This window comes from Corvus moneduloides, chromosome 16 (genome assembly GCF_009650955.1).
Source record: "Corvus moneduloides isolate bCorMon1 chromosome 16, bCorMon1.pri, whole genome shotgun sequence".
Lineage (NCBI taxonomy): Eukaryota > Metazoa > Chordata > Aves > Passeriformes > Corvidae > Corvus > Corvus moneduloides.
The window spans coordinates 3111527-3255705 of NC_045491.1; the positions used below are offsets into that span (position 1 = coordinate 3111527).

Genomic DNA, 144179 nt, shown 5'->3' on the forward strand with positions numbered 1-144179 from the left:
TCAAAAACATCAAGAACAAGGCCGTGAAACCTTTCTTTATGTTTACATGCTGCTTCTGGGACATAAAATCCCATTGACTTTGCTCACTGGAGAAGAGGATCCTGAGGCTGGGGACACAGCTTGGGGTGTACCAGACACCTTCAGCACAGCTGCAGAGAACACCCATCGAGAAAAGCCTCCAACAATAACGAGCTACTGAAGGATCTGCCAACATGGACCTCAGCCAGTAAAGTCAAGCAAATGAAAAGCTGCAATCCCTTCTCTGACAATTCTCCAGCAAAACTTGTCCCAAGCTTTGCTTCCCTGGTAAAAAACAGAAGATGATCAGTATGCACCAGGGGTCAGGAGGTTCACACTGAGACCAGCAAAGGGAGGAAATTAAGACACAGAGGGCACCACAGAGTGCCCTGCCAGCAGCCTTTTACAAGCACACTCCAAAGCCTGCTGAAGTCAACTGGACTCTCTTTGTAGATGCCACCAGCTTTAGGTCACATCTCGTTGCAGGGCTCCACTGCCCTTCTCTCTGCTGATTTCAAAGGCAGCAATGCAGCATTAGAGAAAAGAGGGACTCTTTCAAATAAGCACCAAGTTAGGGCTAGAGAGGTCACACACCTCAGCACTGCTCTTATGGAAACTTTAAGTGGAGAAAATATAAAAATATTCACTCAAATTTGAAAATTATTTCCAAGGTCACTGTCTGGGCAACCTTTCAGCATTTGTTTTCCATGCTTGCATGCACAGAAAACCTATTTCTAACCAGGACACCTATGAAATCAGCAGGCCTAAAATGTGAGCAGCCAGATGTTCAGAAAAAGGTGAAATCCAAATGGTATATTTGATTTCTGTTGTGATTACATACCCTGTCCTGGAGGAGAGGAGCTGATACCCTGAGCTTACACGAGTGACCCAGATAGAGCTTTGCTCGTAGGGCAGTTCCTGTTATTATTAGCAGAGGCACATCTGGCTGGCCCAGGCACAGCCAGCCCCCAGCACTCACAGGTCCCAGACCATCACCATTACAGAACTGGCAGCACTGGGGGAGCTACAGGGCTCATCTACCTTCTGTGGCAGATCACAGCAGAGATGCCACTGGGCAGGGCAAGCACTCACCACGTGCCCACTCACCCATCAGGCAAATGGCAAAGTGCAGTTGCTTCAGATGCACACATGCCCAAAGTTCTCCTCTTTAAGGACAATGTGGTCTTCTCTCACTGTGATTTATTCCCCTGGCCTTTATGTGCTGGCTACATATGGTACTAATTTCACAGCCATTTTCAGATGATGCAATGAGATTAAATGACATGGCCGTAGTCACAAAGGGATGGCAACATTAATGCAGACTCTGGGAAAAGCTCCTTGTTTTCAGCTCTAAAGATGGGTGTACCATTTCTTTCATATTGTGTTACTCCTCCATGGCTGCCAGACTTGCCAGACTGACAATAGCATCTTGTGTTACAAAATCTACAGTTTAATTTAACTTCAGCGTCCTTCAGAGGTTAAATTTCCATGGGAAATTACTTCTAGAGAAATATGGCTTGCATATGTTTGTGCCAAAAAGCCACTTCTGCTGCTTTTCTTCACAACTGTGATCCGTGCATATTTTATTTTTTGAATCATGACTCAGACTAAATAAAAGTTCAGCCTGGGTTTCAAGAATGCAAATGTGAATATTCAGCATCCAGGCTAAGTTTTCCCAGTATTGGCATTAGCCAATATTGGCACTTCTGCAGGATCCAGCTGGCAGCAGTCAGAGTTGCCCCTGCCCTTTGAACACTGGGGCCTGGAGAGCAAAGCAAAGGGGAAAATGATTTTCCACAGACCTTTCTATTAAAAGACTTCAGAAGCAACTGCCACTGCTGTGTCTCTCACCTCTTGAGGCTCAGTCCTTTTTTCTCTCCTCACTCTCCTTTACTGCAGGTTGTTCCTCAGCCCTTCTTGGCTGTCAGGTGCCAGCAAGCGAAGAACAAAATTACTTCAGATGGCACTTCCTGTGGGGTACACCAGGAGCACATTTGCAGTCCTCACCCATTTCCTGCTGCCACGGCAGGAGCAGATGAGCTGCTGCACCAGAGCACAGCCTCGATAAATTTAATGGTGGAAAAGAGGCTCCAGGGCACACGAACTGCCAACATTTCCCTCTGCAGTAGGGTTATATATTCAGCTTGCATGGCAAAGTTTGGCTAGTGGCGGGGCATCTCTGGGATAAACATGTTTAAGAAGGGAAATAACCCCATAAAACTTCACAACTGCAGCCAGGAGAGAAGAAGCTGTGCTAGAGCAACAACCCTGCAGACACCCAGGTCAGGGAGGGAGGGGGTAAGGGGTGCTCCAAATGTCAGAGCAGACACTTCCCTGCAGTCCATGGTGAAGGACCCACACCCTGTCCCCCTGTGCCACTTTGGGGGCAGCAGGGAGAAAAAACACAAGTGAAGTTGAACCTGGGAAGAAAGGAAGCAAAAGAAGGCATTTTTAAGTTTTGATTTTATTTCTCACTATCCTCCTCTGATTTGATTAGCAAAAATTTAAACTTGTTTACCCAAGCTGAGACTACTTTGCCTGTAACAGTAATTGTTGAGTGATCTCTCCCTGCCCTTACCTCAACCCTCAAGACTTTTGTTCTATTTTGCCTCCCCCATCCAGCTGAGGAGGGGAGCGATAGAGCAGTTTTGGTGGGTACCTGGCATGCATCCAGGGTCAATTCACCACAGACTATTTGTATTTTAGTGCCTTCCAACATCCTTACACCTCCTGAACTGTTTTGCAGCAATGCCAATGTCTCCCTTCTGAGAATAAACCAAAATGCCAGACCAGGTGTGGAGGGGGAGGTTCCCTTACCAGGAAAATGGTTTGGGTCTGGCTGGACCCATGAGATACATTGGTCACTTCACTCCCATTTTGCCAAAGGTTTGTAATACCAAACAGGTGGAAAATAGAGTGATTAAGCTCTGTGACTTTTGTGTTGCCTCTATAATGGGATCACCCTGGAGTATGCTTGGGCATCTGCTATACCCTCAGCCCTCACCCAGTGCTGCTGTGCCCTGAGCACCAGTGCAGGGGGGCACGTGAGGACCTTCTGACCCTAATTTCTATGCCAACCTCCACATGGAGTTTTCAACTAACAGCTACAAGACAAGACTCTGGAAAACGGCATCTTCCTTGGTGCATAAAATACCCTGTGGACTGCAGAGGTACTTCATGTTTCTGTGCATCGCTCCACAGGCAGCAGATGGGACCGGTCACACATTGTCAGACCTCCATCAAAGACTCCTCCCCATCCTCCATAAGCCTTCACCCGACTGTCAGGAACACCCCCAAGTCCCACCCAAACTCCAGCACTTTCCATGCTCTGCCCTTTGCCATCTGCGGCCCCCACCCACTTCTGCCAGGGGCACACAGCAAAGCATCCAAGCAGGTCTTGACCACCCCCAGCGCTATTTCTGCGAGATCCTAGAGGCAGAAGGCACAGCCTACCTGCAAGCGTTATGAGAAGGAACTTCTCTTTTCTGGGTTGAGAAACAATAAAAGAAAAATCAGAATTATAAAGGAAGTGTTCATACTGCACTACGAACACCTACACAAATGATACTCAAAGCTGCATGTCACTATTTGTTATTCCCTTATTTCATTATTTTTCTGAGTCCTTCATTTTCAGCCCTTCTGTATAAGACATTTTGCTCTTTTGCTTCATAATTTTGTCCTTTAATTTATTTGTCCCTATTTCCTTTTGTTCTTCCTTTGATCTTTATCCTTTTAACTTTGGATTTTTTTCAAAAGCTTTTTTTGTAAACTCTGCTAGTTTCAATGTGCTGTCTTTGATGCATTTTTGAATTTGCTGCTACTTTGCTCTTTATGCAACTTTTATTTTTCTTGCTGGCTTGCTTGTTATCTGTGGGGCAGAAGCAATCAGATGCCAGGAGCCTTACTGCATCACTGCACACTAACTACTAAATTTAATTTTCACTTTATTACCTCTGGAACTTGACTTGCCCACCTCAACTCCATTTGTAGGCCAGAATTCTAAAGTGGGCCCTATGGATAACAAGCAAAACATCTGTGGCCTTACATGAAGCTCTCCAGTATCATTAATTTGAGTCTTGCAGAACTTAGTCCAGCAAAGTGGTGATCACCAGTGAGTTGGGCAGGAACTCTGCTCACATTTATGGTGTTATTCACTACGAGCTGAGCAGGACCTCTGCTCCTGGTGATGGAATTATGTGCGAGGGCTTCACCAGCCTCTCCCTTCAATCTGTTCAGTCCAGGAATATCAAACTTCTGTTGATTTCAGTGAGCAAACAAGGAGGCCAGGCAGTTTTTGCTGGCTCACTTCAAGCTGAGGGAATCAGGTTCAACTGAAAAAGCCTCTTCCCATCACATCAAGGCAAAAAGCTTTGAGCCACGGCACTACCCCTTCAGGGATCTCAAGCATTAACCCTTTCTCAGAGCTACACCAGTGCTGAATGGAGTAACACCTACACAAAAAGCACAGGAAAGTCCCATCCCTGTGCCCTGGCTAACCTGCCAGAAGGGTACAATCTATATTTGAAGAGAGCTGGAAAGAAAGGGAGCTGCATGCCTTTGCACCACAAAATATGACCACAGCAGAGCTTTGCAGCCACTGTCACTACAAAGCCCACGTGCTCTTGAAATTATTAGCTCCAGTACCAACAGCAGATATGCCTCCTGAAGGAGGATTCATAAACATGAGTCAACACATGAGCATTTGTATCCACGGCAGTCCTGTCTAAAGGGGTCCAGATGAGATCTGGGCCATCCTAGCCCTGCTCTAACTGGCTGTGCTAGGGCACCCTATAAAATATTCCATAAAACAGCCATTGCATTGGCTTTTACCTCTTCTGCATGCTTTCCTATGAGAAAGGACAGAAATCAGAGCAGACAGCCATGTACAGAGCGCTAATCCAAAAGATAATGGGAAGAAACTTTGCAAGGAGAGAATTCAATTCACTTTATAACAAGAAGATACTCATTTCTCACAGTGACATCCAGAATGAGCAATGCTGGGTTCCTGCCGGCTCAGCTCTTTGTATAAAGGTTGTGATATTTTGTCAGCAAGGAAAACAAAGGTGCTGAGATTGGCTGGTCAATAATTGACTGAGCCTTGTTACTCACTGCAATCACTATCTTGTCACCATGTCTCTGTCTCAAAGTTTCCGTTAAAACTACTGAATCACCACAGTAAAAAAAGACTTCTTACCTTGAAAAAAAAAAAAAAAGGAAATTACCATCACTGACAACAACAACAAAAGACTTCCTATCTGGCTTTGTCAAAGGTCACTCAGCAGTTAAGTCCATTTACACTGTGACTTCTACCAGCTGTGAAGAACACAGAACAAAGTGAACACCAATATCCACTCCACTTTTCCACAGAAACCTCCCTCCCCCCCCCCCCTTCTTTTTAAGTTACCTCAATCTTCAAAGAACCCAACAAGAACAAAGCCTGCACTTGAAACCACTTTCACTTTGCACGTCTGACATTCGTGTTTCCAGCCCACCTGAGAGTCATAACCTTGGCGCATTTCTTGGCAACTGCCTGGAGTTTTATCTTCCAGCAGTGAAGGTAAGCGAGCAACTCCTTTCACCACTGGGTTACAGGTGCTGTGTGCGGATATTATCCCCACCCTCCTTCTAACCTGTACTTCACCTGAGGACACAGCTCACTTGTTGTAGGCTCTGTACAAACTCAGAGCACAGGGGACACCCTGCCTCAAAGCACCCCTCTCTGAAGAGACAGAGCAGATAAATCAAATCTTATTACTCCAACCTATATGTGTAAAACCATCTTGGTCTCTCAACTAAATGACAAACCCAAAGGCAATTAGGTCTGATTTACAAGGGAGCCTGTGGCAATTATGCCTCCAGCTCAGGCACCTAAATTGTCTCAAGTGTTTTTTGAGCCCACGCCTTGGAGAAGCCCACGGCCTGACAAGAAAAATTGGATACAGGAAACAAACTTGCCCCCAGCACCCTGACACATTCCCAAACTCATAGATCATCCTTCCCCCGTAACAGCACAGCTGCTTTACCACAGGGGCTGTGCACCTCCAGCCTTCAACTGCAAACACGAAATAGCCACACCTGACCACTCAAATTTACTATTGCAACATATCAAGAAGAACAATCCAGAAATCCAGACAGTATTAAAAAAAGCCCTTAGGGAAACAAAAACAAATGTAGGACTAGAAGAGCAGAAATCACTGGCAACAAAAGAGTGCCAGGAAAGCCCATCTCGCTGATGGGAAGGGAGGGAGAGACCCCAAGACCTCACCACCTCCCTTGGCAGAATAACAGCAGACTCCCCCCATTTTCATCGAGGCCAAGCCAGCCCTGGGCCTGCCTTAATTCAGGCTAGAACTGGTTAATTCTGATCTCAGGGCTGCGTAGCAGGAACTGCACAGGCTGGGACTGGAGCAGCTGCCTCAGCAGGGTTACAGCAGCACTGGAGCACCCCATTAAGGGGGCACAGAGAGGCCCAAACCACAGGGCAAGTGGCAATTCATCAGAAAGGAAGCTCCCATCAAGCCAAGAAATAAGGGGCTGCTAAGCTTAAGAGGTTTCATGACTCGAGGACTAAGTCCCAGTGTTTCAGACCTCCCTATAAAGAATATTTTTAGGATTCTGAATTTCTCGTGGCGTTGAAATCAGGAATATGAATTATTCTCCAAAGAAGCAGGACCTAAAATACCACCATTTCCCTCCTGTAGTGGCTTTTATTAATAGATCTCAAAAAGCTCCCAGGGTATCCTTCCCATCAGACAAGGAGACAGAACTGAAGCAACTCCTCAGAATCACACTGGTAAGGAGCATCCAAGCTGAGGAGAATCCTGGTGTCTCCCAGGGGCAGGGAGTTGTAAGTCTCTCTTAGTTGTAAGACTCTCCCATGAGGGTTTCTATTAGTATTTTAATTTCTATTTCAGGCTGGCACATGCTTAAAATGTCTTGTGGTTTGCTCTCTTAGTTTCTCAGGTGTTTTTTTTTTTAATTATCTGATTGAAAAATTATCCAACCAAGAAGAAAAAAGCTCAAGTTGAGATGTCAAAACATCCATAGAAATCAAAATTAGACTAAAAAAATAAAAGAATTCACAGAAGAGATTCTTCAGTATACAACTGAGCTGTTCATAGTTCTGTATGCACTCAAATGGGTCCCTGTGTGACTGCACACTGCAGTAGGCAGAAGCTACCTGTGTGCACGTGTAGCTACATCTCATTTTAGCATCAGGATGCGTTTTTTCCTGGCATAAATCAGGTAGCTTCCTCAATTTCACTGAAACTGCAAAGTTATTTTATATGTAATTTACCAAGCCATCTTTTCTACACTTTACAAAGATTCATGCACTAACCCAGAAAGTCCACAAGGAACACAGGCTAATTTGATCACAATTACTTTTTGAGGAATCAGTTGCTGTAGGAAGATGAAATTATGATAACTCAAGCAGTGCATGCTCTTATGTCATGCACATCAAGATAATTAGTTTTGACTTGGTCTCAGTGATAATTTTTAGATAAGAACACAACTTGCTAACAACTCATTTCTTTGTGACATCCTACCATTTAGGAAGGCAATTTCTCAGCCCCTCTGTAATGCAGCTATATGCAAGATCACTACCCCACTTGAATGCCTCCAGTAAATGTGATCCCTCCACAGGCCCAACCCCACTGCTCCAGCAACAAGAAGAATTTTGTTCTTGCATGGCCAGGCAGCTCTTTGCTCCAAACAGTGGAAGAATTAAGCATTGTGGACCGGATCCTCAGCTGATCTAATGAGATGGCATTTCATTGAAACCAGGGCCAGCTGATTCCAGCTGAGGAGCCAACCCTTGATCTGCAGCAGCAACAGCTGAGGAGTAACAAACAGGGAAAAAACACCTCCTATTCCATAAGGACAACGAGCTCAGTGCTTTCAACAGGTTGATCAAGAAACCCCTGGGGGTTTAGGTCATCCTGAATATTGTATCCCAAATTAAAGAACGGGAACACTCCAAGCAAAAGGCTGGAGCTGGCAGCTTTGGCTTTCTGAAATCAGTTGAGGCTGCTGATGCATTTCCACAGAGAGCCCCCCTTTGCCCAGCCCTGATGATCTGACAGGACCAGCCCATCAGTCCCTCCTTCCAGCACTATTTAGCTCCAGCTCGCAGCTCAGTGCCCCTTCAGGCAACCTTAGCAAAGCCACCATGGGGAAGAGCAGGCGACCACACTGCCTCTGTGATTTGTGGGTGGAGACTTGGGTCAAGATTCATTCAAAAAAACCACCAAATACCTAACAAAACCCTGGGCTGGAAAGCAGCCAAAACTTAGTATGCATTATTAAAAAACATCAGCACACCACTTGAAATGTGTGCTGCTGATGCTTCATACACAGAAGTTGACAGTGAAATCAAGCTCATGGAATCACCTCCTGTTCAGTACCAAGTGTATTCCACAGCAATGAAAGTGATTTTGGCAGTGTGGGAGGTTAATATGCAGTACCCATTAGATTGCCAGTGTGATCTGTGTTTATAAGGCAAAGCACCAATAAATCAGGTCAGCACATCAATCTTCAGAGGGAGGAAGGAGAGGGAGAGCAGGAAAGGCACCCTGGGCAGCATGGCCACAGGGGCCAGGCAAGGCATGTGATGCCCTCAGGACTTCCAGCATCATAGATGGAGGCTCTCAGAAAGGAAAATCCATTTTTCCATTAGAAGTAACAATAAAAATATTACACTGATTCAAAATGTGCAATCAGGCCTGACTTACAGCTTGCCCTGCTGCATTCAGGCTTTACATCAGAAGGCTGTAAACTGTTATAACAGAAAATAATAGCTGGGTATGTTTACTCACCCAAAACCATGCTTCATTTATTTACCTGAATACACTATCACATACACTGACCATTGTCCCTGCTCAGTGAGGCAGACAGACAAAAATGGGGAGAATAAACATCTACAGAGATTTCAGCAGCAGATAAGCTATTAATTCATGCACAAAACAATGAAGAAATGCCAGGATATACAACAGTAACCCCTCCCAAATTCTTGATTGTGTTATTTAATAAAAGCAAAGGTAGAACATGCAAAGAAGTGCTGAGTGCCAACCTGTAATACCAAATTAAAAAGCTTGTTAGATCCAAAGCAATCCTGGCTCATGACTGTAGCAATTCAATGTGAAACTCCCAATAACTTTCAAGTACTTCAATAAAAGAGAGGAAAGATTTTAATTCAGTGACCAAAAATAAAGAGTTGATGTAAGGGCCTTGATTTCATTTATGTTATTGAAATGAGCTGTATGCAATGACTTATTGATGGCATAATATTCCATTAAGAACTTATTATTTTCTTGTTTACATAATGCCAGCAATTACAGGGGTAATGCTGGTCCAACACACAGCACAGCAGAAATGAAAAGCTCTTTGCCACATACTGGAATTCCACATGAAGGCATAGAATTTAGTTAAGGAGAAATATTTGCATATTCCTTACTGAGACCAAGTTAACTTGGCAAGTTAATTAATAAACAACTATCTTCTGCGTCTATCTAACAACTGCCCAAATCAGGCATGATTACAAAGATCCCGTGGCTCTATGCACACAGGTTTGGTACTTAAAATCCTGCTTGAACAATAATCAGCAGTTACCAAAAGTTTTGGGGTTTTTATCAAGCCTTGCATGCAAACATTTGAAGCCAGAGGAGGTAAGTTGCATGCAAACATTGCACTTGCACTGAAAGTGAAGGGGCCAGGGCCTCACAGTACATGCACAGGGATGTAGGGCTGAAGTCCAGCTGGCTAGACACAAATCCCCAGTTCTTCCCTTGCAGCAGAAAAAGGGAACTCTTCCCTAGCACAGGGGATCACACACACCCCAGATACCAGCACAAGCACAAAAGCCCTGTTGCACCAAGCTCACACTTGCCCAGGGCCAGCAATGAGTTTGTCCTGGCAAGCTGCACTAGCCTTGGAATACCTCAGACCCAGGCCCTGGGTCTGCCTGCCACCTGCCACCCCACTTCCCAGCTATCCTGACCTGCAGCCCAGCTCCTGTCTTATCCCAGGGCTTTCATGCATCAACCATCTGTGGCTTCCTGACCACAAGCCATCTCAGCCCTCCCAACCCAGCAGATACTTCAGTTCCCATCTCCCTGGCCAGAACACCAGGCTCCTGCCAGCCCCGTGGGGTCAGCAGCAGGAATGCAAATGTGAGATTGCCTCTTGCTTTGTGTTCCCAAACAGATGATTAGAGAGGTGAGAGCGGCCCCTTCACTCACACCCAAGGCACAGTGACTCTAGGACAAGAGCAGGGCTGTACTTTTGCACCTGCTCATGGGAAAGATCCAGAAGAAAACAGGTGGGCTGGTATCCTCCTTGTGTGATGGGCTACAGGTGGAGCCCTCAGGGGTTTGGGAAGAGCCAGATGAGCCCTGGCTCCATTCCCTTGGCTTCACCAATCAGCAGAGCTTAGAGGCACAGAGGGGCTGTAACATACTGCTGGTGCTGATCATCAGCAGCCTTCAGGACAGAGGAAGAAAGGCTCAGGAAACAATGAATTATGCTTTTCCCTTAGTCCAAAGCAAAGCCACAAGCTCTTTCTCTGCCAGAGTTTGCCACCTGGCAAGTGTATCTTATGTCACAGATGACCCATCAGTGGCTAAAGGCATTTGTAGATACTGAAGCTGAGAAACAAATGCAGTGACACAAGACAGCTCTCCTTTATTCACATCTCTGGGGCACTTGGGTCCAGGCAAAATTTGTCCACAAAGGTCAGTTGCAGAAGAGAATACGGTACATCTACCAGTCTCACATTTTTAGCTAAAACTCAAATGTTTAAAAGGCTTGAGGAACAAGCAGCTTGTGGAAGACAGGGAGGTTCAGACACACTTTAGATGAAATCATACTTAACTAAATAGACAACGTGCACTAAAGATCACACTAATGAAAACAAAAACATGTAGTTTCAAGGAATTAGTTACTCGTTCACAGTATCATCATTTTCAGCTCTTGAAAGTCACGTAATTAACTACATCCAGTTGCCTGCATTATATTTCAAAGCCAGCCTCCTTTCCATTATATAACGTACACACAGAGTTACAACATGTTTGACACAATGTTCTTTTACTGCAAAGTAAATTCAAGCAACTTTAACCTCAAGAACTCATTTAAGTAATTTGCAACCTTCTCCTCAGACCTGTTCAGTTTCACCCCCATCTAACACCATAGACCTCAGTTTTAGTAGGGCAAACACCAAAAAAAAAAAAAACAACAAAACAACAACCTCCACGTAGGTAAAATTTGCAACCTACAAGTTCTGCTGTGCCACTCTAAAGGAGATAATGTGCCATATTATCTAGCCTCACTTGAAGTGCTACAAACAGCTCCCCCAGAACTCCTTAAAAAGCCACAGCAGAGTACAACACAAGTGATACACAAAGAACCTTGTACCCTGCACTCACCCCTCACTGGCTTCGGCTGCCCTCCTCCATCAGCCGCTCCCTAAACCACAGGCTCCAGCTTCCACCTGCCCCCTTTTGTCTCCCTGGGCTTGATTAGTAATCCAGCTCAGCTGATTTCCCTAGGAGACAGCAGCAGGCAAAGCCACAGGCAGGCAAAAAAAAGAACCCCAAAACCATGGAGATAATTTTCCACATGCCATTCATACTGCATCCCCACCACGTATTGTAGCCCTTTCCAGCAACTGAGGGTTCCCCAGCTGGACCAAAACTGCAAGGTTCTTCCTGATGGGCCTAAAATGCCAGCTTCCTAAGCTAGGTTAAAATAAACTGAATGTTATCTCACTGCATGGAGAGGTAGCTAAATTATGAACCAAACTTGATTTCCCAAGCAGGACTGTACAGACTTGATATTGAACAGTAGCAGGAGGCAACAACACACAAGGAACCACTGCCACTGTCCACACAGTCCAGACAGCCTTTGTCCAAGCTGATCTTGGTGAAAAAAAGTGGGAAAAGACAGAAAAGCTTGCTTCTGGCTCTGTAGCAAAACGTTTTGCTGTGACTAAGTACACCTGTACTTGAAGGATCCAGGTGCACCTCTGAACCCTGGGACTACAAAGTCTCACTAGGACAGTGAGTTTTGTCCTTCCACAAAGCTACAGAGCAGTCCATAGGATCATGGTCCTGTTAGGTCTTTTTTTTTTTTTTTTTGGTTCATCAACCTTTATTCCTGCTGGAAAAGCAGTGATTTCCCTTGTGCAAAACACGGTGACTCTGTAACACTGCATGGATGTGCTTCAGAGGAGTGCAGAGTGCTGGACTCTGCAGAAGAACCAGGAAGGGAACAGTGCTGGATGGGAGAACGCTTTTGGAGGAAAAGCAACACTTTAATGCGGCATAATTCAGGGAAACACGGACCACCGCATTCAGCATTGAGATGATTCTGTGGAAAGTTGGTGGTGGGTTGGAGTAAGCACTTTACCTTTCTCACTTCTCCTACAGCCCAACTCAACCACCACTGGAGCCCGGCTATGGTCCAGAGAATCCAGGGAAACTCTCCCCAAAGACAGAAATCAGCAGCTCTGAGCATCCCCGCCTGATCACCTGAAGAACCAGGAACAGCTCGTCCCTCCCTCCAGAGTGCCCTCACTCTTCCACAACTGCCAACAGCACTCTCCGGGCTGTGCTGGCCCCGAGGCCACCACTTCCATTAGCCCACTGGGCCAGCCGGACACGGAGCCAGCTGCGCGGGGAAGGCAGCAGGAGGGCGGGCAGCACGCTCCCGGATTATCACAGCCCGCAGGATCTCGGATTAGACAGCAAGGCTGTGTCCCGGGGGGAGCGGAGCCCGCGGCTCCCCGGGCTGACCTTGCCGGGCCGGGGGCGAGGGCAGCGGGCAATGCGCCACTTGCCAGCCCGGACAGTGACGGAGCACAATCGCCGATCCCAGCCCGGCACACACCGCTCTCCTGCTTCGCAATGCTGTTAGTGCAGATTCCTCTCTCTTCTACCGCTTCGTGGTTTGTTTTTTTTTTTTTTTTTCCCTTTATATTTTTTTTCCCCAAACCTTTGTGGAACAGACGCCCTCTCCTTGCCCCAGTTGGAGCTGCAGTAGAATGAGAAGGGGGGGTGGGAAGGAGGGAGGAGAGGAGGGAAAAAAACCCCCGCTTTTGGTTGAGGTTTTCCTGTTACTATCACTGTAGCGTTTATTTAGCCAATCTCCTAACTATGACGTGAGGAAGGCAGGAATCATGGCTCGCTCATAATATTTAACACACCCACTGAAAGCTCGAGCTGCAGAGCTACTAGTCCAACCAGTCTCCAGAATTCAGTGTAGCTGAAAGAGGTTTTCACTCTGCACCTGCCAAAGATCTCTCCCCCCTTTTCCCTTCTCTCCCCCCTTCTCTCTTCCTTTCTCTCTCTCTCCTAAAGAAAGATCTGTAAGACCCAGCAGAGATCAAAGACCTCTTCGCTAAAAGAACCTCTGATTTATATTAGTTTCTTTCCTCTAATCCTTCCTTCTCCCCCCTCTTTTTTTTTATTTTTTTCCTGTGCCATATTTAACCTTTATGTTGCAGTTGTGCCATCAGACAGTTTTGCAGCCAAAAAAAGCCAGCCCAAGCCAAAGCACAAGCCCAGCTCGGATACAGCAGCCACCCAGACTCGATCTCAGTTGAACATACTAATCTCTCCCAAGCACTGGACGCGATGGATGAAGAAACTGGAACCGCTCTAAGAAAATGATTTTCCAGCCAAGGTTCTTAAAGAGTCTGAGAGAAGAGAGGGAGCGAGAGCGAGCGGAGAGCGCTTCTGCTGCATCACTGCTCAAATCCAAGGGAAGGGAGTCAGCGTTTCCAGCACAGCCAAATATTATGGATGATTTTTTTTCTTCTGTCGCCTTTCCGCACAGGTTTTCTTAATATTTTTCTTTCCCCCCTCCTCCTCTCCGTATTTTTTTTTTTAATTTTATATTTTTTTCAATCAGCGGCTGTGCTTGATGCCGGTTTCTCTCCAAGAGCCAATTTTCCCTGTTTGTTGTGATCCCTGTAATAAAAAGAGGGAGAAATCGTGAACAGATGGCTTTCTATATTGCCATGCCGCTGGCACTGTTTTCCTGTTGATTTTAAAGGCTCGGTCCGGAGCTTTTTTTTTTTTTTTAATTATTATTTTTTTTTCCCCCTTTATTTTTTTTTCCTCCCCCTCCCAAGTTCTTGATGATACTGAGACATGAGGACCTATCGGGTTTAGCCTGTTTATTTCTCGGCGCCTATGGAGGTAACTTTATTGACTTGATCGCTCGCTTCCCGACCCGAGAGAAGCACGCCGGAGCCCCGGGGGGGGCCCGGCAGCCCCGCGCCCGCCCGGGCTCTGTCCGCCGCCTCCCCTCCCTCCCCCTCCCCCGGTAATCCATCAGCCGCCCCGGCCATGAAAATGCTCCTGGTCCGCAAGTTCCGGGTGCTGATCCTGATGGTGTTCCTCGTCGCCTGCACCATGCACATCATGATCGACCTGCTGCCGCGCCTGGAGCGCCGGGGCCCCGAGGGCCGCCCGGGCTGCTCCTGCCCTCCGCCCGCCGCCGCGCCGCCCCGCGCCGCCGCGCCGCGCTGGCCCAGCAAGCACACGCTGCGGATCCTGCAGGACTTCAGCGCCGAGCCGGCCTCCAACCTCTCGTCGCAGTCGCGGGAGGCTGCGGAGCGGGCGGCGGGCGGCGCGGGCGGCGCGGGCGCGGCGGCGGCGGGGAGGGCGCGGCGCTTGATCGGCCCCGGGGCGCCGCGCCCGCCGCCCCCCGCCAGCAACGCCGCCCCGCTGGCCGCGCTCTTCGAGCACCCGCTGTACCGCGCCGCCCTGCCCCCGCTGGCCGACGGCGACCTCCTCTTCAATGTCAACAGCGACATCAGGTTCAACCCGCGGGCGGCCGAGCAGCCCGAGTGGTGAGTGGCCGGGGCGGGGTGGGGACGTGGCGTGTGTCCCCAGGGTCGCTGCGGTCCGGTGGGTAACGCGGGCTTTAGGGTGTCGTGGCTGGGGGGAAGTGGGCAGAGGGTTGAACGGAGCGACTCGGGGTCACTGGGAAAAAGAGAAACGGTTCGCAGGCTCGCCCCGGTCGTGTTCCTCCGGAAAATAAATGCCGTGAAATACAGAATAAACGCAGGAGCACGGGAAGGCTGGAGCGCTGGGGCCAAGGGGTCGGTCTCCCCCCATCTCCAGCTGCAGCCGAGGAAGATGCTGCCAGAAGAACGGTGTGAGGAGGAGGGTGAGCTCACAGCGAGCGTTCCCTGTCTCCCACTCAGAGGTGAAGGGGCTGAGCAGTGAGGCCAGCCAGTAACACATTAACTTTTCTCAAAAGCAAGGTCTAGTACCACTAAGGCATTCATCCTGGCAGGTATTTCCGCTCTCAGGATCTGATCTGTGCTACATTTTTCATCCTCAATTAATTCCCAGTGCCCTGCACCTCCACTGCTCTCCAGCCTTCAAAGCAGTCAGTTGCCTCTGTGAATCGTATGCCCTGTTGGCTCCTTAGAAATGCTGAGAAATTCAATGACTGAAAAATCAAAAGGGTTGTCTAATACAACAGCACCCTCTTCCCAACACACTGACATTGTAATGTTTAAACAGCTGCATTGTACCGTGCAAAAGCTCTGTCAAGCTGCAGAGCAGCCAGCATGATCTAAACCTTTAGAAAGAGAGGATAAATAATTCTGATTTCCGCCCCATGAGCATGTGAATTGTCCAGGCCTCTTCCATCTAATAATCCTAATTGACTGTGAAGGGAAATAACCTGGAAAAGTTTTGGTTTCTCTGAGAGAAAAAGAAAAAAAAAGTCACAAATGCCTGAACATCTGGAGATGACTGTAAACACAGAGAACTCTGAATCAAAAATATGGGTTAGTCTGTTCTGTAGGTGAAGAGTGAAATCAGCACTGATATCTACAATGCAGCTGCCTTTTGTACGTCTTTTCTTTAGTGGCTGCAGCCAAAGTTCACAGAACTAAAGGGAAATTTGGAAGGTAACATTTTAACAGTTCTTTGCTGTAGTAGTGTCCTACCGCTCAGGAAGGGGCAAAGCCAGCCAGTTCTTTCGCAACCAGTTCAGAGTGATGCAGTGTCTCTCATTCTCTCTCTTTAAGAAGGAGGAGGGAGTGGGAGCGTTGGGCACCACAGGTCAGGTTCTGCTGCACTCTTGGTTTCCTGCCCCACGTCCCTGTTAAACAAAGGTTCAGGATGATGCTGTTGTTCGAGTCAGACCTGTAAAAGCTGTGTGTAATGTAATGCAGCCTAAGCACACGGTAAAACTGAGCTCTGTGTTTCTGCTGTAGAAGAGCCTCTGCCAACGCTCAGTGATGCCGCTCTGAGTTTTGCTCCTGACTTCCATGGGCGTTAAATCAGGCAGGGTGAGGGAAAGTGAGAATCCATCTCCCCATTAGCCCCAGGTGGGAGAAGGCTCCTGGTACAGGAGGAACCTGGGACTTCTCCCCCTCCTGTAGTGCTTTGCCTGTCCAAGTTGTCACATTTTGAAGCCCTGTTTCTTGACGCGTGTTACAAACTGTAGCATTATTTCTTTCTCCTCAACTTTGGGTTGTTGTTGTATTGTTCTTTTCTTTTTTTTTTTTTTTTTTGCTGGTAGGCAAAATGAAGATCATCATGAAGAATTTTTGCCAACTGGAGAAACCTCCATAGACTCCTACCCAAACTGGTTAAAATTCCACATTGGCATTAATCGGTACGAGTTGTATTCCAGACATAATCCTGCAATTGAGGCTTTACTGCAAGACCTTGTCTCCCAAAAAATAACCAGCGTTGGTATGTTTGGATATATGTTGTTTTTTTATCATTATTTGCTCTTTATTCGGGATCTCACTGCTGTTTGAGTATTAATATTTTGCATGGCTTCTCTCCAGCGTCCCTGCAACATCGCTTTCCGACTTCCCTGCTCATTTTCCCTGCTAAACATTAAGAGATATTGCCAGCTCTGTATTACCTGAATAATTGCCAAGTCTGCCAGCAAGGCAAACCCCATTCATGTCAGAGATCTTTTAGTCACAATCAGGCTGAAAGTGCCCTATTCGGTTATTTAAAATAAATACGCTGACCAAAAAAAAGGGATGGCAGAAAGCAGACAGCATCCTGCACGAGCTAGATTTGTATTGTTGGCTGATTATGATTTAAAAGGCTGTGCCTGGCAGCGCTGGCCGTGCCAAGGAAGCAAGGAAGGAGAGGCTGCCCTGCAGCCCTGCAGCGGTGGCTGCGGGAGCATCCGGCACCGCGGGCTCTGCGGCTGCAGGAGCTGCAGCTTCCCCAGGCATGGCAGGGAGCTCCAGGCAAGGCAGCCTCCTGCTGAGCACAGCTCAGCTCTGTTTACTCTGCTTGTGAATCCACAACAGGGATGTGCCCACGTCAACCTTTGGCTCTGGTTAAGCAAGGTGACACCGTTCAGGGCTTTTCTCCAGGGTTGTTTAATGGCAATGTGTGTCTTCTTGAATTTAGCTGCGTAGCTGCACGGGGGAAAAAATGACACAGCCTTAGATGAAAGCCCTGGGATACTAAACAAGTGCACACCTCGTGGTTTCCAGAGGTAGGGAATTGCAGCACAGGCAGTGGTTTCCATCCACCAGGCAGAAAATGGAGTTACTTGTGCTGACCACAAAGTTGCAAAGTCCCTTTCAGAGGAATGAAACAGCCGGAGCTCTGTGAAAGTGCTGATGGTGTGTTGGCACTGTGGGATGAGGTCAGCAGGTCTTTAACCCTGCAAGGCAAAAATTCCCCTGGCTTCAGCAGGAAATGGCCTGGGCAAGAATAGCTCAAGCAGCCCTAAGGTTTACATTTTCCATTGTGTGAATCACGGCCGCTGCTGAGCAGGAATAAAGGAGATCCTTGGTCATCAGGAGTGGGCTGATTTAGCTGGTTGGGATGGATTAGGTGTAAAATGCAGGATGCCACAGGAGACCTTCAGCTCAGGGCATCTTGCTGCATGTTGGCTGTGCTCAGCACACTGCTCTGCTGGGGCAGCACTCTGAGTAAAGCAGTTTGTGGTACCCAGGTGCTGTCCCACATGTTGGATTCAGGGGTCCAGTGGACATGTAGCTCAGGAAAGATGACAAACATGGGCTTGTTTATTAACCTGTGATGGGTTTTCTGTCTCCAAAAGTCTGGATCGGAGTGATTCATTAAGGGGGTCATGTTTGACCATCAAGCCATGTGTTTTCCCTCCCCCAGCTCAGAGGTGACACTGCAGGTAGCAGCAGACTCTGCCCATGCTCCTCTGGTCTGCACTGGAGGGTGACGAGGGCACTGAATGGACACAGCCTGGGTGATTCTCTCCCTGACACAGCCCTCACCTTTCCTGAGCTCGCCCCTCAATACCCACCAGTTTTTGGACTATTAGTGGCACGTGCCAATGGGGATTGAGCCAGCACTTTGTAACACGTGTGTGAACGTTGCTCCTTGGGCACATCCACTGAGGAGGGAGAGATGCACTCTGTGCCCATCCCTGTCCCTGCAGAGAGCAGCAGTGCCCAGGCAGTGGCCAGGCTGTCCCCAGAGGGGCAGAGGTGATGTCCAACCGAGCCATCTCCTGGCCCATCTCTTGAGCTTTGCACAAAGTGCAGTGGCTGTAGCAGTTTGTACTGCTGAGTTCTGATCTCCACTCACCTCCCCAGCCCTTCAGAGCTCAGCCATGGGGTCTGTGCAGGAGGAGGAGAGCAGTGTCTGCAGCAAACTCAGCTGTGCTCGAGCCATGAGGTCTGTCCCTTTCTGCAGAGCAGGGGGATGGCTGAGGTGGAGTGGGGGCACACAAGCTGGGTTGGGGAGACAGGGAGGTAGGAGCAAGAAATAGTAGGTGAGTGCTCACTCTTGATCTTCTGGGCTTGGTGTTCACTTGTGCTTCTGGGCATGTGGCTTCACCTCTCTCTGCTTCAGTTGAGAGCAGCAAAAAATTATTATCATAGAAAATGGGAGTGAAATCCTGACCCTGGTGACGTAAGTGGAAGTTTTTGCCACTTACTTCCCTGGGGCCATGATTTCACCTGATGTGTCATACAGATGTATCGTGGGGTTTCCATTAATTCTGATTTTGATAGAGCTTTCAGATCAACGGGGGGAAAGGGCACTGGGACCTCAGAGGAAGATTTATGGTTGCTATTAGCGATTCCCTTTGGGATTGTCTCTGTTAATGTTTGAACAAGGCTCTTAAGAGTATGGTAGGGCCTCTTATGCCTCTAACAAAAACACAGAGCCATGGTTTCTAGCAATGAATCAGGATAATTTCCATAAATTAAACTATGAGGTGTATTTGGTATAGTTGTTGGCCGCTATGGGAACTGACAGGGAACGATTCCTACACATAAATCCCAGTCTAAAATCAAGTATATGGAAATGGAAGGGGACTTTTTGCCAATGCAGAGATGCCTGGATCTGAATTTTGGTGGTAGCATTCACTGCCTGGCCCTGTGGGAATTCAGCTTTGTCAGCCTGCAAAGAAAAAAAGAGCATATTGCTAATATACTTTTTAAAATTATTTTTTGCACAATGCAGCATCTCTTACTTTATGTTGCAAATTCTTCGGATGTTTAAAAATACATGCTTTAAAGTAATTCCTGCCAGTTTTCAGCTTTACTGCAGAGCAGCAGAGGGATTCAAAAGCATGTAAGCTGATTAATAAAGAGTAATATATTTGACCAAAGGACATTTATAGGGCTGTTACATTCTTTGCATATTCCTGCTTATCTTCTAATTAGCCTTGGAGTTTTACCTTATGGTAAATTTTTGCTGGGTTGTGTTGGGTTTTTTTTCTTCTTTTTAAGCCAGCTGGCAAGATGTCAGGTTAGGAGTATAAAATAAATTGAAACCTTGATAATGCCTGGTCTTCAGGCTTCTTTTGGCAAGCAGGACAATTAAATGTACAGGGTTCCATGCATTAGGTGAAATGGGATATGGCTTTATCCAGTTTCTTCCCGGTGTTCAGATTTACTTTGGCTCTAATAGAATTAGATGATTTGCCTGATACCTACAGCAATTAGATCCAAACTGCAGCAAAACAGCATTCTTGGCCTCACTGTGATTTCTCTGCTCACCCTGCATTATTTATGGAAGAGAGTGGGGACCAGACTGGCCCCCCACATCTGCTAGAACCACTCACACGACTCTGTAACGTGCAGGGGTGTTTTAAAATGAAAACGGTGACAGAAGCAATTCCCAAGAGCAGGGAGCACCAAGGTGACATTTTCTTGATGTTAAAGTTTAAATGGAACAAATCCACGGATGGGAAGGAGCATCCCATCCAGCTCCCACAGTGACACCTAGAGCTGGCCTGGAAAAGGACAGGGTTACCCAGGCTCGGGCTGAGGATGTTTCTGTGCCCTGCATCTATATATGTATTTATATATTTCCTATTCATTTTGTTCAGCATAAAGGGGTAGCTCTTAATTTGATTTAATTCACTGAAAATTTCCTCTTGCCATAAATAGGAGCCTAGAGAGAATTGTTTTTCCACTGAGCACTGAAGCCTGGTTTTCAGAAGCACATGCACAGGCAATTGCACATTTCCTTTGCCTTTCATTGCTGTTTATTGCATGCATAAATAACCATAGTTAGCTGTTTTCTTGCATATTTACAAGATGTCTGTGCATAATTGTGGCAGCAGTATCAGCAGTTCAACACCAGCTCTGGCATGGTGCATTGGAAGGGCAGTGTGGGCTTGGTCTTGCTGTCCAGAGGAGATTCCTGTAAGCAGAATAGGCCTTTGTAATTCCTCTGAGCAGCTGGGATTTATTTTTTGATTCTTTAAGTTCTCTGGTTGTAAAGGCTTGGAAACATTACCTGACTGAGGTGATTTGTGAATCTGTGATGCCTTCAGTTTGTTCAGCGAGTAATTAGAAAGCAAGTGTGTGAGATTACTCACTCTGGGAATAAAAGCTGCAGTTACCTGAGGTGGGCTCTGCTTCAAGGCAGGGGAAGAAAAGAGAAAAGGAAAAGAGAAGGCTCTAAATACTGAACATAAATTCTGGTTCTAAGGAAAGTTGTGAAAATTTCATCCGAAAGAAAGGAAGAAGTGCTTCTGAGAACTCGTGAAAACAATGAAATGTAGCACCTTTGATTTACTGTGTAAGAAAACAGTGAGTCTGCCAAGAGTCAACAGATTGATTTAATGTACTATTCCAGATGAAAGGAGGGGACTTAAAATGTACAGCAAAGCCTAAGAATAATTTCACAGATCTCTTCCCCTACAGTCTTTACTTCCTTGACTAAACCAAGAAAGTCCTTTAAGAACAAGTTAGCAGAATTGGCTGAACAAGGACAAACTAAGAGATGATGAGGGCTTGAATTTATTTTGAAAATTATTCTTCACAGCTTGTACAGGGCCATGTCTCTAGCCTGGGGCAGAGCATTACTTGTTAAAGGCAATCAACATGTTTATGTTAGATTTAAGCTTGATCTATAAATAGGAATCCAAAATGGATCTGAGCATCCTCTGTTTCAGATGTTAACTGCATCCCAGGCTGTGACTGTATCTCACTTCTCAGGCATTAGCACTGCATAATTAAATACATTTTTAAATGTTTGTTGGATTCTGACCAAAAGAATCAGAAAAAGTTCAGGGGTCCTGTTGGGACTCTCTCTCTCTCCATCAGAAAACAATATGGTTTAGACAGGCTGGTAGGATCAGGGCTATCATGGGGCAAAACAGAGGGGCTGGAAAGCCAGACCTGTTGGAATTCCAAATCCCTTTGGGTCAAAACCCTCTGGGCAGCGTTGTCAGTACCAGACAGCAGCCAGGAACTCTGTAGCATTCAGCTTGAAAAGATGACTGAGAGATGATAGCTGGGTTATCTTTTGTACTGGATGGGCTCTGTGGCTCGGGGAGGGAGTTCAGGCCTTGTGTTGCTGAGGGGACAGGGTGGGGAAGTAGCAGACGTGGCATGTGGCCATGACAGCAGGCTCAGAGATGTAAATGGGGTGGGGATTTTTCCAGGCTTGATCCAAAGTCTGTCGGAGAAAACAGAAGGAGTCCCACCAATTTCACTAATCTTTGGACAAGACTGTAATCCCAAACATTCATGCAAAAAGATTTCTCAGGGAATTTTTTGCAAAGCCTCCTGAAGTTAGGAAGATTTCTGATCACACCCTAGAGCCCTTACACTGGGTTAACAGGAAAGGTTAATGCTGCTTTCCATTTGCTTCTGCTTTGGAGGGAAAAGAGAAGCTTTGAGTTGCCTGAAGATGAAAAGTAATGATGGCATTGGGATTTGTTTTTAGCAGTGTGCCAGTACATCCAGGAGCTGTGTGAGACTTGATTTGAAGAACCTGCTGTGAGCTAGCAGGTTTATAAAGCCTTTACAGAGCTGTTTGTGACCTGTGGTGTTACAGTATATTAAAATACTTAAAAAAAAAAAAAAGGTGAATTCAGAGTGTGACTGGTGGTTCCTCTGGAGTCAGCACAGCCTTGTGTTGCAAGGCTTTTGTAAAAATCCCTGAACTTGCTGACCACAGATGTGACAGAGCGTGATGGTGCAGCACCCTCCACTCCTTGGAAAATTGGATGTGCTGCTTCTGGGTGTGCCACATTCTTCAGGAATGGGCCTGTGGGCAGTAGATGAAGGCACAAGGATGTCTCCAGATGAGCAAACAATGTTTGGGACAAACCCCTGGAAGATGACAGGCCATAATGGCCAGAGGGACATGTTTAACTGAGGCTGAGGAGGAGACAGAGTTCCTGAGGAATACAGCTCAGAAAATGAGAGGGAAGCCAGTGTGCAGATGTGATGCTAAGTTAGGACAGGGGAAGCGATCTGACTTAGAGTGAATCATCTCCAGGGAGATCTGCTCTTCTCTGGCATTGCAGCCCCAGAATGTGGGCACCCCAGACTGCTCCAAGGCTGCTTAGTTTGCAGGTACAGCAAGGGTCTTGTCGAGCTCAAAAGAACAGTCCAAGCACAGGTGTTTCCATCTCTGCAGGGATTACAGTGCTGGGCTCTAACCAGCTGGGATCTGGAGGGTGGCCTTGCATCACCCCCAGCCTGGCCAGCACGTCAGTGGCACTGGAAGAGCAAAGTGGGAGTAGCTGCACGTGAGTCTGGATGACGGGGGGAAGCCAAGGTGGAGCTCTGGCATGGGGTGTTTTCCATGATCCATGTGGGTTCCAGCATGCCCTGCCACAAAGCACAATGGGAACACAATTCCCACCAATGTCCCCCTCTGGTTTTCAGAGTTCCAAAGTTTGCTCCCAGCAGCAGTGGAGGAACAACTTGTGCCAGCAAAACTTGTGTTGGGGGGAGGCTACTGGTGCAAGCAGTTAAGGCAGTACAATAAGATGGATCTAAAAAGACGAGGGGGATGCTTTTGTTTTACTTCAGCTCAGTTCCTTCTGACAGGAAAGCAGGCTTTTGTGTCTCATGGAAGAATTATTCTGAATTGTTAATCTTCATACATTTCCCTGCTTGGTGGTGACATCCTCACTGTTGAGTTTGGCTGCTAACAAAATCATTATCTGTCGAGTGGCTTCAATTTGCTGAGAAACCAGTCCTTTTAGTATTTGAAACTCTGTGCTTAGAGAAGGCCGTGCTGGAACGTCGTTTTTTGCTTCTTCTTTGTACTCCTATGATGGTAGGGGTGTAGATTAGTGGATCTTTAAGGTCCCTTCCAACCCAGACCGTTCTGTGATCCGATGTTGCTTTGAAATGCCATGCCTGTGGCAGTGGCTGGGCAGGGAAGGTGGTCAGGACTGCCCTGTGCCCTGAGCCCTGTGCCCTGTGGGCGTGGGGCAAGGGCAGCTCCAGCTGCCCAGCCTAACCAGGGCTGTTTCCAGAGTGCACAGACGGTCCCAGGGCACCACATGCAGGGTTTGGACTGGAAGGTTTCTGCTTTTTAGGAGGATGGGAGCTGGCCATGAAAAAGCCTTGTGCTCCTCCTGCCCTCAGGTGCAGATCAACTGACCTGTCCTGCACAGGAGAGGGAGTTTAATCCTGGAAAGCCCTGTGCCTCTGCTTTACCTGGTCAGTGCAAATTGCTTAATGCCCTTTAATTTCTAATTATTTATTTGTTCCTTTGGGATGAAGTGGAAAGGCGAGAGAAGGCTGGGATCAGCAAAACAGCAGGGCAGGAGGGATTTTATTCTAGGAGAAGTATAATTACACTGACCAGATTTGCATAGCATTTTGTTGCAAAAATATAGGCTACAAGTGCTGAAAGAGAGCTGATGACCTATCAGTGATAAGGCACAGAGATGAGTAATTAAAAAGATGTGCAGCTAATAGCATTGGTTAGAGAAAAAACATGTACAAGCTCTATAGGTGGAACAAGGGCAGCTCTCAGCCAGAATTTACAGAGCAAGATAACCTGACATTTATGTAGTTCTCCAGTTGACACGGGTTTTGTCAGAGCTGCAGAGAAAGGGATTGATTATCTGATGATTCGTAGAAAGCATCTTTAAGAGACTGACTCATCCACACAGCCCTGCTGGCCATGGCCTGCCTTCCCAACACAGAGGTGCATTTAGGAGTCAGACTACAGGTAATTTCATTTATTAGGACACTTTTGTTTGAGGCAGTAGAAAAGCAGCTGTTTTTTGAAGTATAGGTTTATCTTTTTTAAGTAGCCTTATCATCAAGTAAAATGCATTTTTATGAATTCTTATATAAAATTTAATTCTTATATATATAAAAATCATCCTAATTTTAGAAACACTATAATCTGGCTGTTAGTGTGACATTGTCCAAGTTTTTCAGAATGGTATGAATGAGTATCAGTCTTAAATTCCCATTAGCTCCCAGTTGGGAGATGAGCAAAGCCACTGTCCTTGCCACCTCCACTGTCCTCTCCTACCTCCACTGTCCTCTCCTGCCTCCACATGTCCTCTCCTGCCCTCCCAGCCAGGCCAGGCTGCTCTGCACAGCTCTGCTCTCATGTATGAACCACCTTGGGATGCCTTGGAGTTAATGGCTGGGCTTGGATACATATCCACTGTGCATGGAGGGGCTGAATTTACATATCTCTGCTGTTCAGAAACTGTTATTAAAATCGCAGCAGAGATCAGAGATTGCTGCAGTATCTGCTCATACTTTTAATTAAGGAGCTGTCTGCTGTGCACTGGGCTGTACATCCCAGCTGCAGTTGTCTTTGAAAGCACCCCCATCTCCTTTCCCAGTGTGAGTACCTTGTCAGAAGGGACTCCAAAAGCAACAGGAGATGGAGAAAACAAGACTCCAATGGTCTGCTCCTATAGGTGCTGTTCATCTGGGGTGCTTATGGAGCCCATGGTGGCCATGGTAGCCAGAAGAAGGCAAAAAAGTGTCAGGAAATGCAATCCATGTTTAGTCCTGGTCAGCAGCTCAAAGCCTTCCCCTGTAGTCTGCTGAATAATCTGTTGTCCAGTTGGGATCACCCTACTTGATGCTCTGATAGCATGGTGCTGAACTGATCCAGAGGAAAACAGATAGGATTTGGTTTCAAGGAAACTGAGTGTAAGTAGATCCACATGTCTCATTTTAAAGCTGTTTTGTGTTTTTCCCCCGCAGCAATGAAATCAGGAGGCACCCAGCTGAAGCTGATCATGACATTCCAGAACTATGGACAAGCATTGTTTAAACCAATGAAGTAAGTCCAAAAAGTCTGTGATTTAAAGTGAATTTGTGGCGGAGTAGCCGTCTTCTAAGCTGTTAAACGTTTGCTGTAGGATCTCCCAAGGTTAATGTGTCTGGCTCCCGAGCCTTGCTGCTGAGCCTGGAGCTGCAGGGTCTGTTGATACCTTGCCCTGCTAGACTGGTCCTTGGAAGAGATGCTGAGAAGGCTTCAGAGACATTAGAGTCTTCTCAGGAATGCTGTTCACTCTGATCTCTGTGAAATCTCCCGTCATAAATACAGGATGTTTTCAGCATTTCCATCTCATGTAAACTTACTCCTCAGGTCTGAGCTTTATCTAGTGTCAGTGCTCCTCTGGAACATGGCCAGACAAGAGAGATGATTCAGAACAGCTTTGAGAAGAGCTAAACAGTATCTGTCTGATAAATCAGAATTTAATCAGTTGATTTATTGTTGTTTGTATTAAAGAGTTGTATTAGTCATTTGGCTGGGGCTATGCTGAGTCTGTGAAAATGAGTTTATCCAAGAGTGGTACTGCAAGGTAATGCCTCTGGAGAGAAAGGGAAGGACTAGGATTATGCAGCCTTAATTTGTGCCTGCCTGGATCCCATTGAGATGAGAGAAGTTATTCAGATACAAAACAGACTCCCAAATCCTGACCTGTATGTTTGTGCTGTAAGAAGGAAAATGACTCTGTGCTCATTGTAGAGGATTTAGCAAAGACACTTAGGGCTGCAAAATGTTTAATGGAGCTACTCAGTATCTGTGTCAAGGGTACCACTGGAGTAACAAATTCATTTCCTTCTTTTGTTCCCACTGTAGGGAAGTTCAGTTAATTTCCTCTAAGATGGTCCATAGAAGACTAAAGTAGCTGAGAATGAGTGGTTTGGAATATGTGTTGGCATTGTGTTAGAGCTGCAGTGGGGAGCACAGCTCAGGGGGGAATCTGCTGGCTGGCGTCTGAGAGATTCCATTTCACTACACATTTTGCTGTAGATTGACTTCAGACAAGTACAGATTTGACTTGATTTTATTTGACTGCCAGAAGGGTCAAAAAATTGATCTGACCTTCCTTCAACCTTCAAGGTTTGAGCAGGAACCCTCCCTATGTGCCTCTACCCTGGGAATCACAAGAAAATCCTATGAACTTCAAGAGAACACAAGGCATTTGTACAAAGGCCAAATGCCTCTGTGTCATTTCCCAAATTGCACACAAATTCTCCACGTTTCTAGTGGATCACTGGGTGCCTGAGAGAGGCTGGAGGCAGCAGAGACAATACTGGCAACTCAGAGGGAAGGTGGTACCAGAGAGCATCTACTCCAGCACCTGCCCTGCCTCCCCCTGAGTGTTCAGATAACCAGTGCACGAGCCCATCCCCTTTACCTGCAGATTTGATGCATATAGGCACAATTCCTGATCACATCTTGTCCCACATGCAAAATCAAGAGCCAGGGGGATTCAGGCAGCCTTTGAGTATTTGGCAGAGTCATGGTTGTGCTGTTGTCTGTTCACATAGGGTGTGATTTGCTCCTTCTCCCTTTCCTCAGATGCAGATAATCTCAGTCTTTATCATTGGTATGACATTGTAATTCTGGGAGTGCTAATGAGGTCAAATCAAAGCACTGTACAGTGCACAGCCTCAGCAAGATGATGGATGACAACAGAGGTGTAGCCACGTTCCTGTGTAGAAGCAATTACTACAACCCGCTAGAACAATAACAGAGAATGATGATGTCTTAATCATTCCCTTGGCTTGATTTGAGGGGCAGCAACACCCTGTTTGCTCACTGCTCTTTGCACTGCACAAACCCCTGGAAGAAGCACTCAGCAGCTGCTTTTCCAGGCAGCACACCTTCCAGGAGCAGCACTGCTGCAGCTGTGCTGAGCGTGGCTGAACACGTTAGTGATTTGGAATAAGGATGTTGGTGAGCATTTGTCTTCACTCTGATAACAGGGAGGAGGGAGCCAGATGCTCAGCTAGCATAAATCTTCCTAGCTCCTTTGGCATCTGGTCCCACTGGTCTCTTTCTCCACCTTATGGATTGTGGTTGATGAAGTTCTTGGAGAGGTTTGCAGCATCAATTCTTTATGCAAAAATACGCAGCTTAAAATGAAATTTTAAAAAATAAAAAACAGGCTTTAAATCTATGAGACTTCTGCTTGTAGGATCTTCTTCAGGTCCTAGACTGTTTCTGGTGCTCCCTCTTTATACATGATACCCTTTTCATCCAGACTTCACAAAGCTGGCTGTTCCTTCCCAGGACAGGAGGCTGTAGGTAGCTCAGAGGCATTACTGCTCATCAGGCCTGGCAGACAATATTTTTCTAAGTAGTTTAATTTGAGAGCCATAAAATGTCATCCTGGTGGCTACTTCTGAGATGAGCTCATAGAAGGAAGCCCTTGGTGGTCAGTCAGGTTGTCTCCACCTGGTGCATCCTACATGTTTCCCTTGTTTCTGTGTTACCAGCTCTGTGGCTTTTCAAAGCAGCAGAAATTGCACTTTTTTTTCCTCATGAGTTGATAAGCCTCTTCAGACAAGCAACCTCCTTCCTGAACCCCAGGTAACATGGCTATTAGATGAGGCTGAGTGTAGGATTTCAGGCCTGATCCCAAGGAATATGGATAATCAAGAGTTTCCCATCCTGTCTGAGATCTCGAGTACCCAAAGCTGCACAGTGTGAGGTACACAGAGGGTGTTATGTAGACATGAGGCCAGTCCCAGCCTCTGCTTGGATTTGATTCACTGGACTTGTCTGGAAAGCTGTTTTTTGCTGCACACAGTTCTACTCAGTGTCTTCCAAAGTGAATTAATACCTGTTTGAGTGGGGTTGCAGCAGACAGGGGAGACCATGCCAGCTCCTCCCTGACACAGCTGGGCATCTGCTCACGGGAGGGGAGCTCTGCAGACCTTTGGCAGTGACTTCTGCAGGGCAGCCACAGCAAAATGTGCTCCCTGGAAAATGTGCTCGCTGCACAGCTCGTCTGACTGGCTCTGCCCTTTCCCAGCCTCTCAGTTCCATGCTGAATTTATCCAGGGAGCAAGCCAGCTCCAGAAAGGCCCAGGCAGAATTTGGAAGTGGGGAAACGAGAATCAGCCTTTGGCATCTTTTGTGCTCTGTGTTTGACATTAACTGACAGCTCTTCATCTGGTCATTGATTCAGGCTAGTGGAGCAAATGAGAGGAGGGAAGTGTAGCAGTCAGGGAAATGTGATAGCGGTAAATAAAGCCTGATCAGCTGCAATTATTTTATTTATTTGTGGCTCTGCATCTTCATTTCTGAAATAATTGCCCATAAAGTATTGCAGAGGAAGCCAAATCTATTTATAAATCCTATGGCCCAGTGTAGATTCCTTTACTAATTCCAAATGCATGATAGAAAAAGCACGTATTTGCTTAAACTCCAGGGAAGATTTAATGTATTTGCAATGTATCTTACAGTTAATGTGTACTTTTATTTAGCCCATAACAGTTCAATCATACAAAATTATTACCATATGGGACAGGAGAAAAATAGCAACCTCCCCTCCTCCCATGATTAGTGTATCTCACTGTACTAGTATTGTACATACAGCATAATAAAATTTATTTACATGATTGCTGGTATCTGCAGTTGCAGCTTTCTGTGTGACTTATCAGGTAGGGATGGGTAGAGCCATAAATGTCAAAAGAGTTTTGGCTCATTTGTCCAAAAGGAATATTTGTAGCTTTGTAGTTTTATTTGGTTTCCTTTTGTTTCTGCTGGCTCGTGGAGTTAAATAGCTGGCTCAGCCACAAAACCAACACGCTATTTTTTTCCTCCCAAGGCTTTATTCTTGAAGAGGGAAATTCTGCTCCAGCAGAGCCAGTGTTAGGATTCCTATTGCACACACTGGTTCCAGGATTTTGAGAGAGGTTTTCACAGTTCCTTATGGAAAAGCCAAATAGGATCAGATAGAAAATCATACCTTGTTATTGGAGTTGTGAGTGTTTAGGAACGACATCTCTCATTCCCATTTTTATAGACTGCATTGTACAAACGTGTGCAAGGGGTATTCATGATAAAATCTCTGAGGCTTATTTGTTCCATTCAAAGAAATACTACTGTATCTAGTGAACTCACTTTTGACTGAACAGATAAAAGCCAGTTCTGTTCCCACTTTAGATTTTACTTGATATTTTTAACATCTTCTTTTCTTCTGATTTTACAAGTCACAGTGCAGGATTAGACAGAGCCACATGACTGTTTCTTCCAGTACATGAAGTTTGCAGTAAAAGTCTTTATTAATGTAGAGCCAATTAGTATCAGGGTGATACCAGGCCAGAAGAGGCTTTTGGGGTGGCGAAATCCAGTCTCCTTGGATCATGGGCATTCCTTACCTGATCAAACACTGCTGACCATGTTATTTGTAACTTTGTCCCTCACTATCCCTCCTGAATCTTGCTGCTGGAAGCATCTCCATGTTCCTGCAGCCTTCAGAGCCCTCACCCATCACAGTGCCAGCCACAAAACCAGCTGGTAGTCACAGGCAAACTGCTTCTCTACAGGAATGGAACAAGCACACCCATCTTTTGGTTCCTGTAATGTTTCTGTAGCTGTCTCGTGGCTCAAAGACACTGGTGCTGTTAGCTGGGCTGAAGTCAAGCAGCCAAGGTCACAGGAAAGCTAATTCTGGCCCTCAGGGATGTGGGTGTGACACCTGGGGATGTGGTTTAGTGGTGAACACCCTGTGCTGGGTGTTGAGTTGGGAGTTGGGCTTGGCAGTGCTGTGCTAGTGGTTGGACTCAGTGATCTTAGGGGTCTTTCCCAACTTAATCGAGCATATGATTCTGTGATTTTTGTTTCAATTGGTAAAGCACAGCTTTTCACTGGCTTTTAGTGTCATATTATTGTGACAAAGGATTAGCAATGTTCTTCAAGTTTCTTTTTGATTTGCTTTTAGGACTGCTCAACAAATAATGCATCTTTTGATAGGGATATTAAACAGTCCAAGCAATCCCCGTAATGCAAACAACTGTTAATCACTTTCATTTCCTACAGTTATACTCCCTTTCTGAAGTTGTGGCTGTTGTACCTGGGAACTGCAGCCTCCAGGCTTGATTATCATATCAATTAGGGTGGTGTAATCCTTCTGCACTGGCAGCACTGCTTCCAAGTCAGAGGAGTTGAAATGAACTCCAGAATGGAGGCTGCTGAAAGATTGCTTTGCTTATTACATTGCATCTCATGCTGTTTTGAGGAAATACGTTTTGCCAACCTGTTGCATGTGAGCTGGCAGGCATCCAGTATAAACACACTGTTATAAGTCAACATAGCAATTAAATCAAATTGCAGTGTTTTCTCTGAGCAGCTAGAGAAGTGAGATGTGCATCCAGTAGCTGCTCTGCTAGGAGCCTTCCAGGATTAGCACTTTGACACTCTGGAATGTGCTGTGTGAAACCCAGCTGAGCAGTCGATGGTCAAAGTACAGCCCAGCCACTGAGGTTTGTCCCTCAGCTGAAGCAAGTGTTACTGTGCCAGTCACTGGTTCTGTGCAAGGTGGGTTACTGGAGACCTAAGGTTGAATAAACTGGTTGGAAAGGTTGAAACTGGTGATCCCAGCACTTGGTTTATGTAGGAGTCTTTTAAAATTGCAAGGAATGCTCTCGTTATATCACGAAGAAGAAGGGCTTTCTTTGCTGCTGGAAGGAATAATCAGTAATCAGATATTCTATGGACCTCATCTATGAGATTTGGGGCTTTTTAAGGGCATTCAAATCCTTGCCAACCAAATCTCTGCTGAAATGTTTACCTGAATGAGACTGATAGGCACATTTGATTGTACTTATATCAGGAATAAATCTGGAGTTAACTGGATGAATTATATCCTTTGATATTTAAAGTGCATGAGATCTGAATGGGGTCCTAAATAAGGACAGTGGAGGATGCTGTGTAGTACTTTAGCTCTTTAACTTTTGGTATATTATGCATGAACATTTTTCTCTTTTATAGCTAATCCTGTTCATCAGATCAGACTTCTTCAGTATTTCAGTGCAAATTGTGTTTCAGGACTCAGCAGGGCCTCTGGTCCAAATCTCATTTATGCAGATTGGAAAATTTGTGGTGACTTCAAGGGGAGCTGGATCAGGATTGAGGCTGGCTGATGGCCCTGGACAGCAGTGAAATCCAGTCTCTGTCTGCCACTGTGCTCTGCATTTCCCCTTGCCACAGCTCAGCAACTGCTGGTTGGAATATTGATCAATCCCATCCAGCTCAGGAGCAATGTGTTCTCGAATTCTGCAAACATGTTTATGGAATGACCCCAGAGTCAAAGTCTGCACGTCCAGGTAGCTCAGAGGTTGTCCATTAGGATCTGCAGGGATCTGGCCAGCAGCCAGGAAAGGGAAAATAAACCTCCTTCCCTCTCTGGGCAGCAGCTCTGTTGTGCTGTCCCAGCCGAGCTGCCCTGGATTATCCCCTCCTGGAGCCAGGCAGGATCTGCTCTTAGCCAGGACTGAACAATGTGAGTCCCAGTGGTGGGAGGGACCAGACCTTCCTCCAGCAAACCAGGGCTCTTTTGCTGGATATCACCATGTCCATGGGGTTCAGCTCCATCCCACTTCCCACCACTGGGAAGCTGCCATCCACCACTGCGGGTGAATTATCCCCAAAATCCCTCTCTCCTGACTTCCCCATGGCATCTTCAGCACCTGACAGAGAAAACTTTGTTCTGCAGCTCACAGAAATGCCAACCCCATGATCTCTGTCACTGGGGTTTTTTGCACGGTCTTCCAGCCGTGCATTTTTCCTCAGCTCATTTGTTGGTTTGTTTTTGGCAGATGATAACAGGATGCTCAATATCTATTTCTGTTCTTGTCTTGCACTGACACAAATGGCCACAGGTGCTGCCTGTACCTGCCCCTTATCACAGTTTGAAGGGAGACCTGGGTTTGCAGTCACACTTTACAGTACAGAATTGTCTCTGCTCGATTAGCTGCCTTCTAGGTGCTTACAGAATCTTGCTAATTAGTCTTAGGGAACAAAGACATGCTTGTGTTTATTTTTTCTTTAAAAGCTGGTTATTGCAGCAGCTAACTTTTATTTTTTTATTTATTTTACATTACCACAGTATATTAGGAAAGAACCATCTTCAGTGTCTGATTTTAATCAAGCCACTTCTTCACTCTAATTTTCTGCATACCAAGAAGCACAGTCCTGTGGCTTTGTCTTTTAATCAGAGAGGCACTTTAGCTCCTCAGTTCCTTATTTCACACAGTTAACCACGTATCAAGGGTGCAGAAAAGCAGCAAACATTGCTGAGGGAAGAGCTGGCATGAAATGCACAGTCTGTAATTTACTGCTGAGCAACAGGGCTTGGCACACAGGGGACTGGTGGAGCACTGAGGTAAGATGTCCCAGTAAATCTAAGCAAAAAAAATGTGTCCACAATGTTTTCAGTGGGATATGCAGATACTGCTACCCTGAAACATTCCATGGGAATTTGTCTCTGTTTCTCTACAATTTATAATCCTTAAACTAGGCTCCAGAGACTGAAATTCAGGGAGGGAAAGATGATTTGTGCAAGACTTGTGGCGTAAACCACAGGCTGAGGCTGTTTTCCCTCTGGAGCAGCACACACGCCTTTGTCCTGAAGATGAGTTGCCCGTACTCATCTCACCCCTTGGGAGGAGTTATTTTTGGATGTTTTATGGAGCTCAATTGCTCTTTCTCTGCCCCTGGTCTTTATCTCACACAGAGATAGCTCTGGGGATTGCCACCGCTTTGGAGGAGGCGGATGGGGATTTGGCCACTTGCACCAAGATTTGTTTGAAGTTTGTCAGCTCATTTAAGCCCTCAGCATCTCTACAGGTTTTTGAGTCAGGGCTGCTGGCCATCCAAAGGGGCAGAAGATAATCAGCAGTGAAATGGATATGATGAAACAGCAAGTGTAGGACTGAGGACCCGTGTCCAGCTTCTCCAGAGGTCACCGGTTCAGGCAGCACAGTCCTGTGGTCAGTGACAATGCAAAAATGGTGTGGCCTTTAGGACAGACCCACAGCCAAAGTAAGAGTGTCTTGCAGGTTGAGACAGGAAGGTTTTGGTGAAGCTTAGGAGAGAGGGCACAGCACAAATCCAAATCACGCCCTTGGCATGGTGCTGTGGGTGACTCACTGCTGTAAACCAACAAAAAAAAGTGTGTTTCAAAGAGCCATAATAGCTGTTAATAACAGAGATTTAGGGCACGCTGAAAATTTCTGAGTTTTGGGGTTTTTTTCCTTTTCAGTATCTGGTTCAATAGTCTTAGTACTTTTCTTCTTAATTTATAATTTTCCACCCTGCTGTAGTGTTGTGCATATGGGTAAATAAAAGTGAGAAAGCCTGAAAGACTCATTTGCATGTGAAGAAGTAGCAGAAACAGAGTAAGTAGCATCTGCAAATGTGTGGGAGCTGGAGAGTAGCAGGGGGACAGCAAAACTGTTGTAAATAGAAGCAGCTTAAAGTGCAGGATTATGTGCTATGGATAATAAAACACCCCAAGCCAGCACATAAGCCAGATACTGTTCTCAGCAGCAGCATCCAACTGATCCTGTTAGCACTTCAAGGCCCTTTTGTAAACCTTGCTAATTGGTAGTCCAAATTCTTTGTGCCACGGTGTTCACCTGGCCAGAGGACACATAAAGCCATGGCTGGCCATGGAGACCTGTAAGAGCAGAAATATTGCACACAGACCTCAGCTACACACAGGCTGTACATGGATTTTTAACTGCTTTGATTAGCTAGCAGCAAGCAGCAAAAGAAATGGAGATGTTACATAAATCTCTAGGTTTAATGGGAAATCTGGCAATAATTGGTGTAATTTTCTTTGGTTTCCAGTATGAATGACCTGTATTTAGTTTGAGTCTATCTCATGATACACAGAAGAGAATTTTGACCCAGCATATTTGCGTTTCCCTGTATTCTGGGCCTGTTTGAATCACCACGCTTGGATAACCCAGCCAAAATTTTCAAACAAACCTCTTTTGCATCTGATTCTTTAGGGGGTTTATTAAGCAGAAAATCTGATTCCCAGGGCATAAAACCCAGAGATTTTTCAGCCTTTCATGTTGCAAGCCCAGGTTTTGTGTCAGGGCCCTGAGTGAGCCCCAGCCAGGAGGAGGGAGAGCAGTGCTGTAGTTCCAGCGCCAGCTCTGCCTTCCGGGCTGATGATGGCAGACAGCTGACAGCAAAATCATGATTTTCTCCATAGGATTGAAATGTGGGGCTGGGGGTGGTTGGCAGCAGAAAGATGGGATGCAGCAAGAAGGGCTTCTGCCAGCCCTGGAAAAGCTGGGGACAGCAGCTGTGCCTTCAGCTTGACCCAGTGCCACCAGGAGGGCAGAGTCTGCTTTTCCCATTGCCTGCCTGATTTTCCTATTCCCAGAGCCAGCTCAATTTTTTTTGCATTCTCTCAGGTACAGGAGGTGGGTAACTGGGATTTTAGCCCAAAACATGCCCTTTTATGCTCTGCCTGACCTACTTGTCACTGCCCGTGGGGAGCCGCAGGGGTTTCTTCTCCGCTTGTGCTTCGCTTCCAAGAGTCAGGTTTTGTGCCCGATGGTATCATGGAGCCTTGAAGTTATCTTGGAGTACCCTGGGTATTTTGGTACAGAAGCTGTGCCTGCTGTGCTTCAGCAGCACTCAGGGCCCTGCTGCTTTGCCTGAAGCATGGCAAGGCTTTCATGCTGCAGCGTGGAGGGGCCGTGGCAGTCCGGAGCGAGCTGCGGCTCCGGGCGCTCTGAGCACAGACAGGCCCTGCTCTGTCAGCAGTCAGCGAGAGGAGATGGATTTTGCAGCATATCCAGGCCACCTATTCAAGTCCAGGTTCTTTTGGCACCCGTGAAATTGTCTGACAACTTGTGAGCAGGCAGCGTGCCATGTGAGCAGATGGGCTGACTGTCCTGGCAGCCAAGAGCCTGGGATGCTCAGCTGGCAGAGGGGAACGGGAGCAGAGCTCCTCGGTGCTGCTGCCCAAGTGCCTGTCCCTCCTGACGTTACCCTGGGAAGAGCAGGCACATGGGGTGTCTGGCATGGGCACGGGGTGTTTCACAGTAGAGATGATACCCCCACATTCTGCCCCAGGCTCCTGCTACTCCATCATCGAGGATAAGGGAGTTTCTGAGATGCTTTCAGCCCAAGCTCCCCACTGGGGACAGCTGGCACCTGCCACTGTCCTGTGTCCTCCAGAGACTCACCTTGAAGGCAACAGCACAGCAATTATTTTTTAACTACCTCTGCTAGGTAGTTTCCTGTGAGAGGCTGGCTCTTGCCAGAAGTGAATCCTGAGATAAAGGGATTAAAACATCCTCTTTGAGGCTTCAGAAATTGTCACAAGGACTTTCTCCAGGGAAGGCCCTAATGCTTACTACCCTGAGGGGCAGCTTTCCTCACACAGGCATGCACTGCATGATGATTGACACATCATTAATTAACTCTTATTAATTAACCCCATAATCTGAAGGGATGGGGAAGGAATTGCTCACAGAGCTGAATCCTGTCACTTCTTTGAACACACAAGTCCCCTGTTCTGCTGCATTCCCACACCCATCTGGCTTTGGGACTGAAGAAGCTCATAAAGAAGGCAGGACTAATGAACAGCCTTTTACAGGCCCCCCTCAACTGCCTTCATTTCCTGGCAGCCACAGTTCAAACATGGTTTGCAGGAGACCAACTATTTGTATCTATTACTCGGAGTTTAGGAAGAGGAAAATGAAAAAAAAAAGTAAAGAATTGATTCCCCTTGTTCCCTGCTGTGTAGGGTGTGATGCTGTGAAGGATAAAGGATCTGTCCCTGATGTAACACAGGTTCCACACGTCCTGTCCCTCCCATTAGGCTGGTTGTGCTACATGAACCCAAAATTAGGACAGAAAACCAGTCCTGCCTCTCCTTCTTTACTCCATCGGGGCTTCCTCCCTCCCCACAGCTCTCCAAGCCCAGACTATGCTGAAGGGTCGAGCTGCACCCACAACAGCAGCACAAGGGACAGTTCTCCTGCTGACTTCAGCTGGGCTCTGCTGGTGTCCTTGAAGACTTTATTTTGCTCCCATCGTCTGAGCCAGCCCGTATCCTGTGCCAGTTCTGCCTAGCGACCGCTAACAATCTCCTGTGTCAGGCAGCAGCATGATTATAGCTTTATTTCACTCATTTTGTCTGCATTTGTCTTTCAAGGAGCAAAAAGGCAGCGATTCTGTCGTCTAAATGCGGCCTAAGGACAGAAATTGCCCTGTTTGCCCACAAACACCAGATTCTTGGGGTGATGCCAGTCTCAGTAAGACATCAGTGGTGCTGATAAGCCAACAGTCATAATCACTGATAAGTGCTTTGCTGATGTTTTGGCAAGGTTCTGCGTCCAATATTGTTGACCCTACACTTTTCCTATTATGTGCTGCATCCTTTGGCAGGAGAAAGGATTTCTCAGTGATCAGAATGGTACCTGTACTGCAGGAGGTGCCCAGACCCCCACTATGCCTGGCGGGGCTGGCTCCTTTTATTCGGGGTTGTAACTCAGTGCTCATCCCTCCGATGCAATTCCAGGCCCAGCAGCATTAATCCTGCCATTTTGTGTCTCTGCATTTGGGAACAGCCTCCTGTTGCTGACATCTGAATTACATTTTTAACAACAATTTCCTTTGTTATACAGAATGATGCCAAAGCAAACAGTGGTGTTGGAGGCTCACTATCTGGTTTAAATAACACAGACCTTTAAGTGGATGAGGACTACAAAAAAAAAATTATGTAGATTCTGGGTTTGTGTTGTTTACTTGCTTGTTTGTGAAGGATTTTGCTCTTTTTTAATTTTTTTTTTTTTTAATTTTCCCTGGCAATGTGAGCCTGTCACTCTTGCAGTAGGACAGTTTGGAAAAGCTCCCTGATCCCTCTCAGCTAATTGTATTCTTATTATATTATTGGATTCTATCATCTTTCCCTTCCCCTAAAAAGTGTATTGAATTGCCTGATATTGCACCAATTCTTTATTGCAATATCTTCTAGATTTAAAAGCTACATGTACTGAAACTATTCTGGTATTACCAAAGCCATTTAATACCTGTGAACTTAAGGAATGTATTTTCTGGCACTCGGCAGTGACTCCAAAGCCCCAAAGAATTACACTCAACAGCCCTGAATTTCAAAGCCTGACATCACTGCAAGCAAGGAATACAAATCCATCAACAGAAGCAGGATTTTAATTGCTTTTGAATGATTCTATAGAAATCTAAAATTGCTTTGTGGGATGAAAAAAAAACAACCCATTTTTGTCTGTGAAGAGGTTTTAATTCCGACGAATAAAATAAGTGGTTGCTGGAATAATACAAGATTTTTTCCCCTCTGACTGTGGAGCTGTTCCTACAGCCCCTGCCTGCTGGGATTTTATCCTTGAGCAGTGAGACATGAGAGTTCATCAGATATTGTATGTGGCAATTGCCAGGCCAGAAGAGGCTCTTCGGTGGATGGAAGATTTGTGCTTCTATTGCATTCACTGTTAAAAAAGAGACCACCTGCATTCTTTTGCAATGTGACCTTCTCTAGCTGGTCATATGCTGTGTTTTCTTTGTGATCTGATCTGATTTTAAGGGTAATCAAAAGGCCAACAGTGCTTGAAAACCCAATAATACCTTGACTCTTCTTCTATGGTTTTCCTTTTTTTTTTTTTTTTCCTCTTTTTATGAAAGGAATGAAAACCTTTGCAGACGTTTCTGCATCTGGCTTAGCTTCTAGTTAAATGCATCCTCAGGGAGTGCTGGAAAATATTACTTCTGTTTAGAAAAGAAGTAAATGAGTCATATTTTACAAAATAGTTTTCAAGGAAAGGGATATCAGAAGTTGTTTGTATTTTCCTGTTTAATAAACTTAGCGAATACATAAAATCTGGTCTGCATCACGAGAGGAGCAACACCGGGGTGTGAGTGGTTCCATTGCCTTGGCAAATGGCAAAAGCCTGCCCAGCTGGCAGGTGCCAGGGCAGAATCCACGGCTGAGCCCCCCAGGGATGGGGCAGCCTGAGGGTCCCTTCCCTGTCCCACCTCTTTGCTGTGTGTGGGGTCAAATGCTGTGGCCTTCCTGGCCTGCAGAGGAAATAAAATCTGGTTTCTCATCTCAGCATTTCCACGTGTGAATCAGCTGGAGGAATCCCCTTCCCCTACCTAAATTATTTAGGATTTCCAAAGGTATCCAGGGCGCCCAAACTGGAGACCACAGTGGAGGTTGGGAGCCTGTCCCAACTTCTGCCTCTCCCAACTTCTGCCTCTCCGTGTGGCTCCTTGGCAGAGAAGCCTTTGCTGAGACCCTGAACAAGCTTCAGCCTAGGCCAGGGCACAAAATCGTTGTCATAATCCCACATGTCCACCCAAACCAGCATCACTGATGAGCAAAAACCTTCTCAAAGGCACTCAAGGACACCCACAGACATGGCTCAAGTGGGGCCATAATAACATCTAATACAGCAATGACATTTCCTTAACCAGGTATGGAAAGTATTGCTGAGCTCATTTCAGGGAAAACAAAACAAGACAATCCAGTATTCTGTATTTTACTTAATGTTACACTTGCAAAAAGGTGTTTGTTTGCAGCATCTGATGTTCCACACTGATATTTTCCTGGCATTTGAAGCATGTTGATACTGAGATGTATTAAAGTACAGAAAACCTTCCTACCAAGGGCTTTTAAATATTTTTAATTATTTTCAGAAACAAAACGAGCCATTATTGTATTTTTGAAAGACAGTCATTTTGTCCTTTCTTGCATAACCACTTCTCTTAAAAATACTTTTTAAACAATTATTTTTAAGTCGTTTTTCCTTTAAATTGACCATAACAAACCAGACAGATCTCTTCAGGATTAATTTTCCACCTAGCTGAAGAAATTAGTTCTTGCTTTCTCCCTCCCACCTTGGAGCCGTGCTAGGATGGTTACCTGGATACCCTGCCTGTAAAGGATGTATGTGCCGAGGCAATTTAAGTAGCCTGATTTGTCATCTAACTGCAGACATCATTAGCAGAGCATTATTTGGCTGGAACACTGTAGGCTGAACGTGGATAACTCCTCTGTGTTGAGGAAAGATTTAATTTAACCACCTTGTGACCAAACACTGTCTGTCTTTAATGCGGAGCTGCAGCAAGGCTGGTGTGAGGAATACAAGTGGTATCTGGGTGGGAAGTTATTTTCCTGTGGTGTGTAACTATTGGGAATTTATTCTGCACCAGGAGGAGGACAGCTGCTTTTAAATGTGTTGGTTTTAATCTACTGGTTGGTATATTTTGGGGCAAATAATTTTTGTGTCAAGGAGGAGAAGGGAAGAAAATATGAGCCTGGCTTTTCCTTTTTTTGCTATGTAACTTTTCTCCTTGTCACAGTCCCCATTTCAGTTTATTTCTCTGGTTATCATCTCTGCTTTTAAAATGGCAATTCCATCAGGATGGAAGGATCCTTATAAGCAGGTTTTTAAAAACAAGCTGGTGGAGTTACAACGATGGTTTGAAATATGTGACAGAATGTAAAGCAGAAAATAGTGGCCTCCTCTGATAGGACCTGCATGTCAAAAGGCAGAAATTGGCATTTCCTTGGAATCTTTGACTGTGGAGCGTGGTCAGGGGCGTAGTCTGGGCATAACAATAAGGAACATATGAAAACAATTCTGAGTTTTAGGAAGAGGGTTTTTTTAGTTCTCAGGCCACTTTTTAGTTTAAGATTGAACATAACATAAACATTTTAAGGAGCTAACCAAAATCGGGTCATTTATTATTGAATCCAGTATGATTTGGACAACTCAGCTGGAGTGTGGGGATCTGTCAGGTTCCACAGACCTGCAGCCTCCCATCGAAGGTAATTCTGCAGCTACAGCTGAATTGCAGAAGCACCACAGTTGCAGAGCTGCCAATTATATATTCCTGAACATTCTTCTTGGCAAATCAACTCCCAAATCATGTTCAGAAATCATAGTCTTAAATGAAGCACGGCTGCAAAATATTCTGCTGATCTATGGTGCAAGTCCTTTTCCTTTAGTCATAATTGATGTTACAAAATATTTTATGGCTTCTGTCATTAGTATTCCCCAATTGGCTTAAACTACAATTTAACTCATGCTGTAAAAATGCAAAGAATTTTCTACTGATTAGCAGCAACAGTACTACATTTATCAACATGGGGTATTTTTGGGTGGGTAAGGAGTCCTTTGTCTTTGACTGTCTAGACATTCTGTTTTTGTTACAAATCTAGCAAAATGAAGATGCTTTTGAGGTAGTAATTAAATTCTTTCAGTGACATATAGTCTACTGTGCACAAGGCTTCAGGATAATGAATATATTTATTTCCAGGAAATCTACAGTATTTTCCTTGCCATTTGTAGGACTCAGCATATAAATAATGCAGGCCATGCTGTGCTGATTTTCAGTTCATCCCAGGAAATTATGCCATTAAAAATGCCACAATTCTTTCAGGCACACACAGACACAGCAGGTAAAGAGAATATTCATGTGATGAACAGCGACACAAGCAGCATTAGCTAATGCATAACCTTGCAAAGCACCCCTTAGACAATGAAACTGTTTGCAGTAATTATAGTGTGGAATGAGACTGTTGTTTAACTTAACATCATGGCAGCTAAACTGTGATCCATCAAAGTGGCTCTGAATTTGTAACCCAGGGTTAGGACTTGGAAGTGCAAACGAAGGTGAAGGGAAATGAAGAGCTCTGGAGCCTCCCCTGCCACCCCAAACACACACAGTTGATGAGCGTGGTGAAAGTGGAACTTCTTTTAAGCAGTTCTGGAAATGTAAGGTCCCCATAAATTCCTCACAGCCTTGCTTTGGTCTGTGAGCATATGTTGCTTTTTGAAATGTGCAATTCCTGTGTTAAAATCTCCCCTCTACAAAAGCAGCAGTGGCTCTTGCAGTGCTCAGGCAGCAAAGATCACACGGTGTGTGAGCTGTGTAGAAGCAGCATCGTGTGTCTTTGCTCAGTAAGGTGAGAGTGGTTTGTGTGCTTAAGAAGGAAAATTTACTGTCTCCCCTTCGTAGGCATTACTTATGCATAAGCAGAGCTTTAGTACGTGTTGCAAATGGAAATCAAGTACATGATGTGCCTGGAAGGAGTTTATCCGACTATTTATGGGCTGATCACATTTGGAGCTAGAACTGGCTTGGTTATTTTTAGTTGGATAACGTTACAGTAGTAGTTGCATTTACAAAGAAGTGAGAAAATTCTCCTGCAATTCACAGACGTTTCTCGCTGGATCTCAAACCTCAGTGTCCCCACACTCCGTGTCCCAGAGGAGAAGCTGAATGCCACATGCCAGGGGCTGCCTGTCTGACTGCAGGTTAAGGAGTTGCAGCTCAGACACAGATTTAAACTCCCACAAAGCAGCTTTTTGGGTCTTTGTGCCTGTCCTCCTTCCCTCCCAGCTCTGTGCAGTGCACTCAGACGGGCTTTGCCTGCTTGAAGCCACGTGCTCTGCTCTGGAAGCGGACCATGACTGTGTTTTGGCAATGCAGGACAGGTTTTCCCATCCCTCAAAGGTGGTACCTGCATGGAGTGCATGTGTGTGCCCAGTGGTGTTGGAGGAGATCTGTTTTCAGAGCTGGAGTTGGGTGGAACTTGCACAAAGGGGCTTTGTGCAGGAGGGAATTCAGCTGGGCACGAGACTTGTGTGTGGAAAGTTTTGGCTGGATCGCTCAGGATAGTTCAGAAAGAAGGAAAATCTCGCTGTCTTTGGAAAAAAGAAAGGCGTCCATCTTCTTTCTCGTCTTTACTTTCATGATAAAAATCAACAATTTTAAGCTACTGGTCTTTGATACACCTCTGAAAAGAAGTTCCAATATTTTTAAAGATGCAGAGGTAATATATAGGTACATCATTAGCATGAGTCATTGTTTCTTCTTTCTTACAAAGAAAAGGAATTGAAAACCATTAAAAATAGTGAAATAATAAGGCAGAAGCATATAATTTAATATGGTCATCTATTAAAAATGCACACTGTGCATAAATAGTCAGACATATCAGCAGGGAATCCACAGCCATCTAACAACTAAGTTGCTTTGCATTTGCCATCTGACCTGTGGATAAGTGGAAACAATGTCTTCATTAAACTTACAGAACTGAATATTAATCATTAGCAAAACCAGCACTGCAAGATGAAGGGGAAGTTTTGCTATGTCCCTGGGAGCTGTGTGCATGTACCTAATGGCAGGGTTTATTAAAGTCATATCAAAAATAGATCTGCTATTTGTCCACGGGGCTTACTGGTCTGCTACAAAGGTAATCAGATTTAGGATGTCGTTCAAAGACTTACTGCATGGTGTGGGAAGAAAAGGTGTATCTGGAAATATGCCCTAAAATCTTGACTTCACTTGACTTGCCCTCTTATTTTCTCCTCTGGGTGGAAAAGATTAAGAACAACTGAGTGTTTAATTTTTATTCGATTTTATGGAAGAGTGGGGGTTTTTTTGTTGTTTTCAGTGTCCCCACTGCTCTGGCCTCTGCTCCCTGTCAGAGCTGGGTGGTGGGAGCAGGAGGTGGTGATTCCCTGACATTCCTGGAGCACCCCATCTCACGCTCTCAGACTGCACTGTAGGTACGTAGGTGAAATCCCAAATTTGGAGAATTTGATGGTGTGACATCATGGCACCAGCGTGTGCAATGCTGGAAATCAAAGGGTAGAGCTAATATTTTTAAAGAGGTGACTAAAAAGATCTGTATATATATGTATAAAAAATGGACTGTCAAATTTAATCTTCTTTGCACCTTTGGGTCATTTTCCTCATCTTCCTGGAGGTGAGCAAGGAACACACTTTATTTTGTTTCCTTTGGTTTCCTCTTCCACCTGTTTGAACCAGTAAGCTGATTCAGTCAGAAGGTGCTCTGGCTGTCTGTAACTAATCCTGAAATACTTTCCTGGCATTCATATTGCTGGTGAGCAGTTCTGTCAATACAATCACTGCCTGTGAGCTGCATGGAAAACAGCACCCAGGAAAAAAAAATTTAAAAACCAGGTTTAATTCTTGCCAATATTTGTTATAAAATGAAGATCTTCACTCAACTTTATTGGCATTTACTCAGGCATTTGGTAATAGCAGCCTACAGGAGATTGCTTAAGGAGAGAACTCGAGGGACCTGTAATAAAACACAAGAAGATGACTTGTGTATTCTTTGCTATCTGGTGTCTCGGGTCCTGAAAGTGTCAGACACACAATGTGCTTTAGACAGAGTTGAAATTCCAATATTAATTCAAGATTCTTCAACTCCTGCTCTTGCCTAATCCTGCATTATCCGCCTTGATACTAGCAAGAGCTGTGGAGGATATCATGGACGTATTTAAACTAAATGCTAAAACCAGAGGTTATGTATTCTGTCCCCCTCATCCAGGCATGGACAAGAAGGGGGTGTTTGCTGTCACAGGTGGCTCATTTAGTTATTTGGTTGAGTCTGCATGTGTGCCACAGTCCTCTGGAGTCAACGGGGAGCTTTTCCCATGAATTCATTGTCCTTTAAATTTGAGTACAGGCAGGTCAGGTCCCAGTTTATGAACTGGCTCTGTCTTTCCTGATCTAGTTCACCTTGACCTCATGAGAAACCTTTCACTGAGTAGAAGGAAAGTTGGATCAGACCCAGAGGAAAAACAGTAAGTGCTGCAGGAATGGGACAATGAAGTCCAATGGTTAAATCACACACTCGCTTTGCTCTGCCATATACTTATCCTCACAGTAGGAAAACTGAAATACAAGTGTCCTTGGCTTCGGGAAAAACATCATTCTGTCTCTGAAACCAAACTCCTGTGGGCTGTGCACACACACAGCTATCGCACTGTACATACAGTAGATAAGCTTCACATTTTGTAGACATTTAAACACAGTTAAAAATTCAAGGAGAGGTAACCAGACATTCACTGTTACAGAAAAGCAGCTGCATGTCATAAATCAGCTCCACAAAAAAAAAAAAAAAACAAACAAACAAAAAACTGGCAACAATATCATTTCACTAAAGCTTTTACTGCACATCTTCTGCAGAATTTTCCTCCCTTCTCTTGTCCTCTACTCTTGCATCTTTTTTCATATGTTGTTTTTCCTAAGCTCTGCTTTTATTTTCAACCCTCACACACTTTACTGAAATCTCCCCTTATCTTACCAAACATCCTCAACGTAGATAGAGTTTAAAGTTTAAATTAGCTGAAACTAATGTCTAAGAGTGGGGCAGGGGAGCACACCTGTTTCACATTGAGCACTGGCTCAGCACAGCCTCACCAGGGGGAAGTGTTCCCTGTGTCTGCCTGTACACACACACACAGATCCCTTTCTTTATCTCCACTCCAGCTCTGAGTGGGTGCATTTTTGCAACCCACCAAGCGTGAATATTCCTCTGCACCTCGAGCGTGGGAGTTCACCGAGCGATTGCACTTGATGGGAGATGTTTATATAAAACAGTGATTGCCCTGAGCAGCCAGGCCAGCCACAGCCTTCCTTCCCTTGCAGTGCCACGGAGCACTTCCCCTAACATCCTTCTGCTCTTTCTCTTTTCATGTGGAATATTTTTCAGAGATTTCAGTAGGTTTGTTTTTTTTTTTTAATTTATTTAAGAGGAGCAGTTTAGGCCAATACTGAGCCCTTTTGAAATCCTGTATCCTCTGTCATTTTAAGTGATTCTCCTCAAAACCTGCACCTCCATTTCTTTCCCTAAAATGCTGTGTCCATAACTGGGATTAAAGTAGGAGAGAGATGATGCTCTGTGGCAAGCAGGGACTGTATTTGCTGCTCCCCAGCAGCAGGGCCCACATAGAGGCCAGCAGGTTAAAATCCTCCTTCTCAGTGGAGGTGGAGGAGAGGGAAGAGATGCTAATATGGTTTGATTTTCCCCTGGGAATAACCCAGTGACTCCCTGTGGGCTGCAGAGCATTAACCCACCCTTCATGCAGACAGCTGCAAGCTTAAAGGACCCTGATGTGTCATTTCCAGTGTAATTTGTGACTCATGTGGTGCCCTTAATATAAAGCGTGGATTAGCAGGGAAGGCTTCCAGCCTGGAAGAGGAGAAGTTTAGAGGGAAAGTAAAGGGGATTTTTTATAGTTTTGTAAAACAGCATGATTATTCTGTGAAATGGCTACTAATAAAAGCTGCCAACCCAGTATGCTCTTCCTCATGCAATAAGTGAACAACCAAGGCTGAGGAAAATACAGTAAAATAACTCAAATTTAGCCAGGGAGTGAAACATGTGGGTTAATACTAAGATGATCCAGGCCTGTGTTCTACCTGAGAAATTAAGGCATCCTCTGACTGAGGCTGAGGAACGCTGTTCCCAAGTTCTTGAGAGCTTTAGGAGCACCCAGGAGTGCTTGTGGGTGCACGTGTAAGTCACCTTGGCAGCCTCCAGGCAGTAAGTAACTCCCTGAGAAATGTTCAAATCACATTCCCAGACATGTAACCCTCTGCAGATGGAAATAATCCAGGTGGGAGATATGTCAGTGAGGGGAAATCAGCCTCAGAGGTGTACTGATCCCACAGCAGTGGGATGGGGCCAGTGCCAGAGCTCAGCTGGGGAATGGCGAGCAACAAAGTGCTGCTCCATATTCCTTGTTCAGGCAAAATTCTGTCTGGGAAGAAAACACATGAGAAAATGAGGGGTTACCACGAACTGCAGAACCATCTTAGGGCAAAGAGTAAGTTGGGCACTCTTCACAGAGGTTGTTTGCTGACAGGAGTTAAAATAAACGAGGAAACAGAGAGGTTGCATAGTTTGGTTTATTAGAGCAATGAAATAACCACGAAGCAGTCTGAGGTAATTACACCTCCTTTCCAGCTCAGAGAGGCACATCACCCTTGGCCACAAGTTAAAGAATGTTAACAGCAGCAGGGAGTCGAGTTCAGGGGTGCCTGTGCTTTACTGGGAATCCCACCTCTGACAAATTACAAACACTCAGTCGTGGAGAGCAATTATCTCGCAGTAACCACGTTCCTGCTGTCCTTGGTGGCAAAATTACAGAAGATTCTCAGGATTTGGGATTGAAGAAAGCTTGAAAAGCAAAACTTGTGGTTCTGTGGGTGAAAGTCCCCTCTGACAGGCAGAATGACTGGGCACCAGTGCATCCTCTGGCCCCTCTGTGGGACATTTCTGGGGCAAATGATGTGTGGGGGCTGGAGCTGAGCTGTCTGCTGGCACTCAGGAGGTCTGGGGTTTGCAGGAGGAGGTTGCACAAGATGCTCTGACCCCCTATTTCTCATTTTGTACTGAAACTTTGACATGCATAGCTGGTGTAGCAGCTCTACAAATAAGAATTTCATGCTCTTTTTTTAATGTATTGGTCCACACACTATGTAGGCTCTGTCCTGTTTTGATGGTAGTTGTTTATCTGCAAAGTCTTGGACACTTAGTGCAGTTCAGTATCCAGTAGCTCCTGCATGGTAAACTGGAAATATAAAGCCAAAAGTGTTTGAACTTCTGCGTGGGCAGGTGGGAAGGGAGCAGGGAGCATGCCCTAAATTAGCATGGTGACTGCTTTGGGCTCCTTGGGGGAGCACAGCTCCCCTGTACAAATGCAGATATATAGGTCAGCCAAGACACAAAACAGTGAAATCTCAAAGGATTTTTCACTTTTATAGCCAGAGCCTTTTATTTATTCCCCCAAGCCATAGGTTTTATACCTGTTATACGAGCTTAATGTTATAAACGACCCAGATCCGATATGGAAATGAGTTATTAAAATTTATTGAGGACTCAATAAAAACAGCAAAGCAAAAGGAGACAGCGCTGGGACTGCGGCTGGGTGCCAGAGGCTCGCCCACAAAATTTATACCCTTGTGGTTGCCTCAGCTGGATGCGTATTTAATTCCTGTTTTGCATAGTTTCGCCCCCTTGTCAATCTTTTGGGAGCCCTGCTTTCCTGGTGCTGTGGCCCTCAGGGTCCTCACTGGTTGGAGTCCCATTCCTTTTGTGAAAAACGAGGTCCACTCTCCTGTGAGAATTTAAAAAGTTTAGTAAAAACACAATAAGAGACACATAAAATAAAGCAAGGAGGTAACAGCCGGGTGCCTTGGCGCTCTGCCAAGAGCACACCTGATGCTCGAGGTGAGTCCTTTTTATACCATTTTTACTGTCTGTTCTTTATGCATATTCAAACTTTTCCTGGAGCTGTTCTGCGTGGCCACTCCTTGGTCCCGCCTTTGTAGAGCATGCGTATTCTTCTGCCTTGCGGTTTTATTTCTTTTGATTCTTGGCCTTGGGCTCGCCAGGTGCGAGTTGATAGTTGAGTCGGCCTCTTAATACCCCAGACAGTCAGGGTTGATGGCAGTTTTTGGGCCTCTTTTCCCCCTGGGCAGAGTGGTGATTAGCCACTTTGGGCCCCTTTGTTCTCCGGGCAGTGTTGATTAGCTGCTCTTGGGCCTCATCCTCTGTTCGCTTGGAGGTTCTCTTACTCGCTCACGCTTGCTAAAGTCTTGCTAAAAAGAAAGAAAACTACATCCACACAGCAAAAGCATTTCTAACATTACATAATATCTACCTTAATACTTGCGAGAAGCCAATATTACAATATATGTTTATAACACTTTTGTGGTGGTGCCTTCCAAGTCTGGCTGGCAACAGCCCGGCCCTTTGCACACCCCACAGAAGTGATGTTACAGCACACAGATCATCCAGCCCCTGTAAAAACCAACCCACACCCAGAGCAGGCCAGCAACAGCTCTGACCATGCAATGTTAGAACTCATGATTAATTCATAGTCCATACAACATAAGGCAAAAGCCAACTCTCAATAATTCATCTAGAACATTAAGAACTGTAAGAATTGCAACACTTCATGAGAGAGAGAGAGGGCAGGGGATGCAGAAATTCAAACTCTAAACTGCAAATTTGAAGAGGGAGCCTGGGCCAAATGTGCTGAATACAGAGTGCAAACACTGTGGTGCTTCTAGTGGTGTCCATACAAAGTTCAGACAACTTTTGGCCTGGAGAGGAGAACATTGGGCTTGTACATTGTGCTCACACAAGTTGTTCATACTGCCCTGTGGCCCCTCAGCACATTCCTCTACCTGGCACAGCTCAAAAGGCATTTCAGGAACACAAGAGCTCACAGAAGTTGTTTGAGCCGTTCTAGATCTCTTTGTGTTTGCCTGTGTGGGGCCGGAGACACACTGAAAGCCAGGATTTGAGCCTTAATTCACTTACAAGGAGTCTGGATCTCACCAAGGAAGTGCAGGCCTCAGTGTCAACCACAAAGGTGACATCTGGGATCTACCAAAGCCCGTGGCCAAACTGACTTGTGCTTTTGGCAGAATGACAAAACGCTTTTTGGGAAATGATCTTTTCCCAAAGAAGTTGTTGTCATGGGTGGAAAGAAGAAGAAGGAGAAAAACCAGCTCTGAGTCTGGCAGTGGCCAGGGTGAGTGGCCAGAGCTGCTGCGGGGATCTGGTGCTGATCACAGGCTTGTTCTTGCAAAGTGCTGAGCACAAAACAGCTCCGAGGAAGGATTAAGTCTGTGCTTGACTGTCAAGGACACACATAGTTCACTGGCTATATGTGTGCCCAAAGTTAAGCATGTGCTTAATGAGGCTCGAGTGCTTCGCTTAGGGCAGAGCTGAATCCGTAATAGCTCCATGTTTTTGCAGCTTTTGCTGAAAAACGGGGCTAATATTTTCCTGCTTCCTGGGAGATTTTGAGGACAAACTTGCTAGTGTTCATGGTTCTCGTAATGATAGCAAGGAAACTCATGAATAAAAAGGAAGAAATTATGTATCAATACATCAGACTCACAGTAATTACTTTTTCCTACAAACCTATTGTGAACCCAGGAATTTCAATAGACACGTACATCACGTACAGTGAGAAGAAAAAATCCAAAAAGCTGAAAGAAATTTGAGCTCTGCTATGCTTCTAATATGTTTAATGTTATTGTTCCATTAAATCCCTACCCTTAATGACCCCAGACATATTAAATAACATTCTCAGGGCTGAAGAAATGCTTCAGACTTCTAATTTTACACATATTTTTTCCTCCTGTGCTCTCAGACCTCTAGAAGTGTTATATATTGAAAAGCCTCTGTAGAAAATACTCTGCAGTCTTTTTCCTGAAGGGAGGCTGCAGGTGACTGGGCTCACATGGAGCTCTGTTTGCTCTTGATGGTTTTTCAAAAATAGTTTTTGCAGCTGTATCATTTTTCTTGTCTGCAATTTGTGGCAAGCAGACAATGTACAGTGGAGCCTCAAAGGGATAAATCAAGGGGAAAGATGACAGATATCATGGGCTTGGCATGGCAAAAATGCTCACACTGCTTGCTTAAGAGCACAAAAGAACCTAGGCCATGCAGGGACAGAAAGTATTCATGGTGATATAATTTCTTAATGAAGATGCCTTAAAAAGGCACAAAATATCACTGCAACACCTCATTAATGATATCTTCCTGCTTTTTTAATTGCTGTGAGGCTTTTTTCTCCCTGCTGTGACAACAGCATTGACCATATTAACATTGGCACTGGGAACTCTTTTGCTGGGCTGTCAAGTACCTTTTAATCTTTCAATTCCTGTATGTCAAGTCAGGTTTCTATCTCAAGGATGAACCAAACCGTATTTCTGGGTCAAGAATTTTTTTTTTTTTTTTATCTGCAAAGTAAATTAGTGACAGGAGCTTCCCAGAGCTTGCCTTTCTTTTCACACTGTGACTCATTTGTTTTTCTGTACAAGCCCTGCTTGTTCTGGATGATGGAAAAACATTTCTACTCAACAAGCACTGCCGCTTAGCCACTGTGGCATCAGTGTTTGTCTGTTCTCTACATTCCCTCTTCCCACCAGCATCTCAAGAGGGGAGACAAAGATGAGTTTGCAGCTAGAGTCCCACCTTTGCACCCCTGTAATTTATGGGTGCTGCCTCCTGTGCAGTCAGCACTCCAGAAAGGATTGTAACCCTCCTGGGCAGGGGGAGGCTTCTCTAAATCAGGGTGTGAAGACCTGAGATTCTGATTTTTGAAATACACACTTCAGTCCCCACTGCTGGCCAAAAAGCAGCCCTGCCTGTCGCTGCTTACAGCAGAAGCAGCCCTGGACAGAGCTCACTACAGCAATTGTGAAAAGCATCTTTATTTCCTTTACCCCAGCATCCAGTGGGGCTGCTTTTGCATGATAACTGAGATCTGCCCCATAACACTGGAAAAACTCATCTTACCTCAAGTGTTTTTTAAACTTGTGTGCTTTCTAACACTGCCTGCCTCTAAAATTTCAAGATTCCTTAAAGAAAGGCATAAAACACCCTTGTAGCACCTCACGGATGTGTGCAGGGGAAATACAGGCAAATGTTACTGAGAATGATCCTACGTGTTGGGTCACATCATGTCCAAACCACAGCAGGCAGTGTTAGCTATTGCTATGTGTGCTAGGTTATACATTAAATGCCTCTCTGTACACCCACCTGGAGCTGGGTAGCACTGGAGCTCATCTCTCTGGTTTTGTAGGGCTTACCTGCTCCGTAACAGCATTTCATTTGGCTTTCTTTACAGCCACCTCCTAAATAACAGTATAAAACAATTACAAGAATAAGAATAACAACTAGCCTGTGAGTCTCAGCTCTGCCCAGGCTGAGAGCTCAGCACTCAGCACACCCCATGTCCTCAGCCACGTTCCCAGGGGACACGAAGGGGACCGGCGGCTGTCACACCAAAAAGCGCGGGTGGGGAACACATCCTGACAAATGTGCTTACAGTAAGGGATTTTTTTTCCCATTTGCTTTTCCCATGGTGACAGTCAGCTACTTACTGGGCAGAGCTGGAAGTAATATTCTGAACTGCTGGAGGAAATTTTCCCAGTTGATCAAACTCTTATGTGCTTTGTGCTGATCAAAGATTCTCTTCATGTCTTATGCATTTGAAAGCACAAAAGAATGAATGAAAAAAGAGCTATTCTTCTGAGCTGGTAGACAATGAAATGATGATTGGTGAGATTATGCCTTGACTTTACTGTCAGCACAATGTCAGTAAAGGCAACAGTATAGAGAAGGTGCATTTAGAGATATTAATACCACTAAAAGAAACAGAAAATCCCCCAAAAAAGAGGAAAATGTCTGGGTGTATTATTATTTTTATAGTTTAGTGGAGAATCAAATGAATTTTTCATATTCTTGAATCATATATTTGCCCTGATTATTCATCCCTTCATATCATATCTGCTTGTGTAGGCAGGAGTGGTAACTCAATGTTTTGCTCAGGTGAAAATCTGCTTTTATATATATATATATATTTATATATGTATGCATCTAGTGCATGGCATGGCAGGAACCTTCCACTGGTGCTGCTCCCAGCAAGGGACTGACTTTGCACAACCTTTTCACAAATGCCCTGACCTGTGTAGAGGAATTAGAGGTTGCTTCTTTGACTTCTAGCAACAGTGTTGGTTTTAATGGCAAAGTCTAAAATAGGCTTTTTTTAATGAATTAAAAATAAATTAATTGTGCTGAGTAAAGAAGGCACTTCTGAGCTGAGGAATCTGCAGTCTCAAGGCGTTAAGGCTTCGTTCCCAGGTCTTGGCTTGGGGATGCTCTTTTCAGGAACGGGAGCCAGTTGTTCTGGTGTGTTTGTCACATGTATCACCCCTCAAAAAGGCACACACATCAACTGCAGCAGGTGTCTCTGGGATGGTTTTGTCCTGCTCATGGAGCGAGGAGAAAGAGCAAGACTGGAAATAAGCAGGGGAGGAAGGCAGCACATGTGGACTGGGATGAGAGCCTGTAGCCATGGGATCACAAAAGGACGTTTTGAAGATCACATTAGAGCAATGTCTGTCAAGAATGGTTTAGTTCTAGCTGATCTTGCCCTGGGGCCTGGGAATGGGCTAGGTGACCTCCTGAGCCTCCTTTTGCTTTTACAAAAGTAAACTCACCTTAATAACGCTGCTTCCTTGTGGATTTTCTCTCCCTCTTCCCCCCACTGTCCTTCTATGCCAGGTAACAAGATATTTATATACACAAATGTGCTTTCCAAAGCTTATTGTCATTCTCTGCATAAGAAGTTTGTGATTTATATTAAGCTGACTGGTCCTTGAGCATGTGCTGTTGTCAAGCTCTCTCCGTCTGCTCAGGAGAAAAGCACTCCGGGGCTGGCACTCAAGAGCATGATCTGGGTATTTATCCTTTTGGCAGTTTGCTAATTATTCCTGTTGCTATCACATCCCCGTGCGGATTTCTGTCTCTCTGCCACAGTAAATATTCTCTCATTTTTTCGAGCTGTGGAGCTGGTACTTATACTGGAGAAGCCTGAATATCCTGCAGGGGCCCATATTGTCATTTGGTTGATAGCAGTGGAATGGGCCAAACATCCTTTCTGTACCACTCAAATTGCATGTCTTTGCATTCCTGTGTTGGCCACTCATTTTCTGGCCCATATTCTGCTCTTGTAAACAGCTCCTATCGTCCCTGGGAGTGCTCTTTGTAGCAAATGCTTTGATAAAGCCAGAGCCATCAGCTGCCAAGACTCCATAAGGAGTCAGAAATAGGCACCAGATATCTCTGCTACTGTAGATGGAGCTGCATTAGCAGCATCATTTCTCTTCCTGTGGACATAGTAAGCCATTAAAATGTATTATAAAATTAAATGGCATTTTTTCCACCTGGTCTAACCGGTGCCAAGTGCATTGAAAACCCTCCCAGATGACACAACTCTGCATGCAAAATCTCAGTTTGCCCTCCTAAGGACTGCAGCTGCCTCAGAGACACCTTTTTTTTCCATGGGCTGCCTCCTTCCCTTAGAATAATAAGCTTTAGATGATCTCGGGGCACTCTAGATCCCCCTGCTGCACAATCCAGTTTGACCTAAGTGTTGCATGGAGGGGAGGGAGGGAGGGAGAAAATCTTGCAAGCAGACACCGGACTTTCAGTCTGAGATTCCCATTAGTACAAAGAAGAAGTTCATCAGTGAGGGCTTGGGAGATTTCATGCCTGTCTGTGTTGGAAGAAGGGCTCTCTGGAATTGATGGAGCATCATCTGTGCTTCAGTGGTGTGCTGGATCAAGGGGCTGCCTGTGGAGCTTCCAGATGCAAAAAATCCCCGAGTCCTTTCCAGGCCATAAAATCATTGAAACAGCAGCAATCTGCTGAGTGGACACCTTTTAGTCTTGCATTAACTATCCTTTTAGTCTTGTATTAGCTGTATTTTATCATTTAGGTAACGCTGTATATGAACTGTTGAGCCTGCAGCTCAGCTTCAGGACAGGTATTTAAACACCTTAAGTGCTCCACAGGAAGAGAGGAAAGCTGCTTTCCAAAGGAGAAGAATAGCAACCTATGGCTGTGGGTAGACCCAGTTAATCTTCTGTTATCTGTTCTGATAGCCAAATTATGCTCTTATCAGTGCTAGTCCTGTCCCTGCCAATGCAATTACGAAGCCTCACTGGTTTATATCTCTTAGTGAGTTTGCTGCTGCCCAATTCCCCTGGCTGGGTCAGGCAGGGGCTCTGTCTGCAGAATGGCCTGACCCAAGCAAACCTGCTCCCTGCTGCAGCAAAGCTCATTGTTGTGCTCCCTAATCATCCCTAATCCCAGCGGCTGATTCCCCTGATTATGTGTCAGAACACGAGGCTAACCTGTTTAAAAGGAGCTGTTTTCCAACCAGCAGCACTTCCTCTCCTTAGTTCAGGGACGTGGGTCTGACACAAGAGGTGTCTCAGAGAGGTCTCTGGATGGCAGCATGGGAAGACAGCATGTGTCTGTCAGGATAACATTTAGCTCACATTGGGCTCTTTGCCCTATTTTCTAGCTTTTTGGCTGCTCTACAGATAATAGAACCCCTCCAGAGCAGAGGAAGTCTGTCACTGAGCAGGATTCTTTCGAGTAATGCATGGCCCTGGTGGGTATTAATCCTGGTAGTTTAGGCAGGTGTATGCTAGTGATCCTGGAAACTAAATACAGATTTCAATGGTAAAGGTTTTATTTTTTAGAATATAATGTTTTCTGAAATACCAGAGAGTCTGCAGAGCCTGCAGTCACCCTGTGGTGATTTGGTTCATGAACAGCAAAAAGAAAAGTCCTGAGAAGTTATTAATGTTGAGGCTGGGGGATCAAGTGATTGGCAAAAAAAATGTTTCCAGAAATATTTAAGAGAAGCTTGAGACTTTGCAATTATTTCTGAACCCAAATTAGTATGTTGATTTATCCAAATACTACTGAACACCAAACCAGGTCCCAACCATAGCTAGAAAGGAGCTGATTTATTCATGACTGTTCATTTATCAGAGCAGCTTTCTCTCTTCTGTTTGTAAGCATGACTCACTTTTATAGCCACCAGATCAGATCACAGTTGCATCTTGTCTTGTGTCAACACAAACGTGTCCCTGTCCTGTTTAAAATCCTTCTTTGCTTCCTATGTTTTTTCTGAGTTGTGCCATGGTGGGAAAGTCTTCATGGGCTTTGATTTCCCCTTAGTTCTTATTTCTTCCCTACACGTGTTACCGTGCTGATTTGTCTTTTCCTCATGCTGTAATTGGGCTGGTGCCACTGTGTAATTTTTAACTGTGTGCAGTATCAACAGACCTCCATCTGTCTCTCCTCCAGAGCTTCCCAGCCTGCCACTATAAATATCTGCCAAATCCTTCTCCAAAGAGAGGATCACCAGATTCCAACTGTTTGCAAAATACGAGCCGCTGCCAGAAATCCTCTCCCACCGTCTGCAACCTGTGCAGAACCTGTCCCTGCTCGGTGTGGGATGGCACTGCTGGCACTGAGGAGCTCAGACTGGAATTCATTGTCCCTCAGAAGCGTGTGCTGCTGCAGAGGGCTCAGCATGTTGGTCTCTTTGCTCAAATATCTCATTATATGTGTCATTTTATTAGACAATAACCTTCAATAATCACCGGGTGATAAAACCAAACTAACTTGTAGGTAGGGGTTTTTTTTTTTCCCTTTTAAAATGAAATTCTAATTTAAAACATGCTGTGGGGTGGATCAGTTCCAGTGTTGTTTTATAAGATGCTTTACTTGATCTGGAAGGGTCTGGGAGTTCATCCCCCTGTCCCAGCCTGTCACTTAGGGACTGAGGACCACTTACCATGATATAAAGCTGGAGTAACTGGTTGGACTTGCTCAGAGCAGTTTGATCTCCACCTCTCTATACTTATACATCAGAATGGATCATTAGAAGAATTAAGAATTAGCACCAAACAGGCTTGGTTGGATTGTGCACAGTTAAAAAAAAAAAAAAAAAAGAGGCAAAATAAAGTAAAATATACCTTTTTAAAAAACTATATCATAAAAATAAAACTTGGATAAAATATTTTTATGTATCAATGCAGTTGGATAAAGTAAAAATTCTAGATTATGAGGTAGGTGCCCTTTAACACAGTTAAAGCCCTTCTCATATCAGTCTGTTAATGGCATTGATTCAGAGCTCTGTGAGGCTCCTGTGGCTTTGTAAGTTCAGTTGTGTACCTTGGGCTATGATCCACACGTGTTAGTGTTTGCTGGTGGTATGGCAGCTTGCTCCGGCTGGGGAATTCCCAAGGAACCTCTTTAGGTACTGCTGCAGACATCATATTAAAAATAAATGTCTGCTTGAATAAAAATCTGTCTGTTTAATGTCAGATCCAAGGAACCAGGTTTCTGTTGTATCTGTGGAAGATTGGAGTAAGTCAGCAGAAAGGATTTTTCAAGGTTATTTCAGGAGAGGGTTTCATGTCTGGACCTGCCACGTCTCAGTTGTGTAGAGCTCTGCAGAGGAGCATAAGGAATGTAAAGTATCTTGGGAGGGTGGTAAATCCTCCTTCCAGTCTACATTCTGAGTAACAGGGCATTTTCAAGAGGCAGAGAAGTGGGTGCCATGCGTTTGGCATGAGCATGGACCATGTGAAAAGTGGCTGGGGAGCACCTGAAGCACCAAAGAAACTTGGGAGTTTGTGTCATGATGTGTCATCAGGTTCAAAAAGTACTGGGGTTTCCATTCTAGATTGCACTGTGGATTTGGTGTCCGTTTTTGAAGGTTTTAGGGCAACCAATTTCATGGTTTTTGTAGGAGGGTGTGCTGCCACTTAATAATACATTATGACAGCAGAATGATATGTACAAACAAGTCTGAGCCTGCAGGGCACCTGAACTTGCTCCCAGCCAAAAAATATCCGCAGCCATTCCCGGGGTGGCAGGGAGCACCGGGAAGAGGGAAAGGGAGCACAGGCTGGGCTGGGGCAGGGCTGTGCTTGCAAGGCTGAGATCCAGCCCTCAGTTAAGTCTGATTTTCTGGAGCAAGGTTTTCTCGTAAAGGAACAGCCGTGGTTTCTTTTATGGTCCTTGGGAGATAAAAAGCAGATGGCATTGATTAGCTAATTAGTAATATTTTCTGCAACTTACCAGCTTGATGTGCATAAAGTTTGCAAAATCTTGGGGTGAGGATTTATTGAAGAAATCAACTGTTTTAAAATCGGGGGAGGAGGGAAGGTTTCATGCAAATGTGTAATTTTATGTCCAGCAGAAATAGGTTAATCTTTTTTTTCTTTGAATTCATATTCAGAGCTCATTCCTTCATTTTTTAGGGGAATATGCACAATGAGGTTGCAGCTCTCCTAACTCTTGTCTTGACTGCATAGTGCATTGTGTGAAGTGCCAGAGGTTCTGCTCTCCCCCATTCCTCTTCCTGGGTGTGCTCCTTGCCCTTTTGCATTTCTTATGGAGACAAAGCAAAATACTGGTTTTTATTTCATTCCAGGCTCGCTTTTAGCTTGTGTCCTTGTGAACCCTTTGTGGCCACAGCAGCCCCCTAGCAGGACTTCTGCCAAGTGCTGGCCACCTCCATGACCACTGCTGTGACAGTGGTCAGTGCTGTTTCGGCCAGAGCGTCACTGGGGTGTTTAAGGCTGCTCTGACCTTGAGTTCTATTGGACATGAGTCAAATACCTTGATGTTTTTCATCATTTAGGGCAAGATAGAGTACCTTGCCAAGAGATTAATATAAAAAGGAATGTCTGAGAAAGGGTATCAGGCTTTCAAACCCTGCTGGGTGCACAGCAAACTCTTCATACAGCAGAAAACCACAAGATTTTTCTCTTTTCTCCAGCAGCCTGGAGAGCCCTGCCAGGGCCTGTGGGCAGACACCAGCCCTGGTAGTCACAGTGGTGGGTGGACACAGCTTCAGGTCCCCAGCAAACCCAAAATTAGGACTTCTGCGGAGGTTTGAGCTCTGCACCAGCACCACCCCAAAGCCTCTCATGCACCAAGGTCCCCGTGCAGAAGCTGTATTTTAATTGCCAGCGTGCAGCACGAGTGACGCACGAGCTGTCAGCTGGGCCACCTGTGACAGTGGGCAATGAGAAGGAACTTTGTTTTCCTCTTCTGGAGAGCTGTCCTCCCTTGCAGATGCTCTGCAGGCAGCTTTGCTGTGCTTATCTCCTGCTGAAGACTTCAAAACAGGGCATTACACAGGTTGAGGTGCAGCCCAGACATGGCACTGGTCAGCTGCTTGAGTTGTGCTCCATCCAGAAGGACTGGAAGTTGCCTGAAGTGAGAGAAAGATTTGCTTCTGTCTTTGTATTTTCTATGTAGTGTGCTATGGAAGCTTTAGCCTTCCTATTTCCAGCCTTCCTATCAGAATGACATTTTTTATTAGTTCTTAAATTTAAGAAACATCATATTCTGCATCTTCTCTCAAGCACAGTCTTGTTAATGTTCTTTGAAACATGACAAGTGCTGTGGCCATCAAACTGCAATGATCCTGTTCCTTCTGAAATGAGAAAAACATGTCACTTTTGGCTCTAAGTAATACAAAGGGAGAGGCATATTCCAAGAGCTGCATGGCTGCCAAAGATGAAAGAAAAATGTTATTACTTTTGGAAATTTCGTAATTACAGTTAATGATAATTTAATGAAATGACATTGTCTTCACCGCTATTGCTAATGAAATGTTTGAGAGTGATAAAACAGGTCTTGTTAAATAGAGGAGAGTTTTGAGTGGAACAGCTTTGTGACAGCAGACTGCCTGCACAAGTCTTGAATTCCTATTTTTTGTTAGAGTAGTTTAAAAAAGAAGATAAAATGAAGGCTGTGTGGGAAATAATGCACAAATGAGGTATTTAAAGGTCTTCCATTAAGCAAACAATACTGAACTACTGAACAGCATGCTGATGACTGAGCACTGCTCCTTAGAAATGCTAGCCCTTCATTAAAACTCTTCCCTTGTTTTCCTTTGCAGGCAAACCAGAGAACAAGAAACCCCACCTGACTTTTTTTACTTCTCAGACTATGAGAGACATAATGCAGAAATAGCAGCATTTCATCTGGACAGGCAAGTAGAGTGAATTTGCATTAAAAGAAAAGGGGAAATATTGTAATAAGTTGCTGCACTTGGCCATTCCTGAATTACTTTTTAAAAGGGGAAAGTGGAACAAAGTGGGCAAATGTCATAAATAAATGAAATGGCAGATGATGAAAGAGTAGGTTAATAATTAGGAAATGCGACTTGCTCTGGGAATGAGAAACCTGGCAATAAGTAATTCTCAAAAAGAAAGAGAAGTTATATTGAAGAGAAACTGAGGAATTAATTTCCCTTGTGATCTTGAAGTACATATGGTGAGGACCCATCTCCCAGGGAATGTGTCACGTAAGTGTGACGGGAGTCTGGCTCACCCCAATTAGCTCCAGAGCACGGAGATCCAAGCGACACGTGGGGAATGGCGTGAGTATTCAGAGAGGAGTAATGGAGATGGGGAGGGAGTTCTGGTTCCACAGCAAAAAGCTGGGACTGTCCCACATCAGGAGCATATTTAGGCCCCAAGTTAGTGGGAAGGAGAGGGCAGTGGTGGTCATCTCATGCTCCTGTTGCTGAAAATGTCCCCCCTCCAGAGTTAGTGCAGGGGATGGTGGATGCCCCAGGACTGCAGCCCTCCCTGCCTGCCCAGGTTAGGGGTGGGAATTACTAATTAGTGATTAACAGTATGTCTGGAAACAATGGCATTTCACTGAAGCATCTTTCGCACTGTGAAAGGCCAAGAAACATCCTTTGGAAAGCTCAAAGCTTTGGGGCCACAAGTTATTTGGGGGTTTGTGTAGTGTTGCTGCCTTCTAGGATGATGGCTGGGGTATGGGAACATATCAGCGGGTGGCACAGGGTAGGTTTGCCAGTAAGAGCCAATCCTGATCAGATCCTTCAAGGATCTTCTCTATTTTATTGTTGTTGACCTTGGTGTTGATCCCTTCTGCTTTATATTTTATAGTGCTGTTTTAAGCAGATGGTGCTGTAGAAAAAAACATTAGTGGAGTTCCTATGGGGGGTGTGTTAAATATCCACACACTAAGCAGGAAAAGCAGTTGCTATGCGGTGTAGAAAATGTGAACAGCAGACAGTGGGTATAAAAATCCTGCCTCTGGGGACACTTTGTATGGGGTCTTTGCTCTTTTACTGTATCTAATAGCAATGCTTCGTAGGGAGGTTTTTATGATCTACGAGGGCGGGGGAGTTTGGAGTGGAGAGAGGCTCTTCTCCCAGCCTTTGCCTGTGGGAAAATTTTTGGTCTCAGGGAGATTGTTTAGGTTGGTATAAGGGTATTAAAACAGAGAGGAGCAGAAGGAAATAAATCAAACACATACTAAGACTGTCTGCAAAAGAATTACATGGCGTTTGTGGGAGAAAGAGGCTGAAATCCCATTCGCCAGATCACTTAAAAGGCTGGTGAGCAAAATGCGTGTCACAACAATCATACAGTAGCATGAAGTAGAAAAAAATAAATTCTTGCTGTCTCTGGTTTTTGGAATCATATGTATCTTCATTTTTATCATGGAACAATGCCCTCCATAGTTTTCTTGTATTTTACTGCATACTATGTGGGCAACTCAGAGCTCATCATATTCAGGACATATTTTGTAATATATTGTGTGAGGGATTAGCCAGTTTAAAGTTGATGGGCTTTATACTCCTTAAAGACCACGGATAAATGTGCCTTCAGAGTGTAATGAAGCTTCCTAAAACCTCTAACTATCATTACATCTTAATCCTTTACATAAACGATGTCTTTTCTCCCTCTTGCAGGATCCTGGATTTCCGGCGCGTGCCCCCGGTTGCAGGTAGACTGGTTAACATGACGAGGGAAATACGAGATGTTACTCGTGACAAGAAGCTATGGAGAACATTTTTCATCTCACCAGGTAGTCCTGGAAATAACACTCTATTCTTTCTATCCTGCTGAACACATACTTAAGGAAACGATGTGTAGATTGCTTAATTGCTCAGATATTTCTAATAAAACTGTCTTCTAGACCTTTGAATAAAAATAGATGTGGAGACATAGCTTACAAAGAAGACTTTATTGTTTTGAGTTGAGTGCCTTTTCCCCTTGACAAATTATCCGCAGAGAGAGGCTTTTATGTTTGCCAAAGCAATGTATTCAACAAATGTTTTATGTAGAACAATTTCTAAGGCAATTTTTTCTGGTGCTCTCCATTTACCCAAAACCTTATTACCCAGCCCATTAGTTATTTAGGGTTTTTTTCCTACTGCAGTGTGATCTGTCACTTCTGTTGGTCAGATGCCTTTATTTCTGGGTTTGACCGGAGGACCAAACCTAATTTCTCAGAGTCATTCAGGTTTTATTACAACAGGAGTTTGGAAAAAAAAATCAGGAAATAGATATGTAATATATCCTGCTTCCAGCTCAAATTCTCTGTTGGGCTAGAAGTGACCTGAATTGTTCCCAGTCCTCACTCTTGCTTTGAGGGCTGACCCAGGAGCTGATACCACTCTCTCTTACTCTTCACTCTTTCACAACATTTTATGGACCCAGTCAAGGATGGAGCTCCACAAGGTGGGAATTTTACAGACACAGGATAAAACCCTATCCTGCTCACCAAAGTATACAACTGGAATAGGGAAAAATGGGCAAAGGGTGGGAAGAAATGACAGCATCTCTGTTCAGCTTCTGGGATGCCAAGATGGAGAAATTAAGGCTCTGAGTTAAGGCACAGAAATAATGTTTAAGTTTGTTCTTACATATAGAATTTATAGGTTATAGGTTCAATTTAAAGCACAGTGCCATGTTCCAGTAGCTTAACTCATATTGTTTCAGCTGTGTGCAAATGTGCTTTGCTGAACTGAGGCTGTGACTTGTGTAAGAGGCAATCTGGAGCAGAAACCTCTGGAGATCTCTCCCTTGCTCTGTGTGTGATTGGCCAGAAGCTGTTTATCCCAGATCCCTAAAGTCGAGATCCAAAGACTTAATTACAGTTTCTCCCAATGTAACTGTAATTTATTGCTGTTAGCTAGAAACCAGAGCCCTGTCGTTGCAGAGCTTTTGCTCTTAAAATGTTTATCACACTTTTCTGATCCCCAGTAAAGTCATTATTACAGCTGTTATTTTTAGCTTCGTATTTATGTTCAGCTCTGCAGGACACAGTTGAGCAGACAGTTATTTATTCCAGGAACTTCACTTGTAAAATACATTACATAATTGCAGAAGGTTTCCTTTTACCCTGTGTTCTGAGCACTCCAATTTTACATGCATGGTTATGGTGACAGTACGTGTTCCCCAAACCTGGTGGGCAGACATTCTGCATTTGCCTCAATTGCTTTCCCTCTGTCTTTGTCTCTCTATACTTTTTTTTGCCTTGATTTTTGTAGGCAAATATGCGCAAAAAAAGGGCAAAAAAATCTTTTGATGCACAAAGTGCTTTGGCTCACGTGAAATATAAGCCATTTTATTCCTATTTTGGCAAGTAAGGTGTGGATTAGTAGGTTTGCTTGATTTTTAGTCTTCTCAGGTTATATTTCAAGGCTTAGGGGTGAACTTGAATGATTTCTGAGAATTACAAAACTGTTCTCAAGTACTGAGCAGCTTACAGCAGCCAGAGCAGGGCAACACAGAGTTAAGGCTGCCAGTTCAGATGAAGATCTTTATCTTGTCATTATGAAATTCTGGACATCCAAGGGATGATCCAAGCATAATCCTTTATTCAAATTTATTTAGAGGTCTCAGATAAATTCAATTAAAATATTTGATTAACTATGAATCAGGCTTTTCTGGAGAACAAAATGCTTAAGCAATTAATTTTTCTTTCCATTTTACATTTCCTGAATCAATACACTTTGGTTAAATCACGTTGGTTACTTGTCAGAGTTCTTCCCTACAAGTCCCCAGATTAATTAGTCAGGTTCTCATTAACATGTGCCCAACCTCTGTCTTGTATTTCATACTGACCTTAAAAGGCAGACATTAATTAATGCTTAATGAAAAAATAATAAAGATCCTAAATTAAGCTTTTAGAAGCAACTTTCACAAGCCCAGCAGGCAGCTCAGGCAGCAGATTGAGGGCAGAGAAGGAAGAGGGAGGTACTGGGGTGAGATTTGTGGTCTGGGGACTGAGGATGAAGAGGGAGCAGGGAGCCTGGGGAAGGCTGAGGGGCTGACCTGGCCCTCTGGCAGATGGAGGGCAGCTGAGTCAGTCGGTTTCGAGGGAGAGCTTCCTCCAAAGGTGAGAAATTGAGGTGTGACCTCTTGGTACATGCACAAACCAGGCTGTGCACCAGCATAAAGCTGCCAGGGACCCTCTGGAACTCCCTTTCAGGTAGCTCTGTCACTGCATCTCCATCCCCAGCAGTGCTCAGTGACAATTAGTAGTCATGGGGACACGTGGTGCCTGCTGGCAAAATATCCCTCTCCATACACGTGTACCCAGCTCTTAAAATTAAACGAGCACTAAATGAAATGGATTTTATAGGAAGATGTTCCCCTCAGGCTGGGAGGGGGACCTTTGAGGGTGGTTATTGATGATGCTCACCAATCACAGGATCATGGAATCAGCTGCATTGGAAGGGGCCCATGAGGCTCATCCAGTCCTGTTCCTGGCCCTGCACAGGACACCCCAAGGATCCCACCAAGAGCATTGTCCAAGCATGTGTTATCTCCCAAACTGGTGTTGGAAGAATCCTCACTGCATTTCCACTCCTGGGCCACTCCCTTGTCCCATCAGGCATGGAAATCAGGGCCAGGGAGCCACAGGCAGCCGTGGCTTCAGAGCACGGTGCCGAGCAGCATCCCTGCTTCCATGGAAAAGTGACAATGGCTGCGAGCAGGCAGATCACTGGATGCATTAGGCTGCAGTCAGAGAGAAAGCAGATTGCAGAAAAGTGCACTTCCAGGCAGTTTAGATTTAAACATGAGAAATGGAATTAGGTCAGTAATTATTTAAATTAATTTTATGTCCTTTGCAGCAGGGCAGACTGCAGTAGTCCTGCTACTCTTACAAATGAATGGTAATTTGCTAGGAAAAAAGAGACATACTAATGATGTCAGCCTTCATTTTGGAAGTAATTGAGGCAGCAGCTTAAAGAAATCAATGTTACACAGCGAGTAAGCACTATGTTTTTGTTCATATTAACCAATTCCAAGGGATTATGGATTTTTTTCTCTTTCAGCGTACAATAGCGGTTCTGAATTACCTATTATTTTGAGCAGGTAAATGAAAGATCTTTTGATGCATTGCTGTAGTAAATATTCAGGATTCTTTCCAGTACTCCAATTGCACAGGCTTGCTAAATGTCCTCTATTAACAGTCATGCAAAGCTGAATAAAAGAATTGCTCTGCCAAGCAATTTGCTTTAAGGTATCCCACCTTGTTCCTGTTCTTCCTGAGAAGAATTACTGTTCAGCTATCAGGAGGATGCACAGAGAATGTGCAGATGAGTACACAGACACTCTGGTTCTTAATTGTTGTAATTAGTTAGAGTTTCAATCACCAGACCATGATTTTTGCCTGCATTTCATTACGAATCGCATCCATTCCTCCTCGGATAATGAAAATCAGACACTGCAACACGGGGTTCTCTTCCCTTTCTGGTGCTTTGGGGAAACAATTTTCATTTCTAGTGAAGAAGGATTTTGCATGTTGCAAATGCACAGCATTTGAACATTCCAGCAGGTATAAACATCCCTCCCTGCCTGGTTTGCCAGCACTGCTGCTGTTGCCATTCCTGCCCACTCTGCAGGAGCACAAATTCCTGGCTGTTGCTCCCTTTGCAGGTGTACTTATGCAGAAACACCTTCATCTGGTGAGAGGAACACATGGTTTGGGCAATTTTAATGAGAGAAGAAGGACTGTGCTCCAGTAGGGAGCTCATCTTCCCTTTCCCTCTTATTTTTGCTTCGGAAAGCCAAACCCTGCTCTCAGCGTGGGATTGCCATGAAGCGCTGGGCTTGTGTCTCTAGCTGGAATTTCACCCTCAGCCTGCTGTGCAGAATGTGGGTCACCTACTTAGGTTTCAAAGAGCCTTGCTACAGCACCTTGAAGTCTTAAATGAGAACTGTGGTTTTCTATATTTGGTGCCTCTTTTTTTTCCCTACATTTTTAAGAAGCCTTAAAAATGAATGTTTCCCCAGATAATTCAGGCTGCTGCATCTTACTGCTGGTATGTAAGGACTAGGGTAGACATAATAAGACGTCTATTCCGTGTCAATCAAAGCAGTTAATTTCTTTAGCAGCAGCTTGAGATAAAGCATCCTTTCACCTCCACTATCCCCAGAAATTGGACAGGAGCTGTGGGGAGTAGGTACCACAGGTCTGAGCCCATGGGGGGAATAACTGCTGGCAGAAAAGGATTTGCCATTGAAAGTAACTTCTCACTGAGAAACATACTTATGGTTTTACTGCAAGTTCTCTGTCTTAATGCCAGTAAACACCTTGCTGCTGCTCAGGGGATTGGATGCCTGGAGCTGGCGATGGGGCTCCGTGGAGGATTGATAGCTGGAAGATCGTGGCAGGGATGAGTGGGATGAGTGGCTGGCATGGTGCAGGCAGCACACGTGCTCCCTGCACAGCTCTGCAGCAGCAAACACCAGCACTGCCACAGCCCTCAGCTCTCCTCAAGATTTACCTGGATACCAGTGTGTGATTACTGTCAAGTGATTAGCCCCAGTTACTTTCGTTGACAATACAGAGCAGGGTTTCATTGTTCCCGAAGTTAAATTCAGAAGCAAACTATTAAACAGAGTATTTATCTTCCCACTGAGCAAAATGCTGTGTTTAATACAACTTCTTTTTCTTGAAAGGTCAGATTTACATAGTGAGCAGCAGAGGCTGTAATGGCATGGGGGGCATTTGCTGGGCCTTTTGCTCTTTACAAAACTGTTTGGCAGGAGATAAACGAGCACTGGCTTCCTGCTGCCCAGTGCAAGCCACGTCATAGAAACCTTGGAAGATAAGTTATCTCAGGCAGTCAAGATAAATCCGAATGGTTCCCTCCCTCCATAGATGAGGGGGTGATGCTGAGACAGCTGAATTGAAGCGCAAGCCCCACTGCAGCTGCAAATCAGTGGAAACACAGTTTTTAAGAGAGGATATTCTGCTTGGTAAAACACCTAAATTGCAAACTTAGAAGTATAGATATGTCGAGTGATCCCTTCCTTCCTTTTTTAATTTCTGTTCTTCGTTTTCTCTTCCCTCAAGTGCTTTTCTTTTCCTTGAGTAATCGTCAACAAGCTTTTTGGCCACAGAGTAAATATTTCTGGCCTTGGCTGGGATATATTTAACTGCTATGATCCAACCCTGTGAATATAAATAACACAGTTTGGGTCAGCTGGTCCTGAGCACGGATGGATGAGTGGCCCTTGTGAGTCAGGCACGGCAGAGTGATGCAAAAAGGCTGTCTTAGAGTAAAGTAATCACAACTTCATGGACAGATCAGGTGGCCATCAACAGGAAAAGCTGGGACATCAGTGGGAAGCTGGGACAGATTGTCAAGGAGCAACACATCAGCCTTATAGTGTGGTTACTTGGTGTAATTCCGTGGTTAACAGCCAGTCCCAGCTAATGTAGCTAATTACTCAAAAGCATCACAAGACCTTATTGCTACTCCATGTTCCCCTACTTCTCCTTCCTCAAACACAGCTGCTTGCTCTGTTCCTCCCTCTCTGCTGTCATCCCCAGAGTTGTCCCCTGTCCTCCTGACTCACCATCTCCTGCTGGCAGTGCCCCATCTCCACTGGGCTGCCGGTTTGGACTGGGGGGTGTCACAGTGACGTGCAGGGCCGTGTGCTGCAGGGCATCACTGCCATGCAAACCCACCCCTTACCTTCCTGTGGCAGGCAGAAAATCACCTCCTGCTACTCCCAGCTCTTCCTGCCCCGTTTACACTGAGCCTGCCCAGAGGGAGAGGAGCTCAGAAACAATATTTGAATTTAGAGGCCTTGTGGGGAATTAGGAAGCAATGTGACTTCTCAGCTTCATGCCTTACCATGAGGAAAGGGCACAGTCTTCCTCTAATGACATTTTATGTACATAAAGCAGTGTCAAAAAGAGCTGTAGCACACTGACAGGAGCAGCAGTGTGCTCCTATTCCTGTTCCCAGTGCGGCGTTGGTGGGCTTTGGGATGAGCTGCTCTCTCTCACCCTCAGTGAATTCCCGTGGGCAGGGTGTTCCTGTAAAGAGGTGGGTGTTCCTGCTGGTACAGAAGTATGTGGTGGCAGTTTTGGGGAGGTTTTAAGGTAACACACGGTCCAAAACCTGCTGCAGATTCTTTTTCTGTGGTTGTTGGAGTAACGTGAGGTGTGGAGGAAGGAATTTGTGTTTGGGATGTGTGCTGACAGCGTTACGACCGTGCTATTTCCACCTTCCACACACACCCCCACGGGACTCTTGATGGTAAATAATTCTCCTTGCAAAAACTGCCAGTTCTTCTCATACCAGCAAGGAAATGAATGAAATGTTCTCTGTTCTTAAAGAAACGAGCCAAGATTTTGAGAAGTGACTTAATTTTGGGCACATGCCACTTGTTCAGCTGTGGGATTTGGGGTTCCAGCCTGGGGTAACAAATAGCTCCCAAGGAATGTATCAGTCTGGGAAAACGAAAGGAGAAGGACAGGATTTAAAAAAAATGGGCTTGGGGAATATAAATAGAGTGCAAATAGTCACAAAGAGCTTAGCACAGGGCGTGATCCCAGCCACTGAAATGAATGTCTTTCTAGTGGTTTCAGCAGAGGAAAGCTATGTGTGGTAACAGGGGTTTGGATTTATTTCTGCTCCTACATACACCAGTGCTTTTATGAATTCTCAATACTGATTTAAGAATAGGCTTTAAAGCTCTTTTCCTTTCTTTGCCAGCCAACAACATCTGCTTCTATGGGGAATGCTCCTACTACTGCTCAACAGAGCATGCCCTGTGTGGAAAACCAGACCAGATTGAAGGGTCTCTGGCTGCTTTCCTGCCCGATTTGTCACTAGCAAAAAGGAAAACCTGGAGAAACCCTTGGAGACGCTCCTACCACAAGCGCAAGAAAGCAGAGTGAGTAGTGGTGAGCAAAGCTGCACAGGGTGACAGGGAAATAACCCAGCTCCTGGCCTCAGGAGAGCAGCTGGGTTTCCCCAGCCCTGGGAAGGGACAGGGCACTTCACGTGCCAGGAGCTCCAGCTTATGGTCCTGAACCCAAAAGGACCTTCAGTGGCATAATTCCCTCATGGGACAGACACCTCCAGTGGCATTGACAGGATGCAACAGGACCTGTCTAAGTCCTGTCAGAGGGGAAGATTCACTGCTCTCAGCAGCCCTAAACAAGTCTCAGATGTTGCCACCATATGACTGATGGTGCAGCTCATCTCCTAAATCCTGAAGCTACTGGCCAGATAGTTTTCAGTCTTGTGATTTTCTTCCTTTTCCATCAGTCACAGTCTTCCTTGCTTGCCTGCATTGCTGGAAGCAGCCTGAGGAATGTGCTGCCTCTACCTGACCCTGCCCTCAATCGAACATGATACAAGTAGATCTTTGCAAAATAACAACGTTTTTTTTGTAGTTTTCAGTAAGCTTTGTATGTCACATAAAATATCAAAATATTGCCTTTTCCAGATGGGAAGTTGATCCAGATTACTGTGAAGAGGTTAAACAAACACCTCCATATGACAGTGGGACCAGAATTCTGGATATAATGGATATGACAGTTTTTGATTTCCTAATGGGTATGTTTCATCTCTTTCAAAAATTAAATGCAACATTTAATTAGAATAAGAACCATTTCTTTCTGCACTGCTCTGCAGAGCTCAGCAGTTTGCTAAAGCATGGCTGAAGCTGCATTTACTGTATGTGCTGTTCTAGATGATTATGAGAAAATGCAGATTTACGTGGTTATGTATTCCCATCAGTGCAGATTAAAGGAACAAAGATGTTCAGAAATGTAGAGTGATGATGAACGCAGGTCAGGCCAGTCTCCTTCACAACAGTGAAGGGCTTCACACTTTGCTTTAGTGAGTGCTTTACCCCTGTAATACATGGCTCCTGGATGCACATGCAAGGACTGCTCATTACTGGTGCTTTGTTTTCATCCTGCAGGAGTGTTCTCTGCTGCTTCTCTACGAAATGTCAGGGTGGGGGGGAAGAGGCATTGCTTTGTCACCAAGGCAGCTGTGGATTCTATCAGGATTTTTTCTCTTTATGTAACCTGATCTCAATAAAATAATTATTTACAACCAGGTAATATTGACCCATTCCAAGCCTAATTCTCCTTCTCATATGAAACCTTTCGTGCTGCAGCAAATACACCTCTAAGGTGCCAACCTACATCCTTGATCTTTGGGCACATGCCAGCATGGACACATCCTGTGCCATTGCCCCCACTGAGATTTCTGCAATAGGCTGCAGCAGGGGAGGCCAAGTGACAGCTCAGAAGCCATAGGTGGCATCTATAAGTAGCTCAAGACCCCTGCCATGGAGACAAAATTCATAGCTTGGCAGCAGTCCTCTGCACATTGACCTTAAAAAACAGATCACACAGGGAGAGCTGTGCAGATCAGCACCATCCTCATCCATATCTACTGTTCTGGCTTCCCAGGCAGTCAGCAATTGGTGCAAAGTTCTCGTTAGAGGAAAACCAGGGTGGTGTGTGGTTCAGAAAATTGAATGTAGTATTAACAAAGCGATCAGGATTAACACCCCTGCTCGAAGCAGGCATTATCTCCTCCCTGAGCTAAGCCTTGCACATGCTGTGTGTACCATGTCTGCTTCAGACACCCTACTGACCCCAGGCTGCAGCAGCAGGGCTTACTGTCACCAGGGCAGGAAGCTCTGGTGGCTCAGGACGCAGCTACCCTACAGGTGACCAGGCTCCCCACACAGCTGATGCCCTTGTGCTGGAGAGGGATTTCCCTGGTGTACCCCAGGAGGGGTTGCTGGAGGCTGGGAAGGTTGGCTTTGTCTTCTGATGGGCCTGTTAGAGCTTAAGTATAAAAGCCACAGAGAGCTTGAAAAGCTGTGAGAGGCTTAACAACCCTTCCAGCATCACACACTTTGGGGTATCCATGGTAGGAGCAATGGAGCTCAGCAGATCTGTTGTTTGCTCTGCTCTACCCAGCCGTGGTTTCTGGGCAGCACTAGGCTTTTACATTGCCCTGACCTGCAGGCTCAAGGCAGAGTGAGAATGGCCTTTTTCTTCCTTTGTTCCATAGGTAACATGGATCGCCATCACTACGAAACCTTTGAGAAGTTTGGAAACGAAACTTTTATTATCCACTTAGATAATGGAAGAGGGTAAATACCTTTAATAATCTTTCTGGGGTTAAAGGAAAACGAAAAAAGTCACTCTTTAAAACAGCCTTTGTTACATTCTTGCCCTTATCTTTAAATAGGTTTGGAAAATATTCCCACGATGAACTTTCCATATTGGTGCCTTTAAACCAGTGCTGCAGGTACGTTTTCCCTCTGGAGGTGTTTCCTGGTTTACAGTTGTTTCCACTAACAGGACTGAAAATGTTCAAGTGAATCTTGCATTGCACACCATGGAGAGGAGGAGATGTTGTGATCCTGCCCAGCTAGCCCTGAGCATTGGCACTGCCATATTAAATGCCCTGTTGGGTCCAGGACCTTGCAGGAACACAGCCGTGAGCTGTTGGGGGAGAGGCTTTAAGACAAAATACACATCCCATGGGAGTCAAGTGACAAAATCCCAGAAAGTGCTTCTCAACAGCTTTCCTTGGTGCCCGTGGCCAGGGTTTTCAGAGGGGTCAGGTGACATTTGGAGTTTCAGCTCTGCAGGGTGAGCTCTGTGTCTGCGGGGGCTCTGGGCAGCCCTGCAGGGTGAGCCTGAGGAGCCTCTGCTGCTGTCACACATGTCCCTGCTCACGTGTGTCACACGTGTCATTGCCAAGATGGGCATGGCCCTGTGAATGCTGCAGCAGCTCCAGTTGGTGCCCTTCCCAGAGAGGGGCACGAGGGCTGCCTGCACTGCCCCATGGATCTGTGCTCCAGAACCTCTGCCCCTCTAAGGGCCCCCAGAGATCAGTGGCCAGGTAACAATGCCAGCTGCTCATTAGGACTGGGGCAGTGCCTGAGTCTCATCATTTCAGATCCCAGAATAAGGCTCTTAGACTATTATTGTAATGCTGGCTATAAGCCTTTTAGCTTTGTCAAAATCAACAGTGATGGAAATACCAAATTGCTTTTTTTTCTCCTTTTTTCTCTTAGAATCAGGAAGTCTACCTATCTGCGATTACAGTTGCTAGCCAAGGAGGAATACAAACTCAGTCTCCTGATGAAAGAATCTTTGCTAAAAGATAAAATAGCTCCAATCCTCTACCAGCCTCACTTGGAGGCGATGGACAGGCGGCTGCGGATTGTCCTCAAGGCTGTCAGTGACTGCATAGAGAAGGATGGGTATGACAACGTGGTTGAAAATGACTTTAACACGGATGTTAACACTGTTACGACCGAGAGGTAGTGAAATGGCAAGACTACGTTTTTACCAGCTGAGTCAAGAAGATTCAAAGAGGAAAAAGAAAAAAACGAAAAAAATAAAAATAAGTCTTGCAAAAGACTGTGTATGCCACTTTGTGAATTCAGTGAATTCAGAAATGAGATATAATTGTTCCCAAAGTAGGTAAAGTGTAGACTCTGCAAAGGATTAGTTCATTAAGAAAAATAAGTCTAATGTGATGCTTTTCATTAGTTCCTGAAGAGAGATTATGAAAAGATTCAGAAAATACTCAATCATTGACAGACAACAGTCTGATAGCAAAACACCTCCTGTCCTTTTTGTATAGAAAGGAGGCCTTTACTTAATATTTTGTATTTATATATGGTATATCTATGAAACCCCAGACCTACCTTCCAAATTTAACTGAGAGGGACAGCATAGTTTTGTGACTCACACTTTATTTGTGGTGACAGTCCACTTGGTATTTTGTGTTAACCCTTTAAGTGCTCTAATCCACTGTATCTTATTTAAATTGAATGCTTATTTTCCCCCCAGCTACTCAGCATTTAAAGGGTTAAGGCAGTATGAACTTTTAAAGGCAAAAAATAATAATAATAATTATAATAATAATGATAATAAATACAGGGGTTACCAGAAGGGAATTTCACTAATTGTGCTTTGACAGGAATACTTGAATGTTGGTTTTACAAAGTGATGTAAAATGACAAGTTGTACTATTTGTCCATAAGGAGGTGGCAGCTCTTATCTTTCTAGACTGTCATAGCTGAGCTGCTACTTTTCAATTTTGCTTTTGATAGTTTTGTGTAAATATATACATATATGGGTAAAAAGCTGCTTTCAGCAGCTCTAGGCTTACTTTTGCAGCATTTTTGTGGAATTGTTTGCAACGTGGTAAAAGTGCAATAAAGATATGCAAAATGTGTAGCCATCTTGTCTAAATGGATTCATTCATCTTGTTCAGAGCAAAGCTCTGTGCACCAGCCAAGTGTCCCAGAAGTGGTTGTTTAAATTGTCATCCCCTTTTGTAGCAGCAGCAAGTGGAGCTGGAGCAGGGAATTGGTGATTAATACTCAGCGAAACGCTGATAAGGGCTGGGGTGGTAGAGAAGGCTAATCTTTCCTATGAAAGCATTGTTTTGACTGTCATTTCAGCATCCCTTCCTCTTGCAATGATAGCTGTAGAGCAACACCTCTCAAAGATTATGGCTTGACTTGCTGCCCAGAGGGTTTAGAAACACCAGTGCCTCTCACTTGGGCTGCAAAAGCCCTTACACAACCTAGGAAATCTCAGCCTAAATTAGCTGGAAACATGGTATTCTTATCCAAATAGTTTTGAATCATGCTCAGCTGCATTCATTGATGTGTGGAGACTTTCAGCCCAAAAGCAAGCTATAAATTGAACACGTGGCTGTATTTGACTTGTGGAAACATGGTGTGGTACAGCAGGAATCCCTCATCGCTCCTCTGGGTGAGGGAAGAATTTATTATGACAATGTTCATCACAACTATAATTCAAAGCTGCCATTTGTTTCATTTGATGTCTTTTTTCACAGAGATTCATAACCATATACTTTAAAAGCCAGGTAGACTAAAATGTAGGCATTTCAGCATATTAAAATTCTGAATGAGAGAAAAAGCTGCTATATGGGCTCATTCACTTCTTAGGTTGGTATATTATCACTAAAAAACACGTCTTTTATATTTTATGGCCCATTTTGAATTCCCATAGCTCTCACAGACATGGCATATAAAGACAACAGAATATCTCAAATTGTTCAACTGTGCATGAACTTGGAAAATTTCTGTTTTATCCCATGGCTTTTTTTCACTTTTGAAGACCCACCTATCATAACAAGGATTCCTCTGCAACACAGCACTGGAACTGCAATGCTCTCTCCCCAGTAGCCAAAAAAACCCCCAAAACACGACATTATAAACAGGTGAAATGGGTGATATTATCCTTGGTCTATCTTCAATGCCTGGCTGTGGTTTTCCTGCAGGTGCAGGTTTTTCTCACTATGAAATTGTGCCAGGACGGCAGAGGAGCTCTAAAATCACCTTCCCAGGGCAGCTCTGCTTTCTGCTTCCAGGGCCAGCTCAGCAAACCTGGTTTGCTTCTGGAAAGTAGCACTTGGCAGCCTCTTAGCTCAGAGGGGATCAGATCAGTGGAGGCCTTGGCTCTTAAGAGGCTGGGTGTAGGTCAGGAGCTCCTGGCAGGGTGGTTCAAGCTGAAGGTGTCTGCAGAAGGCTGCCTGGTGCTGTCAGGGATATGAACTTACTGTTATGGATCTGATTCTGAATTCCTATAAGCAAAATTAGTAGTGTTTCTATAGAGTAAGTGTTGTTTAGGATGGAATAAGTAGTGTTTGTATAAAGAGCTAAAGGTTGTTAATCCTTGCCACACTGTAAAGAGTTCTGAGGGTCTCCAGTTTCCTTCTCCTGGACTTTGATTCTTCCCCTCATAAACTTTGTGCTACAGCTTTCTAGACTTGTAAAAATTCTTCCCATTTCCAGTCTTAAATTAAGCATACAGAAAAGCTGAAGGGGAGGCTTTTCTTTGGCATGAGACCTGCACGTACCTTGGAAGAAGGGAAACACTGGCTCACATGCTGGAGAGGTTTCCCCTCCTCGGTACCTCTGATGAGAAACTGGGGTGAATTAGCCCCACGTGGGCAATGCAAGTCTAAACCCACTGCGGGGTGCTCAGGAGATGGATGGCAAGAGCTGAGTCTAGACCCCACCTGTGGTCAAGGGTAGCTGAGGACACAGCTGATCTGGAGGGTATTGCAGGGGTGGAAGGGATGATTAATTAAACATGCTGTGGAGTTCTTCTTGGTATCTACCAGGAAGCTCTGGCGTGTTTGCATTCCCGCTGCCAGGCAGCTGGAGCTTTGACTCATGTTCATTTTCTGGGTTTTCAGGAAGGGAAAAGAATTATTGCCTTGTTCCACTATTTTTTTTTTATGTGGGTGGGGGTGAGTGGGCACGAGAGACGAGAAATTGGAGCCAGGGAGTGAACTTGTGGCTCTGCCTCTCAGTTCTTGGGGTAACACAGCCCTGAGGATGGCTCTGTACAGCCCAGGTAGGGGCAAACCCCCACTTTTGGGGTGCATCTGCATTGCCCCAAGACATAGCTGGTCTGAATTCCTTCTGGAAACCTCGTGGGTTTGCCTTTAGGCAGAGGGTGTTGCCACGTGAGCCCGTGGCTCTGAAAAGGCTGTCACTGTGTGTTCGGTCAGCAATCCAGGAACTGATGAGGATGGTGTAACACCTCTTTAGGAGTCCCACATATTTACCAGACAAAAAGATTTGCTCTAGGAAGATAAATAAATGTTAGAATTCAATTGGTTTGTGTCTGGATCTCAAAAGTGGGTGTAGCAGCAGGGCCCAGACAATTAACACACCTAGAAATCTGCGGCAGCCTGTCAGGGGCATAATGTGTTCAGCACGATGAATACAGTATGCACAATAAATAACAGATAAAAATGGATAATATATTTCTAAAAGCACCTAATTACAACAGTATCTGACAGTGTAGAATAGCTTACCGTATTCTCCTGAGTAATTCAGAGGAGAGCCTCATTTGTTTTTGTGGTTTTCCTGTTATTTAGGCATCAAAGGGAAATTGAAGGCAAAAAGCTCTCATTGTTTGAAGTAGGTATCACTGTTGTGATCAGCAGAGCCCATGATGTATATACAAGCTGGAAGCCTGAAGCAGATTGCAGTGTAAGCAGCAGCAAGATGTGTTGTGTAGGAGGAGGGAAACTGGGATTTCAGCCTGACGGTTGCCCTTGAGCACTGAACTGAAAATGAACTTGTCTATGTCGGCGTTACAGGGAGGAGCATCCAAAGGGTGTTCTGGTTCCATCTATGGACCTGTACATGGTGATGATAAGGGGGATGTCCTGCTGTCTTCCACTGCAGCAATGGCATTGTGCCCTTCGTCCCCTTGGCACAGCCAGGCTCCACCTAATGACTGTCAGCAAGGCTCTTGTGACCCCTGCCTGAAAGTGCTCATTTCCAGCTTGGAGCTGGACACACACTAGAGCGTCGATAATTTGCATCCTGAGGGAGCAAACTTTTCTTCTAGTACTGAATGTAAAGGTTCATTTTCCAGAAATTATTCCAGCTGCCAGTTGTTTCTATGGAGTCTCTTGCCAATGGTTGTTTACTGAAGTATTCGGGGCTCAATACGCAGAAATAAGCGCGCACAAGGACAATTCTTTTGAAACTAAATTGAGCGTTTGGAGGAAATTTTGAGTGTTGGGGGATGAGTTTTCACATGGAATTTCAAGTTATTACCAGTTGGAAGCTGCTGGATTTCTTGAGAATAATATTTTTATGCTCAAAGTCATTCATAGGTAGCCTCCAGCCATAACTCTGTCTGACCAGATCAAACTCAATTATCTGCTCCCTTCTACATTTGCATCAGTAAAGTACCACTTCAATGCTTTTGGGGGCTGGCTAGAAAAAAAAATGAAAAGCAATTCAATTTGGTGGGTCAAAAGACGAATTGAGGTCAGACCAGTTCTGGCCATGGTTAGAAATGAAGCATCAGCAAAAAGGAGGCTGTTGATTTGGCAGTAGCTATTCCTCTTCCTCCAATGCAAGGGCAGAGCAAATACTTGTGACTAGGAAAGGGCTGCTGGAATACCTGCTGCTCCACCTTTTTAAACACTTTCCAAGGTTTTCCATTTATGCAACTCTGATGTAATTATGATGACCAGCTGAGGGGATTTTGAGCAAGATGAGGGGAATGCTCACATTTGTATCCAGTCTCCTCTATGAGGATTTAGGTGCTGGGAGATCAGCTCCTCTCTTTCAAATGACCTTACTGCACAATCAGCCCTGTCCCCTGTCACAAGTAACTCGTGTTATGCCTTGAGCCTTGCTCAGCTATGGGCCCAAACCCAGCAGCTTGCAGATGGAATTGGCAGCTGGAACCAAAGGAGAACATCTCAAAATTGGAGATGTCAGATCAGAGCACTCTCCACTCCTATGAATGTGGGAATCTGGGTCACGTTGTGCCTTGGCCACAGTAATGAATAGCATTAGGGTCTCATCATAAATTCTTCTGTTGCTTCTTCTGGAAAGGTGCTGGCTGACAGACACATGCACAAAACCACCTGTGACATGTGCTAGTTGACATAACTTAAAAATACATCCCAGGGTGACTTATGACAGACAAAATCTCAGCCCCCCAGCTGCTGGGGCTGCACTAACACCAGCCATGTGTCACTGCAGAGGTGGTGCTGGATTCTGCTGGAACACGATGATCCCCGTACACCCGCCGTGCTCGCTGGAGCACCTGGGTGCCTGCAGAAGGTGCCGTAAATCAAGGCAGGACAACGATCTGCCTGCATCTCCTGAACCCCCATGCACACATAAATGAGAAATGAGAGCTAAAGCTGTCTGCAAAATGCAGGCAATACAGCTGAGGAAGACCAAGCTGGGGGAAAGGAACAACCCAAAATGATGGAGGCAAGTTGATGGTCAAATCTATTCTTGTGAACACCAGCACCTAAGCCAGGAGCAGCACCTATTGCTCTGATCACAGGCTGAGCTTTAGAGATGGAGGACAAATCTGATTTGTAAACTAAGCAAACCAGGCTATCCAAAACTGCAAACAGCTTTCCTCATAGCTTTTCGTGATAGTCCTCCACCACAACAATTTATGCACCAGGAATCTCTGCCACAGGCAGCATTTATAAATAGCAGTGATAAAAGGCATTTCGAATGAAGTCTGCATTGTTTTCTAGACCAAATCAGAACCCTTTCTGCTGATTTTTGAGCACCTCCTTCCTAACCAGTGAAGTCAGTGAGAGTTTCACAGATGCAGAATTTAGGTGCATTATCTTCTTTCACTGCCCCATTCACAGATGAATGGTCTCTCTGATGTTCCCATGGCTTTCTTAATTATAAGCTTTAATAATTTATTATTATTGTTTATCTTTTCTCTCTATTTCTTTTCTAGATGTTTGCTTCACTGATTTGCAGTGGATTTCCATTTTTAATGGTTGTGGGTTTTGCCTGAATAAACACCAACATTCATTATTTATAACCTGAGGCATCTATAGCCAACTCTTTGCACAGTAATTAGAGATTTTTTAAAACACTGGTAGTGAACTTTAGTCTCTGCTGTTTGCAGCAAGTTTCCTTGCATTGGTTGTGCCTTCGGAGCCCTCACTTTGTGACATGCCTGATAGACTAAAATAGGAGCTTGTGTGGTAATCTCTGGCAATGTTCCAGGCCAGGTTGGATGGGACTTTAGGAACCTGGTCTAGGGGAAGGTGGTCTAGAGATGTTGGAATGAGATTATCTTGGACATTCTTTCCAACCCAAACGATTCTAGGATTCTGTACTTCCGGTGAAATCACTTATTCCATCTTAAATTTATCAGGAGGGACTGTAAACGTTGCTGGCACAAGAGACCCCCTTGTCTGGTGTAAGAAAAAACCCAATCTCATTGATTCAGTACCTACAGATCCTCCTGACTCCAGCTGTTTTCTTGGCACTTGGTGTTTTGAATTTCCAGCACTGCTCAAACACCAGAGTGTCTGTGTGGGGTGCTCCCCCTGATTCCTTGCTGTCCTGAAGGCTCTAACAGCTGTTCAGAGCAGGGTGAGCAAGAGGAGCCTGCTGGCAGTCTTCAGGTTGGATGCAGGAAGTGGAAGGAAGCTCTTCTTTCTGGAGAAGCTCAGATAAGGTTAGAAAATGTGTCATGACTCATGTTTCAGTGATAGCCAAGCGCTGGAACAGCCTGTCCAGGCCAGTGGCTGAGTCACCATCCCTGGAGGGATTTATGATGTGGCTCTGAGGGACATGATTTAGTGGTGGAGTGGAGTTGGCAGTGCTGGGTTAATGGTTGGGCTCAATGATCTAAGAGGTCTTTTCTAACCTAAAATTTCCTGTGATTCTATGGCTCTCGTGGAAAAATTGGTTTTGTAGTGTTCAGGATGTGTGGTGCCCACAGTGCATTTTTTCACCTCTTAAAGAGTCAGTGGCAGAGCCATCCCATGAAGCCTGAAACTAGGAATATTTTCCTGTTACAGGACCCAGTCTAGTGAAGTTAATGGAAACCTTCCCAGCTGTTTCAACTTCCTTTGGATCCAGCCTAGAGCAGCTGCAGAGATACAGTGCTGCTCACATGAACTTCTGAGAAACACCCTGGAAATAGGAATGTTAAAAATTAAGTGTTGTACAAGTGTTTTATTTGACCTGGTGGTGGTATAGCTGATTAAAGAGTAACGCCTTTGCTGTTTACCTGGGTCAGTTTTGCAACAGAAGAAAATGGATGAGAAGGAAGGCTAAGAAGTCAGAGCTATAATGTAAGGACTACACCATCCTGTGCAGCCTGCAAACCAGCTGGCAAGGCTGCTGCATATTTGTGAGAGCATCTCACACATCCTTACTCTTACTAGAGCATCCTACCTCAAGCCTGTGATGGCTGATTGGCATTTTGAGAGGTTCAGACACTTTTTTACCAGGTCTCCACAGTTTGCACCCCAGACTGAATGATTCCAACATGGAGTGCTGGCAATTTGCAAGGATGTTGTCTGACAGCAACCCAGAGCAGCCTGAGAGTGCTTTCCAGTCCCCTCTGTTGTTAGAAATGATGGTGAACTGACTGGTTAGACACTGCTTCAGCCAGACAATAAGCTTCTTATTTGTTCATCAGCCTTCAAGCCCCTTTGCAGCCATTCAACAAAACCAGCACATGGTTTAGGTTGTCTGTGCTACTTGGCCATCTGAGGCACCTTCAGTGCAAAGCTGTAGGGACACCAGGAACAGTGGTCTCCCGCTGCCACAAAGGCTATGGCACTTCCCAGGATAATTCAGAAGCCAAACAAGTTTCAAAAGTTTTGTAAAACAAGGAAACATGCTTCAATAAAACCACTGTTTAAGTAAAGTCAGCAATGCACCAATATTGGTGATTTTTAAGGAGCAGCTCCTACTTCCACAGCTTCTGTGCTGCATCAGCATGCCTGGCACACCCTGCTCCCCTATTCCCAGGCACACGTGGGTGTCCAGCTTTGGCTGGAAGTGAAGTCAGTAGAAGGACTACAGCAATTATTCTGGTTATGAATCACACCTTTTTACGAACGTCACTTGGAGGAAAATATCATCTCTGTCAACCTGTTAGCAAGACTGGTGGTGCAAGCACGTCAAACCCCAAGAGCTGGTGATATTTTTTCTGGAAACCTCTTGATGACAGCGTTTGGAGGTGTTGGTGCACACCCTGCAGCTGTGGAGCAGGTCTGTGGGAGTTACATGGGTCACTTACCATGGACCTAAGCCCTGCTGCAGGAATACCCTGTAGGTGCTCTCCTGCTGGGTTTCTAGCATCTGAATTACTCTGGGAAATAATATACTTTTAGATCTATCCTCTGAGTCATTAAAGGGAGAAATAAAAGCTCATTATTTGGTTCAGTTGAGCAATAAAAGTTGCTTTCCTTTGAGGGAAGGGTCATGCCTGAGCTCCAGATACATCCTGGAGTGGAGGCTGATGTAGGTTGTCCATGTCTTCCACTGTGCTTTGGACTTTGCCCTGTCTATGAAACCATGACATGGCAAAACATATTTGGAAGAACAGCTAATGGCCCCTTCCCTTGCTGCAGCATGGATCTGGAGGTGACTGGATAAGCTCCCTCCTCTGCATTTCTCAAGGCATCTGTCCAAAAGCATTTTTCTCTCTCTCTCTTTCTTTCAGGGAATGTACTGTGGGGAGTTGCATTTCCTTCTTTCTCTGCAACATGTTCTAATTTACGGGATGAGATTTGTGATAATTGAGTTTGGAGCTGAATGCTGAGCCTTCTCCATATCCCCTGGGGTTTTCCTGGGAACAAGATGGATTGCCCAGTACGCTTCACACAAAAAAAATAATGAATGAATAAATAAATACATGAATAACAGCATGCCTCGTTTTGCCTATATCTTAGCGAGAGGGAAAGCTAATTCTTTAAGTATCAGGAATGTGCTCATTATGCAAAAATGATAGAGCAGATGCATATATTCAAAATAAGTATATTAAAAATCCCATTTTAGCTCCTGGAGGACAAGTGCAAGTGCAAAATTGGGTGCAATTATAGTTCTCTTCCCACCTATGGTGTGTTCTCATTTGAATATGTATTTGAGCTGGTTGCATCTAGAAGCGTGGAGTTTCCTGTGATTGAAAAAGCAAATATTATCACTACCAGCTTGTGATACTTTACATCAGAGGCTGGCTCCAAGGTTGTCTGAAGTCACTACAAAGGCTCTTTTTGAGTCCAGCTGGCTTTGCATGCAGGCAAGGGCTGGTCTCTTGAGCAGCCAGTGCTAGGCATGTGTTAACAGCCACACAAAAGAGCAGAGGACACAATCCAAGTGGGGCTGTTCATCATAACTATCATTTAATCAAAATAAAATGATGAACTGATAATTGGATGTCCTTGCAATGACCGCCCACAGCCAGAGCCCGGGGTAGGGTCCCTTTCATACACACAAATAAATCAGACAAAGAGTCTGCTATGGGCAAAGAGATCAATCTTTGGCATGAGCATGAACAATAGTGGAAATAAGTGTTGCTCATGAGACCATCGCTCTGTGTCTGACTGCAGAAATATGCTTGGTGCTTGCCAATGAAAGGAGCTGCTCTTTCCTACCCCTACAGTAGCATTAAAGATTGTTGAAGTTGTGCATGCCCAGATTTATGAAAAGGCTCTGATGGGGAAGACCTGACTGGGTCTAAGGCAGCTGCTTTAATAATGTACACGCTTCCACTTCAGCAACATAAAACAGAGGTGGAGATATAAGACCAAACCCAGAAGAGGACAGGGACATTGGGAAGAGCCCTGGAGAATGGACCCACTCAGGCAAGGAAGATGGACAAAGTTTTCCATGGAAATGTAGCCTCAGGAGTTATCCTATAGTTTGATTTTTTTCAATTAACAGTAACAGTAGGACTTTTCTCCCTAAATCCCAATCCCTACACTATCTGGAAAAGCCCAACCATTTTTTTTTAAACTTAACATAGTTACAAAAAACAGGGTTCCAAAGACCAAAACTCAAATGAACAGTAAGGAAAAGAACTTTTCTTTCACAGGAGAAAAATTAATAAGAACAAGAAGATGGTGCTGAAAATGCTCATTAACAGAACCGTTTCCTAACACGTGGCTTTACAATATTTTAACTGAAAATTCTCTTCATTGCTGCCCCGCCTGCTCAGCTGTGGTGCCCTGGTGGTGATGCTGCTGCCACTGCTGGGGTGTTTGGGCTCCCTCTGGTACCACCCTGTGTGACTGACATCTGATCTGGTACCCAGCCCTGCACTCTGCGCTGAGCGAAGTGGGGATTTTGTCTGTGGGTTATCTTTCCTCCCCTTTTAACTGATCCCATTACCCCGATTCCCCTGGAGCAGGCAGAGCCTCAGAAGCAGCCCTGCCCTGTCAGGATCAAAGCCACAAGCAGCCTGGCTTCCCACAGCCCCTTCCTTCGGCGGGAGCCCACCGTGACCCCGGAGAGCCCTGTCTCCTGCACAGATCAATTCTGCTCTCACAGACAACTGTTTTGCCAGAGGAATGGAGCTGCTGCCTGCCTAGTCAAGGTGCTGTGTAATGCATATCAGCTGAAAATCTGCTTTTCAAGCTTTGGTGAGCCAGGATTAACTGCAGTTTGGTGTTGCAGGCTCCCGCTTGGCTCCATTTTTTCAGTCACATATTATGTGTAATCTGAAGCCAGCGATTTTTTCTCCAATTTCTTTTGCTGTACCAACAATAATTCTCTTACCTTTTCTCTCTCTCCCTCAAGCAAACAAGTTAATAACTACATTTGCTGTTAATTATCCCTAAAATAAGTGCAGCTCCATAATTTGAGAGTCGGGATGCCTTTAATTTAATAAGAAGTGCAAAGTGAAACGATAAAAGCAGACACAAAAAATGTAACATTTTGAATAGTACAATATCCATCATCTGTGTCTCTAATTTTATATCTAAATGAGTGTTGAAACCAGGGTGGTGGGTACCAGTGAGACACTACAGCAAGAATGCTGATTAGTTATATGAAGAGAAGAATCTCTGTTAGATTATTCTGGGGTTATCGTAAACATATCCAGAAATAACAGAAGACAAAATTAGCTGCAATTGTTAACTGAGAAACCTGTGTGGAATAGGAAAAAGAAAAAAAAAAAAAAAAGCTGTGCTTCTGGGACTATTTTTATTTCTATAAAGAAGTCTTTTACAAAGATCTTTCATCCTCACCATCATACAAGAGGAAGGTTGTCTGCTTTCCAAGGTTTAACGAGCAACACTTCTGAATACTGCTGCAGACTTAGAGACCTTTTAATGAATATGGTGCCAGTGGAAAGCCGCTGTCGTCCAAACGGAAAGAAAATATGGCTTAAATAACAGAAAATCTAATGTTCAGGACTGTGCCTGGGAAATACAAAAGCCAAGGCCTGTCACAGGACCATGAGGCTGACACAGACTGCAGCTTCAAGGTGTTTAATTGGGGCTAGTTCTACCCCATAAGGTGCCTGATGATTTGGGCCAGATCCTGTATTTAGTTCCTGCTGGGGCTGCTGGGCCAAATCCTGCTCTGTCTTGATTTGCATCTGGGCATAAATCCAGAGGGGATTTGTCACAGGAGAGAGATCAGGGTGACAGAAATCTGAAACAGTCTGCTCTCCTTATGAAAGGGTGAAAGGAAGAGACAAAAGTGCAGCTGAAATCAGTTTTCTAAAAGAAACTAAAAAAAATTTATTTCTTTGCAATCTAATCTTGATTTCCTTAATTAGCCGGGATCAACGGCAACAACACAAATAGAGAGTGTGGCATTTATCTGGACAAAAAGCAAGATGGACTAAACTTCTAATTAGACCTCCTGTATGACGACAAAAGACATTTTCCAAAATAGCTAAATATTGTACTTTTATCCATAATTAGGGCATGATATTGCCCCAGAGGATCATGAAGGTAAGAAGACACAGACAGGGAGAGAGGTTTTTTATAGATAGGTTTTTTTAAGAGATTGTTAAAATTGTCACTAGAAATTTACTGAAAAAGACAAGTTTGTGGGCAGAAGAACCACAGAATGAGGAAAAAATGCCACAGGAAGGAAGAAGAGTAATTCTAGGAGTAAACAGCTACTTTTAGAAAATACCATCTGTCCTGAATATGAATTTGCCATATATTATGACTCAAAAGATTTTTCCATTGAATTCCCAGCTTGGCCTTTGTTCAAAGTCAGAACCCCTCATCCCGACTTAGATAAGGTCACATCCCATCATTAATGCATCCCTTCATCTGGAGCCAAGGGTTACTGGGGAGGGAAATCTCCATTTCCAGAATTCACCTCAATTGTTCCTGTGATCTCATGATGCCACTGGGTTTTTTCACCTCCATTTGTCCACCTGCATCCCCTGGCAGGACCTGTATCCCTTGGGAAGAGTGTGGGTCAGCCTGGTCCCACTTGCTAAAGCACACGGAAGATACAGCAGCACGTAAACAGCAGCAGTCATCTCACAGCAGATGCTAAAAATATGATATCGCTAAAAGTCACAGCTGGCAGAACATGGACAACAGGCAGAGAGGGAGTGACCTTTGCCTTTTGGATGGAAAAGATCCTGGGATGTCCAAAATGCACAAAGAAATGGACTATTTTAGGTGATGGTAAGAAAAATACGTTAATAAGCAGCTTTGCAAGCCATTTATATTCAATCTTCTAATTATCCACAAACACTGGAGGTGGGAAGTTGTCTTCTGAAATATGTTATTCTCCATCAAAGATTGTTTTCTTCGGGGTTTTCTGTGATATCAGTAGGAAATCAGAAAATGAGAGGGAAAACAATTAATAGATATAAACATCAATCAAGTTGGAAAACGGGCCTAATGGATTTGATCCTTTGAGGGAACGAGGCAGGCTTTCATCCCTAAGTCCTAGGCAACTCTTAAAGGATGAAGAAGAGAGCAGTGAAGAAAAAAAAGCCAGAGCCAGTTGAGGGTTACGAGGGAACAAGCTTAGACAGAGACTGTCCCCAAATGGCCTTGTTAGGGACAGAGGCTTTTCCCCCACATTTTCCCTGGAAAGACTTCCCTTCAAATAATAAGGTTGAGGTAGAGACAAAACCAGGCAGGAACAAAGAATAGTCTTGGGTCCAGGCAGTGATAGTTCCCCACGCCCTTCCAGAGGCAACCAGGAGACTGCCACTGTCCCACCCACCACGTATGGAGGGGCCCAAACCACTGATGCCTCTCGTCCCCCACGTGAGCCAGCACCAAGGAGAAGGGCAAGAGTGCCTGAGAGGGGTGTGTCCCACCCAAAGTCCCTTGTAGTTAATCCTGACTTAATGTGGTTTTCAATAGCACCCTTTGCATGTGATCGTGATGGGGGACAGGATGAACATGATGGAATGGATCCATCGGCAGAAAATGAGAATGAGAGTGAAAATGCTGATTTTGGCCAGAAAATAAAGCAGCAGGTGCTGTTCCACAGCGTTTGAGGTAGAAGTGACCTTGTCTGGAGATTGCTGAGTGTGGTGTAGCACATCTGGGACATGGAGTCTGGCTGATTCCTTTTACTCTGGTTTCACTGTGCTGGAACTTCAGTGTTGTCCACGAATTTACCATCTAATTTACCCAGACAGACTTGTGATTACAGATTTTTCTTCATTTCTTTGTGTTGGCTCAGCAAGTCCTGCTCTGGTGCTCTGCTGCTGGGCAGCACTTTCCCCCACCAGTGGCTCTCTGGCTTTAAGAGGATTATTAGTGCAAAAAAATATCTTCCTTACATTGATGTAATGGGCATTCCAACACAGCCTTGCTGAGTTTTCTGACACCAGCTGCAAACCCTTTTTATGCTGGTGGCCACCCATTTGGACATTCAAAGTCAGATGTCCATGGAAATTCTCCAGTTGCTTCCTATCAGCCACCCAGTGTTCCCTCTTCCTGCAGAACTGGAATAGAAACGCCCAGGACTCACTCTGTGGTGTGGCTGTGGGCAGGGGCACTCAGCACACACACACACACACACGGGCTGTATTTTGTATAAACACTGTCCCTCCTCCAAACCCCTGCTCAGCAGAAGAATCCAACCACAACCTGCTCAACACCAGCACAGAGAACAAACGGTGTCTTTCAGCACGGATAGAAAGAGGGAGGGAACTTCGGGGAGCCACGCTGCTCTCAATTAGCAGTTATCTCCAGCAGCTTGTCTGATTAATGGCTGCACCTCACACTGTGCCTGTATAAAAGGTGCAGGGAAGGTGCCTGAAAAGTGCTTTGCCCCCCATAATTACTGTGGAGACTGGAACAGTGGGGATCTCTTGTCAGAGTAAACACCTCAGTCCTTCCCCCAGCTCAGCTCTGTGCAAGCACCACGTATATCAACAGGTCTTGGGAGCTGGTTTGGGTATCGGGACATGCTGGTGCAACTTCCAGGCCAGACCAGTCTGCTGAACTGGTCTCAGCAATGTGGGACTCTGGCACGTCAGGGAGACAGGAGTTGAAAATTGTGTCCTCTCTGCCACAGATCTTCAGGCATAAAGGTGAAGGTAATAATAGTCACCAGCTGTAAATTTGGAGATCTTGTCAGAAAAGGTGCTCCACCAGCCCCAAACATGGCATTACTATGAACAGGAATGCAGCAACATTTCCCAATCAAAGCTGAATTACAGGAAAATTACAATCATTTCATGGCTATCGGGGCAGCTCTATTCTAAACCTTGCTTCCCTCTCCTTTTCAGTAAGTTCACTTAATTGCACATTCACTGCAAAGTAAAGAAAGGTTTTAAAGTACATTTACCTTGTAAAAATATCAAATCTTCTTTAGAAACGAGCACTGGTGAATTATGAATGAAGGCATGCAGTGCTGAAAGTCCCTGCTTATACATTTTTAAATGTAGCCTTTCACTTCTGATAATACTTTTAAAAATGCACTGGACTGGAGCTTACATTCTATTGCAAAAAAGCAGCCACATTCTTTGCCACCACATTCCCTGATCTGAAGGAGTCACAGCTGCTCCAGTCCTGCTGTCCCCCTCACAACCTGGAGGAGAGGCCAGCGTGTCTGAGCCAAGGTCACTTCAAAGGGCAGGAGAGGGAGACCTCATTGGAAATAGCAATTGCACACTGAGAAGAAAATGTAAAGATTTCAAAATAAAAAAATTAAAAACCCACAAAAATTAATTCAGACAAATTTTCAGCTTTCCATTTTGTTTCATCGCTGGCCAGGATGGTTGCGGGTGAGGATATGCACAAACTCTACCGAGCTCAAGATAAGAAGCAAGTAAATTCAGGTTACATGAACAAGGGAAAGAAAAAAACTTCCAGCTTTTCCTTTCCTCTCATGCACTGTCTCCATCAATCTTTCTTCAGAGACGATTTTCATCACTCCAGAGTGAAAGGCCAGGAGGAAGCCCTAGACCAGATCTAAACCTGATCTTCCTTCTGTCAACATTTCACCCAGTATCCCCAGACTGACCCAGTAATTATATGACCAAAGCAGTTACCTGGAAGACAACTACACTTGGTTTGAAGCCACAAGGAAATGACTGTGATTTGCTCCCCTTGGCAGTTCTCCTAATGCTCTCCATTCAACATCAGTGCCTCCTTTCCAGCCTGAGTGGGTCACTCTTTTGCTGTGCCCCTTTTCCCCACATTATATGTATATCCTGCACTCACGTCCCCTTGCAACTTTCCATCCAGCTCAGCTTTTTCGATTTGGCGGTGCCAGTCTCTCCTGAGCTCCTGCCAGCCCTCCCAAACTGAACAGTCCCATCACAGGTCCTTATCAAAAGCAAACCTTCTTCCTGTCTACCTCCTCTCCAGTCAGATCCCACCTAGGAAATTACCAGCTTCATAAATTTAAACCTTATCTAGAAAATTAGTTTTCTAATTGACTGCCATTAATTATCGTCCTGTCCATGCATTTTATCTTCACCTCTTGGATGACAAAAAGTCCCACAAGCAGGAATGGCTGGCCCCATTCCAATACTGATGTAGCAGTGGCATCCTTGTAGTCCTGTGTTCAAGCTACCCAAAAATTATTCCTCACGGGCCAGAGCTTTCCTTGGCCACTTCCTCTGAGATGCTTAGTGGTGAGAATAATTAAATCTCATTTTTCCTCTAGCCTAATGTTTTCCTAGCTGGACAGACCAGGAGGTAGCAGCCAAGCTCATGTGAGAAGAGAGCAGCTTTCCAAATACAGAAAGTATCTTTTGGATACCTCTCCCTTTCTCATGGCTGCGTCAGCTTCAGTATCTCCACCTAATATTAGGCTAGTGATGTTGCTAGGATATGTTTTTACTTGAAAACAAGTATCTTTCTTGTTTGCCTTAACCCTCCCTGCCCTGGGTTTTTGGAGATACATCTCCACCTCACATTCATTTTCTGTACCAAATGGCACCCAATTTGAGCTGGCTGCTGCCCATCCCTACACACACACTTTCCCATGTGGTGTATGTTGCTTTTTTCACTCCAGCTGGTGAATGTATTTCATCAGTGAATCGAAAGCAGGCTTTCACCTCAAATTGCTGTCTTCTCTCTTAGGTGCAGTTTTTGCATTTTAAGAATTGTCATTTTCCTATTCCCATTTTCTTTCCTTTTTTTTTTTTGGTCTTCCAATCAGTTCCACTTGACAGTGATCAGCTTAGTGAAATATCTCCTTTGCAGCACAACATATACACTACTGGGTTTGTTCACTAAAAATCTGCAGCCAGCAACCTGTGCTTCTGAGCTACAAATACCCAAAACAATTGCTCCAGGTTTTGTACTCAGGCCTGTTATTATTTCACAGCCTGACCTCCAAAGCACGGTGCATTTCCTGACACAGACTCCTGGTTTAAAGGAAAAAAATATAAGTACCAAAAAAAATCACAAAGAACGATATAGGTAGAAACTTAACGTGCAAAATATCTCAGAGTACAATACAGTACAGTGCACCAGGTTTCACAAAATATGCATAAACCAGGTGGATCAGGCTCCCATCCTTGCACTTAAGGGAATTACCAGCAGTGCGGTGTTCCAGTTCCCAGCCATTGGCAAAATGCCCTCCTGTAAATGCAATTAAAAAATCTCTGCCCAGAAAAAAAAAAAAAAAAAAGAAGAAGAAAAAAGAAGGAAAAAAAGTCAAAGCAAATTACCGTCTTTTCTCAAATTTTTTATCAGACTGCACCATCTAGAGGGCGGCGGCAGCAGCATCACCCAGCTCAGGAGGGTACCAGGGATGGAGGCATTGCTCTGTCCCACTGCACAGAAAATACTCCCATACCCCGGCTATAATTAGGGCGGCTCTGCAGAAACACGTGCTACTGACAAGATTTTCCTGTCTTTGTGGGAATTGCTGTCAAGGCGAGCAAACGACATGACCCTGACCTGCTGCCCACCACCTGGAGCCAGCAGCTGTGTGTGTGCTCTTACTAAATTCACATTAAGCTTGGTAGTGACCTCTTACTTTCTGAGGGAAGTATTTCCTGGTTTGCAGTGTGACAACTGATGTATCAAACCATTAATCAGGTGATTATTAGGTAATTAGCACATACGAGCATGGCTCAGTACCAGGTCCTGCATTTGGGCCACAACCACCTCCTGCAGTGCTACAGGACTGGAGCAGAGGGGTTGGGAAGCTGCCCCGTGGGAAAGGACCTGGGGGTGCTGGTCCACAGTGAACAAACATGATCCAGGTGTGCTCAAGTGGCCAAGAAGGCCCATGGCACCTGGCCTGGGCCAACAGTGTGGCCAGTAGGACCAGGGCAGTGACTGTGCCTCTGTGCTGGGCACTGGTGAGGCCACACCTCAAATCCTGGATTCAGTTTGGGGCCCCTCATGACAAGAAGGAGGCTGAAGTGCTGGAGTGTGTCCAGGGAGCAGCGAAGCTTGGCAAATCCACCAATCTCTGCCTCCAAAATGCAGTTCTGTGTGATGTCTCAGGCACCCAGGAAGTGATATGTCCAAATTCAGCCTTCCCATCAGCTAATAAAGAAATCATTAATAATATTAATTCAATAACAGTCTCAACTACTACAAGGACTGTTTGAAATAAGCCTAGAGACTGAGGCAAGAAGCTGCCTGATGCACAGATAGACCATGTCTTCATTTAACTCTCATTTCTAATGCAACCAGGCCAACAGCGAAGGGTTGGGAGAGAAAAAACAAAATGCAAAAATAAATGGCTAGAACAGTGCTGGTTACCTTCATTTTGCAGTTCAATTATTTTTAGCATCATTCCCATCCTTGCAAGACCTTGATCCTTCTCTCCTCAAGGAGTACAGCACAGAGACTGAGTTAAATCTTTCAATGGGTTTTACACAAAAAGTTGTTGCTTCTTGGCTGTCCAAAGAGAGAAAAGTTGTGAATAAGCACTGTGAGGTTTTTTAGGCAGCTGTGCTTGGAAAAGGGCTCTCTAATGGTTTCAGATCTGCTCCTGTGTAATGAAACCAAGCAAGCAACATCTGGGGTCTTTCCCTCCAAGGGATTAAGAGGGATGTGATCCTGAGCAGTGAACAGCAGCTGATCTGAAGGAATATGCACTGCAGGACCCTCTGCTCTTGCTCAGCATGATAAGCACAGGGTGGGACAAAGCTGGAAGGGAGCCCTGCCTGCACAGGGCAGGGAGGGGCAGTGGGCTCTGCACTCCCTCACCAGCCCCCCACACCCTGCCAGATCCCAGTGCTCCACTGGGAGCATCCTGATACCACAGCCTGGGACACAGCTGAACCCTTTCTGGGGATATTTTTGTGGGGACAACCTGTTCCAGTGTCACAGTGCTGCCAGTTCCTGAATGCTGTCTGATGTTACAATTTGAAAACAAATTGCCTCTGATGACCTCACACAAAGCAGGTTTTTAGGATGATTTCATTAGCTCTACTGGATTAGCTTGCTCAGAATGGACAAGCTAGTTATTTCTTCTGAACAGTGAGCATTTACAGCCATTCGACCCCTTCGAATCATATTAAATAACCCCCAAATGGATAATAAGGAGTTATTAATTGGAGTTATTAATTGGAGCACCATTCCCTTTCCAACATGTCCCCATTTCCTCTTCCATCACTTCTCCCACCATAGCACAGCTTGTGCCATGTGAGCACCACGGCATGGGGGAGCTGATGCCAGAGTAGGGGAACAGGATGAGAAAAGGAGTACTCTTCCACAGCAGTGTTGACTTTTCCTTAGGAAAAAAAAAAAAAAAAAAACTTCAGGAAATTCAGAGGTTTCCCAATCTACCTCTCATCTGGAAGCAAAATACCCTGACAAGCTGCAGCATAGATGTTTGTGAGCCTCAGATTGCTGTGGGATGGAGATGTTTGTAAGATTCAGATGGCTCAAACAGCTTTACACTCTCCTGAGGAAAACTGGGGGCATCCCTTCAAATTGGGGAATGACTGCCTTTCTTTGCTTCCAAATAAAGATTAAGTTCTAAACTGCCCAAATCAGATATGAATGCAGTGGGGTTGGAGCCAGGCAACGAGCTTGAGATCCAGACTGCAGCAACCAAAAATAACCTTGGGAAACAATCTTCTAAACTCCAAGATTTAATTAAGAACATGTCCATCCCCACCCGTGTTCCAGGGGAATGAATCTAAATACATCTCTGGCTCTGTGCTCAATGCTCTCCAGCCTTGTACCAAACAAACATAAAGAGTCTGCCCTTTTTTTTAGAAGAAGCTTTACCCACAAAAGATAGAGATATATAGGCCATTAACCACAAAAAATGAGATGAATTCTGCATGCTCCCAGTTTAGAGGTTTTTGGGATCCAAGATTTCTGCTGAGTTCTATTTCAAAATGCAAATAAGAGTTCATGATTCAGATAGCCCTTCTACAATCTTCTCACCCTGGTGCCTGATTTTTACTTCTTGGATAAAATGAACAAAAAGATGTGTTCCCTCCCCAGCTCAGTTAGTGCAGAATAGTTCAATGTTCATTGTCTGACCCATAAAACTCCTGTGCTCCTGTTTTCCCAACTACCAGGGCACAGTGATGCACCAGCAGATCTCTCTGCAGCACATGCCAGAATAGGATTGTCTGCTTATTTTAAGTTAAAATTTGGCTTCTTTGCATCCTGCTTCCTAGAAACCCTTTTCCCACCCCAGTGTCCTTTGTCAGCACTAATGGATCTGAGCAATTTTCAATATAGTTTCTGTTTGTAGGCTGCTGCCACAGGATAATTGTCCTTCAGCAGCCCTGAGTCCCATCTCAGGTAGCAAAGAGGCTGCTTCGAGTCTTTCCCAAACTTGCTGAGTAATTCACCCGGGAGCCACCGAGCCCAGGTAAGTCAGCCAAGGGCTCTGCTGTTGGATACTGTTGGAAAAGGCAGCTTGCAGAGCAGGGTCACTTGTCCTGCAGATCACTGCTTATCATTTTAGCATGGGCAGTGCTGTTTGGGTGGGATAAAACCAGAGACATGAAGCAAAATAACCAGGTCTGTCTTGCACCATTACTTCCTCTCCTGGGTGTTGGGCAGTGGCAATACATGATTTGGAGGGTCATGACATTCCTCATTAGTGTCTGAGCATTTAAAATCCCTTTTGGTGATTTTGACTATCTTTTTTCTTTCCAAATTTACTGGCACTGAAGAACAAACAAACAAACTAACTAACCAAAAAAAGGTCAATCTGTCAAGACTCCCAAGCAGCTTTAAAGAAACAATGTTTGAAATAGTCCCTGTGTCTCACCTCCCCCCGCTGATCACCCTGCTAAGGACCAACCTACAAAGGGTAACCCTGATGTTCGTCCTTCAGGCCATCGTTAACAACGGCATCTGCAATTAAAGATAGATACATTCCTTGCTGTTTCCTGGGTTGTGTCGCTACCTTTGTCACCACCACACAACTCCTCCTGCTCCCAGCAGCTGCCATGGTGCCAATTCATCCAAGGCCTTTGTGGCTCTATTTTCCAAGTGCAGCTTTGGGCTGTTTGGGTGCCCTTGGAGTGATGGCTGCAGACTGTGCTGTGGGCAGCAGAAGGGGCACGAAATAGCTCTGTTTCTGGTGGAGCTTCATGCTGCAAAATACCTCATCAAATACCAATGTCACCACGCAGCTGGGTTGCAGCTGTAAGAAGAGATGTTGGGCTTTCTTCACTTTGGGGGCTACTCACCCCTGTTGGGGCAGGTGAGCACAGAAGCTGTTGGATTTAGGAATATCTTTCCCATGGTAAAAGTGCTGACCTGGATACCCTGTGATTCCCCAGATCCTATTTTTTAACTTTTAATTGTACTCAGAGTCCCTGAATCCTTGAAATTTCATAAATTGCTGTTTGCCTGGAAATTCACGCCAGCGGTAAAATACTTTTAAATCATCTTCTATTATTTCCCTAAAAGTCTTCTATCCAGAGCTCAAGAATTAGGACCATAATTTCTAAATTCAGAAGTCCTAAGAATTATTCACAGAAATCAAGGAACAACTTGAGAAATAAGGAAGCTACTAAAGAAAAATAAACTGCTCTCACAAATACTCATTAACAGGGAGATGGGCTTGTGAATAACCTCCTTTGCTTGCATACAGCCAAAGGAGCTGCTGCAGAAACAGGTTAGCCAGAAAATACACAGAATTTGACTCTCAAATAAGGAGATCTACTCTTAATCAAGACGTGTGGTTTACTGAGAACTTCCCTGTATGTTCCTAAAAGCGCCGTACACCAGATTAATGGGAAGGAGCTGAGCTTCCATTAAAATACTCAGCTTATTGAAGGTCCCATTTTGTTATTCAGCTGCCTAAAAGACACTGAAAATAAGAAACTTTTATTGCCACAAGTTGGTTTCAGCCACTTTTAAATCCCAAAGACATTTAAAACTGAAAAGGTGATGAAGAAAAATAATCTAAAGTCAAAACTTAATGAGAAGAAGCAGAAACAAAGCTGGTTTATATTTACATGGAGAGTCTTTTTATTACACTTACCCAGCTCAAACACAAACCATGACTTCACAAATAGACACACAGCAAAGCTCCCAGCCTTGCCAGAGACAGCAGCGCTGAGGACCAGCATTACCCTACAAACATTTTCACCTGAAACTACCAATGGTGAGGATGCACTTGAGGTGGCAGAGATCAAAGCTTATTTCTCTTTAGACTCTGCTGTGTGCATCAGAAAGCCTCTCACAAGATGAAAAGGATGGGAAAAGCAAGAAAGGAGCTTACACCTCTTTAAGGAGCTATCAGCAGTAACCTCAGAATACAATGTTAGCTCTGGCTCTCTGCTACAAGTGCCTTTCATGTGATGGAAAGCCAAATACTTGAAGGATGATAAATGATGAACTGTGAATGATTATTCTAATTCAGAGGAAGAGAAGGCAGTTTATGTCTGGCATTGAGGAAAATGTAATCACATGTCCCTGACACATTAACCACCAAGTGTTTATCCTGAAAGGAAGTCAAGTAGTTTAACTGGTATTATCAAAACAAACTATTTTTTTTTCAGCATGAAGAAAACCTTTGATAATTGAATTTACTTCCAGGGAGAAATACATCAAATCAGAATTATGAGTGAGGAGGGGTGAGTTATGCATGAAAAGAAATCATATTGGTAATGGTGAAATATTATCATCACTTTGTAATTAAGACTTGGGAGACAGATTACAAAGTGTGATCCTGTTATAAAGATGGGTATTGTGAAAAACTGGACTGTCCTAGGAGGTTTGTGCAGCCACAGGTTGCAATTTATTGAGAAATTTGAAGGGATTATGCATGAAGAGAAACCAGTAGATTGAGAACCTGGGGAGATGTAAACCTGCAGCTCAGTTCTGAGGGAAGGTGGTGTTCCTGCCTGCCATCCCCTTCCTCTAAACAAATAACACCACTTGCTTAGGGGCCAATTTCCAGTTGCTTTTACCCTGCCAGTTTGATGTGCATTGTTTTGGGATTGTTCACGCAGCTCCCAGAAAACTTTTGCGTGGGAGAGCGCTGTGAGTAAGTGAACTGGAATGAATTACTACTTTCAAACGAAAATAAAATCAGCAAAACATAAGAACGCTGCCTCTCCCTATCCCTCCTGTTCCCTGAGGTGCAGGGTTTGTGAATAGTGAAGGTGGCAGCAGGGCACAGGAAGAGGCAGTGAGTTACCACCCCCAGCCCAGGCTGCCCTGCTGCAGCCGGGGGTGCTGGGCCAACACACACCACTGAACGTCCCAGGCTTGGCCAAGGGGATCCTTGATTCAAACAGTCCCTGCAGGGTCACAGCTGTTCCCAGGGACCATCTCTGGAGGCTGGAGACACAGACAAGCTGTGCATGTGCTCCAGCTGCTCAGAGCCCCCTCCCCATCCATCCAGAAGCTGGTAAACTGTGTCACCATGGGGCAGCTACCTTTGTGCTTGCAGGACCATGTGTGTCCAGTCAGCTCGGGCAAAGCTTGTGCTCCTTGCATTTGTTTGCCTTGTATTTGTCCATTTTTTCCATCTCAGATAATAAAAGCTCCCAGATTCTCTGAAATGTGTGCAAGGCAGATGCGAGGGACAGTTTTGAGTTGGTTCAAATTTGCTGTTTTGTGGATCTGTCAAGTGCTTGTGTGAGCCCCAGGAAAATCTCTAAAACCAACAAACGTGTGGTAGAGAGCTGACAAAGCACCACAGACACTGGTCTGGCCCTCCAGCCCCCAAGTAGCTATCTAAATATTGCAATTTGTGTCTGGGCAGCACAAGGCTGCTCATCACTGGGCTTAATGGCCCTAGGAGAGACACACTGCCTGTGGGATGGCCGACAGGAATCTCTACGGGATGGTGCTACCAAAACAGTTGACCTTTGCTCAGCTGGGAATCCATTCCTTTGCTCCAGTGTTGCTCCTCCACGCCTGGCTGACTCTTGCCCTTTCTCCTCTGGAATAATTATGATGGCTGAAAATAAATGTGTGGGACAACTCGTGCCAGTTTCCACAATTTAACAGCACATGGACTTTTGTGTGAAAGTGTGAGCCAGGATGTTTCTAATTCTCCTAATTCTCTTGACAAAATGGTTTTACAAATAATCAGGCCTTAATTGTGTGATTCCAGTTAATGCAGAGGGAGTTAATTAACATCTGGAACAAGTTTCCTGGCCCGAGTTATTAGCTGTGTCTGGTGCAGAATTCAAACAATGTATGAAGGGAGGCCTATCGCCAAATAGTTCTGGACAGCTGGAATGAGAAATGACCAAAGAAGGACGAGGTGAGGCAGTTGTGCCAGGGTCGTGTCCATTTCTGGCAAACAAGCGTGCCCTGAGTCGGGGTGTGGTGTTGTGCCAGCCCAAGAGGTGCTCTATGTGGCAAAGAATGGGCATCATCTCTCAACTTACCCTCATTTCAAACCCTCCAGCTCTTCCTTCTTGACTCCAAAAAGCCTCATGGATCAGGATTTTGGAGGCTTTCACAGCTGAGGCGGGAAAAGTCCCACTAACATGAAGGAGAGACTACATATAAAGAAGAAATTCTCCCCTGTGAGGGTGGGGAGGCCCTGGCACAGGGTGCCCAGAGAAGCTGTGGCTGCCCCACCCCTGGAAGTGTCCAAGGGCAGGGTGGACAGGGCTTGGAGCAACCTGGGATAGTGGAAGGTGTCCCTGCCCAGGGCAGGAGGGTGGAATGAGATGAGCTTTAAGGTCCTTTTCAACCCGAACCATTCTGTGGTTCCATGGCCCGTCTCTGGTGCAAGCTTGCACATCCCTCCTGTGTCTCTGTCTGCAAACTCAGAGAGAGGGATTTAATTTTGTGCTGAAGGAGAAGAATGCCAAATCACAATGACACAAACTCTGAACCTCTGCCTCATGTATCCATGTCAAAGAGAGAAATGAGGACGTGTCCTTTTAACCACCAACATCCCTCCAGCAGAAAGGTGCTGGGCAAACCAAGGACAGGATATAAAATTTTTGTTGTCCTTTTGGGTCAGCCCAAACAATTTTGTCCAACCAAAAGTGATTATTTATTTATTTTCCAATTGTTTATAAAGCTTTTAAAATATCTTTTTGTTACATTTGGGTTTAAGTAGAAAATGTGTTTAAAAAAATTCAGAATTTCAGTTAATGAGTGTCTAAAAGCTAGACGCTCGTCCACATTCTCCCTCCAGTCTTTGGAGCCATGAATTCATGAGAGCAAATGAGTCACAACACAAGAGTAGGTAGGAGAACTGGGTTTTCACCCTGGAAATCCTCCTTTTCCTATTTTTCACTGCCAAAACACAACTGAGAATCTCCAGAAATGGATTTTCACATATGCCTTGTGAATCTCCTTATCCAGCTAGGGCAGGGATGATAGGTCTGAGCTACTTTCTATAGTTGCTCGCTTGTTTACCACCTCTGATGTGATGAATTTTCATTGAAGGTTTCTTGTCCACATTCCTGTTTTGGTAGAAACCCGTGCTCTGTTTCATGCATGAGTTTTACACTGCTGCAGCTGGAAGGCATGCAGATGAGGAATGCTTCTCCAAATAACCCCCTAGCTAGGAAATATCAACAATTCTCACTGAACTCCAGCAGAAAACCACAAATTGTGGTGCAAATTTTATTTCCATGAAGTTCTACATGTGAACACAAAAGAGATGCAGAAGGGAAAGCAATTCAGCTGATGGATGTGGGTGAAGCAGAGAGAAATTTAGGGTGAAATTCAGTGTGGCAAGCCTCATCCCTTTCCTAGGAATAAGGGTCACTGAGCTGAACACCATGAGATGTCTCACAGGGAGAGCCAAATACCCATCCAAGTTTGGGGAAGTCTCCTTCTCTTCATCCCATATCAAAATAACTAAGAGTGCATAAGAACCTGCATTTCCCCGTTCTCTTCTTTGTCAGTGACAGATCTTGTACTAAAAAGTGCTAAAAAGAAAGCAGTTTACTGGTGGTGTAGGTTGTTGTTGAGGGATTCAAAGCCTGCTGAAGGACACCACTGGTTTCCACTGATTTAAACTGAATGAGAGTAGATTTGGGTTGAATGTAAGAAAGAAATTCTTCCCTGTGAAGGTGGTGAGGCCCTGGCACAGGGTGCCCAGAGAAGCTGTGGCTGCCCCATCCCTGGAAGTGTCCATGGGCAGGTTGGATGGGGCTTGGAGCAGCCTGGGATAAGGGAAGGTGTCCCTGCCCACGTTAGAGGGGTTGGAACAAGATGAACTTAAAAAGTCTCCTCCATTCCAAATAATTTTATGGTTACATGATAAATTTAAAAGGTTTGGAATAAAGTCCTAAAATGCAACCAAGTCTGAGAGACAGCAGGAGGAGTTGTGCTGCTGGGAGACACCAGTCTACACCAGTAGAAGACTGGAATGCCAGCATTCAGTCCTAACACTGAGGCGCTCACTGTTATTCTGTTATCCCATAATGAGCAGTATTTCAGCCCAGTTTGAATTTATGGCTTGTCTGGATTTCATGTACAACTTTCATAATCTCTGTCATAATTACAAAAATTGCAAATAACTTTTTAATATCAGTGTTTAAAAAATTAGTCAAATCTTTCATGGCGTTTTTATTGCCTATTTACAATCTCAAATCAAATGGTTTACAACTTCGTGTTCTGAAAATATACAACGTAAGAAAACACTAGCCTGGCAAAATTATGCTTTTATGATAATGACAGGGGTGAGTTACAGTTGCTCTAGTTAAACTGTAATGGCTGCACAGATGCTGGGAAAAAACTATTGTACAACATGTTCTGCCACCATAAGCATGGCACCTGCTCGCTCCACCATGGCACATACAAGAGCATGCTAACAGTTCTTCATGAATATTATTTTCAGGGATTATAATTGGACCATAAACGTTCACTTGGGGATAAAATATCAGCATGCAGGCTTTAAAAATTACCTTGAGAAATATTCTGCCAGTTTTACGTATATGGGTTTCAGAAGCAAGTTTATGAGAGACCGTATATAACTTGTTTCTGATCTTGTAGCACTCAGAAATGGTTTATGTTCTTCTTAGGGTCTGTATGAATTTGCAGCAGGTTGAGTGCAGTGGTATTTACAGAGCCAGAAACCAAATCCTCCAGCTCTCAGAAGAGATTGTGTCTATCCACAGATGATGTGTGACACAAATGGCAATGGCAGGAGTTTCCTGTCTCCTGCCAAGCTGCCCCTGCACCACTCACCATGGCCCCACTCGCTCCTGAGGTGCTGCCCAAGGACACCAAAACAGGTTGTTATGATCTGGCTCCTTTTGGTCAATTTAGCCTCACAAACCAACTGCCGAGGTGGAAATTTAATCCAAGTGTATTTCCCACTGGAATGGGTGAGGAGTACGGTGGCCATGAGCTGTAATGCACATTGCAGAAGTGCTTGACCTGGACAAGTGGGTTACACTCACCCCTGCAAAAAAATATAGGAATAGAGATAATTAACATTACTACACACATGACACTACAGTCATTTGCTCTAATTCCCACTACAGAAAACTTCACCAATTGAATACTGTCAGTAAATACGTGAGGATTTTGGTCAAAGTGTGTTGTCTGACTTTCTTAGCAAGCCAATTTTCATAAATGGAACATGATGAACTAAAAAAGGGTGCTTACAGATTGGGTAAAATCAGTCAACCAATCCAGTTGGTTGCTTTTTGAAATTGGTATAAATCAGAAGCAAGACCTTTTTTAGCCTTTAGTTTGAGTTACTGGAATTTCAGTGAGGTAAAACACCTCCAAAGAAACGAACCACTGCTAAAAATCAATGTGGACATCTACTTGTGTCTCAAATATCATGGGTTTTAGTGGGGGAGAATCTTCCCAAATATGTGACACATCTTCTTTACTTTAAACCTTCTAGTCCAGCTGGACAGAGTATGAGTAGAGATCAGACATTATATATTTAATTTTCCTCCACTGAATCTGCTCTATCTTCCTCAATATTAAAGCCCTGCTAATGCCTTAGGCAGCAGTAGCTGACCCTTTGAATTAACACCTCCTCTGCAGTGGATGCCTCATGCATATGCCTATTGATGTATTTTAGAGTGGAAATAATTTTTATTTTGGCTATCTGCTCTGGCTTCGTATTCCCAAGAAAACACCTCATGTATATGGTTTTTCTCATGCCATGTATTTCCCCCTGTGCCCTGCTATCATGTCGTGTTATAGTCCACAGCAAAAGCCTTCTCATGTCCATCTTTGTCAGAACTCTAGGAGCCACTAAAGCATCATTTTAAAGGGCTCTTTATCACTCAGATGAATTTTCCCCTAAATGTATCCTTTAACTCCAAAAGGGGTTTGGGGACATACTTTGCATGAAAGATGCTGCAGAAAACAAAAGTTGCATTGCTAGTGGTTCTGCTTTTGTGTTTCCATCCAGGGAAACTCTCAGCACAATTTGCTTTCTCTTTTCCAAAACCCATTTCCTCCTGGGGGTATTTCCTGGGACAGAGCTGTCTTCAAATAATTTAATTATCATGTGGCACACACCTTTTAAGTCCCCCCTGAAATGGTGCGTGATGCCTTTGGTTTACATCACTTGTTGGAAAACACTCCAAAGCATTGAAAAACTATTAAATTGTTACAGTATTGGATGCCAACACACAGGGCTATTAGTCTAATTCATCCTTCAGATCAAAGCCCACACAGGCAGCTCTCCTGCCTACAGCTATTTTCCTTTTACTTTCCTGCTTGACAGTAGTCCCTCATATCCCTCTGTTCTACTTTCTTTGAACATACAGATTTTCCTTTAGTCATGGAAATATAATTTATGTCTATTATACTGTATTATAGATTGCAGATCAGGACGAGCATGCATTACTGCCCGGGACGTCTGTTTATTGTACGTCGGTTTTCTAAAAATAAATAAATAAGAAAGCCACCCTGCTCCGCTGGGGAGAGAAAAATACGGAGGGGGAGCACTCGGGGGCTGTGGGGAGCTGCACTCCGTTCTCAAAGTTTAATTTCCAAGTGGAGACCTTGAAGCATGATTTATTAACATCATGCTGTTTGCTTTTGTCACGTTGTGGATGCGGCGGGGGGAGCGCTGGCCCCTCTCCAGCCTGGACCACCCAGCGAGCCGAGCGCAGCTACCGGCACCGCTCACCCCGGTTCAAAGGCTCACCCCGGTTCAAAGGTTCACCCCCAATTCACCAGCTCCACCAGCCCCCAGCAGCCTGCCTGTGCCACCCCACTGGGGGCAACAGCAAGAACAGCAATAACAACACCCCACCCCACCCCCACCCCCCCCCCAAAAAAAAAAATATCCGAACAGACAGGCTGTCTGGGATGCGAGAATTGCAAAAACAATCCCCACCCCATCACGGAGAGTGTGTGTGCACGGAGGAGAGGGAGTGTGAGGAGGGGGGAGAGAGGGAATGAGACAGACAGAGGGGAGGGAAGAAGGGAGGAGGGAGTCCAAGCTCTGAGAAACATCACTCCATCTCTCTCACTCCACAGGAGCTGAGCAAGGAGCAGGACGATGTTTGACAACACGCAGTACCCCTATAACTGCTTCAATTATGATGGGGATGATTATCCTACCTGTAGTTCTGACGAAGAGAAAAAATTCACCAGACCAGCGTACAGGTAAGATGAAGTTTTTCCAAGTCCCCCTATCTCTGGTGAGGTTTCTGAGCTCTGGGCTGGTGGGATCACAGCTCTCAGGGGAGCGTGGGGCCAGCTGTGTGCGATGGGTGCAGGCACTGCAGTGGGCAGATTTCCCCCCTTTCTGTGTGTGAAGCGTTCATGATTTGTTTCCTCCCATGACGGGTCACAGCAACTCTGGCATGCCCTTAAGCCTCCAGATCTCAGTCAGTCTCCAACCTCCAGGACCCTTGGGAGAAGGGAATGAAATGTTCAATGTGCCAACGGGTGAATGGGATGCAGAAAATCCCGGTGTGGTGGGAAGAGGCACGGTGTAGATGTTCACAGGGACATCCAAGGTCCTTTCCACGAGCAGGGTTGGTCCCCAGTGACGGTGACTCTGAGCCTGGTCTGTCTCACTGCAGCCGTCCTGCTCAGGGAAACTTTTCAGACAGAGTTGGAGAGGTGTGTGATCCTTCTGCAACCCTCCTGTGCTCTGCCCTGAGTGCCAGGGCAGGCAGCCCTGGGGACTCAATGCCTGGCAGTGCCCCCTCCGTGTCACCTGGGGCTCGTGGAGGACAGGCAGCGACCACACTCAGGACTTCTCCCCGGGACACCTCGGATCAGGGAGCAGACCCACTGGGGGAGTTTTGGAAGCAGGATACAGGAACACATGTACCCATGTGGTCCTGAAAACTGAGTCTGTGAGTAGGGCGATGGTGTAACAGCAAGTTTTCCTTTTTCCAGCTACATTGCCTTAATTGCAATGGCCATCCAGCAAAGCCCTTCAAATAAAGTCACCCTCTCTGGCATTTATGACTTTATAATGAAGAAATTTCCTTACTACAGATCAAATCAAAGAGCCTGGCAGAACTCCATCCGACATAACTTATCGCTTAACAGTTGTTTTGTGAAGGTAAGATCAGTTACTGTGTATTTACATACACACTGTGCATGGCTAAAAAAATATATGCAGCAATAATCTCATCACTGGGAAAGAAGGGAAACAAACAGCTGAGCTGCAAATCACTTAAAATCTCTCTGAGTTGTCAATTCCAGAGATAAGGAGTATATCCTTGTCTGATGTGTGCTAATAGATAACAAATTGAAGAGGATGGGGCTTACATCTTACTCATATAATGACAGAGAATAGGCTTAAACGTCCTGTCATATGTGTTTACACCATTCTTGAATGTAAACGAATGCAGATGCTGAACAGCAGCATCTGTAACACATACAAATACTGAACTGCCTTTAAATAAATACAGGTTCCCAGAACAGAAGGGAATGAGAAGGGGAAAGGAAACTATTGGAGCTTTGCAACAGGATGCGAATCCATGCTGGATCTCTTTGAAAATGGGAATTACAGGAGAAGACGGAGGAGGAGGAATGTGAAAAGGGAACACAAGGAGCAGAGACCAAGCAGAGCGAAAAGTCCTTCATCCCCCAATATCTCTTCTGTGGACTCTGCTTTGAACAACATTTCCTCTTCTGAAAGTAAACATGAAAGAATTGAACCGGGCCCAAAACTTCTGGAGCCTTGTGGGTTTGCTCCAAACAGCGTGACCAACAGGCAGAGCCTAAGCAATTCCTCCTTAACAAAATCGGATTCTGAAATCAAATTTAGCATCGACTACATCCTTTCAGCCCCTGACCCTTTGCCTGTCCTGAGATCTCAGTATAACATGCAAGAAAATAAATATCACCTACTGGAGGCCCCGCATATTAATCTCCAGTTCTGGACAATGTGATGTTATTTATTCGTGGTAACAAAGTCTGAGTCACAGTGTGTTCAGCAGCCTCGTGTCACTGAAAATCAGCCTCCTGCCTCCTTGTTTTCCTCCCAAGCAGTGCTCAGAAAGGGTTACGGACTCACCAGCTGATGCTCTGTCTGTGCCCAAAGTACTTTGCTAAGATTAAAGCATAAATAACAGTTACCAATATCGGTTTTCACCACGCTGAAATTTATGAAATTCGAGCTTTATTTTCTAAACTGCCTCGGACGTCATTTAGCACCACAAAGAGTTTCCTTTCTCAAGCAGAATCCGACAGAGAAGAGACTTGCTTATCATCCACTGCTTTATTAAAGACAAAGTGAATTTGATCCCACTTTCAGTGGTGGAAATTAGGATTAACTCCACTGGAGTATATAGGTCAGAACTTAAGCTGATCTAAAACAGTGTAATTCTGTCGACTTACACTGGCTGGGAATGTGGGGGGGTGGAGGGTGGAAATTTGTTTCTTAAAAGGAATTACAGAAAATCACCCTGTCTTCCTTATTTTTCCTTTTAACATCATGTTTCAAACTATTTTGCAGCTTTAATTAATTGTTCATTAGAAAACATAGCTATTGATAAGTATTTCAAGTATATTTGTGTTTATATTCGGGGCAGAATTGTTTAAATTGTTGAAGTGAAGTTGTGTTCAAAATAATTCCAAGAGACCTAATTGCAAGGATGCTGAACTCTGGTAGACTTTGATAGGTAATGTGACAGTCAAAGAGTCTCTTAATGCCTTGTATAAAAAAAACCCCAACACTTCTTCCCTTGTACTACCAGAAATCTTCCTGAGATGCTGCAGGAAAGTCCTTGGCCGTATTTCATTTAGCAAGTGTGAAAGGAAACCTGGCACTGCAAAAAGCCCTGTTGAGTGTTGAGCAAAGCTAAAATTCCACCTACCTGCTCTGAGACAAGTTGTATATTCCCATTAAATAGATTTTTATTGATCCTTCTTGCAAGCAATTACCAAAGTGGTGCTTGATATGATTTCAGCTAAACTGGTGAGATTTATAATTTTCAGATATCAATGTTAGCTCATGAGCTCCATTTCTGAGAAAGCCACTCCATTACCATTTACATGCAGTGGGAGACTTTGGAACAGAACCTGATGGACAGTGATGAACTCTAATGAGCTTTTAAGAAGTTGCTTTTATACAACTTGCTCACAATGAATTGCTTCCCAGAAGATAAACAACATTAGTAAAGGCTCCACAAAATCCTGGCTTTGACTTGGCTAGTACAGTCTTCACCTACTGCAGATAAAAGGAAAAAAGACAAGAATTCTGATAGTTTTAAGCAATTAAATACAGAGATAAAATTACCTTTGCAACAGGAACTAAAGATAAATGAAGGTGTATGGGATAAGATTCAGCATAGAGGTATGCTGAGGCATGACTTGAATTTTTATGCAGAAGCTTTGACATTTCACTAAGTTATTTTACATTGTGTCTAATATATACTGTACATTTATACTATATATTCTTATATATTGTTATTGAGAAAGGGAGCAATATCACTGCACTTATATGTTGTAAAAATGCATGATGTATGTTGTCATGATGCTGAAACTCCTGCCATATACTTAAAATTTACCATCAGTGATATTTCACACTGATTGGTAATAAATGCTCATTTTTTGGAAAACTATAAAACTTGTTATCTTCAGGCATTTCTACAGCATGCAAAAGTCTTTGCTTCTTCTTCAGAAAAGAGAAAATGGAAAATCATGTCAATTACATCACTGCATGTCTTCCAAACTTTGAAAGGATGATTTCTTGAGACCAAATTCTGCCTTCAAATGGGAGCTTTCAATTCTCTGTGACTCAATGGTTATTCTGGGCGATTATTAGACCTGACTGATCTGCTGTTATTAGACCTGATTGATCTGCTGTTTACACTGATAGTAGAGAAAGAAGAAAACCTCTGGGGGGGACTGGACAGATGGATTCTCATTTGAAGAGGGACGAGAATTTGCTCCTTTAGTGTTCATGCTCAGTAGTGAATAGGTGTGGGAAGAGCATGTCCTCATTTAGTGCTTCAGTGTTTGCATGCACTCGCTGTGGGTCGGTACTTGTGCACCTCTGGGATCCTGCCTACAGATAAATAGTCGTGTTTTATACACAGATCTTCTTCCTGATTGTTTTAAACATGGCACTGCTGCTGTTGGGCTGGTAGTTATAGTACACACCTGCAGAATATTTGAAATACATATTTTCTGCTGTGAAACATGCAAATATGATTGTTGAGATGTGTTCTTGGTCGCTGCTGTTAGCAAAAGACAACTCAGTGACAGCAAAAGTTCCTCCTGGGTAAGGTGAACACTGTGGGCTGCTGAGACCAGTGGAAATACAGTTTATGGCTACTAATCAATGTAGAATTAATGCATTAGGAAAGGCAGAAATACACCCAAGTGGATTTACAGCAGAGATCCAAAGCCATTTTCTGTAAGATGAATTAATATTCACAAATAGCCGTGTCCTTTGCTCACACTAAAGTGCCTGCTAGGAGAGACTGTCATACTTTAGTTTCCCTAACATATAATCAAAGAAATTTGTGTACAAATAGGTGTTAACATTTGTTTTGCAAAGGGTATCAATCATATTTTGAAAAATGAAGGGACATATTTCAATTTACCCAGTATATTATATTCTGACGACTCCAGAAAGGTTTCCAGCAGTTAAAGTGAATGGCATTTAATATAGAACAACATAACAGGGGTGAGGGCTAGACGTGACCTTATTCAAATGTCGTAGCCATTACAAAGCCATTCCCAATGTAATTATAATTAAATACTTTATGCCTTTCTTGCAAATCCTCTGATCGATCATTGATATTAACATTAATATTGTATTACCCCTGAGCAAATGTCTCCCACACAAGTGTTATGGATCACCAGGTTTCCATTAACAAAGTTGTGAGCTATTGCCGTGTGCTGGTCGTGGATAAATTTACGTAAATTACTTTTTCTCAGGCAAGGGGGGAAAAAGTCCGGGTTTCTTTCTTCTCTGAATCCAGAGCTATTTCTTCATCTCCATCACAGCCTGCCAGCCACTTGCATAAAGCTGTAATGAAAGGAAAAAAGAAAATCTCACAGGAAAGTCCCTCCTTGCCCTGTGTTGAAGCAGGTGAATATTCTCCCGTTTGGCACTGGGGTTCAAAGCTGAGCTGAAGCCAGGGCTGAGCAGTGCAGGGCAAGGCTCTGCACCCTCCAAGACAATCAGTGGGCTGGCCAGGCTGGGAAAAGGTGTTTGGCTCAGTTCCTCATCTCGTGGCACCTTCCTGACTGCAGAGAGAGACCCAGAGTGAGCCATGGATTTCCTTAGCCCAGCAGAGGTGCCTCACTTGGAGGCTGACACTGTCCCAAGGCTGGGGTGGGGCAGGAAGAGGGTGTGGGACAGCAGCTCCTGCCTGCTGGGCTGGGGGCACAGAGAGGAGGAACAAGCCTTTAGACCTCTCCCTTTAGGATCATAAGTACCTTTGCAAAGCAAAGATGAAAGGTTTCTTTCTGGGGAGAGGCAAGGCTTGGCCTCAGTGAGGGACCCTGCAGGGGGGTTGTTTATTTATCCTTCTAAAGGAAGGCTTCCCATGATGAAACAGAGATTTCAATGGAGCCACTCCAGGTTATTACGCAGCGATTTCACTTCTACTGATTTAATTTCTTAGGCTTTTGCCACTGGTGTCACAGAAGTGGTTTTCGAACAGCAAAATGATACTCAGCCTCAGAATGAAGTTCAAAGTACTTGGGCAAGGATGCAGCACTCTCTTCTCCCCCAGTGAAGAGAGGCCAGATAGCACCCAAGGCAGGCCAGTAGCTGACCTCACTTACAGGGACCTCTCCCTCAGCAGAACCTCCTGCACATTATGGGAGCATTAATGCAGACTAGGACAGCTGAAAACAAACCTTTTCTTTGCCAGTAAAGCCAAGTTCCCCTATTTTTCTGCCAGTCAGGAAGATCTTATTAGCTGAGACCCATTAACTGCTCATATAAAGAGAAGCTGTGCTCAAGGAGCATCTGAAGGTCAACCCGCACTGGAGAGCTGCTTCTCCCCATGCCTTTGCTTTGCTGTGCTCCATCCTATGGCCTGAGCTGCCACAACGTTCCTCAGCCACTCAGCAGGTTGGTTTCTCCCTCAAAACCAAATCAAGATTTCTGCACTGTTTTCTGGTCACAGAGGGTTTCTCTTTTGGCTACCACTTGCCTGTTCAGGTCCAAATCTTGTGAGTCCTTCCTACTCTCTACCAACAGAGAGGACACACTGAGAGGGGAAGGGGTTTGGAGGGATGAACCTCGGGGAAAAAAAGCTCTGCTACAGATCTTCCAGTAGTACAGAGCTGATGGTGCATCTCAAGGGCTCTTGGGGTTGTGTGTCAAGTCTCTGCTGTAAATGGAGGGCAGCAATACCCCAAGTCCAACTGCGCTCAAGCTCAGGGAAAAGAGGGAACCTCCACCACATGTCCCTGAGCACATGGGGACCTGAACCTTTAGCTCTGGCAGCGTAACACAAATCCCTGTCTGTGATCTGCACTTCAGATCCCAGAGTCAAGACATGGAAATCCTGTGCTGCTCATTCCAGCCCCTCTCTGTCTCTTCTGGGCCATGTTCTCCTCCCTGCTGTGAGGGTGTAAATCCTTGCAAGTCCATTAACTTTGGTATAATTACCTTTGGAATTGAAATAGCACATGTGAAACCGACCTTTGCACATTATACCCAACACCTCTCCTCACACAGTCTGCAAAACTGTGCCAGCAGCTCCTCTCCTAGATAGAATTCTCAGAGCAACAAATGGTCCTACCTCTTTATTTCGCCTCAGCATCGGCTTCTAATTGCTTTGTCCAGAACATGGGTACCATCTGCACTGCTCTGCACAAAGAACCTAGTCTCTGTCTCTGTTTTACTGGGAATGTCTTTCTTCTTGCACTTGGGGTCATTAAATTAAAGAGCAGGGTAGGTCCAAGTCCTATGGAACTTGCACTGGAATCTTTTTTACCCGGAGAGCTAACAGAAAATAACAAAGTAAGTTGTGCTCCCTCCCACCCTTGCTACAGTGGTTGGAGGCAAATCCAACTGTGAGAATTTTGCCTGAGAAAGAACTGCCGGATTTCTCCCACTGTGAAATCCAGCTGTTAATTCAAACAGAAGGGATGGACCTGACCAGATAGGCCAGCTGGCTTGCTTCCATCCTAAAGTCCATTGTGTTCCGCAAGTTCCCAAATTTATGGTCATGAAGGTCTTCCAAGCCCTGTAATGAAGTATGGCATGCAATGTTTTTGTTATGGAATATGGGCTGCAAAGGAAAAAAGAAGGTTTGAATTTATCTTTCAAATGAAGATCCTGGAATCTCTCAGGATAAACAAGCTAAATTAGGAATCAAAATACACCATGTTTCTCACCATAACTATGGAACTGAAAATAGCCCTTGCAGGGCACTGACAGAAGAAGAAAACTAGAAGGTGCAGTAAGCCCAAACCAAACTTTTTTTTGTCGTGTTTCTCTGTGTGTTCTTTGCCTTTTGTAGCAGGGAATGAACCCTGCTATGCCAGCAACAGGAGCCCCCTTTCATCTTTTGGGAGTGGTTCTTCTGACAGAATTTTTCAGGAAAAAAATTTTGCACTGCAAAATTGAGCTGCTGGTCCTCATCATCAGCATTTACACTGGGCACACACCACCTTGTCTTGCTCTGAGCAGGCTGAAGATAAGGTTCAGAAATGCTCTTTGGCTTGTCAGCCTGCGTGGTGCAGCTCGGTGCAGCTCTCTCAGTGCTACAGCTCCACAGACTAAATGTTCTGCACAAAAGCTGCTCCCTCTTAGGTCTCTATTGGAGACATGATAAAGCATTAATGCGCCTGGAAGTTTGTTCAGTTTCCATGCTGATACCAGTGGTTCTAATTAAAACAACAACCGAAACCAAACTGGGCTTCCTGAAATTTGCACAGTGAAGAACACTGCTCTGTCCTGCAGTCATTAAACCCTTTTGTCAGCCCTAGCACTGGCCCCAGCAGCCCCATCTCTGGATCCAAGTGCCCCCCAAAGCTGTGCTTTCCACAGCTGCTGGTGGGGAAACGCTGTCATGTTCTCCTTGTGCGGGGAAACAAGCTAGGATAGAACCAGCTTCCCTCTTGGGCCCAAAGGCTCTGCTGACCATTAGCCATCTGTCTCAAGCAACATCTGCTCTAGCTGAAAATGCTTTTGGACGATTCACGCCACAGATATTTAACCCCACGACAAAACTGCTCCCCATCTTCCCCTCTTTGCTTGAGGCATTACACTGTGCTGGTATTGACTGCATCCAGCATCCTCTGCTGCCATCCCCTCCTTCCAGCATGGCCTCTCTGAGACCAGGGAAAAGAAGCAGCACTTCCCATAAAAGTGAATGTGGAAAATAACAGGTGCAATGAGCTGTGTTTCATGATTAATCTGTCTCAGGCTTTTCCGAGGCTGAGAGCTATATGAGCAATTATCAAACCCTGGGAGGCACTTCAGCACTAATCAGCCCATAACATTTTTCTGCATTGGAGCATCTGGGACTGGCTACATGGCTTGAATCCTGACTCTCATGAAATGAATGAGAGTTTTGCCATTGGGTTCAAGGGATCAAAACTTCATCTTCTATTGCCGGGCCAGAGATTAATCAGATTAAAGGCCATGTGGACTGCAGAGAAAATTAAATACCTTCTAGCAGTTACTTGGTGTCTTCTCAAGACAAAATAGCAGCTTGCTTCCACAGGTTCCTTTGGCTCTGTGTTTCAGCCAGACAAAATACTTCCTGAATTCAGTGGGAAATGTGTCCAAATCAGGAATAAGTTCCCCAAAGCCCAAGGGCTGAACACAGCAGAACCAGATGCTGGCATCTGGGGTGAGATCCCTGGTGCAAAGATGTTTGTATGTTCTTTGAGAGCACCTCTGTTCTGGGGCTGGTGTAAATAAATAAATAAATAGACTCAACTAAACAAGTCACTCCAAGCCAATATCCAGACTCGGGATCTCAAATTTTCTTTCAACAGGAAACTGTCCCAAAATCTGCTGCAGTTTGGCAAAGGGATGACATTGTATTACTTTCCATTTTGTTTTGCTGCTGTTGAAATTACAGGAAAATAAATATTTTCAAGATGATACATTGTGTATCCCTAATAAATACCAAGGGCATTTAATATAAACCATGGACACATGGTTTGCTTTGTTGTTCTAAGTAACCATTTCCTTTTAGCCAAATGAAAAGCCAGTTGTGCTGTGATGCTGCAGATTATAAATTAGCAGCTCTCATATGGTTTTGTGCAATTGTTTCTTGAAGAGCTTTAGGCTACTTCAGACAAAAATTTCAAATAAAATGTGAATTCATTGAACTGTAACTTGTGGTATTAGTTTTATAATAAACAAAGGTAGGTCACATAGTCATGTCATGAAAAACAACGTTTTAAAATTCAAGCAGCAACATTTTAATCTGTTTTAGGTTCTGATCCTGAAATCAAGAGGAAGCTTGTCTCTTTCTGCTTCCCAGTACATGAAACCAAGTCAAGCCTGTCCTGGCAGGAAAGCACACAGCCAGGCGTGCACTGCCAGACAGGTTAGCTGGGGTGGGAGAGGAGGAGGCAGAGTTCTTGTCGGCAAGAGAAGAAACGGCCCAAAGGCAGCAGCAGCAGCAGCCTGTTCCCACGCCAGACCAGGATGGTGGGTCAGGCCAAGAGAGGAGGGGGGCCCTGGTTAGGTCCTGCTCCCACTGCTTCCCACCCCTGCTGGGGGCAGCAGCTGGGGAACAGCTGGAATCCAGGCTGGCTGCTGCAGGAAGGCAAGGAGACCTCAGGGGCAGCATGGCGGGGACCTGCCTGACTTCCAGCCTCAGCCACACCAAGGACTGGTGTCAAAGAGTGTGTCCTCTGCCAACGCACACTTACCTTGGCATGGCAGAGCTGAAGCTGTTCTCTAGAAAAGCTCCCACTTGCCTTTAAGGGAACCTCACTTTGGGGTGGGAAACACATATTTTCCACAGGCATGGTCTCCTGTGTTGTTTTATAAAGACCCTTGGGACAATCTCTGCCACGTGGGACGTGCACCTCAAGGACCATCCCTGGTCTCACCTGAATTATCTCCCAGCGGTGGATGGCTGGGACAAGCCACATCAATTGCTCCTCTGAAATCTCAGCTCCCAGCACCTTGTTCTCTCCCCTGTCCCTTCCCATCAGGTGACAGCTAAAGGAACACAGGGCTGCTGGGGGTGATGTGAAGGAGCAGACCACCCCGAGCGCTGGGGACAGACACCAGGGTACCACCAGCAGGTCCACCAGCACTCACTGGCTGAGGAGGTTCTGTAACAAAGCACTCTCACCTGAAACATTCCTTGTTTGACAGATGTTTATTTGAGAGGAGGCTTAATTTTTATTTAGTGGGTGTTTTCCAAAATAAAAATGAAGAATCATGTCAAGTCTGTGCTACAGCATCATAAAGCTGTAGCCTGTTGCTTAACAACAGACAGGGAGAAAAAATAATATACCTGAATGTATATGAATTTTTTCTTTGTTTCCAAGCCTGCCTGAATTTGAACCATTTATACCATGACAACAGCATAAGCTGAACTTGGAGAGGGAAGACAATACTTGAGCTTAAAATACACTGAATTTTTTTCCCTGTAAGGAATATTCCTACCAGCACAAGTGAGTTTTCTGTGTCCTGGCTCTATGGCCACATGGGCATGTGCACAGCACATATGAAATTGATATCTCTGTCTTAATTCAGGGTTGCAATTACTGGAGCTGAGGTCTAAATTTTTCCAACCACCAAACTCCCAAGCTAAATGACTGTACAGCTACTGAAATTGATTATCAGGCTTCCTGTTTCCTCGCTTGTGACCCAGCAATATTGACATAAGGTACAAGGAAATTGCAATCAGAACTACTAGTAGCAATAGCTGGAGGCAATTGCAAAAGAAGTATTGCTGGTGGTGGCACATTGACTCCTGTATTAGATTTAGCCATACTCTGATTATAATGGACTTACTCAAGACTGCAGGAAATTCTACTTTTCTTTTTTCAAATTACAGCCAAGAAAACATTTCTGTTTGCTTCTGTATTTCATCCTTTTCTCTGGAATAGCCTGAAACCTTCTGGCCTCAGAGATCCAGTCTGTTTTGTCTCCAACATGGGCAATGCCTTGGGGCAAGTCATTTTATGTCTCTGTGTCTCCTCCAGGCAGCAGAGAGAGTTAACCTTTGCAGAGAATTGTGTTAGAAACCTGCTGTATCAGCAGGCTGATGTTATGGACCTTCCACATTCTCTCCACTTGCTGTCACCTTTCCTGTCTCTGCTTTAATCTTCCCTAATGCTTGAACATCTTGTCCGCCCTGCCACTGACCAGTTGCCCCAGATCAGTTTTGTAAAGGGCTGAGTGGTGCCTAAATGTGTAAGAGCAGCGCTCTGATTCCATGTGACTCAGGGAGAAGGACATTTAAGAAATACACAAAAGTATAAAGAGACCTGGGATTGAGTTGCAAGGTTTGGAAATGTTTTTACTTCTAGAAAATAATCTTCTTTTTCTTGGTTTTTAAGCTGAGGTAAAGCAAACCCATGTCCCCACCTAAATGCAAGAGACTTTTTATCACGTATTAACTCACACTGCCACCTGCTCCAGCAAACACTGTGCTGTTGGAGCAAGTGGAAGCATTTTACAGCTGTTTCTTTCAAGAAAATGCCCACAAAAACCCCTTCCACTGGCAGTAAAAATGAGCAGACAGCACCTGTAATTTCAAGAGGAGTCCCTGGCACTGGCAATAATGGTATTGCAGAGAGTTATTGAACCACTCTCTTCACAGGATCTCTGTAATGGCAGGATTTTTGTTCAAATCCAAGGAATCCATGCAGAAACTTAGAATAATTTTGCCATAGTGAATGCTTCCCCGATGCAAAATCTCCTGGAGAATCCAGCTTGGCTCTTGTGATATTCCCCACGCTGTTCCAAGCAGGAGTAGGATACAATATCACAAATACACAGACTCTACAAGCAGACAGCTTTGACTTTGCCTTCAGAGGAGTTTCCCAGGCCAAAGGGGGCTCATTCCATTTGCTGCAGACGTGGCCTTGGTGCCATCCTGGAGTAATGATCCGTGGCCATCCGCTGTGCAGAGGCTGAGGAGAAGTGGATTGTCATGGACCGTGGCTCCCCAACAGGCCAACCTTTTCAGAGGAAAAGTTCACCAGAAGTGGGAAAGTTGCCTGGGTTGCTTGGGTTTTATTTTTCCTACTTTCATGTGTGACCTGTGAGAAAAAAAACCTTTTATTAACGAGCTCTGCCCTCCTCTGTCCTTCAGAAGTCGCTGGGGCTTTGTGTGTAGGACTAAGCCACAGCAGAATTTAGCTGTGAGTGGGGATAAAACAGATAAATCCACCTTGTAATTACAGAGATTTTCCACCTGCAGCCACTGCTGCAGGTGCAAGGCAGCATCTGCTGGGGCCACTGTGAGCTGTAACAAGGATGCAGCGTAGCATTTTCTATCTCTTTGCACTGCCAGATGTTTGCAATTCAAACAAAAGCTTAGCTCTAATGAACCCTGACTTTTAAGGCTTGGAAACCTTCTGTGAACCTTAAGGAAAAGGAATATTTAAGAGCATGAGGAAGCAGATGTGCCAAAATGCTGTGAAAGTGACTTTTATTACTGAACTTTTTCTTCCTCCAAATGGGACAGAGTGGAAATTTCACTGCTACTCTGAGGTATCCGGGAAAAATAAGTTCAGAGGAGTTGTACAGATGTAACCAAACCTGTCGATTTTCTCCAAGCTCTTAGTCTTGGTCTATCTTTGATCACGATAGAGTGGAGGATGAGCATATCTGGAGATTGGACAAGCTTGTTCTGTCTTCTCCATGGTTGTGTGAAGCCAGGCTGTGTTACCCTTAACCAGGTGCTAATCTCCTTTTGCTTGCAATGCAAAAGTTGGTGGCAATTTCACGTTGATTAAAAGTGTGCAAAATGATGCTTGAAATGAAAAGTCCCCAGTTAACTAACTTGTCATCACTAACATCAGTTCAAGTTGCATAATGCTTTTCTTGCTAGGATAATTAGTCCTCAATCAGAGTAATTTGGAGGGATATCTGGGTTCTTTTAAGGCAGTGTTATTCTTTATTCAAGAAAACTCTTTTGTATGTGAATTATTTCCACAAAATGATGCAGATAATTGCTTAATGCTTTGTCATTCTAGTACATAATCCCTCAGCATCTGAACAGCATTAATGGGAGCAGAACTTGGCAAAGCTACCTGTACATTTTTCCCCCCAATATTTTCCATGCCAAAGAGAGAATATCTCAGACAATGAGGAATGCAAACTTTCTGGTTTTTGCCTGCAAATTGATCCTGAAATAAAATGTATTCCCCTGGCTGCCACATTGGGACTGCTTTCATGTCACTTTGGGTTTAATATATTACATTTTAGCCAGGCTCAACCCCAGTCAGTAGGTGCACCTTGGTTTCCTGAGATAAATAACTTGACTGGCAGAATCAGGACCCAAGACTCATTTGTCCTTCATTTATGAAGGTTTGTTTTGTTTGCTTAAATATTAGCATCCACCAGCTGTGCAAAATAGACCTTTTTCATTAGCTGGTTGATCATGGTGGGAAAAGCTATTAATTTAGTCAATTCCCAGCAATGCACTGTGGGGTTGCTACCAAACCACAAACTGATGAAAACAATAAATGCTAGACTGTATTAACTGTAAAGGTTAATCCATAAATCAAAGGAAAATGTCAGATGCCTTTTAACATTGATTGAGATGTAATTTGGTGTTGGTAGTGATATGTTTGTTACATAAATTCACAAATGCACTCAATTCCTGTTAGGAGTCCAGGTCTTTCTAACTTATAACAAGTTAAGTAGTTTGCTTTATTTATGTAACCATGTAAAGATTGATTACCTCTTCAAGTTACAATATAGCACCAGTTTTAAAATAAGTGAACATTAACACCCAGATCTTCTTCCAGGGTACATTTAACTTGGTATAAAAATGAATACATTCTTGTTTTTCCTGAAAGTATGCCATTACCTTAAGTATGTTTATGGCAGTTTTTCCTTTTAATTTTTGGGTTTGATTCATGTTTTTCAAATTACAGCATAAGAATTAGCCTTTGTGTAAATGTGCTCAGAAATATAGAACATATTTTCTATATTATGGATACATCATATTTCAATATATAGTATAAAACAACAAATATGAGGAGGAAATGCCACAAATTAGATCAGAATGGAATACAGTTACTGATGCCAAAACAACAAGAAAAGGATCATTCCAGTCACTCATGGAAACGTTTCTTTCCACTTCTCTTCAAATGTGAGGCCAGAGAATTCTTCACTTGGTGAAACTGAGAATCAGGTCACCAGACCTCAGAGTATAAAAAAATAAACCCAACCTTTGAGCTTTATCTATCCAAGGAAATTGTCAAAGAAGGTCCTGAAGAACAGGAGCATCACTCCCAGGTCACTATTAGCCAAAAAAATGGGAGCTACTGAGCTTTATTTCCAGCTGCCACTTGGGTGGGCAGGGTGCTGAGCCTGCCAAAGCTGGGAGCACTCTGCTCTTCCAAACGCTGCAAACTCCTTGGCTCAATCTTCATGTCCTATTTCTTTCTTGGAGAGAACCACAAACAATGCGGTGTAGCAGGTAATCGCTGCAAGAAGTCCATGGGAATTTTATTTTAAAGGCAGTCAGGTAGATCACTGCTTAATTTAGCAGAGCAACAGTGGGAAAGTTTTTCCTCAAATTCCTCAAGGGCATTGATCCAAGCAGGTATCCAGAATGCTTCTAGCGAGATTAAGATGTGTAAGGACACAAGACCCAGCCCTTTTAAAAGTGTCCCAAAGGTTTTTCATTCTGCAGTAACGGGACTTTTTGAAGCTCAGCAGTGGCAGAGTGTGTCAGCAATGGAGATGGGCCAGGCAGCACCTTGGCATGTGGATAAACCAGTTAAATCTTTATGGCTTTAACCTCTGAGCCACTGCCTGGGCAACATTTAAAAGGACCTTTTATTGTCTGTCTGTCTCTGCACATATATTATGGTGAGAGAAAGTGCAGTCCCTACCTACCTAGTTTTAATATTTGATTGCAAACACCTCATGACTGTGATGGGGCATTTCAGAAATGTTTCAGATCTGACAGATCTTGGCCTATATATGAAATTTTAGGAGGGGCCTTCCAGGACACATGTGAATCACAAAATCATGGACTCATCGAATTACTTGGACTGGATGGGACCTTAAAGATCATCTTGTTCCCACCCCCCTGCCACAGGCAGGGAACATTCCACTAGGCAAGGCTGCCCAATGCCCCATCCAGGCTGGCCTTGAACACTTCCAGGGATGGTCCATCCACAACTTCTCAGGGCCACCCATGCCAGGGCCTCAGCACCCTCACAGTTAGGCATTTCTTCCTGGTATCCAGTCTGAATCTACCATCTTTCAGTTGAAAGTCATTCTCTCTTGCACTCTCCCTCTGTGCCCTTGTAGAATGTCCCTCTCCAGCTCTCCTGTGCCCCTTTAGGCACTGGAAAGCTGAATCCCCCTCCACAGCCTCCTGCTGCACAGTTCAGACACCCACATCAGGGGGAAGCAAGGAAAGGCAGCATCCTCAGGCTCAGCTGGCTGCATCTTCTGCTCCTGCCCTCCCATTCCAGCTCCTTCCATGGAGCTCGTGGAGGCTGGCAGGGCAGGGGCAGGGAGCAGGGCACAGAGAGTGCTGTGCTCTGGTGTGAGCCCTGGGGACAGGCTGCTGTGCCTGCCTAAATTAGGTCTCCAGAGCAAGGCAGGGAAGGAAAGATGCAGAAGGAGATTAAGACCACCCTGACCTCCAGCCAAGTCCCACGGCCCTGCATTTTGTCCTTGGAAGGAAGCAGAAAAATGTCTTTGTAATCCAAAGCAATGCAGTCAAACATGAGGCCCAGGTCCTCTGCAGGAGGGCATCTGATACACACTGCAATGTGTTTGGCTGAGAAGAGCCAACCTCTGGGCTAATATAAGTCTGTCTCTCTGTCCGTGCACTCTCTGGGGCTTTTTTCATTATTGGCTTTTTCCCTTAATGTGATTTACCGATTCACAGATTCTTCAGATACATTTGCTTTTATTTATAACAGCACTCCAATCAAATGTTCAGTGCTCCTCACCTTCAAGGATGGAATCATAACGAGTGTATAATGACCTGCTCCACAGCCATGAGTTCCCATGCCTTTTAAACCAGCTTCAACCACTCTGAAATCTTCAGCGTAGATCAGTGGAGCCCTGCTGATTCACATGGATATTGTCTCTGGAAATAAATGAAACTCATATTAATATTCACAATGTCATTCACTTGTGTGCTAATTGGAAGGGTTGCAAAATGAACTACAAAGACAAGCACAAAAAGACGTGTGGCTAGAGTAAATCTCAAGGACATGAATAATAATAAAGTGTGGGATGGAGGGGGACCTCTGAAACCACCAGCTTTTGGGAATTCTTCCTACAGTCCTACAGTTCAAACAGAGAGGGCAGCTATCTTACCAGTGATCAAGGTCATGCACTTGTCCCGTGGGCCAGAACAAATGGCAAGGATGACACAAACAGAGCTAGAAAATCTGCAGAGGTCGAGGTCCCCTTGTAGGTGTGGAGAGGAGTGCCCTGCTGGGCATCTGCCCCATGGTGATGGGTTTGACTGGCCACAGGCAGGTGTTATCAGACTTCCATAGCAGTCAGCTCAAGGTGAGAATTCCTCCGTGCTCCACCTTCGCCCCTGCACCACCTCAGATAAAACATTCTGATCACTGCAGTGATATTTTTCAAGTTAAATGTCACTGGATTTTCTATTTTCTTTATTTAATTTGTTTGTTTGTTTGTTTTTGTTTAATTTTTGGAGAATTGTTTCCTTGGTTTTCCTGGCATGGATTCAAACCCCGGGCTTTGCAGCTCAGGACTAGAAAGCAAAGATTCTTTCTGTGAGGATCCTGTTCATTGCTTACATCTGGCCTCTTGTAGAGAAAAGGGACAATACAATAAACTGTACAAGCAGATACAGTCATCCATGAGCTGGTGCTCCTCTCAGTCTCACACTAGACACCAGGAGTGACATCTCCTGCTTCACTGGGCCTGCTCTGCTGTGATCCCATTTAATCATGTGCAGACCTCCCCATCTGAAGTTGTCTATGGTTTGGCAATACCAGCATGAGCAATGTGGGAAGATAAGAGTAACACTGGGCTTTGCCCTCCTGCTGCCATCCTAGGGTGCTTGAACACAAATATCCAGAATATTTTCCCTTTAGAATAAACCATGAATTCCTCTGTCCAGCTAAATTAATTTCATATATTAAATAAATCAATTAGCAATGAAATGGAAACCACCAAAAAAAATGAAAGAAAGAGAACAGAGCACACAGACAGAGAAGCCGTAGTGGGAGGACCACTAATTCCCAGTTTCTCTCTTATACCCTGATCACAGAAGAGTGCAACTGGATCTAAATTATTAATTAGAAATTAAAAGTTACTTGGATTTTTTTTCTTTCTGTTTTCTAATTCTTTTCTCTGAGCTGTTGTTTCCCTTCCATTGCTGATGGCATCTACAGCACCAAAACCAGACTGACACTGGGGTCCAGTCCCTTTCTCCGTGGCTGGATTTAGTGTAGGGAGCAAGGTCCATAACTAGTTTTAAATGCCAGAGCTACCACATGAAAACCAAGGAATGCACAATAAAGAAAAGCAGGGGGCAGGGTGGCTATGCGTTTATGTATTTATTTATTTATTTAGCGCTATAAATTCCTTCGTTTCCATTTTAATCTAATTCCCACATACTGGTAGGGTCACTGGCAGAGGAGATTGTTCTTGCTGTGAGCAGAGTTTGCTGGAGCCTTCCAGTTCCTGAGGCTCTTTCTTTCCCCACATGCAAGCCTGGAGTGCTGAAGACCTTCCTTTCCTTGGCAGCTGAGAAGCCTCCCAGCAGCTCCTGGGGTGAAATGCAGTTTCCCAGCTAAGGGAAGCTTATATGAATTGAGATAATTAAGATACAATTCAGTCAGATGGGTTCTAAAAGCTCTTGAGTTCATCTGTATCCTAACCAGTCCAGGGTCAATATCCCTTAAACCCTGTCTAACCTCTCAGAGGATTTCCAAAATCTGCTAGGCTGTGGGGAAAGAATTTCGACTCAGTCTTATCGGTATACACATCCAGTCTCACCTGCTGTGATGTGCTCAGCACTTGCCAGGCGCTGCAACCTGGCCAAGGCAGCAGACCTGAAGTCCCCGAGCTGTGCTGAGGGGTGGAAATAAAAGACAATGTCACATTTGCTTACAGGAGGGCAGCCCAGAGGAAGGCTGCCTGCAGGAAGAGCAGCCAGGCTCAGACAAACTCTCCCGTTGTTTGGGGTCATCTGGTCTACAAACTGTTTCACATGAGAGAATTAGATTATGCCAAACCAACTTCTTTGGAGGGTTGGTTTTTTGTTTTTTTTTAATTCAGCATTAAAAGGATGGAAATAATCGTAAATCTGGAAGCAATCACACACACATCACTTAGAAATGCTCTGCCTCAGTGCAAGGGAAACAGAATACATCAGTGCTGATTGGCCTGGGGTATCTCCCCCCCACCAAGCCCATGTCCCAGACAAGTTAAATGTCTCATTAATTAGGCACTAACTATGGTTAAAATTAGGAGAGCTGCAAGGATGTCTCCTCCTTCTTCAGACTAACCCTCTAATTAAAAGCAGGGTCCCCAGTTTGGGCTCTGCTTGTTGGCTTGCAGTTACTGAGTTTGGGGGCTGAGCCAGCCTGGTGGGGTCTGAGGGGCAGGAAGGGATTTGGGGATTTGGGTGTGGTGCCAGAGCAGGGGACACACGGTGGGAGCAGGCTGGGGACACCTCTCATCCCACTGTGTGTGATGGATGTGCACACTCCCAGCTGCTCTCACGAGCCTGTGGGAAATCCCAGCTGAGGGTGAACAGAAATGGGGCAAACCATGGTCCTCGAAGGAAAGTATCTGCAGAGAGGGACACTTAGGAAATCCACGTCCTTTACTCACACACGGGAGTGGCAGAAGCCACAGCCCCCACCTCAAGTCCCCACAGAGTGAGGGACACCTCACAGGCACTCATCTGGGACATCTCCAGCTCCTCCACAGCTCTGCATGCAAAATGCAAAGAAAGACAGCGCTCCAGCTGGGAAAAACTTAGATTTGAGGATACATCTTTTTTCTCTTGGAGAGTCTGAAAGCTCCTTATTCCTCCCAGGCTCTCGGTTTTAAATTTGCCTCTGTGCAAAGGTGGCTGTTTTGCAGCACCATTCTCGTAAAAGACATCAGCATGAGGAGAAATCCCATTCCCTTTTCAAGAAGCAGGAGAAGATCTCCTCCATCTATGCATCCCAAGTGCTGTCAGACTGTGATTTGAATCAGAAAACAGTGGTTTTGGCGAGGCATTCTGAGAAGAAACGAAAGCAAACCTGGCCATTGAAGGCAAGCAGCGAGGGAAGAGCACCAGAAAAGAAAACAATGGGGACATTCTGTAGTAACCACAAAACCCTACGTTTTCTGCCACATTCTGTTTTCCATAAATATTGGCCTTGCTTTATTGTAGAGCAGCCAAGAGCTGCTTGTATGAATGCAGCCTCCCCAACCAAGAGCTTTAATCAACTATAAATAAAGTTGCCATGACAGACAATAACAAATATAAATTAGCAGTGCTAAGGTACATCCTAGCACCTTCCAGCCAACTGGAAAACCAGGAAAGGCTGCTACAAGGCAGATGCTCCCAGATAAGAAACCAGCATCTCTTTAGGGGTAGTCTGCAACATTTGGGGCACAGCCAGGGGAAGGATGGGGAGTTGCTTGCCTTAGTGCACCAGCGCTTCAAGAAAAAAACACCTAAACTGGTTAAAATACCTGCAGTTTTGCTCAAACCCTTCCTCCCAGGTCAACACCTTCTCTGCATTTTGGGTTTTCTCCATTTGCAGTTTATCTTTGAGAATGAGGAGTGACTTGGGACACATTAAGCAAGTTTCATTCCCCATAAATCCAGAGTGTTGAAGTTCTCCTCATGAAAAGCTGAAATTGTCACATGAGGAATCAGCTCCAGGAGATGAGGCATTTTATGCATCAAGTACAGTGAGATTTGCATGGAAACTCAAAGATCTGGAAGGTCTGAGGATGTCACAGGCAACACTGGTCCTTGGTTAGCAAATGTGCTCTCTCAAGAAGGACCAGGGAGTGAAGATCTCCAAGCAAAGAGCACCTCACTGTTAACTTTGAACAGCAATTATCAGGGAGTTCCACCTGATTTTTTTTAAACATACACAATCTGAGACTGGAAAAAAACACCTTAAATTTCACTCTAACAAAACATCCAAGCAAAAAAATCAACCATTAAATATTTAATTTCTATTAGTCCTCTCTCCTTGAAGCGCAAACGCGTTTAGTTCCATCTCTAAATAAAAGTTCCAACAAAAATGTTGGAATCAAAGGAAAGCAAATCAAAGCTTCATCTTGAGAACATTGCAAGATTAGAGCATTATGAATTATTATTCTGAATTACTCTTAGTTATCATCTTCTCTTGGCTCAAGCACCTGAGAAACATTTGCAAGCCTGTCAGGAGGACTCGCATCCACATTTTTTCCTTTTCTTCTAATGAAATATTTGGCCACAAACATTCACCCAGTTCCCATCCCAACACCCCACCAGCTCTGACCCTGTTTACTTCGTGAGAGCTGATTCCTTCCTAGTCTGAAGTGGGGAATGACTGGAGGCAGGAAAGATACCAAATAAACAATGTTTGTAAGATTTCCCCACAGCAAAAGGAACTACAATACAGTATTTTAACTCTCCCACTGTGCCAGGGAATTTCATCAAAGTGTGTGACCTCGGCGATCATGTGCCTTGGAACCCTGCCAGAGCCAAACATGGAATTTTAAGTCAAGTAATCATTTCAATGCTTTTTTTCTTTCATTTGCTGGCATTGAACTCTTAATGGGAGTTTATCATACCTTCTGTCTCTAACGTTAACGTGTGCAGATATTTACAGAAAAAACAGGCTGAATTACACTGGGAGAGAAAGATGCTGGAGTCACACTGCAGAAGTTCAGCTCCTAAAGAGGAAGAAAGAGAGCCCTGATGTTATTTCAGCTGGAATAGCTGCTAAATTCACTACTAGCAGCTTTCCTTGCTGAGAACAATATCTTTAGCCTGGTCAATGCTTCTGAGATTTTGGGATAAATTTGACATTAATTGCAATGAACTTTTTTCTAGCTGAGAACCTGGACTTGAGTTTCCATCGCAAACCTCAATGACTGTCATTACAAGCTACCTAAAATCAAGCGTAAAGAAGACTAACCCTGGAGAAAGCCACAGTTCTTTCACAGCCATTTATAGAAAGGGAAATAAATATGTTTTTTCACTGTCAGTTCAAGGAGATCATACACAGTTTGGTATCTGGCAACTAGAGATCCTCTCTCTCCCAACAACAGAGCAACCCAAAAAAAAAGTAGTAAAAATCCCATCTGACTGACAGAGCAAGAGCTCAGACTCCCTCTCAGGAGGCCAAGCCGAGGAGCACTGTGAAGTTTTTCCATGTTGATGTGCCAAAGGCTGTGTTTGCCTCATGTACTTTTTTGCTCAAGAGCACAGTTCAAAAGGGTGAGTCTTGCTGTGATTAAAGCCCCATTATCTTCTGACGAGGCTCGGGGCAGGCTCTCGCAGAAAGTGGATGGGGCTGTGTGGTTGTTAGGAGCACTCAGAGGGTTCCATGGATACATTTGATAATATAAAAGGAAAAACACTCAACCCCCAGCCCAAGCTTTGGGCTTGAGGGTCAGGTTTGGGCAGAAGCACAACCGCTGCTTGGCAGTAGCAGCAGCGTAAGACGAGCCGTGGAAAGAGGCACTGCTGGTGCCACAGGACACGGGGAAGGTGAGGGCAGCAAAGCAACTTTTTGGCCAAATGGCTGCTTGTTAGAATGTGGGTTTATCATACCCACATTCAGCCATCTGCTGTGGCTGGGAAATGAGCAGCAGCTCCAGAATATGAGTCAGCCAGAAACAGAAAAAGGGTGTTCTGTAGCAATGCTGCAGAGATGATGGCACACATCAACAGACAGGTAAATACAGGATAGAGGGAGGCTTTATTTCCCCTGAGCCCATCCTTTTGCTCCATTTGCACCTATAACCAGCTATAACACACATGTCTGCCTTTTAAATGGGATGGGAGTGTTTAGACAAAGCCAATCTGGGCATTTTTTAAACACTATTTTTTGAATGAGTGAAAAACAAAATACAGCAGAAAACTTGTTCTGAAATCTTTCCAGTCATAAAACCCCCCCCAAAACTAAGAATAAAGGCAAAGGAATAATGTCCATGAATTTCAAAAGAGGTTGTTTCAGTGATCCTTACAGGAAATATCTTAGTCTGAAAAAACTTCACAGTTCATATTCTGATGCTTCCCAAAGTTCAACTCCTTGAATTGTTTTGAAAACACCGGTTTTCTTTTCATAAAAAATCACTTCACAAGCTTCAAGAAGGATAATTAGCCTGAAAATTAAAGACAACACTGAGTTTTCAGTCAAACAAAACCATGCCTGGAACCACAATGAAAAACTGGGGGGCAAGAGGGTGTGTATCTTACTTCACTTCATTCAAAAACTTCCACAAGCCTCTTTCACTTCAACCAAGTTTTCTCCCAGATTGGCACGGGGTTTTTTTCCAGTCTGGCTTTAGAACCACCTCAGGTCTTCCATGCCCACGTCAATCAATCAGGGGGTCCTTTCCCACACTCCTGACGAGCATGGAGGGCAGCCAGAGGAGCTGTGAGGGGACAGACTGTTCCCATGGTGGGCAGGAATGGGGCAGCCCAGGAGCCACCCCGGCTGATGCCCGGAGGAGCTCTTTGTTCAGGAGGGCCAGAGGCAGCTTCAGCCTGGTTTGGTCTGGTCTGAGTTAAGCCAAAGTTGAAGCAGCCAAGATTTCCAGTGACATCCCTTGCCAAGGAGGAGAGGAGAAGGCTGCCTGGAGATTCACTGCAGTGAATTTCATGTAAATATATAGATGCATATGGTGATACAGGTGATACATGCACCTCTCTGGTGTCTGCGTATGGATTGCCCATTGTGTCCTTCACTGCCATCCCAGACCCTGTCAAGACACTCCTAAGCATGACTTGTGTCTGTTGCTGCAGCTTTCTCAGTCAGGCCAGCTGAATTCAGTGCCATAAGTACTCATTTCTGTAAGTGCACTGGGACAGGGGATTTAGGGTGGCTGCTGCAGTCACTAAACTGGGTGAACTCGGCTCACACACAACAAAAAAGGAACCATTAAACAGCCTGAATTGGAAACAGGCTTCAATAAATCTGCCTTGTGAATGAGGCAAGCAGTAGAGGCCTTAGACCACCTGTTGGGATGGGGCGTTGGACGTGTTGGATGATTGTTGTGCTCTCAGACCTAACCCATAGCACAGAAAAATCCTGGCACAGCCACAGTCCCTGCTCGTATCCTTGCCATCAGCACAGACCCTCAGCCACACAAAGGGACAAAGGCAAAACTGGTGCTATGGTTTAAATGTTTGAAACCAAGCTGGCTCCAATGACTTAGAAAAAAAAAAGGGCAGGGCAGAGGACAGGATTAAATGGAAAGAAAAATGGCATTGGGATAGGTATGGATCAAATGCTTGGTAAATGTTTTATCTGCTAAAATGTGATTATTAGCAGTGGAGGAATCAGATCTGAGGGTTGACAGACATGATAGTCCAACTGGAACATACATTGTAGGAGGATTCCTTAATTCACTGGTTAAAATACTGGGTGAACTGCTGAAATTACCAAAATACAGGTTTTGTGACTTTAAAAAAAAAGAAAAAGGTTTGCATCAGTAAAAGGCATCTTGCCAGTCTTCTTTCTAAAAAATCTCTAGTAGACATATTTCAGGGGAAACAAATTAGAGCTGCAAAGGCAGCTGCCAGAACTGCCCCACATTTTGGTCCTGTCGGGTCACCTCTCATCCAACCACTTTTCATCCAAGCAGCACAAAAGGTGTTGCTTATGAGGAGGGGTCTCCCAGCAGCTGAAAATCTCCAGCCTGGTTACAAGTGCCGGTGCCAGGTGCCAGGGGTGGGCAGAGGAAGGGCTGCTCGCTGGGTCCATCTGCATCTGCACGGAAAGTGGGTTAGGGGAGTTCTCCTGTGTGGAAATGCATTTTATTGTAGCAGTGCCCATGCCATGGGTGGTTAGAGGGGGATTATCGACAGCCTGAGACAAATGGGAGGAGTCTGTGAAAGCTGCAGGAGAGCTGGAGGGTCCCTCGTGCCCTGAGCTTGAGTCCAGCTGGAAATGCCAGCTCATTTTGGGAACTCCACTACAGAAGCTGTGACTTGAAACATGGCAGAACTTTCTGCATCATTTCTCTGAGAAGGCAGGATAAAGACTTGAACTCCTGTCATTATTAAAAATGTAGTGGCCTCTAAATCTCTCCAAATACATTGATATGAAATAAATCATAATGAACAAATAAATTTTGTGGCAGCTAATGGTGCCGTTTGTCGAATTTCACCACATGGTGGCAATAGTAGTAAAGGTTTGATGCAAAAGATTTTTCTGGAAGCTCCCAAGCCATTTAAACTATAAACTGGGCTGCTGTTCAGTCTACCTTGTGGTATAATATAGCTCTATTTTTTTGTGTGTGGAGAAATCAACTGTCACAGCTCCCTTATTCAAAACTATGTGCACCTCTCACTCACACGTCTGGTGAGGACTACAGACAATTTATGGGATTTTTTTGAATGTCTTCTTCCCTTCTTTCTTTCCCTCCTATCTTTTCCTCCTCCAAAACACATAAGTGCAGCTTCTGTGAAATGTTAATTCACAGAAGGATGTATTCTCAGAATCAGGAAAATTGCAACATTCATTTCTTTAGCAAGTGAAGGAGACTTCATAACACATAAGTTGCCCAAATGTTCCAGTAAGGTCAGATATTTGTATACCAGATTAGTTGCCAGCAGAAGAAAAAAAAATAGAAAAAAACCCCTCACAAACCAAAACAAATAATAATAAAAAACCCCAAGCACCAAACAGAATTAAAAAGCAGTACTTTGGGGCTGAATGACTTCATTACAACTTCAGTTGCTAGTGGTGACTGACCAATATTGCAACATCATTTCTAGAGGTAATAATAAACCCCTATTATCCCTCATTCTGCAGAAATACAAATTCGGGGCTGATGTTCACTCACCTCCAGGGTGGAGCAGGGTTGTCTGGTTTGTACCAGGCACAGTGTGCACCTTTTAGTAGGAGAGGAGACAAGCCACAAGCAGCAACAGGATGCAGGTTGTATTTTAGGTAGCCAAATAAATATGCATATTGTGGTTTGTCTGATTGACCTGTGCCCCTTAAAAGCACCCTACAGTGATGGTGAAGGCCTTTAGGGTGTTCATCACAGTCACAGTGATGTGTTGCTTGGTGCATGAGAAGAAGCACAGAGCAGGAGCTCTCTCCCGTGCAGAGTTTCAACACGACAGCACACACACAAGAGTTACCACCCCATTCCCCTGAGAAGTCCCAGGGATTTATGGCTCTCCCAGGGGGCTGCTGCTGTTTCAGCCATGCTCCAGAAGCCCCATGCAGCATTGTCTGCAGTGCTGGATCAGCAGCGGCATTTCCTGGAGCACCTGTTTTTCTTGGAGGTCTCTCATCTCCCTGCTGACCAGACCTGAGGTTGCTTATTATCAGTGATTAGGTCAGCTCATATCTCCAGGACTGGAAGGAATGATATAAAAACACACCATCCTACACCATCTCGGGTGACCTGCCAGGAAGCAGTTTATTTATATGTCCCAGGCACTCAGGTAGATACGTGCAGGCAGACAGGTGCAGAGTGAGCAGGAAAGCTGCCACAAAAGTGCTTTAACCCTGTTGTCACCCATTCACATTGCCAGGGAGGGTCCAGTGCACACACTCCACTGCATCATTTGGGACAACCAGGCAGCTGCCTAGACTTTTGGCACTGCTTCAGTGGTGGCCACATCCACCCTGGAATGCAGAATATGGTTTTCACACCTTCGGGAGGTGACCAAGCTGCTTGGGTGAAATCAGATGTCACCTGAGCCAGGCTTTTAAAAATGGCCCTTGAATAAAACCCAGGACCACTTACCAGATGGTGCAGGATGATTCATCAGTGCTAACACCAAATCCTACCTTTGCTTGGAACCACCAGCCCAAACTGCATCATCTGGGACAGCCCCCCACACACCACTCCCCTGTGACCATCCACCACTTCTTTCCCACATCTCATGCTCTGCCCTTTCTCCCCAGGGCAGTGCTGAAGAAGTCAAACAGCCACTGGAAATTGCAACAGCATCACTGGAACACGTGGGTTCTTTGCCAGTTTACCTCAGCAGAGCACTTATTCCAAGCATCCAGGGCTGACAGGAAGCTTTCCCTATGGTAGCTGTGCCACTGGTGTGAGGCCATCCCATGGTTCTGCTTCAGGAACAAAGCTGTTTGCAGTTCAGATGTTCGATGGAACAGGATTCCAAGAAGGGAGCCATCAGTAAAATTGATCTCTATGTCTGAGGAGAAATCTTGGATGAAATCTTTCCCTGCGAGTCCAACAAAAACAGCACATCAGTTACTCCAGTGGATTTAATTTCACATGTAATTCCTGGACAGATGCCCTAAACTGAAAGAGTAAAATACTCTGCTCCTGGACACTTGGATTGCATAAGAGTGCATGCCCAGTGCTAAACCGTACACAACTCGCTATTTGTACTTTGCCTCAGACTGCCACAAAGCCCAGGCTCTCAAGGGACCGGTATTTTCATGCTGGTTTTCCGAAACAATTAACATAAACCGCTCAGAAAGGACCAGAAAGAAACAGTGCTGGGATCTCATCCTGAAACTGCCTCATGTAACCAGGTTAACAATTATCACACATGAAAATAATGTGTAGTAGCTGAAAGTCTGGGGTATGCCCCCAGGATTTCAGGGTGGTTTTTTGGATTAGGAGAGGCAAGGTACTAGTGGACTTGGACATCCCTGGAGACATCCTTTGCTTTGCAGGCTTTTGTCCTTGCTCAGGACAGAACACATCCCTCAGACACATTTTTTCTTGGTCTAGTTTTGGTGCTTTTAAATAAATTCTTTATTTCTCAAGGGCTGTGAATATCCTGGAGAGCCTAAATGGGAGGTGTTCAAACAGCAGAAGAAATCAGTAAGGCAGTTTAGTGGGCTATTGACTTATATCACAATTTAACAGGTGTCTGAAGGTCTGTTTGTCATTTAGCTAACTGAACAACACATTCAAGGAAGATACAGACCTTATCCTAATTTTCTCCTTAGGCACACTAATCATTACTGTAGGAGCCCATATAAATCAATCAGAGAGAGAACCAGTCAGCAGCTGCAATGCTGTTCATAGACAGAGTGGCTCAGCAGGCACACATAGCAGGACCTGCCTCGCCCTTTCTCAGGGAGGGCTGGGTAAAATTCAAACCCCAAAATTTGATAGCAAGAAGGAAATTACAGTTAAGTTTCTGTACCTACTTTTTTTTTTTTTTTTTTTTTTTTTTTATTGGTGCATTGAGGTGTACTATGCCTTGAACTGATGCTTGTAGGAACAGCCTGGAATATTTGCTGTACAGTCCGTCCAGCACCCACCAGGGCACCAAGTTTCTGCATCCTGAGGGAAGGATGATGAGGATCACACAGTCTCACACTACCCACATCTGGGCTGTCCTCAGCAGCACCATTTAATTGAGTGCCATTTAAAATCAGGCCCATGTTATGATTTACTGGTGAATGTACATCATTAGCTGTGCTGTCAGTTCACTTTACAAATGTAATTGCTGTTCTTTCAGTAGACAGAAGTGACCCTTTGCAAAAGATTTCCCTTTTCACACATCAAACAGCGTTAAGCAATATCCAGTAGTCAGTGTTACGTCCCTTCCCAGTATGCAAGACCCTACTGAACACCTTATCTGACTGGCTATCATTCAGGCCATTAGAAATTCCTGATTTCTTCGGGCATTTCATTTTAGTTTTACACTTGCCCCAGCTGTATTTGACAGAAAGTATTTCAGGCAGCAGGAAGTGTTTAGATGTATTAGAACTTCCTTACAGTAAATATGTTTAGTTAACACAGTGATAAAGAGCAAAGGAGGGTCAGGCTGACACCTGGAGCACATGGTGCCCCGTTATTCCCTTTGTTAGCAGGTGGTGCCTCAGCCAGTTCCTGCAGGGACAAGGGACACGGCTGTGAAACCCAGCCAGGGACAGTGTGCAGATAAACCTGAGTCCCATGTTTGCCCTGAACAACATCCCCTTGCTAACACAGTTGTAGCTGAGTGCATGCCAGTGCACGCCAGCACACGCTATCCTCTGCCATGCAGTGATTTCTTCTACCCCTTGCCCTGCTCAGCTGCAGAACCCAGATTCTCCAGCCATTCCTCCTTCCTTCAAAGAAGGGAGGTGGAAGCTGCTGAACAAAGCCAAGCACAGCCTATAGTTCTGGTTTTTATCTTGCTTTTGAAGATGCTGCTTAATCTCTCTCTGAACGAGAGCCAGTTCCAAGAGAGCAAGAGAGAGCAAGGTCCTTAGGACGAGGTGATGGATGGAGCCATGGAGTTCAGAGCACTTTGTTCAGCCACTCAAGTTCTTTCTTTAGATAATGATAAAGTTAACTGGATCAGTTTTAGAGGTTTATAACAGCAGAATGATTATGGATTGATGAGTCACGAAATGCATAACCCACTTAGAAGTCATCAGGCTGACACAGCGCAGACTGTACCTGGAATATCCAGTCCTCTTATATTTTTAATAGACTAATTGTCTTATAGATGGCATGTCTTAAATAACGCTAAAATCATGGGTTCCCTGTTCAATGTTACCCTGGTTTTATTTTTAATATCACCACCTACTAACCAGGACAATACCCAGGCTTTCCTAAATCCATGCCAAAGCACCCATTAACTACTGTGAGCTGATACTTCTGAGAACAGGAGCAAATCCCCATGGACATAAATTAGTGTAACTCCATTAACTTAAATGGAGCTTTATTTTCTCACAGCAAACAAGGAGCTCTCTGCCTTGGATTCTGAATTGTCCCACACTTCAAGCAGCACCTCTTCAATGAGTTAAATCAACTCATTTCCTTCTGATGCAAAATTGACCATAGAGAAATGGTAGAGTTATGTCAGCTTATGTTGGACCATGGACTCCAGAGACATTTTCTCTTTGCCATGCTTGTCTCTTGCTCTTCCAGTGAATGCGAAATTAGGAAATAATGAAGGAAGCTGCCATGGGACTGTATTGTCCTTGCAACTTGACCAACATTTTACCTGCCCAACTGGAAACGCAGGTGGTCTTCTAAAAGCAGACAGTAAGCCAACATTTTACAGACTAATGGTATTTTCAGCCCTGACCAAAACAGACAGGCTTAGATTGCCCTTTCCTTTGCACTATTTTTTGTAATGGTTTGATTTCAATGAATAGAGGGTCATGCTCTCAGCAATGTAAACCAGACCAGATTTGTGTCCACATCACTTGTGCAGCTCAAGGTACCCTTGTTAACTTAAGCTGCAAAGGGGCTGTGGTATTCTTTGAAGAGGGCAGTGCTGTATGAAGGGCAGGGAGTGAGCCAAAGCTCTTCTTCAGATGTGCACTGTGGTTCTATCCAGACTCATCCACTTTTACCCTTTTCCTTGGGTTTGAAATCTCTTGAAAGCATCCACCAAAGATGACCATGAAACACAAATGCGCATTTCAACAGAGCAGTTTGGGAATGTGAGATGTCAAGAAATATGCAGAAATAATTTTAAAAAAGCAACCTTGTGAGCCACCAATTGAACCTGTTGAAAATTCCTCACCATTGTTGTGAGGAATTCCTTGAAATTGCCAAGGATATGGTGCAGGGGAGGGATACAGAAGAAGCCCTGGTGGAAGTCAGAGGGGAAATCCATTGTTTGAACAAAAGCTTTGCAAATTGTGCTGCAAATTGTGTGTAGGTACAAGTTTGTACAACTTCTCCTCTTTGAGTAGTCGGTTCATTGCTTCCGGAAGGAGAAGCAGTGGAGTGAAACTTTGATATTGTTTAACAAAGCAACCTGTGGGGAGAGTCAGGGTGGGGTCCTGGCTTTCACCTTGGCTCCTGGCATGCAGGGAAACCCAAGAAAAAGCCACCTTTCCCAAACCAAGAGACTGCTGCTGAATTTCCAGCCCAGATTTCGGAAGAGAGATGACTGCCCCAGGGTTATTTTAGGTAGCTACCCTGATTACAGCAGTTGTGTTGCAGTACTGACACAATCCCGCTCGCTGCTGAAATGAAGCGACACAGCAGATTCGGAGCAACTTCCACAAGCTGAAAATCAATACATTGAAATAACACGGGCGAATTCTGATCCCAGTCACATCTGGGGCATTCTGGAAGCTGCAGCAGCGTTGTTAAGCCAGCCTATTGCTGAAGCTCTTCAGACCAGCTGCTCCCATGTTCCCACCATCCCACTTGCACACAGGGTTTGGAGTGGTGTAAGTCAACACCTCCACTCAGTTCACTCATTCGTGCTCTTTCCAGCTTTCCATGCAGGGCGAGATGAGATCACTGTTTGTTTGTTTGTTATTTCTTGGTCAGTGCCTCTGACAAGTTCATAAAACAATATTAATGGATCAACGCAGAAAACAAAAGATTTACATATTTTAGCAAGCTGAAAAGCAAATAGATTTACAGTTAGCACTGAGACCAACAGAATAGCTTGTTTGGGACAAAATTTTATGTTTGCATTCAAGTTTGAGAAATTTCATTAAATTTAATTTTTTTTAACTGGCATTAAGGATGGTGGCAAGTGTTAAGATATTTGTTCTCATTGGAAAATCAAAACATTCTGTTTTGAAGGGTGCTTTTTCTGAATGTTTGTTTGTTTGCCTCAGCGGGAACAATTCTGCAGAAATGAGGCAAATTCTCAAAGAGCTTTCATGTTGCTGAATCCCTGTTTAAAAAAAAAAGGGGAAAAAAAAAAAAGCAGCTAGAGTTGTTCCCAGCATTTCTTCCAAACTTTTACAGAAATTAGAGTGAAATGGTACTGATTAACATGGGGTGGGGGGGGGGCATCACCCTTGCAGTAACTCTATCCAAGGCACTGGATTTACTCAAGATGACTTTTGGGTCGTGGTATTTCTAAAGCCTGTAGTCTTCAGCAGTTCATTTACAGAACATTCTTCTTCAATGACATGAGGGCAAAATATTGCAGATAATGGCCCCAATGTTTACACAAGACAAAAGAAGCAGGATTTACTCAGACAACAGGCAGGTGCTGAGGTGTGGATGCAGATAGGCAGTAGGTTCACTGCATGGTGCAGCCAACTCATCAGGACAGCAATGGCAGCACATCTGAAAGGGAGCTGCCTTTGACCTCCTCTTCCTCCTCACTTCTTGGTTTTATTTGGTTGTTTTCATTTGCTATGTCAGGTCCTTCAACCATTAATCTTCAATGTGTCATTAACCCACATTTTAGAGGCTCCACCCTCCCATTTTGCCAGCCTGTGGCAGCTCCACTTGTGCAGCCCATTTAGGTTACCCAGGAGCCAGACTTCATCCATGGGTATGAGAGAGAGGACACCCACATGAGAAGCCCATGAGTCTTTCAGACAGGGACAAGTGTCCTTCCAAAGAGTGCACATGGTTCCAAAGGGAAGGCAGAGGAATTTGCATTAAAATAAAGTGTTGGTTATGGGAGTTAAAAAAATACACATAACTGGGAAACACTCTCCCCCATAAACTGGAAAAGTACCAGCTATTGTGGGCTATTTGCCAAGGATTCAAATTCTCATGAGCAAGCTTCTCTGAGCTCATTTGAAAATCCTCATGAACTCTGTTGCCATTCACTCATTAGGTTCAGGATGAAGACAAACCCTGGAAGCTGCTGAGAATCCAGAGGGCTGCCAGTCCTCCCAAATCCGAGCGTGGGACTCAGCCGAGCTTTCCCCACCCCACAGAAAGCAGATGAAATAATGTTTGGGCTCGTTCTGTCCATCCCCCATGTGGTGGAAGCAGAGGCAGGGAGCAGCTCGCTTTTGTTTGCAAGCTTTCACAATAGCAAAGGGGTTGGCAGAAAATCAGGTATCTGCATGTGTATTTGCAAGGAAACCCAAGGCTGCTGTCCAGCTCCAACTTGACAACTGCCCACTCTGTGGCACACAAACACAGAGCCCCTCTGGATGCCCTGCTCATATGATGGGCTCAGTCCACCTTCAGGTCACTGGGCCCTGGTGTCCGGCCGTGGGCATCCCTAGGGACATTAAGAACATGCCTTGGGGTTTACCTGTTTTACACTTTGCCTGGCTATTTGTCCACGAGTCTGCCAGCAGCCACATCTGTCCTTGTCCGTACCCAGGGGCTGGGGAGCCTGCTCAGGGATAAAGCTTTAAGCATGAATAATGCATGCTAGCAGCCACATGGGCACGTGGCATTACCTGTAGGTAGATGTGTGTGTGTGTCAGCTCTGGGGAGCTGATCCGAGCATGCAGCAGGGAGGCAAATGCTGCACATTGCACAAGCTCCCCGAAGTGAGGAGGGAGTGTAGGACCCCCTGCCACAAAGTGCTTATTTGATTTCATTTTAGATAAGGACATTCCAAAGTTAAAATCCAAGCCTTGATAATGGTGATGAAAAATGAAACTAGTGTTGAATGCTCACTGCCATTCCCTATTTTTTTTCTTTTCACAAAGACATGAGCAAGTTCTTTCTAAATTATAAATAAAATATGATACCTGGAAAAGAAGGAAAATTCAGAGGTAAGGCTCGGCTCCGTCTCTTGACCTCTTTGCTGTGCAGCTGAGCAGTCAACACTGGGACACGATTCCAAGACAGACTGTGGGCATGTCCATAGCTGTGCACAGCTGAGAAAATAAAAGACCCTCAGCTAGGGCAATAACCCAGATAAAGCATCACCTTTCCCCGCCACCGCAGCAGCTGGGGGTGCCACTGATTTCCCCAAAGCCACAGATTAGAGTCCAGTGTCACCCCCCCAGCCATGGCAGTGGGACACGTGGGTGGCAGTAGCATGTGCCTCTGAGATGAGCTCATAAAGTCAGTCACCTCCTGATTTTCTTCTTGAGTAGATTTTCACAACTCCAGCTGCACAAGTTGAACGTACTGTGTGTTTTCACCTGGTGCAGGGTGATCCTGGAGACCTGGAGGCACAGCTGAGGATGTGTGGGCAACCTGGGCTGGGCTGTTGCTGTTTCCAGGGGAAAGCTGCTGAGGGAGGATTTGGAACATCCAGCATTGATTTTTGGATGTCAGTGTCCAGGAAGATAGAGATTGTTTGGGGAATTTGGGGTGTTCTTTTTTTGTTTAACAGAAACATTCTTCTAAGACATTTTTGGAAGCATTGCTGATAAACCTCAACACTGAAATCCAGGTTAATGGAGCAGGGGAGGTTTGCATGGCACAGCTTCAGATTTGGAAGAAAACCAACAAAGATCAACCTGGTTTAGCCCCAAATCTCACAAGGGCTCACAGAGAGCCATTTCAGGCTGCTGTCTGCACAGAGGAGGCTTGGTCTTTCAAAACTTTTTGTATCTAAATCTCTTTTGCAGTTTGCAAGGGACGAGCAGTGATTAGCTTTGATGCAGATGGCTGGGGAGGCCACAAACATCTGCCACTGCTTTCCTCCCACCATCCCAATGCACAGGGGGAGGTAACTCCGGGAGAGGGTTATGCATGTTTTCTTTGCTGCTATTTCAGAATATGGTTTGTAAATTTTAATTCTAGTGATGGCCTGATGATGTTATCTGATGAAATGCAACCAGAATTGTGACCTGCAGCAGGCAGAGAAGAGCCACTTGTGGGGTAGCTCTCGAGATGTCCCACATTAGGTCCACAAAGTCATGGTGCCTTTCTGAAGATGAAAAACTTTAAAAGAGTGATTTAAAGGTAAGAGCACACACTGGCTCGTTCAGGCAGAACCACTCTTCCCCCTCCCTGAGCCTACCTTTAATATCTAATTATCAGGACTAATGACTGATTATGTGTCTCCAGTGTTCTCGACTTTTAATAATTCCTGTCCCAATATGCTTTACCGCTTTCCGGGGGAAATGTTATCTGAAGTGTGAAATTAACCATTCTTTTGTTATGAACTCACCACTTGGCCATAGCTGCTACATAGTTTCAAACCTGAAACATATTTGAACTGTTTCCAAGTTCATCTAGAGCGTGACCTTGTGTGTTTTAATAATTATAATTTCCTCAGTAAAGTACAGCTCTAGAACCAGAGAAAAAATGTACAGACAGCTGCAGGGGTGGGGATGGCTGACCTTAACGATGAGCTTTACAAATATAGCAAGAGGAAAGCGATAAATCTCTGAAACCAAAGTGCTTTCTCATTTTAACCCCTAGCATGCAGCAACGCTCTGATGGTAGAGGGGAGCAGACCATCCTGCAGGCTGCCGCAGTGGCAGTGGAGATGGGAATGTGGAAGGACAATACAGAGGAGGTATCAGGTTGATCTTTCTTTTCCCATTGAGCTGCTCATATGTCAGATTTTTCATCTCCAGAGTGGTGGTGTAAATCAGCTGAAGGCAGCAGGATTTGCCCCTGCTCTGCAGAGCCCTGGCTATGCGTGCACATGTGAGTAATCCCGTTGGAATCAAGGACTTGAAAGAGGAGCGCGCACGAGAGTCGTGTTTTGTAGATATAAGGGCTGGAATCTGGGCCACATGGCTCAAGACAAAGAGACGTGTCAGTTCTGCACAAATAACATAGGCATTCGCCTTCCAAACTCCAACCTACTTAGCAAGTGCCAGAGTCACTCTTTCCATCCCACGTCTTGGGGAGCGGGGACCAGGACAGCGGGGTGACCTTCGCAGGAGCTCGGATGAGCCCAGGGACTGGGTGCTCCTGGCAGCCAGGGAGAGGTGGGTGCACTGCAGCCTGCATGCTCTGATGGGGCAGCGAATGGGATCTCGCTGTGCAAGCAGGGAAGAGCTGTGCTTTGAGCCGTGATCTTGCTGGGAACAAAAGTCTACTGCAGCCTGCTGTAGGTACCATCTCTGCTGCAGGGCAGTTCTGACCATAGCAGGAGGAAATAGCCTCTGTTTCTCCTCCAAACGCTTTGCCTCTGTACAGCAATCAACTCCTAAAGCCTCAATGAAAGAGGGTTACAAAACAATCAAAGGAGAGAGGGAGTGTGAGAGACCACCCAGGTCAGGGTGCGTCTGCAGGCATGCATCACTCCATGCAGTGTAAGACTTCTCTGAGCCACTTCTGGGAGATTTTACCGTAGGAATATGACTAACACAACACTTGGCAAAGCAAAGACTAATAGTGTGATTGTTCTGTCGGCTTCTTCCCTTCTTGAGTAATATCGTGCTGAGCAGTGTTTGAGTGAGCGATCTGAAAGGCCTTTTCATTATTGTATCGAAAACTCCTCTGACTGCAGATCTCTTAATCAAAGGACTTTTATGTAAAGTCACATTTTTTCCAAAACCAGAAAAGTTCAGGCTCAGAGCATAAACATTAGACTCATTATTTAGAAATAGCAAGTAAGTCCTTTGGGTTCTGGTATCAGATCAAAGCTAAAAAATTAAATTGCTTCAGAAAAAAAATTAGTTCATTTTGGGAATCAGCATATTTCTTGTTTGCTTTTTCATTATGGAGCTAAAAAAAGGAATAGTGAGATTCTGCCGGTGGTTTTCAAGTGTTTTCCAAAACTGGATGGATGCTGCATGCTAAGAACTGCCACAGTCTGTGGAGGCAGAAAATATTTTGTTGACATGACAATAAAAACATTCTGCAGATTTATCGAATTATTTTCTCCATCACCATCCACAGCCACAAGAAAGCAGCATGATCCCCACCCTGCCGTGGAACAGAAACCTGCTCTCAGCTGGCACTGCCTTTGAACTGAAGTGCTGGAATCTGCCCCAACACGTGGAGGAAGAGATTTCCCTCCATGTTGTGGGTGAGACTTGGGAAGAGGCCTCAGGTCAGCAGTGTCCCCCACCAACACATGGCCTGACCATGTTGTCCCAAAGAAATCACTCCTTTTGGGACTGCCCAGTGGTAGCCACTTTACCAATGGTGGTTTGGGCAGAGATAATTAGTTTATTATTGCTAATGGGTGTAGCACCACTATTCTGGTCACCAGTGCTGTCCATCTTCCTCCAGCCCTACCTGTCACACTTCTGTCTCCTCCTTGTTTGTGGCCCTTGCCTGATTTTTAGGTTGTGGATGCACAGGTGATGGATCTTGGCACAGGTGGAGGATGGAGATGTGGGGGTGGTGGAGGGCCATGTCCCACAGATCAGACACTGCCAAGACAGACACTTTCTCCATCCAAGACAAATCCCACCCTGGAAACAGCTGCTGCTGACAGCAGCTCCCACCCTTCTGGTGGTGCTGGATGCTGAGTCCACGGTGCTGACTGCCATGTTGGGGTATCTCAGGAGAGAGGGAGCAAGGGGAGAGGCCAGACTAATATTTGGGATTGCTTTTTTTTTACCATTGCCTTCCTGATATTTTTCCCCAGCATCCATTATCTGTTGTGCTCACAAGGCAAACATGACCAACCTTAATTCCTGCTGATTTTTGTGAACTCTGCAAGTGCCTCAGAGAGAGGTGGGACTCTCGAGAAGTACCAGGGAGAGCAGGCTGCTGAGGGCTGAGGAATGGCAGAAATGCCGCATGTTTTCTGTTTGTGACACCGTGGCTGATGGGCATCATTTAATCACACAGCAAGACCGGTTCACTCTACCTTTACACCAGTCCTTAAGATGTTTCCCTTATCTCTGGCTTTCTGTGGAGGGCTGGGGTTTTCCCTGTCTGGTTCCTCTGTCACCTACAGGTGGCTTTCAGTGCTTAATCCCTGGGAAATGTGAGTTGTCTCCATGACTCAGCTGCAGTTTCCCTGCTCGGCTGTCACACGGTGTTTCATCTTTTCACTTCTCAGTCCCCATCTGTACAAAGAGGTCAGTAATGAGAGGAAAACAAGCATAGCAGGGCCAGCTACACACAGATCCCCAAGTGTTGAGGGGCCATACAATTTCTTAAATGAATTGGTCACATGATACTCATGATACTCTTTTTTTTTTTCTTTTTCTCCTTTACTGGGTAATTGGAACTTCATAGACATTAAGAAGCTGAAACATGCGTAACAGTTCTTTATGTACAAACAGCTTTTTCTCTGCAAACTGAGGGGCTTGTGGGGAAGAGAGTCTTTCTGTGAACACTGGAGAGAGCAAGCACCTGTTTCCCACAAGTGTTACGATTCCCACAACTGGCACGAACTGTTGATATTCAGGGTATAAATGCAAAATTTCCATCTCTGCATCTCAGGATTAGCTGCGTTGTCCCCAGTTAAACCTCCTCACTGAATATATATAACTAAATCTTTCCAAATGACCATGCCCTGCTCCCTCTCATAAGTTCTGCCTTCATCTGGCCTAACTTCTGCCCAAGTCTTTGCATTTCCTATAGGCTCAGCACATGAAGACCTCAATTAATTTCTTAGATTTGGAGGCCTCCAGCTAGAAGAGACAGGAAGCCCAAGAACTTGGGTGGATGAGTTGCTCCTCTGGGTCTCATAGAATGGGAGACACGTAGCCATCAGATTGGCACTGTGCCAATGGAAAGGCCCCTGCTGAAGCCAGAGTGTGTAATTTGAACTTGTAAATTCAGTAACATGGGAACCAATTACACAGAAACCCAAGCTTCAGCAGGCAAGGCTGCGCTCTGCTGCTGCTCCTCGGCGAATGACACGCAGTGAAGGTCGGGATTGAGCTGATGCTGGGCTGGCAGCAATACTGAATCCTCTGGAATTTGTGTGCTGTCTTCAGAAAGGAGGAATAATGTAGAAAAAACACTTCTGGCCACCCACTTCCATGCTGCCACTCAGCCCTGACCCATTATTTGGGAAATTTCTACTTGAGGAAGGAAAGGATAAATCAGAGTACATTAAAAAAATAGCTTGAAATTCTGGCTCAAGGCAGGGAATCAGAGGAGAGCAGAGTCCAAACTTTTCTGCTAGTTTAGTAAAATGGTGTGATATGATCTATTAAGCAGGGGAAAGGAAAAAAGACAAGCTCTTCTGCAGGCATTGCTGGGCAATGTGAAGAGACACCTGGGAAGAGACTTTCTAGCAGAAAGAAGTGGGCTCAAGGAGGTAGAAGTGGCTCTTTCTTAGATGTTATTTTTCTTAACTACCTTCAGCACCATCTGATGGAGCTCACTGATCACACCATCACGCTTCCCAGTGCGGGGAGATCGTGTGTTACACACGCTTGAACACGGAGAGCTGGTGCTGGACGCCAAGAAAGCAGCTGGGAAAACACACCACAGCCAAGGGACCTCGGCACAGGCACCACCAGATGGGGTCTGGACATGGAGGCCCAGCTCCAACAACCCTACACCCCACTCCAGTGTCAGCACAGCATCACACCATGGCAGGAAAGCTGCTTTTTGTGAAATGGGAATAATACCAGCACAAATCGCTCCCAACTGAATTGTTCATGGACCTTCAGACACCATCAAAGTCAGGAGCACAGCATGTTCGTGGCCAAAATCAATCACTCCATTCTCACACTGGGAGGGGGAAGGGGCAGCAGTAAAGGGATGTTATTCTGTGTTTGAAGGAAACATTCGACCAGAGACCTATTTTTCTTTCTGTAAGAGAGTAAATTGGCCATAACTGCAAATGAACTGCAGGGATCCACTACAGACCAGGATAAAAAATTCATTTTATTTCATTGCAATTTCAGAATTTAAGGAGTAGAAAGTATTGATTTAAATAATTAAACCATTTTGTAATCTTATACTTAAAAGTGTCTGTCTGTAAACATGGACAAAAAGGACATTATAAGCTTTTGAGGAGAACATAAGAGTCTAAGACTCAGGGAGACTTCTGGTTCTCTGAAACTCTTAAGTGGTCATCTAAACATGTTTTAAACTCTGGCCTGCCTGCATTTTTGCAAGTGACAAAGATGTTCCACTTGTTTCTCATGCCCAGACTTCACCCTTCAGTGCTCCACTTGTTCTCTGCACGCCTTGAGTCCTGGCTGTCACTCTTTGCCTCTGTGTCCTGAGCCCCTCTGAGCAGTTTTCATGTCTCTGGGCTGCAGTCTCTCTCTTTGTTTCATATCTGAACCTATCCCTACACTTCCATATCTGCACTTATAAAGTATCTCTTTTCTGGTATTACTTACTCGTAATCACTCTATAATTACATTGTGGAGCCCTGTCAAGCTCCCAGGAACAAATCTCATATGAAGGATGCAAAAATGGACCTCTATCTCAGGGAAAATTGTGGCATGTCAGAGATGAGGAAGTTGTTTGATCATTAGTCTTATCTAGAACAAATTGCACATAATAACCTTTAATATTTTCTATCAGATTTGGTTCCTCAGAGAGACACAGGTTTTTTTTTTAATTAATCTGTATTTAACGGAATCATTTAAGTATATCTGAGCCCCCAAAATAAGATACTTAAATGTGCACTAAAAAATAAACAAATCACTAGTTCACTGAATGTGGCCCTTGTCTCACTGCCCTTGACAGAGGCTTTAGAACTCAAAACTTTTGTATTGACTTAAGATAAATGCTGCAAGACCATAAGCAATCCATTGTTCTTATGGTACCCAATAATCTAGTCCTTTTATTTAAATATGATATAAGTAATCCTAGAGCCAATGAAAGCACGGAGTGACTAGGTGCTACGTTCCACAAATACTGTATTGCACAGAAGAGTTTAACTCCTTATCAGAAGAACAGTTGGCTGTGACCGTATTAACAATTATATTATCAGTTTTCCTTGGCAACATTTATGTGTCAAAATGTATCATGGGTTTCACAGCTTAGCTCCAGAAATAGGCTGTGATCCGGGTGACATCATACCTCTCTCCGTAAACCCCTTCTTTTTTTTGGTTTTCATCCTTCCATAAACACTTGTACTCCCAGACCTACACTGGACCCACTCAGGCCACTGAGGCATAACGAGCTCTTCCCACCTTTCAGCATCACAGCCTGGAAGGAGGGTTGAAAATTTTACCAAAAAAGCTTTTTTTGTGCTGGAGAACAGGAGACTTTGCGGCTCTGCTGTGGCAGCGCGGGAGAAGTGCAGAGTCCGTGTTAAAACTGTGACCACTGTGGGGTGGACAGGCACCAGAGGCTGTGGGTGACTGAACAGGGCTGTGGGCTCACTGTGGGATGTCAAAGGATAAGAACGTGTCAGGGCTGGGAGGTGCAACTCCCTCTCTCCATCCGTGTCCCGGGATGAGCCGCGCCATCGCTCCGCCCGTGGCACGGAGCAGGGGAAGGCTGTGAAAAGCCAGGAAGAGCTGAAAGCCTCCTCTCCAAAGCCTAACTGGGGTTTTTAAACACTAGGGAACACGATTCTTACAAAGGAAGCCTTAGAAAGTGGCATTGTGAAACTGCATTGCAAAACTCAATTAAGTGAAGTTGCAAGCAGCTACGCCACAGTGCTGTGTTGGAGGCTGGGTGCCACTGGGGTGATTCACGAGCAAACGTTGCACTGGCTTTTCAATTTTATTGTTTTGTTGGTGTCTTTTCAATTTTTTCACAGGTGTATATTAAGGAAAAATTCTAGAATATGTTTATAGCATTCAAAGGCATTCTGTCAAGCCTTTCCTTTTAAAAGTCATGAAGGATGAGGTAGTAACTAAAAACATGTAATACGTCATCACGATCAGTTCCATGTCTTCATGAATGAAGCCACAGTCCAAAACATTTTCCTTTATTTTGGAGGACCAGTTTCCCGGATCTCAACATAATTGGCTTTTACCTTCAAAATCTAGGAATTTATTAGATGGGGTAAAAAAAGAAACCAACCAACCAAAAAAAATCCACCACTGAATTGAAAAGTTGTCTTAGGAATCACTCAGGAAAACTAAAACTAAGCTAAACTTTGAAATTGAGTGTTTGGATCACATTAAACTCTGGGACAGGGTTACTCAAGTTTTAGCCATTCCAGTTTTGATTTCATTTACTTTGGAAAAGAGTTCAGCAGCAGTGAACTTAAGGCACTACTGTCAGTAACTGAAGAGAAGCTTTATAATGGACTTTAAGATCTTTTGGGTTTTTTTGGAAGCTTCTGTGTAATTCTTCATGCAAACAGCTCTTCACTGGACAGATAGCATTTGAATATTGGGATGTTCCTATCAATCCCTGCAGAAGTTTGGAAGTGACACACAGCCCAAAATAAAGATATACTTAAAAATTTCTTGGTTGTTTTTTTTTTTTTCTTTTCCATTTCCTTTTATTTTTCCCTCCAAAAGCCAGAGGCATAATTAAAAAAAAAAAAAAAAAAGAGAGAGGGAGAAGAGAGAGAGGGGAAAAATACAGTGGAATTGCAGAACAAACAAGATGGCAAAATAACAGAACTATTTTTTAATAAGCTGGGAATTTGCCTCAGTATGCAGTTCTTGGAGGAGAGGAAGTTTCTGTGAGCTGGCCAGACTGCCTGTTGCAGACATATGGACACCTGGAAGAAAAGACAAAAGAAAGTTTTATTCTTGTATAATCCTAAGGTTTTGTGACAAGGATAAGTAGTCCTTGTTAAGGAAATCTTGAAAGATTGTAGAACCTGTAAATTGCAGCTTTCACTGGTTAAATGATAAAGAAGCATAAACCTGGGATCTTTGCTCTTCCTGTGAATGCAGGATAACTCCTTTAACATTGATGGAGGAAAGTTGTTTTTGAAAGGATAGTCCAGCTGGTGAAAATAAAATACACTAAGAAAAGTGGAGATGGGGAGGGAGAGGAAGGGGAAATTCTATAAATAAAACCTATATTTGAGTTAAGCCCTTCTTGAGCTTTAATGACTTATGTTTCCTAAGGGAAGAGAGGAATAAGAACTGTGATGAGGGAGACAAATACTTGTTGAAAATTCAGAAGATATTTTCCAGGGTCCCAGCCTTGAGGCTGAATGGGAACAGAGCTGGACTCGCACAAGGAAAAATACAAGATTAATGAGGAGAACTGTAAAATCCAGAAGAGAAGAGAGATGCAGAGATGTGTTCCTCTCACTGAGACTGAGCACGGGATAGAGGAGGATTAGAACCTAAACATTGCTCATGTGTCAACTTTTCTTCAAACCTAAGCTATGGAAAGCTTCTTAGCTCTGGGATGATTTTGCTGGTCTTTCTAAACCTTAATTAGCTAGCTATTAATTCCCTATCATCATTATTTATTCTAATCTATTACATGGAGGCTGGGACCAGCTGTGTAGCTGAAGGGAGGGATCTCTGGAGCACCACAGTCTCTGTTCCAGTGACACTTTGCTGTGGGTGTCCAGGACAGGAAAAGGTTGCAGTTTATGCGGTTTATTCTGAGCTCTTTTGTAGTATGAGATGACCTGAATTATGCCTAAATATTGGCATTGGCTTCAGCTGCTTTACAGGGTTCTCTGGTAGCTCTGGGCACTCTTGCTGGGGACATCTTTGGTGAAAAAGCAACAGCAAAAGAGCCGTCCTGCTTCATCAAATGTTCCCTGAGCTATGTGTGTTATTAAACACACTTAATGTGTCGGTCATCTTTTGTTCTTGGGATGCAATGGGTTGTGATACAGAACTCTCCCTTGACACAAGAGTTCTGGAAATGGGCATTCAATGCTACCTCTGACCTTAAAGTGAGATGAATTTCAAGAAACAATTAGGAGTGGAGAAATCAAACCTTCTTAACGCACCAAAAAGGAAGGAGGGTATCCCCTTCCCTTCCCTTGCAGAGATCTTCCTTAAAATGAAGTCCTTCTATTTGCAGCAAAGCATGTGCTAATGTGTGTGGAAGTGTGTCACTCAGTTAGATGTCATCCAACAGTTGTGACGCTCCATTTTTAAAGGAAATGTGTTTTGCCATCAGGACTTACAGCACTAATATTACCAGTACTCATTTTCATACTTCATGATCTGCAAGTACATCAACCCAAACAGCAAGGTTGCTGTTACAAGGGAGCATGAGACTATCTGAAGGCAATACAGAAGTCACACAGGCTGCAAGTGTTTTACTGGAGTGCTTCAGAGGCACTTTCTCCTTAGGGGTTGACACAGATGTGTCTCTATATTTCAGAATTCATATTGGGTTACCAGAGCTCTTAACATGTGCTTACTGGAGGCGTTAAAAATATTCCCATCCCCCTTGTGAAGTGCTTGGATAGGCTGTGTGTATGTCTCAGTGCAAGCACAGCTCCTCAGGTGCTGTTTGTGTGTCCTTGTGACCAGATTTAGACTGTTTGTAGATAGCCCATCCTCTGGCACGGGTAAGGATGAGGAATGCAACCACCTAAATGACATCTTTTAGCATTGGAATTTGTTTCTCTCACAGGGCCTGAGAAACAGAGAATCTACCAGTGAAAGGCATCTCCCTTTGCAGTTAGAAATAAATATTTTCATGATATCTCCCAAATATTTGATGAAGGCAGAAATACTGAAAAATCTACAACACTGAAGGTACCTTTTTCCCTCTGGCACACTGGAAACAGATGTTGTGGGAACCAGTGGGAGTTTAGGTCCGCAGCACTTGTATTCACTTGTCCACAAGATAAGGTGGAGGTGAATCTCTTCATATTCTGAGTATTGAGAAAAAGGAGGAGGTGGAGCAAAGTGTCACCTCTCAGCTGAACTTGAGACAAGACACAGCCTCACTAAATCATTGTTTGAACAGAAACATCAGATGTCCACCACCCTGGCATGGTGGACGTTGGTGCAGAGGAGCAGAAAATGAGGTTTCTGCTCATTTAGCCCCCAAGGTTTTCTTCTCTCTGTGCCAGTAGTGTTCTAGGGCACTTCTGCCCACAGATCATTCCCGTGCTTGATGGCTTTTTTTCACACCAGAAGTGGGGCTGTTGGGAACAGGTAACAGCACTCGTGCTCTGTCTGGAACATGGGATATTTGCGGTCACGCACATCCTATCCTTGGGTGTCTCAAGTCAAC

General features: G+C 44.7%; 2 protein-coding genes and 1 long non-coding RNA gene across 4 annotated transcripts; all 3 read left to right on the forward strand.

The window, feature by feature from the left end:
• The first annotated feature begins 12752 nt into the window (after positions 1–12752).
• Positions 12753–72042, forward strand: FAM20C (FAM20C golgi associated secretory pathway kinase). 2 transcript variants are annotated; one of them, XM_032125808.1, is made up of 11 exons: positions 12753–12922; positions 13517–14869; positions 16561–16736; positions 25445–25523; positions 58631–58723; positions 60464–60579; positions 67523–67703; positions 68262–68371; positions 69854–69935; positions 70034–70093; positions 70869–72042. In XM_032125808.1, exons 2-11 carry the CDS (start codon positions 14364–14366, stop codon positions 71119–71121), a joined length of 1656 nt encoding a protein of 551 aa, XP_031981699.1. In that variant the 5' UTR covers positions 12753–12922; positions 13517–14363; the 3' UTR covers positions 71122–72042. The 2 variants fall into 2 exon arrangements, with proteins under 2 accessions (XP_031981699.1, XP_031981698.1); XM_032125807.1 differs by lacking the exon at positions 12753–12922 and having other exon boundaries at positions 13082–14869.
• A 28275-nt stretch (positions 72043–100317) lies between these two features.
• Positions 100318–116594, forward strand: FOXL3 (forkhead box L3). The gene is made up of 3 exons (XM_032126251.1): positions 100318–100516; positions 101261–101429; positions 101782–116594. Exons 1-3 carry the CDS (start codon positions 100410–100412, stop codon positions 102262–102264), a joined length of 759 nt encoding a protein of 252 aa, XP_031982142.1. The 5' UTR covers positions 100318–100409; the 3' UTR covers positions 102265–116594.
• A 17260-nt stretch (positions 116595–133854) lies between these two features.
• Positions 133855–141470, forward strand: LOC116452166. The gene is made up of 3 exons (XR_004243422.1): positions 133855–135154; positions 136071–136224; positions 138447–141470. It is a non-coding gene; the product is annotated as an uncharacterized LOC116452166 (long non-coding RNA).
• The last annotated feature ends 2709 nt before the right edge of the window (positions 141471–144179 follow it).

Bases quoted from the DNA above. Each gene is read 5' to 3' on its own strand.
- FAM20C (XM_032125808.1), top strand. From the start codon at position 14,364: ATGAAAATGCTCCTGGTCCGCAAGTTCCGGGTGCTGATCCTGATGGTG. The intron at 16,737-25,444 runs GTATGTTTGGAT...TTTCCCCCGCAG, and splicing joins CCAAAAAATAACCAGCGTTG to CAATGAAATCAGGAGGCACC. The intron at 70,094-70,868 runs GTACGTTTTCCC...TTTTTCTCTTAG, and splicing joins CCTTTAAACCAGTGCTGCAG to AATCAGGAAGTCTACCTATC.
- FOXL3 (XM_032126251.1), top strand. From the start codon at position 100,410: ATGTTTGACAACACGCAGTACCCCTATAACTGCTTCAATTATGATGGG. The intron at 100,517-101,260 runs GTAAGATGAAGT...TCCTTTTTCCAG, and splicing joins TTCACCAGACCAGCGTACAG to CTACATTGCCTTAATTGCAA. The intron at 101,430-101,781 runs GTAAGATCAGTT...AAATAAATACAG, and splicing joins TTAACAGTTGTTTTGTGAAG to GTTCCCAGAACAGAAGGGAA.